Source organism: Vanellus vanellus (genome assembly GCF_965231255.1).
Source record: "Vanellus vanellus genome assembly, chromosome: 6".
NCBI classification, from domain to species: domain Eukaryota; kingdom Metazoa; phylum Chordata; class Aves; order Charadriiformes; family Charadriidae; genus Vanellus; species Vanellus vanellus.
Window position 1 is genome coordinate 14,164,346 of NC_138911.1, and position 144,179 is coordinate 14,308,524.

The window sequence follows — 144,179 nt, forward strand, 5'->3', positions numbered from 1 at the left end:
TGGAACAGACTTAAATACTTCATCATATACTCAAAACTTGTGTCCAGTTCCTTTGCGTAATAGGTTACTGAACATCAGCTGAGGAACCCAGTCAGTTACTGTTCAGTTCAGCTGATAGATGCAAAGTTGCTGGACTCTAGTAACTTGCTATGTATCTGGGAGTTACTAATGAGAAAGAAGATATAGGCCATAACTTGTATACCTTCCAAATTTGGGGCTTTACTAAGTAAAAGTACTGTGATCTGTAGATAGTCACTTTTTAAATCAAACTAGAGTCCCCTACTGAGCTATAATATTTGTAGAAATGGTAACATGTAATACAGAGTTATGATGTGTATTACTCGATATTGCTATAAGCTGGTGGAGGATGTTGTGTTGTCTCTACAGCCCAGCTGGATTTTAAACAAAAGAAAACAAACAAACAAACAAAAAAAAACAAAACAAAGGGCCTAGCACAAAGCCCTCTTTGCTCTACACTAATGGTTTTGCCGTTGCACTGAGTGTAAGTGGCAAACCCTGAAGATCACTCTTTCCCATTTTCACTGAATCCTTAGTGATGCAAACTTTTCACGGATAAACATATTTCTGGAACAGTTTTGTTCTGTCAGGATCAGTAATGTTATAAGCTCTCAGGTGTGGCATAGCTCTTCATATGTATATCCATCAACATCCAAACTTTACTTGATAACAAACAAGCCTCCTCCTCCTTTCCTTGTGTAGTGTCTCTTTCTATTGTGTTGTTGCCTGTGCTTTCCTATTTGGCCTTTCCATGCTAAAACTTCAGGCTATGAATTGGGGGTCATAAAAACCCCCAAACACCAACAACCTCCCCCTGCCCCCGCCCCCCCCCCCAAAAAAAAAACCAAAAACAAACAAAAAAAAAACAAACAAAAGAAAAAAAAAAACACACCAAACCCAAATAAAAGAAAACCCACAAAACTGCATGAAAACTGTGCAATTACCTCAGATAATTCCATTTGAACTTTTTCACTTGGCCTTCCTGAGCTCTGCAGCCAGAGGCTGAGGAGTGCTCTTGTCATGATGCCTGAGTGCAGCTCAGTGATTTTGAAGTAGGCTCTGCACTTTCTGCTTCAAGCTGTTCCCAAGACAAAACGTGATCTCTGGTGTAAAGCTAATGTAATGAGTACAGGCTGCAAAATCCCCTCAAGCCTTTGGATTTGCTAGGGATTTCTGGATGTTCTCTGGTCACCTTACACCTGCCTCTGAGACACCGAATACAGGAATGATCCTAGAGAACAGTTCTGCCTCTAGTCCTGCTGGGGATTCCCTGTCTGCGTCGTTATTGCAGCTTTTTGGCTCTTTTACATTGCTTTCATGCAAAGGACAGAGGGAGAAGAAAATGTCTGATGATTGGATACTCTTTGGCAGTGGTTCAAAAATATAAATGCAGTATTTTCTCCTTAAAAAGAGAAAAAGCCCACTGCTGCTTTATTACTTGAATTATAATGACTAGGCAACATCATTCTGCTGAGAGGCTGTCTGGAGTTGTTAATTGGAGTTATTAAAGGAAAAAAGCAAGAAATGGAAACAGCTCTCAAATGTTGCTGTAGCTCAAAGGTTCATATTTTTTGTTTATAGGTAGCTTCAGAAACATACTCTGTTTTTATTGTTTGTCAGCTTGTAGGAAGAAGTTTGTGTTACTCTACTGGATTTGTTGTCTCTATCTAGAAAAGACATGCTTAAAGGTAGAGACTGCACTTAGCATAAAGATAGCCTAGTGGAGGAGAATTGCTGTTCAGAGAGCTAGGATCCTTGAAAGTACGTAGCTCAACCACACTTGCTTTACATGTACCTTGGTGTGTGTTGGCTCGTCTTGCATGCGTGTCACTAAATTGAATCCCCTGTTCCTATATTCTGTTGAGATACCGTATATATAGCAGGCAATAATTTTGACATCTCTTATTTATCTTCTTCCCTTTTTAACTTTTCCGTAGCTCTTTGATGTCCTTTTCTTTCTTTTCCCCAATCTGTAGAGGAAAGGGGAAATATGATAAACTTTAGTGACAGAAGTAACAACTTTATTGGTAATTCAAATAGAAAAGTTGCTCAATGCCTAGAGAGAGCTATTCTTGGCCTTTTGGGTTTGTGTTAACTTTTAGTTAAATTGTGTTTATCTGTGTTGGTCTAAAGCTGGTTTTAAGGTTTTCAGAGTTATGACGAAAAAGAGCAACTGGATATTAATTCTGTAAAATGAAAAACTTGATGGCTGCTGGCAAATATTGTGAAAATACCACCACTGTTTACCATGTAATGCCTTGTGATACTTCCAATAAAGACTTGGCTAGTGTGGGCTGTAACCTGAATTAATAATATTGTTTTGCTCCTTTCTGTTAAAATGTCAGATTTTTTTTTTTGTTCTTTAGAGGAATATCAATATAAGTAAAGAAGTCTTTCAGACTGCCTGTCTGACTAACTGGAGTAGATATTAAGTAAGATGAAATCCTTTCATTACAGAAAAGGGATTGTGTACAGAGATGTGCAAAGATATTACTGTCATCTTTCCTTGCAGCAACTGAGTAACTTGTGTAGGTCCTCATTCTCTTCCTTTCTTTAAAGTTGCTAAATGCAAGATTATCATCTTCTCTATGTACTTATTTACCGTATTAAGCATTTGGAATATTTGGTTTCAATTTGTACTTGTATCACGTTTAATTTTGGGTAGGTCACCTAATCTCTCTTTCTCTATTTCCTGCCTGGATAGGGAGATGATAGGGCTTTTAGCAACCTGGTCTAGTGGGAGGTGTCCCTGCCCATGGCAGGGGGGTGGAACTAGATGATCTTTAAGGTCCCTTCCAACCCAAACCATTCTGCGATTCTTTTGTCTCTCTTGATTTGAAGATCCTTTTGGAATTTTTTGATGCTTTTAGGGGGAATAAAGAATCTTAGCTGTAGTTTTATTACACCTAGAAACCTCATGTTAACAAATAACAGTATAACAGCACTACTCTGTAGGCATTTCTTCTGAGCAGCACAGTCTACACTTGCACAGGCTTGTACAAGGTAAGGTGAAAAAATCTCCTCCTTTATTTTGCTTTATGCCCTACACAATGGCTGGTTGAAATAACAGCCCTTTCATTTCTGACATCTCCACAAGGAGACTGGGAAGACACAAGGTCCCACCTCCTGTTGAGGAGACAAGGTGAGATCTTTTAGACTGGATGTTGTTTGCCTGTGGCTATGGTGTCAAGGGTAAATCAGACTGATGCAGGGGAATTTAACTTGAATTGATTTATTGCCAATCAACACAAACCCCTGACCTCTAATATAGATGTTGGGGGGGGGGGGGGAACTGTGGGGGAGCCCCCAACCCAGCCTCAACTGCCCTTATTTTCAGGGAGACCTGGGAGGTTGAGGTGGTGCCAGCAGCAGTTTCCTCACAGTCCACCTCATGGTGGCTGCAGGCACCTCGCAGGCCCCCTCAGGGTGGCTGCAGACTTCTCCTCGCCTCAGGCCCGAGGCTGAAGACCCCCCCTGGGGGTGCAGTTTGGGTGAGCGCTGGGTTCTGGTGCTGGGCTTTAGCTTACCTCAGGGCCTGCTGGAACCGGTTCCAAGGGGCTCCCCTCAGGGGCGCTTGTGTGGGCCCTCAGCGCCATGTCTGTGAGGTACTAAATCTACAGCTGCTGCGGCCCCGATTGCTGCTTTATATCTAGTCTTGGTGGAGTGAAGGGTGGGCGGGGGGGGCAGGAAGAAGGTGAGGGAAAAAAAAAAAAAAGGCAACAAAACAGAGAGGGGGAGTTGTTCTTTAATCTAATGGCACCTGGGCATCTTCAAAGAGAAAGCCCTCGCACTGCAGGCGCTGCCATGGCTGAGATGAATCCACAGTGAGCAGAGGTGATCAGCAAACTGTACGGTTAAAGCCTGTTTCTCTTCAGAAATCCCTTTGAAATGGGGAAACCCGTATTGTGAGTGTTTGAATTGAGACTTGTGTTGGTGCAAGTGATGTCAAATTGGCTGTTTGGTTGATTCTAAGAAGGGAAGGGGAAAGCACTCTGGTCTGTCAGAAAGCAAGGGAAGCATAAAGATAGAGGAGTTGTACGTCTCAGCATTTTATGGCAGCAAGTTGCATTAATACTGCTCAGGGAACCAATAAACATTTTTATATGGTGATTACTCTGCATCACATAAAAGATAAAATATAGCTTTGGAGTGCACCAACTTGCCACCTATTATTCAGTTCCTGAATTCCTGAACCTCAAAAGCAAATTCCTTTCCAGCGAAACTGCCTCTAAAATGCTAATTGCTAGAAATGTGACCACTAATCAGTTTGGTCCCATAATACTGCCATCTATATAAATCGGTGTGCCTCTTCCAGAAGCGGAGATTTTAAAGACTTTCACTGATAAGATTAAAAAAAAATGCCGACTAAGTGATTAGCCCAGTGGCTTTTTGCCCAAAATAATTTTAAGAGGGAGGGAAGGCGGGGGGGAGGAATTCTTAAAATTTGTTATGCCCTTCTCTATCTCCTTATTTTAAATATGTTTATAATGTAGTCCATGATGATGTAAAGTCCATCTATCCAGAGATTTTATACTTAAATGGGAAAATTTGCGAAAGATACATTGTAAGAAAACTCGTGCCTTGGCAAAAGGACTGACCGTAGTGCGTGCGATGACAGATGTCTTCTATTCCTAATCTCTGTGGTTATATGTATGCTTTGTCATGGAGAAAGCTGGATTGCCTGGGTAACATGGGTCTATGCTTCCCCTCCCAGTGCAATCAGATCTTCTGGTTGCACTGCAGATGTTCTACTTAGTGTGTTTCCTTACAATCCACTTGCTAAAATAAAGAAATGGAATGAACAAGCCAACATCCCTTGCTTTAAAAGCAGACTTTTGCATTGTGGGGGAAAAAAAAAAAAAAAAAAAAAAAAAAAGAAAAAATTGTATATGTTTAAGGAGGACATCCCGAAGGCTCATCATAAAACCAGAAAGTTGAATGAAAGAATCAAACTCTGTATGCCGATGAATGAGACTGGCCCTCACCTTGATATTTGTAGTTGGCACTGTTGCACTTCTTGTGGTATCTTAAGATCTACAAAATAATGTTCCTTGTCTGTAATTTTTCAGGATGATCTCTTTGAACTGAGATAGATCTTTATCTGCCTCTCCTCTCTTTTGATTGTGGTTGTTTTTTTTTTCTTTCTATTTTTCTAAGGTATAGCTGTTTACAGTAAGACTAAGATGAGAAAAATCCAGAAAAGAAAAGAAGTAGCACAGACTACAGTTTGCATGAATGGCTATATTCGGTAGGTAGATAGATAGACAGACACACACCACACTGCTTTTAATATGCACATATATGTTAGAATATATATTTTACAAATATTTAATATAAACTATAGATAAAAGAAAAAAATAGAAAATGTTTTAGAAAAATAATATAATTGAATATAAAATATTTAAATGTTTTATAAATGTATACTATATTATACAATATATATAAAATATATATTTTTGTATGTCTATATTCATGGCCAGGTTGGATGAGGCATTGAGCAACCTGATCTAGCGGAAGGTATCCCTGTTCATGGCAGGGGGTTGGACCTAGATGATTTTTAAGGTCCATTTCAATTCAAACCATCCTATGATTCTATGATATATAAAAGGTGATATTGTCAAAGACAGGGACTTGTTTAAAATGAGATCCTCTCTCTGTAGAAAATAGAAAAAATGGGAAGAAATTCCCATAGAAAATAGAAAAGATGGGAAGAAATATGCATTAAAAATAAAACCCTGTGTGAGTGAAAATGGATTTAGGCTTCGGATTGTATTTAAAGTGTAAGGCATAAACTATGCAGCAGTGCTTCCTTTTTGATTATTGGCTCTGCAAGAGCAGCTACCATGACAGAATGCCACAGATAGTGCCTGTTCCCACCTCTCCAGCTCCTAGTTTTAATTTTGCATTCTAGGGGTGTGGTACATACATCTGTTTATATGATCCCATGCTAATACAAGCCATTTTAATGCATCATTTGAAGGACTCTTCGTTATTTCTTGCTCCTGGTTTTATGGCTTCTTAGATTTGTGACACCCAGCTTAATTCTGAGTTGGCTCTTACTATTGTAATTAATTCATGTCTATATAAGCCTGTTATAATGCAAAATGACAACAGGATCCTGAGTCCTCAAATGGTTAGTGTGAAAAACTCCTGATGGACCGGACACGTTGCTGAAGGACAGAGTATATGTATTTACTTTCTGACCTATCACATAAATGCTGTCAGAATTTTGCTCTTAATTTGATTTGTGGCATTCCATTAACAGTTGTTCTGTGTACCAGGAGAATAATAACTAATGATTCCCAGACTCCCAGAATTGTAAAATAAGGACAGTCACTGTTTGGCAGAACAGAGATTGTACTTTACTACAGACAGGAACTGTTCATATTAATCAAATGATATCTAATCTGAAATGACTTTTAGCTAATGACTTCTTCTTCTCAGGTTAACCATATTACTTATAGGCAACATGCTCTTCTAATTCTGATGATGATTAATAATCAAAGGCTAGATGCATGGATTTCTGTCTTTCAGAAAGAGAAATTATGCTCTTCATTGACCATATTTTAAGATGTCCGTAGTGCTGAAATTATGATGCTAAGGGTTAGAAATGGGGTGGTGAAAGGTCGTGGATTTGCCTTTTGATTTAAGACTTTACCAGGGTGGTCATGTGTACAGTGAATGAGCTCAAAAATGGGAATTTAATTGTGTGTGTTTCAGGACTTATTTATTTGGGACATTGTTTTGTGGTGGAGAATTTCCTTAGGGACATCAGTAGTAGGAGTAAATGTGTCATAATTATTTCACCTTGAATATGTGCTGTTACTGTGATACTTTTGGACATGTATGTATTTCTAGCAGAATACCTGACTGCTAAAATCCTCCTAATTTCTAGCTTGTTAAATATAATCTAACATGATGAATGATGGAGAAGAAATTTAAATTGGCAGACTTTACAAGATGCAATTTGTTTTCCTAGGAGAAATAACATCTTTTGTAGGATGCTAAAAAGCCATGTTGCACTGTGTTTAGCATTGGAGAGCAGCTTCTGGACTTGAGTAAGAGGAGACTCCCAGAGGGGGGAGTTCCTGTAAGGCAGGAGGAGTCTGCTCTTGTGGATCCAGTGGTTTGACAGGTCCCAGCTGCACTGCTGTGCTAACGAGGCATTGCACAGGTTTCTCAGGTACTGCCAAGCCTAGTGTAAATTAGGATGTGACGACTCCTCCTTTAAGTTGTGGGTGAGCTAGTTTGACAGTTTTTTAAGCTGGTTTTGGTTTTGTGTGTCAGTTGTCAGCATCAGGACCTGGTGTTTGTTTATAAGCAAGTTACCTCTTCCTCATGGTGTGTTTTCTGGTTTTTGGGGTTGATTTTTTTGGTGATGAAGGTCACATCTGCTGACCTGCTTTTTCTGTGAGCAATGCTTACATGCTGTTTCAGGTGTGATGCTTTGTTTCTTCTTGTGTAGTAGCTCTCTGAAAGAAGCTTTTGTCTGACTGTGACGGGAATGTAATGTGGTTTGTGGTCTGCTTATCTACATCTATCTACTAAACATGAAGAAATAACATCTTAACATCTAATTCAGTGTTGACATGACAAAGAGAAAGATGGAAAGACAAGAGGAGAGTCTGCTGCCTTGAGTACATCTAATTCCGCATGCACACACTACTGTCTTCCCAAAGAATTAAACTAATTATAAGTTGTTATTTATGATTGCGATACAAGTCTATGTGCAGACACTTATTTATGTAATGTATTAAAAAATTTGCCTTATAATAGTCCAAGAATGACAATTTTATTATTTCAACATAAGCGTCACTGAGGCGTGTGCCAAAATGACCAGTATTGCAAAATACAAGAGGTGTTATTTTTTTTGTTACAAGTTTGCCTAGACAGCATGTCTGACTGGCCGTGGGCCTGATCAGTGGCCACTGATGGCAGTGGAAAAAACATTAGCCTCTCCTGCACAACTCTGCTAAAGTTGCCTATCAATATGTACATACTTGATACATGTGAATGTGTGTGTACCTATGTATACGTGCATAACATATATATGAAATATATATATTAATATGTTTTTATGAAATTTTAAGTCAGAATGGTCAGCAGGAGAAAGGTCCCTGGCTTCAGGCACTGTTTTAGATCTGTAGCTCTGCTTGCTTGCCACACTGTCTCCACCATCTGTGAGGAAGGAGCTAGCAGGAAGGACTGAGGCATGTCGGCATATGCTTACAGTTTGTGCGTCTTTGAGTGCTCATGTGAGTGCCACCTGTTTTAGTTGTGTATAACCATTGTGTGAAAGCCATTGAACACTGTGGTGCCTCTGCACAGGCGTTCAGACAGCAGTTGCAGCAGAAGCTGTGCACATTGCCCTCCCCATGTTTCAGTCCCTCAAAGAAAAAGCCTTGGAGAGAGATTTTCATGATAGGTTGCTAGCATATGTGTTGCTGTTAGTAACAGTGTGCCTCTGCATGTCTGTTGTCCTGTATTTGCCCAAATAAAGAAGCTTTTCACCCTGAGTAGGATGGTTTTTTTTATAGAAGATGAAACATTTTATACTCTGAAAGCTTTTTGTTTTGACTTGAGGTGATACTTAGGGAGTCGTCTACATGGTCAGCTGCAGTAAGAGACCTTCCTTTTGGGAATGCTGACTAGAGCTCAACATTGTGTTGTGGCCTTTAATAAAAAGCAGCATCCGCTAAACAGAAGGATTCATCAGTCCTGTCATGGTCTTTACTTTACAGTTGTCTTGGTCTTACCCAAAAAGGTGAAAGAGAACACTGAAAACTGAACAACATTTGCCATTGAGCATTGTAATTGCCTGGCCTATGGAGGAGCCACTCTGAGCAGGACCAGAAGCCTGCACCATATCAGTCACTGGGTCTCCAACCTCTCTTGTAGTCATGAGTTTAGGCAGGCTAGTGTGGTACTTTGCTGTCCTGGGGGTACAGTTGGTCGTCTGGCGGATTACCAGGTGCCTGAGGAGAAGATTTCCTCATGTCATCAACGTTAACTTGGGCTTAAAGATTTCAGCTAATATCTAATCATAGTCTTGAGACAGACTGTTTGGTTAAGATACTGGTGTGGTATTTTGATATTGTTCCTGGAACATAAATGACCTATAAGTAGGAGTTGATCATGTTTTTAAAGGCTCTCAGCCATAATATAAATATGTGTTTTGTGGGAAGACAGCGTATAAAAAGCTGTGGTTTTGTCAGGTTTTTAATTTATAGGGAACAATGACATGCAATAATCTAATTTATGTCTGTGTACATTATGTCACTAATCACAAGTAATGGAATACAAGCAGATGCTTTGATTTGTATGTTTAGAAATTGTCAGTGGGCTGACCTATTGGTGAAGTAGCTTTAGCTTGCCAGAGGGAAGCTGTTGATTTTGTATTGGTAGCATAAGAAGGTAAATCCTGTGCCTGTTGCGGAGCAGGTGGTGATAACTTGCATCCATGAAGTCTGTACTTCTGCAGACCAAGAGACTATTTTCTCAGTCCTTTACATGATAGGATTTAGGAGAGGACACTTCATCCTGGATATCCTGGGTATTAAGACTTTATGCAGATGGGTTCATCTTTGATTAAGGGTATCTTCTGAAATGAAGATAGTGATAATTGTAATAATTGGTTATTTCCAGTAGATCTGATTATATGATTACTTATATTTTGTAATCTTAAATTTCTTTGACAAAAAGACAAAAAATTCCACTAGTAAAAAGAAATTATGATTGCTAATTTATTCCAGTTGTTAGTGAAGTCTGTGTATCATATGCTAAATGCTTTAAAAAAACAACAATAAGCTTGTCTTTCAAATCTTGGTGTGTCATGGGAGCAGTAGGTTACATACTAATATTTTCATACTTGGGCATATGAATTTTCAGGCACAGTCTATCAAATATCTGATACTTGCAATTTTTTTTACATGAAAGAATTTAGTAACACTTAAACTGCCTATTTTAAACTTATTAAAAAACCCACCCAGATTCTTTTCCCATATTTCAATATATTCCTTCATTAGATGCATGGACTAAGAAGGCTCAGTTTGTTTTTTCCAGGAAAATTCGAGGGGTGGAGAGGAACAGAGGACAACACCATTACCAAAGCAATCTGGCACTAAGAGTGGACAGAGCATGTGAATGCATTACTCTGGTTGTAATACTTTTATGTACTCAGGACAATGTTTGTGGGATCTTGGGGAAAAAAAAACAACCAAGGACATGCATTAGCAATGAGATCAGTTTGCTAGGAAAGACTCTGAAGACCACTCTGTGTCAATTAAGAGCAATTTGCAGTGGCAAGTATCTTAAATGCTGGCTGACTCAGCTTGCAGAATGTAGCCAATAACCAAATGGCAGAATTTCACAAGTGGCTACATCAAAAACATTCTGCCTCAGTCGGTGACACAAACAGCATTAATTTCCTGTGTAAAGTATTTTCTTCAAGAAGGAGATCCATTGACCCCAGGCTTTTCTTCACATCTAAGAAAGCATAATTTCCCCACTGTTCCTGTCTTCTCCTCCAAATTCATTCATATCCTCCTTGTTCTTCTCGAGTCATGGATTAATCTTTTCCTTCAATTGTTTTGAATTAGTTCTTCCTCTAGCTGTGTGGGTCAGTGGGAGTGACTTCACCTTTTCTGGTAGAATAAATCCTCTCTGGCTTTTGTTGAGAATATGCATTGATCTATAGTGGGTAATGCCCTAAGGTAAGATGGGGCTAACTAAAAGAAGAAGGAGGGAGATAGTACCCCTTCTTTTTGTGAAAATGAGAAGGCTCTCTTTCTCCTTCTCTGGCCTCTTTCTAGTACAACAGTGCGTCTCTTGGCCACCAGGTATAAAGGAAAAATGTGGACGGAAAATTGTGTACAGCGTTTCAAATTCATAGAAAAATGAAATCATTTAACATTGAAGGATCCAATACTTCAGTAACTTAAACATCAAGGGCCTTTCTGTAAATGTAGTGCTAAATGATCCTGAAATCATATGAGCATACCCTTACTTTCTCTTGCAATCTTTCTCACAACAACCTGAAGAATTACAGTCTTACTAAATTGATTTCCTCTAGAGTTCAAGTTAATTCAAAATAAATGAGGCTAAAAAAGAACTCAATATTAACTCAGAAATGTTCAACCCCAATGGCTCTACCTGTCCAGGAAGTTCAGGAATATGCGAACCCTATGTTGCTTGTGCCATGAAATGTACTTAATGGCCCTGGTTAAATGCTGGAGTTATGTAGTCGTCTGAGGAAAAGAAGTATTTTGAATTTTTTTTAATGAGTTAGCTCCACAGATCAGTAGGCCTGAGTTTCCCTAGGCTTACTAAATGACTATTTGTTTCCTTTCTAGATTCCGGCCTATGGAGAAGTGCACGTAAGAATAGGATAAATATGGCTTTTAAGGGCGAGGACCACTTAGATTCCCTTCCGTTACCTGTTCAGCGGTAAGTGGTGCACTCTGTCATCCAGACTTGAGTGATTAAATGCCTCTAAGGCTGCAGCTGCACTTTCCTTTGAGGGTCCAAAGATGCTTAGAAACTAATTTTTAAACTTGGTTTTAGATAATGTTCATACAAAATGTTGAGAATTAATGTGGAAATATGGGATGCATTTCTCAAGGCATTTGCAAATTTGTATACCTGCAGTTTGAATTATGACAGGGAATATACATTCATCATTTTTAATGAATGAACACGTATGCAGTAGAGATGTGACTGTATTTACTGGACTAGTTCTTTGTCATGATGGAAATTGCTAGATTTCTGCACTCTGTGAAAACAGCTGGAAACTATAAATATAATTTTCTTTAACCTGGTTGACTTTCTTCAGGTGTAGGTATGGTAATGATATGAAGGTGTTATAGACTCTCCAGTCTGTGGTGCCCTGGTGGGACTGGAGACACTGGGGACTCTACTAACCAACAGGTTTGTAAAATATGGCTGGTGGTTAGCATCTAGTAGCTGCATCTGCATAGTGTAGTTTCTCTTCTAGCCTAATGGAGGTTCCATGAAAAGAAAAAAAAATGAATAATGAATACAATAACCTTCCTCATTCTCATTGAACTATAGCCTTGATATGTGGCACAACTGATATTTTGGAGGGGTGGTGGTGCAGAATGCAGGAATAAAATCAGAAACAAAAAGGATTAAAGTGTCAGTGTTTCTCCTAGTCTTTCTTTAAGTCAGATTGTAAGTTTTTATCATAATCAACTAGCTGCTGACATGCAATATCAAAATTCAATGTCTGTCTTCATCAGAATTTTCTACCTTTCCCTACCTGAGTCTTCCAGCAGATACTTTGATAATGCCATTAAGCTCACAGTCACAGTAAGACCATACAAGTATATTGTCTTCTGGAAGAAATGTTATGTGGAGGAACATAATTTGGGGATCCCAGGTGCCAAGGTAACTGATACTGTTCATTAGATTCTAGCCAAAGCTTACTTTGGAAATCAGTGAGTCCTAGAAGCCCTGAATAGCCAAGCATGGAATGGACTAGTTTAAACAGCAATGAGGTGTCCTGTCTCACTAGTTTAATTTTCTTCCATGAGATGGAGCCATGGAATATCACTTCAGATGCACATAGTAGTGAAGACAGACTAATGACTTTGCTATGGAAATGCTCAGGCTAACCCAATGGTCAGATAAGGTGCCAGACATTCAGGTTAATTGCTTGGTGATAACTAATGGGTTCCAAAAGCTGAATCTTGGATCAAAAAGTCAAAGAAGTTGTTAAAGCCAACTGCTATGCTAAGAACTTAGGTTGCAAAATGGGCCAGTGAAGCCTCTTATTGTAGTAGACAACGAGCTGCAAACAGAACCAAAAGCAGCACATCCTGTGGATGGCAAAGACTGTTCCAGGTTGATGGCAGCAAGTTTTTTTACAAATACATAAATAGGGAAGTTAGCTGCAGAATCTATGCTAACAACTGAAAATGCAGAGTACGAATAGTGTGTGCAGCACCCAATGGTAACAATGGTAACAGCAGCACAGAACTGAAAAGCAATGAATTTTTTTGCTAGAGACTTCTAGAAAAGAAAACTGCCTGCAGGTCAGTTCTTCTGCATTCAAGGAATCAAAACTCTGTCTGCCATGCTATGTGAAGAAAGCCATGCCACTTTATATCAGCTCCATACTATGATGTATCTTAGCAAAAGAAGGGATCTGGAGAAGTCCCTTATAGCAAGCGCAGTGTTCTGGCAAATTGGTTGGCTCAGCAGGCCAAATCTATATAGTGAAGTATAAAAATAAATACTCTCCCCTACCCCCAAGTAAATATGAAGCTTTTATTTTCCAAGTTTATTTTGAAAGAGAATCCTTTTTCATTTTGATAAGGGTTATTTTTGGAGAAAACCCATGTAATAAGATGGGCAGAGTGAAGTTCATAGAATCATAGAATGGTTAGAGTTGGAAGGGACCCCTCGTCCTATTGCTACACTACCTGATAAAGAGTCCCTCACCCATCTTTCCTGTAGGCCCCCTTTAGGTACTGGAAGGCTGCTATAAGGTTTCCCTGGAGCTTTCTCTTCTCCAGGCTGAATAACCCCAACTCTCTCAGCCTGTCTTCATACCAGAGTTATTCCAGCCCTCTGATCATCTTCGTGGCCCTCCTCTGGACTCTCTCCAAGAGGTCCGTGTCCTTCTTCTGTTGAGGGTCCCAGAGCTGGACACAATATTTCAGATATAGTCTCACAAGAGTGGAGTAGAGGGTCAGAATCACCTTCCTTGGCCTGCTGGCCACACTTCTTTTGATGCAGCCCAGATGGGGAATTGTCAGTAGTCAGACAGGTGAAGGCACAGGGAAGGCAGGAACTGAAAATGATGAAATGTGTTCTTACTCTAAGAATTTTGCAGAAAGAACATAGTATGGACTAGATCAATAAAGTCCAGGAATTGAACAAAATATTTTTTATTGTTACTGTAACTAAGCCTAAGTTGTATTCCAGTTCATGCTCCTGCTTTTCATGAGAGGGACTTGAAATAACTTAAAGGCATGCACTGTTTTGTCCTGTCACAGGGAAAAGGTAACACAAATCCAACTGAGGTTAGTCCTCTGCAGCACCACAACCATGCCTTGCTTCGTGTTTAGGTCAGAATCTTTCAGAAGTAAAAGCAGATACATCCCTAAGCAATAATATCTGTCTTCACAGGAAAAGTGTACCATACACATAAAAACTGATTCTAAGTGTTTCTACAGCAACCGTTAAAGTCAACAGTTATCTTGGCTGTATAAGGAATTTAGAATTGGGGCCTTAAATCAAGTCTCTGCTGCATGAATTGTTGTTTACACTCTTCTCTCTTCTCAGGTTTTGTGGGAAATCACAGCTTGTATTGAAAAGTCTCTAGAGTATTGAGTCACTATGCTAGTGGTTTTCTAACATACTGTCAGACCTACTTTGTCTAATTGACATCTAGACTGTTATGGACACAGTGTTTAAAACTATACAGTATCCTGAGGAAAAAAAAACAAAAAACAAAAAAACAAATTATTGCAGAAACTTTATTTTCTGTTTCAGTGAATTAGGAACTTACAATTAGCGATAGTTTTGTCTCCTAGGAGAGAAAACAGTTGGAAATAGGATCTGTCGGTAGTCCTATGTAAAGCACTTTACAGGACCATTAAAAAAATAATCTCTTGCCATCAGTGATGGCCAGTTCACTATAGCATGTGAAGTGTGCATATATTCCTTAGAGATGCATATATCCCCATTCTTCCATAGATTTATTTTAGTACAGCTTTTGAAAAATGTTGTGAGCCTTTCCTCGCATCTTTCTATTGGTATTGTTTTTCCATATTGCCGGTGAGTTTTTCCAGATGGGAAAGCCAATGTAAAAGAAGTTGCCTTTCTCTTCTGTCCCTGCCCTGCCTCCTGTGTAATGAAAGTTCATTGGCCTTTTTGTTTTCTTTAAGTTAAAATTTTAATTTAAACTTTTTCCCCATTGTATTTATGGTTTCTTCCTCTTTCCATATTGGATAGTAAACTAAACTTAACCTTTGGAGTGCTGAATCTGAAGTTATTCAGCTAAAGAGTACTCATAACAAAAAGTGAAAGCAAGCACTGTTTTTGCTTCTTGGGTTACATGTTCAGTGTTGCAATTGTGAGAAATACAGTATGATTAGCCATAGGTTTTAAAAAAAGAATTAAGGAAGGTTTTGTATGGAAGTTAGGTAAAAACATCCACCACCACTGCCACCACCCAAAAAAAAAAAACCCAAACAAAACCAACTAAACAAAAAACCCAAAACCCAAACAACAACAAAAAATAAATGATCTTGCTGAAAGATGTTGAAATTTGGGCTATATATCTTGGAGGAGGTGCTCTCGAAAATGAAGTGGGGGTGGGGGACAGAGAGGATTTGGCTTCCTGATCTTCAGAAATGCAATACTGCTGGACTGTTTAATGCATTGTCTAAACATCCTTACAGCTTCAAAAATGAAAGGTGGTACTGGAGGTTATAATCTCAACTCACATACAAACAAAGGGCAATGCTGATTATTTAAAGGGGTTTTTTGTTTGTTTATGAAAATCAATACTTTGAGTATGAGGACCAGGAAGATAAAACTAATAGGTGTCTATATTTAGTTTCTTTTCCCTGGTTTTAATACTATTACTGTGTTGCTTCCTGGTGGAAGTTTACATCATTATTGGGATATAGATGAGAATTTTTATCACTGTTTCAGATGAAGGAAGTGAGGCAGAGAAAGGAGACAAGGCTTTCAAATCTAGGTACTTGTGGTTAAGTCATCTCTCAGAATCACTTCCTTGGTTTGGTACCCCAAAGCTGGAAAAGTTTGCCATAAGGGACTTCTGTAGCAGAGCCAAAAATAGAATCCAGGTTTCCTGTCTCCTATTTCTTAACCAAAAGACAGTCCTTCCTCCTTTTGTTGCTTTCTTCCTTTCTTTTTTTTTTTTTTTTTTTGTTGAACTAAAGATCTGAGTCCTATGAAAGAACAATGTGAGTGAGGTCATGTGATGCTTAATTATAGTTTTGCATTGCTCTTTAAAATGTAATATGTATCTGCAGGCATTCTGGTAAATTCTCTAGAGGATCTGCTTAGGTGTCCTGTTATATAAATTAAGATTAACATGCTCTCTGTCATTAAGAATATCACTGGTAGAGTATCTATCAGCTCTTAAGAAATCTGAATTTCTTCCAGTATGCCCGTTTGGGGTTCTTTTTAGCTTACTTTTTTTTATTTCTTGCAGTACTACTTTTGTATATCTGCGCGGTATATAATGTGGTAGCTGGAGATCTGTTCACTGTGCATGCATGCTTTCTCTGGTGAAAGGAACTGTACAAGCTGTAGTGATACATGTGATCTGTACGCTATGTAAGATATGATGGAAATTACTGAAGGAAGGAGATTCATAAAAGAACATAAGAAAAAATCATGTTATAGGTACAACTTTACAATGGAAGCAAGAACATGGTTAATGTAAGAAAAGTATTAATTTTAAGTCCAGGTAGAATTGTAATCATATTGCCCCGAATTCAAGTTTACTGAAATAAATGGAGTAGTTAAATAAAAAAACCAAAACAAAACAGCAAACCAAACAAAACCCAGGAGCTGGTGTTTTCCAGTGTCATACACCAAAATCTGTGTTCTTTAAGTTCAGATTTGGAACCTTTTCTGAAGTAATAATTTGTGCTAAGAAACATGCTTTTCTAATATTCAGTAAGAGCAGGGCTTTAGAAGGATCTGTGTGAGAAGCCTCCACATAGCTGAGACACCAACATAGCAACAGACTTATTGCAAGGCCCACACTGTGATGGCCCTAGAATGAACAGTAGTTTAAGGTATAGAGAGCTAAAGAGGAGGAGACACTGAATTTCATAGTATAAAAATTTGAGGTCAGCTTTGTCTTGGTTATGAGAAAAAATATTGTTCTGCATCTGTGTTTCCTTGTCTGACTATGTATAAAGACAGATGAAATTGATGTTTGGAAATTTATAATGTTTGTCCCCTTAGATCCGGAGGAATTGGGGATGACTTGGGGGGGTGTGTGTGTCGTTAAAGAGTGAGGACTTGCCATAAAAGAGAAGACTTTGTTGATTAAGTAAAAAGTCCAAGGAAAATACTGAAGGATTTAAGGAATCCACAGTGGGAGAGAACCCAAAACTTTATTTTCTCAGCAGATTATATGAACTGGAATACCACCTCATTGCAGACTGCAGGGAATTCTGGATTAATTGCCATCCAGAGGGCCCTTGACAGCACAGAGCGGTGGGCCCATGCAAACATATTAAGTTCAACAAGGTCAAGCGCAAGGTCCTGCACCTGGGTTGGGGCAATCCCAAACATGGATACAGGCTGGGTGACGAATGGGTTGAGAGCAGCCCTGTGGAGAAGGACTTGGGAGTACTGGTGAACAGAAAAATAAATATGAGCTAGCAATGTATGCTAGCAGCCCAAAAAACCAATAGTATCCCGGGCCACATCACAAGAAGCATGGCCAGCAGGTTGAGGGAGGTGATTCTGCCCCTCTGCTTCGCTTTGCTCTGCTCTGGTGAGACCCTACCTGGAGTACTGCATCCAGCTCTGGAGCTGCCAGACTCCAGAAGACATGGATCTGTTGGAGCAAGTCCGGAGGAGGGCCACAAAGATGATCAGGGAGTTGGAGCACTTCCCCTATGAGGTCAGGCTGAGAGAGTTGGGGTTGTTTAGCCTAGAGATATGTAAAATAAAATAAAAAAAATCTTTGTAAATTAAGACACATTTCTACCTGTTCAGGAACTGAATTATTTCAAGGACTATTCACATCAGATTGTTGTTCTAGAGCTTCACGTGACCTCTACACAGCTGAGAAGGGGTGTTTTGAGAACACTGAGTTTGAAGTATAAAACATGTGAAGAGCCTTTCAAATGTGTTTAATATTGTGTTCAGATGTTCTTTATGAAGAAACAGAACCCCAAATAGTGCTGTAAGGAAAAGAATGGATCTGCCTATTGGGTTTCTATCTCTAGAGCCTCTAAAATTTCACAAGTACTGGGTGATTTAGTTCTCAGAGTTGAAGGCAGGGAAATTCTATTATCCAGTCATAAAAAGCGAATCTTGGCCCAAATTGCACAAGTGTGTTCCTTTTTATTCAGTTAGCCAATCATCTCTTGCCCTTGTATTCTGTAGGTGATGGGAATCTGTAGGTTTTGATGCCGCTTGTTCATCTAGCCTTAGGTTCAAGTTAAGTTCTGTTTTTGACTGAATTTTGGGCAGCAAGTCATTTGGTTGCATGTGAGTTCATTGAAACACTTCCTATTTGGCTGCCTACCTATTTTCTTGGATATGAATCCCTCGAATCATTCCTAGGGATGTGACTTTGTGAATTAACCTGAATAAAGGTTTTATTTCATTGTGGTCTATTCTTTTTTTTAACCATCTCAGTTCTTGTTAACTTTCTAATTCATTCCTGCATGGTTTCTGCATTTTGTTACTACTTCTGTTATTAGTCCCTGTCCTCACAAGATTTGCCTTACTTTCTCACTTTTTTTGTAGCACCTTGACTGTTCAAGAATGAGCAATCCATTTTATAAGCATGCAGAGCTCTGACTGTGCTCAAGTTCAAAATTAATCATAAAATCATGTTTAAGTACAAGTGCTTTAGATGCTTTGTCTAATCAGTGATTGTACATGTCCTTACACTTTTTAGACATCTTCTATAAGTGCTGAATTCTTTCTACTTCATGGTTTCCTACAGTGTCTGCTGCTGATTATCAAGGGCTTGTTCTGTATTTCTGGCTTTTCCCACCTATGTCTGCAAACTGAATTTCCTGTCTGACAAGCACTCCATGCAAAGTAAAAAACAGGATTTGTATTGCCTGTTTGTATTTTACAGGCTATTTACTGTGCATAGATCTTGCCCTGCTAATTTAAATCCTACATTCCCTATAATCAGTTTTATTTGGATGATGTCAGGAACCTGCATGTTGTGGCTTTTAAAGCATTCAGATAAAGACTGTAAGAAACTCTAGAGAAAAAATGCATGTTATCTGTAATACAAGAGCGAGAGCTGAAGATTTTCAGAGTTCAAAGTTCAGCGTGCTTACCTGGCTCTATGAATTGCTGCTCTATGAATTTTTAAAAACCATTCAAGAATGGAATACTTGCTGAGGAATTGAAAACATTTTTTGAAAAACTTCTTTTTGTAGTAATCTGTATGAATAGAGTACTACAGAAGAAAGGAAGGTGCTCTGCCAATAATGCAATAAAGTTACCTTCTGGTGATAAGGAATAAATTCAGCTATTGCATAGCTCAGGGCACTAATGATGCCTCATTTAATGACCTTGTATTCTTTCCATTTCACTCAGTTACCCTATAACAATTCAGCAAAGAATTTTATAGCTTCATAAAGGGAGCTTACCTTACTGTGAAGTAGTTCTGATTTTACTGATTTATATTCCACCTGTAACCAAACTGAAAGCCAGATTGTTTGTGGGAGTTTTGATGGTGGTACTTAAAACAGATTTGTGTATCCATATGGTCCTTCTGGGAAGGATTTTCAGATATGCTAGTTGACTGGATCCAAAGTATGATGTTAGTGAAGTAGCAACTATCGATTTGCCATCATTTGGTGGCATTCACGAGGAATATGAACTCAACAGATTTTTTTTTTTTTTTTTTCTTTGAATCTCTGGGTAAAATATCTCTGTTCCTATATCCAGGATGTTAAAATGTAAGTCAGCAGTTTAGCTCACAGGCAGTAAAAATAATTGCATTTCACTTGTACTTTATGCATTTTTGGGGTGTGCAAGTCTGCCAGAATGCAAGATTTTTCCTAATTTTTTCATTCTGATAGTTTTATCACTATATCTTTATATTCAGTTGTATAACATGCTGTAGAAACATATTATATTACTTCCCAGAGCTATGCTGTAAAATATTTTATGTTGAACTGTAGAAGTCACAAAAGAATTTTGGCTTTTAACCTGAAGGAAATTTGAGTTTGACCATTACAATAATTGTGAAGTTATGGTGACTTTAAAATGGGAACAAATTGATGAATTTAAAACAATCTGTTCAACTGGCCTCGCTAGACCTTTTTTCATTACAGTTGGTATTTCATATTTGTGGCTTGCTGTTAGTTGGGAACTTTTTTAAATGATCAAGCACCATCTTTGATCTGTAAAGACAGTTAAGAATTTATCCTGAATCCCCCTTGTCAGGGTCAGTAACATGTTTCATAGTATGTGGTACACAAGCACTGTGAAGAGGTGAAGCTACTGCTGGTATAGCCTTTATTATAGAAGAAATCTGTCTGATTATTTTCAGAATGCATATTTTTGAAATGTGGGATTCTATAGAAAACCTGTTCTTTTTTTGTGTATTAGAGAAATAGCAGTCTCCATCTGCCTGGTGAATATCTTTGGGACTTGGTATCCTTTTCAAAAAGGACCCTTAAATTAAAGTCTTTGAAATAATAGCGACAGGACTTGCCTGAATGTTAGGTTACCTTATCTGCCAGACATAGATGATGCTTTCTGACTGTATCTTCACAATTATTATATGAAATTTTTATTGTGACATCAAATTCTGTCCACTTTACACCCTGTAGCTAGCTCTCCTAGCCATTGTTTCATGGCTTTGACTCCATGGTTTGTGCTTCTCTGCACATTTTCCCTGGTACTAGCAAGATCTTTTCAAAGAATTCATATGTTGTTTGTGGTTGGTTATGTTTGCCTGCATTCAGATCTTCATCATACTTGTTTTTCTGTAGTGTATTTCAGCAGAGATGCTGATCAGGTTTATACATATTCTACCACTCTGTTGGATGTCTGTGCTCTGTTTGTCTTGCTAGTTATGTCTGTGTTTAAGGTTTTATCTTGCTCGTGGGAGTCATCTTTCTTGTTTGTGAATCTAACATTTGTGAATGATGCATTAATTGATACAAACGGTTTGATTTCTTTTAGTCTACCGAGTGTTTCTACTTCAGTTTGATACTTGTCTGCTTTGTGAAGTCTTCTAGTAATGTAGATGGATTCTTTGAAGTTGGTGATATATAGCTGTACCATGAGAAGCTGATGGAATTTTTTAATTGTAAAGTAATTGTATTCATATTATCATCTTAGTTCTTTACTTAAACTCAAATGTATTTTGGCATTGTCTGCCTTTTATTGTAATGATTGACACTTTATACCTGTTCATGCAACTCAAAAACAGATATCAAACCAATGAAGGGATCCTAATGCTCAATAAATCAGATACACTGAATTTGTTATTGTCTAATTGTGAGAAAAGGCAGTGTTACCATCTGTCTTCAAAAGGGCAGTAAGGTTTGTTGAAACTTTAGTTTTGATTTGAGCATTATACATCATTCCTCCTGATTCTACCTCGGTTATACTGCTGATCCATCTTCTTGCCTTAGGCAAACCACTTTATCTTCCTGTGTCTTTCCTTCCTCCACCTCAGCTGGGGAAACACAATGAAAATCCTTATTAGCCTATCTCCACAAGTTGCTATTTTAATGATACTTATATAGTACTCAATATGTTGTGACCTCATATGCCTTGTTACATCTGATATATGTGCATCATCCTGTTGCACTGTTGCAGGTTTGCAATGTTGACTACTACCTAGAAGCTGCTTTCTGTAAATGCAAAGAGTATGTTTCTGTTCACAAAATCTCACTTGTTCCTTCCATGCATTATATTTTACCATCATTTTCACAGTGGTGTTGCCTGGAAAGGGAGTTCACTAAACTCTCTTTACAACCATGGCTGTAACAGAGGATGATGATTAATTACCCATACCTTGTTATTTCTGAGGTGCTTTCCCACAATCCCATTTTAAAAACTAAATCACTTCATTAAGGATATTTTAATGATCTTACTATGACTTGTCTTCTCAGCTATTTATTAGAAATACTAGTACCATATTGTGTTAAATACAATATTTGTCACTGCAGTTCACATTTCCTGGGAATTTCTTCCTTACTTAATTGCCTGCTCTCTCTTAATCTGGTTCACTACTGCCTGGGCATGGCAGGAGGATCTTGTAATCAGTTGTTCAGTAACCTGTAATGAGCAAATTTAAGAAAGCTAGCAGAACAATGCTACAACTTTGTAAATGTTTTTTTGCCTTTTTCCCCTTTTTGACAAATAGTATCGTGATCTTAAGAAATGTACTGGTCTGACCCCGTTTCTAGTCTCATTAAATTTGTCAGTGTCTGCTAGTGGTTGGATTTCTGAGCTCTTATTAACCCTGAGGGATTTGGAGTGATGGAGTGAAATGTATACAGGAGTTTAATATTAAACTGAAATGTGATTGTTAGCAGTGCCAGTTGATTCTTTTTGCCCCTTACAGTATTTTAGAGAATGTGATGAAGTGTGTGTATATATGTATACTTGTTATTTTATTTAGGGCATTATGCCTAAAGGACTATAGATATGCAATCTTTTACTTGTTTTTAAAGAAAAAAACCTTTTTATTATGTTGCATGTATAGACTATGCTTCAGGTATTTGAATTTTGTAACTTGCCTTTTATGGATACTTTATTGTTGAAGTTATTCCAGGGGTACAATGGAAATAAAGAAAACATCTACATCAAGAACGTAATATTCCGTCCAGCTAAAGTTAATGGAGATATTTTTCCACTATCTTAAATAGCAGCAGGACTGAGCTCACAATAAAGATTAGACAGGAGTGAAATCAGGGAAAGGTGAAAAAATAAAGGATAAAGGGGAGAACCAGGAAATGGTATCAAAGTAGACTGAGGTTGTTCAATGGATGGCAAGATAGTTGAAAGCAACCTTTTGGGAAGTGCTACAGAGCAAAAATGTCTTGTTCAGTATCAGCTGTGCATACATAAATGTTTGATTTCTGGAATTTACCTAAGTTGCATTTTAAAATTAACTTCCAAAATTAATTTTGAAATTAACTTTGTAGATTCAATTTGAAACAAATGATACAGTAAGTAAGTTACTTTGCTACAGCAATGAAAAAATATTTTTGATAATATTTATGCGAGAAGGGTAAATTAATTTGGCTTATCTGTAGTTTAAAAATAAATAAATTGAAAAGTAAAGGACATTACGTGATTACAAATCTATGGTTTCTAACTAGCCAGGAAGCAAGCATTCACAGTGTGATAGTCCATCAGATTTTTCATTTTTAAAAACATTCTTCTGAGTTCAGAGCACAAAGTGTACTGCTAACGGGAGAATTAAATGATAACTTTTAACCATGTCTGTTGTCTCCCAACACCCAGGCCTGCCAGTAGAGTCACTACGCTGGCAATGAACAGGGTGATCTGTGACTTCTCTGAGACTACCGCCAGCTGATGGCCAGAGAGCCTCAGATATTCTCATCACAGAAGATTTCTACCTTTTTTGCCCTTGTAGCATAGCTGAGAACCTTTGAAAAAGTAGCCAGAATGTTACTGGTGTTTTGGTGTAATTTTTTTTTAATCCTGTGAATATTGTTAGAATTAGATTTTTATTAGATTGGAATTAGAATTGTATTATCTTCATAGAGGGGGAACAGTTTGTATGGAAAGAGAATGATCTTTATCCAGTATATGAAATGCCGATTTCAGAACTAATTCACTTAAACCAAATTACTAAGGCTAAAATTTTGAGTATAAAATCTGTCATGCTGGCCTGTCTTCAAGGCTTAAAGGATGAGACTTTGGCAGTGACCTCATAAATCTTACAAGCATCCCACCCACAGCAGTCAAGACTGCTTTAACTCACAGGTGTTTAAGTTTGTTTCCCAGTCTTGAGAATATCATTGAAGTCCTTAGGCTTCTGGACTTCAAGTAACAATATTTGTGTGCTACTATTGTTTAACATTTTCTTATAGTCCAGTGCACCTAGTGGAAAGTCAGGATGGAGAAATATGGCAGAGCAATGTCTCTACATAATATTTTTTTTTTTATGTTCTTTTCTCAGTTGTGGTTCAGGCATAAAGATAATTTTTCCATCTCATTTAAAAGCAAACAAACTTTTCTTAAGCCTGTCAGAACTTCCCATGGCACAGTCCTGATGTGGAGGGGTAAGGGCTGTGTTTATGTTGTGAGAGTGAATGAGGAAGTCATTAGATCAGAACACTCCTGGTTTTGCTGGGTAGAGAGTCTAACCCCATGTTGCTCTTGGCTAAAGTACCAGGAACAACCTGGAAAGAAATCAATATACTACTGCCAGCGGAAAATAAGATATTCCACACACCCCACACACCCCCTCCCAAGGCATTTTGTTGTGCTCTGAAGGGCTGGAATCACACTGAACCTTCTCTGTGGTTCAACTGCTGGGTGAGAGGTTGACCTCAGTAATTTTGAAAAAGTATTTTTTTTTCTTGGTAAAGTGTGGAAAACAGTCCAACTGAGTAAATTGCTACACAGCTTCCCTGCTGTAAAAGAGGTGGGTATTTCAAAGTGTGCATCGGACTCAACTTTGTTCTACTTTGTTCCAGTTGCTGCAAATGCAAGGCCCTCAGTAAATGCTCAAATTGAGGATTTTTTGTTGTTTAAATTGACACCCTGATATCAATTTACACACCTCTTCAACAGGTCCTACAACCAAAAAAATTGAATTTGGATTTTTAGTTTAAATATCTGCTGTGATATGAGAAGCAGGGACCTTGCTTGTCGTTTGCTCCAGCTCCTTAGTTTGGGTTGCATGAACCAATCCTTCACAGCTCATCCACTGAACACTTTTCCACACAAAAGGCCTTTAAGCCAGCAGAACACCAGCCTGGTAGGACTGTTAAGTGCAGTTTAGCATCCAAGAGTAGATGTGCCAGAAGACCATGTGTGGAGGAAGTTTGCAGGCACACAGCACCACCAGTGCTTTGTGTGTGCTACAAGGACTATGGTAACAGAGGTGAAAGCTAAAGCAGACTGACAGTTGCTTTGTCTGCAGTAGGGTCAGAGCTATACTGCAGTTGCATTCACTCTCAGGCTTTGCTAGTGCCAGCCAGAATTAATCAGGCCCCATGTCTTCATGAGGTGAGAAACTGGAGTAATAAAGCTTTATTACTGTCTTTATAATGATAGACAAGAGTTTAAGCCATTTCTCCTATTATTTTTGTGAACTTTCCAGCATCTAAAAATGATACTGCTCTCTGTTTACGAATTAGATTTCAGTGTGTGTATGTGCGTGCTTGTGGGAGAAACAGGGAAGGTCTTTGGACAGTTCTGATGTCCTTTTTCAATTAAAATTTAGGACAGCATTGGGCTATCTGCTTTTTAATTTGACACAACATAGGGATATGTCTGACATACATTCAGTATGCTATTCATAGCGCAATAGCACAGAAAACTTGATTTCAGTTTATTCTTCTAGCAAATCTGTGCAGGTTCTCGTGTCTCCACAAAGCAGCTTAAAACTGCATTTGGAAGAAATAAGAAGGGCCTCATATGTTTCAAAAACTTATTGCCGTTCTCTGTCTATCCTCCCTTCTATCTCTGGCTATCTTTTGTATGCGTTTTTGAGTGATCCATTCTCTCTGAGAGTTATAATTTGTTTATAACTATCTCTCCTGCTGTCCCCGTAGTGTGTCTCAAGGAATGCTTTTGCATCATTACTCTCTCCATTTTCTTATACATGATGCTTTTGACAACAACGCTTGTGTGACGGTGTGCTCCCTCTCCCCAGGCACCAACCTGATCTTTATCTCCTGTAACCCTGCCCAAGTGATAACCACCCACAGTGATAATAATGGGGGCATGTAGTTGTGATGGCTGCACTTGGCTCAACGTGGTTTCAGGGAGACTGATAACAACACTATAGCCAAGGGCTAACTTGAGCAACGTGTGTGCCCACCTCAGCACAATACAGGTACTGTGGTCAATATGCAAATATGACTACAAGTCAATCATCTTTCCTCCATGAAAGGCTGCACGCCAGGATCTCCCCTTGAGTAGGGATGCTGCTCAAGGTTACTTCTTGAGGTTCAGAAATTCCTTGCCTAACAGATCCTCAGTAAGTGACTAATAGCATACTGAACTTTGAAATCTTAGCTAAGTGACATAAAGGAGCAATTGTGCATATATAATCCTTTAGACATAAACCGTTGACCAAGTCTGGGACTAAGATTGGCTCCAGCTGCACCTAGCCTCCTCTCTGAGAAGGAGTTTAGAATGCAAGGGCGTTCCTTCTGAAACCTTGACTCAATGGGAGGTTCTCCCTGACAGTTCTGTCTGACCCTGTCATCTATGCAGTAAATAACCAAATGTGTCTCGCCATCTTGAATCTTGTTAAAAAACTGTTGCGCTTACCATCAAACTTTGTTAAATCCCTGTTTTATGTCAATAAATGTGTTGTTGCTTCCCTCTATGAGTGAAGGGCATCAGTCCATCCATGACAAACTGAGCTGAGATTTTGTCAGAATTGCTTACAAAGACAGGTGACAAGGAAAACCAAAACTGTGCAGGGATGTCGTCCCTCCATTTGTATTGGCTTTGTACGTATTTGGTGCCCTGTCGCTCTCTTTCTGCTCCTACTCAGCATTTCATCTGGACCCTTCAATTCCTCAATGTATCTTTGTACGTGGACACATGCTGATGTTGTTTTAAAAGTATGCTTACATTGAGGCTCATATGAAGAACAGGTGAAGCCACTCTTGACATCTTTCATGTGCTTCTCCACTGATTGCCTGTTTCATACTCCGAAGAAGTGCCTTTGGCAAAAAATGATCACCTAGGAATTAAATAAATCAGGAAAGAGAAAACTGGTAAGCTGGAACACGCATAATATTTCACAAACATAATACAGGAATCATACATGCTTTCTGCAGGTATATTAACTTTAGCTTTATTTGAACCTATATATAGCCTCCAATCATTCTTGCACTGGAATATAGCAGCACTGCTTCCCAAATTAGGTCCGTAAGTCATCTATAACCAGAAGTGAACTTAGTTATGTTTTATATCTCAAAGAGCTTTAACGGTGAAAACAACCCATTATTATTAGAGGTCTGTATACATCCCTGCAGCTTGTTAGGACAAGCTTTTCTCTTTCAAGCAGATAAATGTGGTACAGATTAGCTAATTTATTATGGTTACATAAAAGAAGACATGTTAGGATTTCAGGCATTCTTTTATGTAAGAAATAGTCCAACTTTTTGCTAATAGGCAGCAAAGTGCTGCTGATATTTGCCTTAAGACTATTCTCCAAACATTTTTTTTTTTTTCTGGGAATTTGTGAAGCTGTGGTCCCCAGAATGCTGTCAGTATTTGGCACCCCTGCATATGGGGTAAGCAAGTGGTAGACCGAGCCGTGTACTGGTGAAGAGGCCATCAAAGGGGTATCCTAGCTCACAGTAGTATGATCCAGAGATTATTTAGCATGGCCTAGAGAATTCCTTTGGGAACCTCTCTTCTGTAGTGTTCTCAAGAAATATGAAGGTTGAAAGTTGAATCAATCTTGCATGCGGGTGTTAAGATGATTATTTCACAACACCTTAGGTCTGCAAGTAAAATAAAGGGAAATAAGGTGTTGTTAGGACTGTTTATCAAGTCTTGGCATTTTTTTCTCTCAAAGCTGAAGTTGTACACCAAATTAACAGGAATTCTGAGTACAGTTGGCTGAGAAATGGTTCTTCTGTTTGAATGTTTCAAATGTATTTGTTTTACCTCTAACTAAAGATAATGTTTCTTGTCTATTCCACTTAAGTATTTGAAACCAGCAGAGGAAGATCTTCTCTTCTTCCAGATAACTTCTATTTCCTAAAAATATCCCTTGAAATGGGGGCTTGAGCCCAAGTTCAGTATAAATGGCCTAATATCTTTCTGGAAAAACATATATATTTACGTATTGATAGGCAAATGGTTCCAGCAGAATCTATTGCGTGAGACTAACATTAGAACAACAAATAGCTAGTGGATCGAATACAAATTTAAAATATGTTAAAGGAACCACTTTGTGGTCTGAGTCAGGAGGTATTTGGCCTGTTATTAACCCACAGGTGCTGGGTTCTTGACTAGCGTGGGTTGCATATATGTGCACTGTTCATTGTGACCACAAGTTAATTCTGGTACATAAAAATGGATCTGACAAAAAGATAAGGGGGGAGGGGAGAAAGAAACAAAAAAATTGCTCAGAAAATGGCCAGCTACTACTAGGTCTGATGTGTTAAACCAGCATTTTGATATTTGGTCTATAGTCTCATGGATCTAGCAATTACTTTTTTTCATGGTATTTGGTTTAAACTGTGTGTGTTTCTACAAGTGAGCATTTGCATACAGTATGGGCAAAAGTAAGATAACGACTTAATTGGCATATGCCCTGTCAGAGTTTCACTCCTGTTATCACCAGCCATCGTTTCAGGCAGCTGTGAAGTACAGGAAAGGCTAGCTCCAGTAAGGTTATGCTTGATGGAAAATCCAACCATATATTCGATAGATCAAGGCTCTTTCCCCAGTCTCGGTAGGACCAAAGACACTTCTATCAGTATTGCTCTTCAAAAGCCCCACTATCACACTCTGACCTGAATAGGACAGTCTGAAATATCTCTACTCTTCAAAACTTCTGAGTTCAGGTCAGATGTCTGGAGGATTGAGGTGGTGGGGAAAAGGTGGGGAGGGAAGACAAAAGCAAAGACATAGGCACACAACTTTTGGTGTCAGTACACATCTGGCAAAATACAGATAGAAGATATTTAATGTTGATGCAATTATAGAAATAAGTTTGCACCACGTAGCATTAAGATATTTTTTTTGGTACTATTTCTGCATAGAGAATGGAATGTAATTTAGAGGTGGGAAATCATGGTGAACTAGTGCTGTTTTCTTATGCCTTCTAGCACACTGTTTCTAATGCCTGTTTTTTGACCAGCCTTAAATAGGCTTTTCTTTTCTGCTGTCTACTGGAAATTGGTTGTCTCCAGCTTTTGTGCCTAGCAGTAGTGAGAAGAAGGAAAGCAGGGGCACTTGCTTGTTTAGTTTGGGGTGTGTGTGTGGTTTTTAATGCGTGTTTTATTGGTAACAGAGAACAGAGGTACCTATCAGTGCCTTTCAGAGAGCAATTTAAATTCTTAATTTCTGCACTATATTGAAGAGAAATGCCTTATCTTCCCCAAAGCGGGAATTGCGTAATTGGTTCCTGTTGCTTGATTTCAGGAGGAAGGTTCAGTTGCTTTGGTTTTTATGGATAATCTCTAGTCTAATGATGATTTTAGTTGAATGAAACTTTTGGGGGAGAGGGACACTGGAGAGAGAAACTTCATCTCCCTTCAAGTTAGAGATGGCCCAAAATGTACAGTTTTGATCATGCTTCAAATGTTTTCGGATTTAGGATCTGGGTTTGATGGCATTGTTTGAGTCCTTCCAGAAACAGGTGTCAGGTAAGAGGCGGAATCTGAATGTCACAGCTTTTTGCTTGCAGTCAGTGTGCCAAGTTAGTGTTGAGATTCATGATTTTTTTTTTTTTTTTTGTATCAATGGCAGTTATAGAAAAGTACATTCTACTTGAGAACTGATGGACTTTGAGAAACTATTGAGCACGTGCTTTGAAAATTTTATGAAGTGATGAAAATCCATTAATAAAGCTTATAGTATTTATTCTTGCACTCTGGAAAATAGTAGAACATAGAAATCGCACAGAAAACTGAATTTACTTGCATTTGCTTCTCTATACAGTCAGTTATCTTATTTTCTGCTTATATGATGGCAGCAAGAAAGGATTGTTAATCAGATACTTGACAAATACACAGAGGGCTTTTTTCCTTCCTCTGAAGGCTTTACTCTCATAATAGACATTGACAAAGGGAAAGTAAAAGAGACTATTCCATGAATAGCCACATCATTTTGTGTATCTCACACGTATTTCACATTTGTGAGGAAGTTCTGTTATCCCACAGTAATTTGTACGAAGCAAATTTTTTTTAGCTAAGGCTGGTGGTTATAACAGACTTAATATTATAGAATATTTCCTTGCTTCCGTTTCTGATACATTTTCATATCCAATTTGCTTGCTCTACTGTGAGGTATCATAAAGCATTACAGCAGGACAAAAACCTAGTTCCACTTATCCTTTAATTGTTTTTTAATGCAAAATGTTGTACTCACATAAAATACCCATTTATTTATATTTGGTGCCAGAGGCTAATTCATTGAACCTGGGATGTATTATTACAAAACAATGGTGTTCACTACACTTTTTTGCTCCTGTTAGCTGTTTCCCAGGTTCCTTTCATGGCCAGTAAGAGTTTATTAATGCTAAATAAATAATTAAGAAGGGATAATTGACTTATTTTTGTGCAGTGATACCGGAATGATGCTTTTTTTTTCTGGAAAACATCATTGTTCTGTTTTTAATGCACTGCAGAATGTGGAGCCTGCATACCCTTATGAATCATGGATAACTCATTTGTGCCAGAGATTCAGTGACAGTGACCCAAACCCTGCTCTCACTAAATGAAGAGGAATAAATAGATATGCTGTTTCATCCTACTCACTAAGAAGGGGGGGAAAAGAAGAGATCTTTTTTCTGTCTTCTCTTCTTGTCATCATTTGGAATTTTCTCTGTCCCCATAAAAGCCACCCAGTTCTATCCTCCGTGGTACGTAATTCTTTTCACCCGCTCCTTCTGAAGATGGAGATTGACACCTGTGCAGTGGGGCTCTTGTCAGCAAGATTTTCTCTCTCCCTTGCTCCTCTTTTACATCTGAGATTACCAGAGTTGCTGTGAACAGTAGTAAGGTGAAAAGTCCTTGCTAATGAATTATTTCCCAGGAATGAGCAATCTGTGGGACTCCTAACCCACTCATCTTTACTTTCACCAGGAAACTAGGCCATGGTTGTTTTCTCACCTCATTCAGTATTTTGAAGAACCCCTCCTGAACTCTTGTCTCTTTCAGGTCTTGAAATCCAATTGCTTTGGATTTTATATTTTAATGAGACTGTTCCAGCTCAGGCATTCTTCACACTTCAGCTGTTGTCCCTTATTCAAAAGCAACTTTATGGTAGTAAAAATAACCACTCATTTCCTTTCTCCTTTTGCTATTTAGCTTTCAGAACTCCTCTCAGGATTGATTTGAAAAACTTGTGTTATGGTAGCATCTGGAAGCTCCAGTCAAGATCAGAACGCTGTGCACAATGCTCAGTGCAGGAGCAAGAAAGTGTCACCTCATAACTAAGCAGAGGAGACAGATACAGTCTAGCAGGAGAGAAGGATGATAGGAGGTGACGAAACTTGTCAGTATATTAGTAAGAAAGCAAAAAGTGGATCCCAACTTTTTTAATTTCTACTCAAGGAGTCTGTCCACTAGATCACTCTGCTGCTCTGTGCAAATTTATTGTGTCTGGAGGGCCACACAAGCTTTAAGTAATTCAGAAAATAGAAGTCTGGTTGTGTACAGCAAATGGAGTGCAAATATCTTCTGCTTCTGCTTGGTTCGGGGGGTCTCTCTCCAGCAACTGAGCAGTGGATATGTAAGCAGAAAGAATAAAGTAGTAGTATCAGCAGAAGCAGGGAAAGGGAAGAGAAACCAGAATTTTGAAGTACATTCTAAAGGCAGGAGTGAGACAGGGTCTTTTTAGATCAGAGCTTTAGACATAATCTGTTGTTTGAGAGGGATGTAGTGTGTAGAAAAGGGAAATGTTATGCGTGTATGTGTGCATGTACACACACAGATTAATTGGTGTTATTGTACTCTAATCTGGAGCATAAGAAAGAGTCCAGGTGGGGAGACTAACAGAGCAGGTCTGTGTTTATTAAATAGCTTTTTAAGGTGTGATTTGACTATCTAGAGCTATAGTCTAGTATATGCTGTCAGTTATGCTTTTTCCAATAAGACTTTTGTTCAGGAAAGCAATTTAATATGTATGAATACTATCTGAATTCAATACCTGTGCATATTAAAAGAGAAAGTAAAAAGTGCTTACTTTGTGTAATTAGTAAGGCGTAGATACTAAATGCAGTCATAGCACCCTGTCTGAACAAAGACTTAATTTTCAGTGTAGACAGGAACACTAACCATCCAGTTTAGACTCAGTCAAGTGTATGGAAAGAGAAAGAAACATATCTGAGACAGAAGAAAAACACAACTCAATCTGCAAAAGGCACAAAAATGACTATTTAGGCTGCTGAAATTACTAGCAGAATTTTGTAGTGACGCCAAGTGGAAAGTAGCAAAACATAGTGCTTATATCTAAGGAACGAGGGAGGGTGGAATAAGAGATAAATGGAAAGGAAAAGGAAGAGAGGAGAAATTCAGGAAAAATTCTAGTAAAGAGTAGCTAAAGTTTTGGGATTAAATGAGAAATGGGATGCCAAAACACGAAGCTGCCAAAGTTGCACTGTCTTGAATAACCTGCTATCATTCTCTGATAAGGTAACTTTGTTTTCCTGTTTTCACTTTTAACAAAGGAAATTCAGTGAAGATTATACACATGGTAATTTACTAGTAGATACAGAAAACAGTAGCTATTAGACAAAGGGGAAAGGGTAATGGCAAGGGTTATTTTTGAAAGCAGAGAATTAGAAGTAGACTTCAAATACTGAAGAAAAAGAAAGAGTAAATGAAATCACAAGGTTATACATTTAGGGGCTGAGAACAAGAAAATCTGCAACAATTTGTAGTTCATTTGATGAAAAAAAATTAAGGACCTACGTACACTAATGATAATTAGATGACTGTGACTGTATTTGCCAGTAAGATGTGGTGATGAAGGTGGTAGGATCAGTCCTGGATTGTATAAAGTGAGATATTTCTGGTAGAGATAAGGGTGTACTAATGTCGCTGTAGTATGCTATCAAGCATGATATCAAGTCTTTCAGTAAAAAATGAATTTTGCAGTAGCTACGGCTCTACCAGGCAGGGGGAGTGGAAAGGGACGTAGTTTCATAAAAGGAACCTGAAGAATTTTGGTTGTTAAGTCTTGCAAAACAGAAGGTGAGACTATGTGTTTGCTTTCTAGAAATCCATTGGAAGGTAAATTCTTATTTGAAAGGAAAAAATGAAATGAAATGGGAGTGAACTGGCTCTTAAGAAATTTAGATCAGAAATAAGAAATCTCTAACCATCAGAATAGTGCAATTCTAGAATAGTCACTTAATAAAACCCTTTTGAGCCCACAATAAATTATTTTTAGAGTTGATTTTTTTAAGCCATTTATGAACAAATTATCTGATCCGGTTGCTTCTGGTGTCAGAAGAGTGGATTTGATGATGTAAGATTTCATTTTCAGTCCTCTGCCTCCTACAAAATTGTATAAGCACACACTTAAATATTGAATTTGATTAGAAACTGCTTTCTTATTTGGATGAGATTACTTAAGGTATTTTTACCAACTCATTCTAATATTTGTGGTACGGTGTTGCTAGTGTTCATCTTTTTAACTTGTCTGCTGAAGGGTTAATGTTCTAATGTGAATCTTAGAAAAGCCAACGCCAGGCTATCCTTTTTGTACCCCTTTTTTGACAATTTTAGCTAGACCTGCTGTGCAATAGATGTGACTGAGCATCCCTAAATTTCTGTAGTCTCCTGAGTGATACTGATCTCATAACTCCCTGTATAATGGTTGTTGCTTCCTTCATTAAGTAATCCAGGCTTTACTTAATCAGTAGGGTTAGGACCTTAAATGAGTAAATAGTAAAAGGTGAAAGGCTAATGGTGGTGCTCATAATGCATGTCATAACTCCTTTGAAAAAGGCACAAAGAGCTGTACTGTTTGTTATTAAACTACAAATTAAGGCAGATTTGGAGGAAGGAAAAAAAAAAAAGGTTCAATGAAGTACTGGCACTATTTTCATGGACTCATGTTAGTCTCCAAATTAGTCCTTGCTTGTGATTGTGTCTGAGCATTTCCATGGTCTATGGCCCCAAATTATTTCCAGTGTTGTTTTTCTCCTTCTGTCTTTCATTTCTATTTCTCCCTCCCTGCTAGGTGTTTACAAGTAGTTCTCTCTTACAGCATATTGTTCTTTTAAGGCTATGAGGAATATTGCCCTCTGCAATTACAAGTGTAGCCTGAGCATGGGGAAGCAGTGAGCTGGGATGAACTCTCTGGTTAATATCTTGAGCACATGCTGTTGGCCTTGTTGACTTTTCTGTCACACAATGCAGGAAACATGTCAACTATTTATGGGAGTGAGAACTTTTTGTGTACTCAGTAATTAGCAATTTAAATGTATGCTGATGACCACATCCCTTCAAGATTATCAACATACTTCAGTCACCAAGTTGGACTTGAAGTCCTGAAAGAAGCTGTAAAAATGTTCTGCGTAGATCTGCCTTGTGATGTTCCTTCTGGCTATGCTGTTCTGCTTACATTGGGCTAAATACAGTCCAAAGTCATGGATTCTGTCATTGTGCGCAAAGCTAAGCCCCCTTGGCTCTGGTATCTAAATTTTCAGAAAAACTGCAACTGTTTCGTGTTTTTTGCAAGACCCAGGATGTCATTTCCAAAGAGAACAAGACCGGTAGGATCTTGTCTCTTCAGCGCTGCTTTTATCTGTGCATTGGAGAATTTTTTCTTATTTCAGGATTTAACCTCAGATGGGGGGAATGGCTACTTCATCTAGCTCATCAAAGAGCAATTTGCCTGAGGAATGAAGGGAATCTGCTTACTCACTGTGGAACAGATGATCAACTAACATGTTGAACGAAAGAACCAATATTCTTTACAAAGCTTGATCAGTGGATTATTATTTTTTTTTTTAACTTTGTGTAACTCTTCTGTCTATCTTACACTGATATTCTGTAAATATCAGTAAAAATGAACAGGAGCTGATCCAAGAGAGAAAAAAGGTCTTATCCTATTTTTATTTTTTTTTTTTTTTTTTATACAGAGCACAATACTGCCATGTGATCTGACAGGTTGGGCTCAGTGAGAACTCAGCCCAGAGAACAACCAGGCCAGTGTAGGTGATGGAGTGCATACTACTGCTGAAATGAACTTGCAGAGGAAAGCAGAGTTTAGATGGTGATCAGTGACCTGTTGCAAATGGGTTACCTCTGGTGTTCGATAAATAACAGGCTCTCTTGCACATAGACAGAATAAAAAAATGCCAATGTTAAAAAAAAAAAAAAAAAAAAAAAAAGTGCTCCATCACAGAGTTCCACTTGCAGAATTTAATAAATTCACCTTCATTTCTAGTTTTAGCAGTGGTCAAATGGAGATTAAAAAAATATAAGCATGTCAGTAACTCATATACCAACACATTTGGGTGAAGGGATCGAGGAGCAGTGGATTTATATTGGCAATCCCCTGCCCCCACTTCAACATGAATAGACTCCAAAGCAGCAGGGCCAGTGGGAGAGCATTTTTTTTTTTTTTTTTTTTTTTTTTTTTTTTACCATCTACCATATTGTCCGAATTGTAGAGTGACTAAAAATTGTCTGCTTCTAAGTCTGGTGGATTCCTCAAGTTAGATCTAATTCCATCAAGTCTGATCTGAGTCCATAACAGTTTACCAAGTCTGAATATGCTATTATCACAGGGTTCACCAGACTAATTGGTTTTGGAAATTTTAGTCAGTTTACTAGTTTATAATGACACTACAAATGCAATAGTATTCATTGCAATTATGAATTAATAATACTATACAAATATAAATTCAACAGACATTTTAGTTGGCTATCGTTGTAAAAATATTAACATAGTTTGTTCAGCTTTGTCTGTAAGCAGGCCAATTAGCAGCCTTATACTGTCATTAACTTGCTGATAGCAGGGTTTATTTAGTATTTTCCTCCTTTCTGTCAGGAAATTATATTCTCTTTTACTGCTGTCTTTACTTTCTGTGACCTCAGTGGCTTATGTGCTTGTCGAGACAGCTACTGTTTTAGCAATTTAATGTACCAGGCACAAAGAAAAAAATCTACAAAACCAGTCAGAACTAGTCCTTTTGACTCCTGACTATGCCTTCAGCTGGCAGAGACTGTAAAGGACCTGGCCCTACTTAAACTCTAACCACGTAAAGAAAATGAATGTATAAGTTTATCCTAGATTTTACATAAGCTAATCAGCAAGCTGAATTGCTCTGTGATTTTATATCATTTATATCTTCCTTATGTTCTATAGTGTGCCAGTAATTCTGGGATAGTATAATATTTCCAGACATTTATAGAGGGACAACTTACAGTGAGGATTTCTCAGAAAAACATAAAGATTTGAGAAGAACATTGGTGCAGCACTTAACACTAAATGATTTATGTGGCCTTTTAAATAGGTGCGATGAAGCTATAGTTAACTTACATGTCATACCTTATATATTCCAAGTGTTTATAGTGTTTTTACTTTCCTTATAGAATGCATAAGATTTCACAAAGTGCAGTAGCCTGATGACAGATGTTTAGTTCTAAGTTTCACAGGCTGGTCTTCATTTGATCTCCCTGCAGAAGCTGGATGGGTGCTTAACAAGGCACAAACTTTGTGGTTTTAACATATTTTCTCTATAGTAGGAAGAGGAGGCTGGTGGTTCGAGCAACTCCATTATGCCGGAGTGCAGATGCCAAACTGAATTTGGTGGTACTAAAGTTTCAGTAAATGGCAAGGAGGGACCATTGTTTGTTTCAGGTCAGGTGAAGAGACTCAAAGATATCAGTTACCAGAAAAGTAGTAAAAGAGGGTGTTAGTCTCTTCTCCCAAGTAACAAGCAATAGGAGAAGACGAAATGGCCTCAATTTGCACGAGGGGAGGTTTAGATTGGATATTAAGAAAAATTTCTTCACAAAAGGGGTTGTCAAGCATTGGAACAGGCTGCCCAGGGAAGTGGTTGAGTCACCATCTCTGCACGTATTTAAAAGATGAGTAGATGTGGTGCTTAGGGACATGGTTTAGTGGTAGACTTGGCAGAGCTAGGTTAACTGTTGAGCTCGATGATCTTAAAGGTCTTTTCCAGCCTAAATGATTCTATGATTGAGGTGTCCCTGGTCCACAAAACAGGTATTACTGCTATTGTAATACATTTGTATTTTACTTGTGATCTTTGCGTAATTCTGGTTCTATTATGAATATTTATTTGTTCTACCCGTTGGCATGCTTCTTCCTGAAACTAGCGCAAATATCTGTGTTACTTCTGCTGCATTTCTTAGTGATTTAAACCTACTCCCAAATTAAGCGGAAACGGTAAAGCGTAGAAGGGTGATCGATGCTGGCTAACAGAGTTCTGCTTTCCACAATACACTTCAGGATATCTGGCTGACTACAGTGCACTATTCCTCAAGTTGTTTTGTTTTGAGAAATGTTTCAGGGCTGTAGTTTGCATTATCTGTTACTGACTTCATTTGAGGAAATTGTTAGACTTTAGTAACTGTAACAATTGAGTAATCATTGAGGCAAATTGAACTATCATTTTAATATAGCCCGTTAACTTTTTTGAAAACTAGGAACTAACTTGCTTTTATCAGTGTTTCCTAAAGGAGTAAATAATTCACACTAAACTCATATTTTGTCCTAGTGAAGTTGGATTGCTGATGTTCTACTGGAAAAGAAGGTGGTAAAATCAAGGGGAAAAACGAATAGAGTGCAAATCATCCAGCTAATCTTTTAGCTTGTCACATCCATTACAAATACCAAATATTCAGACCTCTATTTCCTTAGGAATGACCTACAAAGCAAGCATGTTCATTTAACAATCAGGAGTCTGATTGTCTGCTACCTTAAGGCTGTTCTGTATCTTCTAAGCTGGCTCTATAAATTTTTGCTAAAATTGGTGCACATACAATATCAGAGATCTACAAGGCTCTTTTATGCAATTAATATTATTAAAGCAACTTGAGTTTAAATAAGAGCTATCTCTATGGCTCTTCACCAAATCCTTCCACCGAGAGTTGAGTTCTGCTGTCCATTGTATTGATGTAGAAACTGGCCCTGGGTATATTGGATACATATGAATAATTTTGAAAAAATGAGTTAGAAAAAAAATTAGAGATGATTTATATTCAAAGACTGGGCTAAATCCATTCAAGAAGTTGTTTGTTGCCAATTAATTACCTACCTCTAATTAGAATAATAAATTAGAGCGCAGTTGTAAGACTTGGCATTGACTTTCACCGTAGGCTTATCTGGAAGCTGTACTAAATGCTATCATTAGGATTGGTAATAAATCTGTCATAATAGGTGAAAATGGATAAAAAGGCTAAGAAGCCTCAAAAACATAATTTGACCAAGCAGAAATTTGTACACTTTATAAATATGACCACTGGAATTATTCATGTGAATTGATCAGCTCGGACTTCAACACAATGTTATAAAACATGAAACTTTTGCACTTAGTGAAACTCAGTGCTAAAATGGAGGTATAACTCTTTTTCATGATAACATTTGCAATTTAGAAAAGAAGTGTATGTGCTGCCAGTAAAATTGTAGTAGAGAGCTCCAAGCTGGAAGTTTTAAACAAAAGTTTTTATTAATTCTTCACTTTCATATTCATGTAGCACCAACATGAGATAGAGCAATCCTTTAGATGTCAATCCATCTTGTCTACTCTAAAGATGTTGTGATTCATTAGTTAACAAACTACTTACTAGATTATAGAAAATAGCAAAAAAGAAGAGAAATGCTGGTAATAGAGCTCTGGATACCATATGCCTCTCTTTAGAAATTTAAAAGGGGATTTTTTTTTTTTAATGTGAGTCTTTCTCTAGGATGAAATTTGCCTGCAGTGTGTTATATAGTGCAGAAACGTGTATGAAACAAGCTCTGAGCATCATTTGAAACAATATACTTTTAACATGCTCTAAGATGGTCTCAGCCAGTGACACCAAATAATTTTGCCAAAATAACAAAATTTTTTAAAGACTCTGTTTTTTTGGCAAGTACAATAGAATTCAGACTATTCAAATAGCTAGTTATTCAAGTTCAGTTGAGTGCTCTTGAAAACTTCAAATATTTTACAACCTCAATTAAAATAGAATGACTTTGAAGAAATGCTGGAGACTTTCTTTTGATTTTTTTATTTTGCACTGAATTATTTTTACTGCTATTTTTACTTGAAATGCTGCTTTTATAGTGTAGAGTCTAGATAAATTGCTTTTTTGTCAATATGCCATGACATACTAAATTCAGAAATTCTAACTGGTACGGAACTACTATCTATATACATCAGGATCTCTGCCAGTTACCCAGCTGCTGTTGCTCAATTAAACAGAACTGGGGAAAGTCACCCCAGTAAGGTCCCTTATGCTCAACCCATTCTTCCTTAATGTATTTAACTACCGAAAAATAGTTATAATAGCAAGACAATGCTTCCTGCTGATGCAAAACTGTTCAGGTCAGTTTAAAATAATGTGCAAACACAAAAAGTCTCACAATACCGCATCACTGAAATGTAAAATGCCAGAAGAAATTATACGTTAATTAACGTAAAGTAGTACATGTGAGGAGGGAAAGGGAGCTGAAGGACAATCTCTTTCATCCTACATATAGAATAGTGAACTCTAAATTAAGTGTTATCACTTACGGGAAAGATTCTGAAATCAAAATAAATAGATTTTCTGGAAGGTAAAAATGAAAGAGCTCTCTGGAAAATAAGTAAAAGAGGAATTTAATTTTGCAAATTCTTGGAAAATATGGAATGTGCATAAAATGTAATTCAAATGTATAAATCCATAATTTACCTGAATCTTGAATATTGTGTGCTTTTCTTGCCATCAAATCTTAGGACAGGAAAACTGGAAAAGGCTTTTTGAAAAAGTGGGGGAGAGTAGGTGGATGATCAGAGGAGTGGGATCACTTCTGTGTGGTGACAGACTAGATAGACTGTTTCTCTACTTTGGAAATGAGATAACCGAGAGAAGATAGGGTAGAGCAAATAAAATAATGAATTACACAAAAAGGGTGAATGTGGAACTATCATTTCAGTATCTTTTAGCAAACAAGAACTAAAGAGCTTGTGTTAATATCTCCAGGCAACAGGTTTAAAACAAACAAATAAGAAACACTTTTTCATACAGAAAATAATCAAACAACGTGAGACACTGCCACTAGATGCTGTAAGGGCCAAAAGTTTAACTGAGTTCAAAAAGGGATTAATGGCTACTTTTGTTTCATGAATTGTAAAAACATCCTGCTCAGACACAACTTCTGGCTTAGGAAGTTCCTAAACCACTAATTGCTAGAAGATGGGAAGGAGGGATTGCTCAGCTCTTGCCATGCCTCTTATAATCTTTCCTTATGCATCTCCTAATGGCCATGTTGGGAGCAGGATAATGGGCTAGACGGATTTTTTTTTTTTTTTTTTTTGTCTGACCTATTATGGCTGGTTTTATTTTGTAGGCGTAGAGGGTTTTTTCAGTAATGGGGAGACAAAATGGAAATTTTCAACTTGTTTTTGGAGTTGAGTGAATGCTGTATGGAATATGATTCTTAATAGCTAATTAGGAATGAACACACTTTTTGCTTTCCTTATGTTAATATATAAAAAATTAGTCTACAAATTAATCTGCTGAATGCTTAGGAAGATTTTCTCTAAATACAGGGAGATGTGGATGAAAGTGAATTATTTATGTATTTCACCTGAGTAATCATGATATGTGTAATTTTAAGAATAATGTGTCAGAAAAGCTGACAGTCAACGGGGGGATTTTTCTGTGGTTCTGTCTGAAAGCAGGTAAATGGTATTACTTTGCCATTGTTATGAGTTAAGGAATACTAAGTTTCAATGGCAGAAAATCCTGAATTCTACAGTTGTTCTCCTGCCAATTAGTAGGAACAGAGGCAAACAAGGAGAGTTTCTTTAACAGCTGTACCTTTTTTGTAGAACTCTATCATCCTTTTTTTTTTCCTCAGAGCAAAGATTGGCTTTTGGAGTTAAAGGAAATACATACTTTTTTTTTTTTTTTCTGACTAACCTTCTATTCTAGGGTTTTTTAATGTGAATTTATAATGTAGGAGTTTATTTGTACTTACTAAACAGAGATTTCATCAGTTATCATAGTGCACTATAGAAATGAAAAATACATTACTCTTTGTCAAATGATTTTATCCTGTACTGCATGCAAACTATCCGTGTTATTATAAATCATGGTCTCAGACTTCTAAAGTTGTTACTTTTGTTTATTAGGAAACCTTGCTTCAGATCCAAAAAGGCAATAAGGAGACTACACACATAGCAAGAATAAAGTGAAACACAATCGATCATGATATGCAATTACACAATATTCAAAGCTGAGTGAAATAAAGACCTTAAATAGCAGTAGCCTGTAAAGTTTAAAATTAAAAGTAGTTTCATTGTATATGGTGAAAAGGGGGATTGGATCAATGAACTTGCTCTCTGGTACCTTGTTTGCTGTTGATTTTTATGAAATTATACTTGAGGTGAGCTTCCCTTTCATGTGTATGTTAAAAAACGTTGGTTATTTGTGGAATATGACTTCAGTGGTCTGTAAAGACGTTTCTTGAGTTCAGCTGGTGCTCAGTGTAAAAATGGAAGCACAAGAATTAAAAAGGCCTTCCACCTGATCATCCTTAGCTTGGCTAATGTAATTGCAGTTTTTGTTCTAACAGTGAGGCTGTTATATAAATAACAGCACAGAGCATTACTGCTGTGATGCTGAGATACAATAAATCAGTACCTGGATTAAAAGAATGGGGGCTATAATACAAACTTTCTTTTTGTCCTTTCTGGTATAGCATCGTATAAAACTGCAGCGTATATCCAGAAGGTAGACAACAATCCACTACACTGTCAGATTGGCTGTAGGATACCAATAGAAGTTTGGAAAAAATAATTAAACCCAGTCTCTTGTGCTTTCACTTAATTTCGTTTCATCTTTACCTTTCATCTTCACTTCTTCAGAATCCTTTAGTATCAATTCATCTTTCACTAGAGGATGAGACACTAAAAGTTTGAAGTGTTTCATGTTAAGAAGACTTGCCAAAAAATTAAGATTCAGTCTTCATCTGATGAAAGCTGTCAGAAAAATTATTTTATTCATTGTAGATCAGTAATCTGAAATTTTTTGCTGAGTAAAGTGCGCCTTTTGCAAGTGTGTGGTGTATATGAATATGACATTTGTTGGTCATGCTTGTGTTTATGAATTCTGCAGAAACTGTTTTAGACACATAAAAATCAAAATTTCCTAAGCCATGGAGACTTGCAGCAATTCTTTGAACTCTTGGCCGTCCGCTTTGCTTTATTACCAAGTGAATGGTGTTGTGTTTAAAGGGGATATACTGGGCCTAGTAGGGGGCAGATATTGATAAAGTCTGTCTTTGCCATTGCAACCGTGGTTAATTTCAGCAACCGTCATTGAGAATCTTTTAAGATTTTGCATAAAGATAAGGAAAATTTAAGTAACTTGAAAATACGCTACAGGTTTCTTTAATAATAACTCTTGTCTTTTTCCCTTAGCTCTATGTAACTTCCCTTAGATTTATAGATATATTTATAATATGCTTATTATATACCTGCTATTGATATTAGAAATTTTATATATATGTGTATATATTTGCCAGAGGAACTGTTCTCTTGTGAGGGTTGGGGAGGGGAAATGTAAACTGAAATGATCTGGACTTACTGTTAAATCTGAAAAAAATTTTAGATGATTTCTGGAGATGCACAGTGTCTGTTTTGCCCTTGGTTTGGAAGCAAGGGTCAGATAGGACTCCTTGGCAGAGGCAATGCTCCTCCTGCAAAGGGAAAGAGATGTCCAGCCTTAGGTGTGTCAGGTGAGAGTCAAAATACAAAGCTGGGAGCCTGCAGCAGCCCTCAGATATAGGACCTATAGGGTCCTATATGTGACCTTTATATACTGTTAGATATGTTAATAACACTAGCCATATCTAATAAAACCTGGCTTTGTATGTTTGTATGGTTGGGGTGAGGATTAAGGTTGTTTTTATTGGGATCTGGGCACTTCACTATAAGAAAAAAATCTAGGCAACTCTGTCTCAAGGCTCTGGGGAACTTGGGATCCCTCACAAAGATGAGCTCAGAACAACTGAGTACAGCTGCTGTCTCGGGTACCACATTTTACTAGCTGGAGGGCAAGGGCACAAAATGCAAGCCCGTTGTCCTTGTGTCACAGTATACATCAAGGAGTTTCTTTCAGCCTCATTGGTTCACAGTGTATTTGCTGTCATACAAAAATGTGCTTTGGAAATCAGATGTGCAAATTGTACAGAGAGCAGTGAGAAATAACAGGGGAAGGTAAAGGACGGGTCAGGAAGTAGAATCCAGCTGTGCTTTAAGGAATTATGTTATGGCAGAAACGGATATTACTGACAGTACCATCTGCTGTCTTGGTTTGGCTGTATCAGTGTGGGTGGAAGGGCTTTGGAGAGATGCTGCAAGGTAAAACTTTTTCTATTAAGTGTCTAATAGGCAAAGTGTCTAGTAAAAGCTGACAGTACAGTCCCATAAACAACAAGCAAATACACCCATAACTTTGCTCCTTCATCATATTAAACTCTGAATGTACAAGAAACATTTCCCCAAAAAAGTGCAGTCTAAACTTCTGTTTACAAATCTCTCTATACGTATCTCTGTTTACAGATCTCCACTGATTTTTCTCAAATAATTTTATAGCAGGGTATGGGGTGTAAAAGTGGTTAGAAAACCAAAACCTGTGTTTGGAATAGAAAGCTAAGCATGTCGCTGTGTTACTGCAAGCAAATAGTTTGTTCAATTAATTGCATTTTGTCAATCAGTTGCAACCTGGTAGGTGGATGCAACAGTATGGTATTGCTGGCGGTTTATCCTAAGGTTGTCTTGCTTTACCCTATTCTTCCTTCTCTTCCTCTGCCTTCTAGCATGCACTTGATTCAGGTGGACTCTGTTCAGCGATGGATGGAAGATTTGAAGTTGATGACAGACTGCGAATGTATGTGTATTCTCCAGTCCAAGCCGATCAGCATTGAGAAGGATGAACAAAATGAACTTATCCTTTCTTCACAATATAGCACGTGTGATAACTTGCAGCTGCTATTAAAAAGAGCTTGGATCATAAGCACAGAGTTGACCAGGATTGCTCAAAAGCTGGAAAAGAATAGATGGCAGAGAGTCCACAGCATGACAGTAAGAGTCAACTGCCATGTACGTTCCATGATAAATGAATACAATACATTCACCAGGAATTCTTCAGAAGAAATGCACCAGGTAGGATGCCTTACCTGATCTCATGTTTGTCTTGCTTAATTTTTTTATTGTAATAAAACTTACTTTAAATAATCTGTAAGAAATCCTTACATACTGATACTGGTACTTTGTTTGAGACTTTTGAATCCCTTTTCAGCAATGGAAATGTTCTTGACTCATTTTGGATCCTATTTTATTATAGGCCTGATTCTGAACGTTAATAATGTTGACAAATTACGTTGAAAAATGTTTCATTTTTGAGGACTACTGGACTGAAGTAATTAGGCACACCATCTGCAAGTTCCTTTGCATTTACAATGTAGAAAATACTACTTTTTTGTTAACTTCAGTTTTATCTCTACTTGTTTTATTCAGAAAAGCAGAAAAAGGGTGTCTGTGAAATATTATGTTTCTGGAGGGTTTTCACCTAATTATCACAAGCACGCATTATTTATTTTGAAAAAGCGCTTTTGTGTATAGATACTGCTTTAAAACCACTTTCTCTTTCTCTCTCTCTGCAGTTTGAAAAACTTTTAATAGACAAGTGTTCAGAATTTACAGCATTCACAGAAAGGTAATTAAAATTTTCTAGTTGAAATATTAATTTTGCAGTTTTATCATGTTGTAGAATTTCTAATGAGAAGTATAAATCCACTAACACCCTCAAGTGTTTTAACTAGGCCCCTGCAGCTCTGAAAGGCTTTCTAAATGTTGGCCTCTGGTGGGTGAAGTGAGTTGCTTTTATCTAAACTGCATCCTAATGAAAGATGGGATTTGCTGTTGCACAAAGAGCCTGGCATAGACACAAAGCTGTATGCAAGTGGATTTTTCAGGGCTTTTAGACTTCAAGGGAGAAAGTCTGGCTCTAAGATATCAGTGACAACGTTCTTTTTCAAGTTCTGTGGAGCCAAGATTTCACCTGGTGTAAAAACTTACGTTCCAAGACTGTCATACTACATGTTCCTGTATGCACATATCCATGTATTAGTAACTCAAACCAAAATAAAAACACATTCCTTTAAATTGCAGTTGTAGTTTTACTCAGCTCCATGCATTCCAGAGTGCTGAAACTGGAAAATAAGAATCTCTTTATAATTCTTCTCATGATATTTCCCCTGTCTAACATAAGTTATCCTGTTTCCTCTAGCACAGTTCAATCGGTCTTTTTCAATTTACTTTAAACACTGTGCAACATTCTACTCAGGGGATCATCAGGGGAAAAGACACCATCTAATTATCAGGAAAGAACATTTCTTGAGCACTATTGCTTTTTGCCAAACCCACACAGCTCAGACTTTACTTTTATATTCTACTATGAGACACACTGATTTAATGAGAGCTCTGATCTCACAGTGTCTGCCCCAAATCAGCCCTCTCCCTTCTTGTCTGTTTGACAAAAAGTTGATATAGGTGGGTGAAAGACCAGGTAAAGCTGAAAAAGGGACTCGCTGTGTAGGCAGAGACACTGATCAACCAAACTATATCTCCCATTACAGTGACCTGCCTGGGTGGAATAGGTTTTGACAATTTAAATGAATGCATTTCTGTGAGGAAGTATTGGTTGCTTAATTTGAATTGTGTAAAGTTTTCCATCTTTATCTCACTTTTGCAGTTACAGCCAAATATCACTGCTTACAGGGTAGTTATACTAACTCTGTAAAGCTGGTGTATGCAGTCTTTCTGCATACAAGACCAAATTTTACTTTTGAGTATGCCATTTAAATTTAAATGAACTTTATTCCTCTGGACACACGTTAATTTTGGGTCCGTATCCTGCTATCATTAAACCATGAAATGAAATGAAAATTATTGAAAGCACTTCTTTGGTCATGAAAGATGGATGGATATACACAGCTGCAGTTAAAATGCAGGCATCCTAGTAACTGTAATTATTAGCATAAGTGGAAAATAGCAGAGTTGCATTGGTATAAACACACAGCATTTGCGCAAAATTTGGCTTGCAGTCTGTGAAGTAAATTGTGAATCCCAAATTATTAATGTCTGCTGTTGTCCTTTGATGGTATACTTACTATATGTAGACAGACCTTTAATCAAAGTCCAGTATAATGCTAATGGCATGAAGACAAGTGTCCTCATGTGAACAGTTGTATTCCCATTATATCCCCATTATTAACACAGAGCTCACCTGTGACAATCAATTTGATAAAACAATAGTTGTCTGTTGCATCTTTTTTCCTTCATCTTTTTCCTTTCTCCTTTTCAGGTGCATTCAAACTGAAGATGAACAGATACTGAAGTCCATGAAATCTTGTATTAATGAAACACTCACTACTATTGCGCAGTATTTTGGCCAGTTGATAGAGCTGGTTTTAACACAAGAGGCACAGGTTAGCTTATAGTTTAAAAAAAAGAAATCTTTCAAAATTTTGATTCTTGAGGGAGAGAATCCATTAAGAGGAGGATTAGAATTACAACTCTCAATTTTCAGCAAACTTACAATCTAATTCAAACATTTTGCAAAAAGATTTAAGTGTTTGTATTCTCAATTTCTCCAGTAACCTCAAATCTCAGATGGAATAATCTTGTAGCTCACTATGTTATTTACTTTTCCTGATACGCCTCCTTCATTGCAAGGCATCTAATTTCTGGACAGCAACTTGTTAATAAGACCCTTGGACACATTTTCTCTTCCTTTCATACAGGCACTGCTTTTCTTTAGAAACCTTGAAAAAAAGTTTCTCCTGCTCTCAATGTTTGTCATTAAAAGCTAAAATTTTTAGATGATGTAAATATAGCAGGTATGTTATCACAGCACACATTTTAACTAGTGCATGTGTTAGACTAGGAAGTAGTGATAAAATACAGTGTTGTATACAGCTTACGTGTGTGTAACCTTCTAGAAACATTGCAGGATGATGTATAGTTTCCAGTGGCTATTAAATGTAGACAAATACACTGAGTAATTAGCCTGAGACTACAAGTACATGAAATTTTTTCCATTAGACCATGCTTGAAATAGTAGCAACTTGCAAGTCTACCCAATCTCTCTTGACTTACACTAGTTTCTTTCTTGAGATCTCATTAGAAATCCCTTTGCACCCTCTAATTTTCCTCAAATAAAACACCCCAAATGTAATTATGCTCAATTAATTTGTCCATAGTTTAGAGGTGATGTTATGCTTAAATTTTGTGTTGGCCCTGCAGAAAAAGAGGAAAGGAGAGGCTTAGTGAAGAGAAAATAGTTAAATAGTATTTACTATGGTGCTAAAAGAAAATTAATGCATGGTATTGGCTAAAATCTAACATACCCGGATGCATTAAGGTAGCAAAAAAAGTTGTGGCTCTTTCAGAAACATCCCTTACAGTTTTAAAAGATTATTACTAGGAGTTGAGAATCTCCAGAATACTTTTGCTGAATTATAGTCAAACTAACAAGCTACTTGCTAATGTGCTTTGGTTAGGATTTATGAGAACTACATGAAATGCCACATATGAGTTACAGTGTGTAAATAATTTTTCATATTGCAAATTCAGTGAGTAGGTTGTGGTTGTTTTGATGCTTATTCTTTTTAATGTGAAGATCAGTTCTTCGTTGCTAATATTTCAGTCTTTGGGCACTTTGACACCTATTGATACACCTGAAATCCTAGCCCCTTTTTCTTTTAAAGCAGCAGCATTAATTACTCTGCATCATCTTGTGTGTATCTGTGTGGTGGAAGACTTGGATTAGAGGTCATTAATAAAAGCACTTTTAAGAACAGTTTTCTGAGCCGTTCAGTCAGGCTGTGTGCCCACTTCTGCCATACAACTGCATTATCTGTGAGTAGTTTGCTGCTCTGGAACAGACTGTGTCTGTGTGAGAGCCCAGATCTCTCTGCTTGAATTGTGTCCTTCAAAGGCTTTCTTTTCTAATCAGCATATCACGATTTTGCTCAGGATAGGTTCATATCAAAATGTGAACTGATAAGTTATGTCTTTTATGGAACATTTTTCTAATGCTAAAGGTTGGAGAACATAGCCTCTTAAAAAGAAGATAATTGAATTTTGCATAAATAACAGTTTAAAATGTAGGATATGTCTTCGCAATTCCTTTAAAGTTGGATTAAATATAAAAATGTTTACTTTCTTCCTCCTGAAAAATATAATTAATACTTCCTCTAATGATTGTATGTACTTTCAAAAAAAGTAAAATTAAATGAACTTCATATTATTCTGACAGCTGTGTTTCTCTGTGATGCTGCAATGGCACACATGCAAAAGCAAGATAACTATTTATAAAGCTAAAAATATTTAACCTATCTCATGCATTGGTGAACTAAACTATATTTCTCTACAAGAATTCCCTGTATTGGCGAATGACATTTTCTGTGTAGACTGAGAATAGTGATGAACCCAGAGCCTTAGAATGTAGCGTTAGAAAGGGTATAGCAATATTCCTTATAATTAAGGTGAAAATCTTGTATCGCCTTGTGATACAGCTTCTACACTAACACAATTAGTTGCCTACCGAAAATTTTAGTTCAGTCCCGGGCCAAACCCAATAATAATTTACTAGATAGGTGAAGAGTTCTTTGTTAAGTGTTCTCACGCACATACCCGTTCTCTAACTCTACTTACATTTATTTCTAAATATCACTATTCTTGGCTACGTCTATTCAAATGCAATGATAAATGTGTTATGCTGTTATCGGTCTGACTCCTGCCCATATTTTTTTTTCCTTTCTCTGGGTAAGAAACAAGATGATATGGATTAAATGAACTAGACTTTCTACACCATCTTATCTTTAAATATAACACTAATGTTTTTCATTGGAAGTAAGTTATGTTTATTATCTTATGTCACACAGAACCTGCTGAGACAAATAGAATTGTCGGATAGTGTGTACGTCACTGAGTCAGCGATTAGTAGTTTATTCAGCCTTACCCAGGAAGGTGCTCATCTGTGCCGTATCATAGCTAAGGTAAGGGGATGTATGGATTAATCCAAAGTAAACTAGTAATACAAGTGAGTTATTTTACTTACCACAGTATTGGTTCTGAGTTTTGAAATGTATAATACGAGATGAATTTTTGTATTTCAGGAGACAAATAATCTAGGTTAAAGAACAGCAACACTTTGAGAAACTATTTTTTTTCTTCTTTTCCTGCTTTTGCAAGCCTTACTCTGCAGAGTTTATTACCACGATTATCCTATTAAATTGAAAAAAAAAAAAAAGCCATACCCCCCCCCAGATATTTAATTTAATAAAACTCAATGCCTGTGCAAGCAACTGCAGAAGGATGGAAAGCTCCAACAGGCTTCTGGGCATTGATTCAACTACAGTTGTCTTTGTGCCACCTGTGCCACCACTCCCTACAGCATCTTGGGCACCTTTTTAGTGTCTCTCCTGACAGTACTTTTTGAGTACTAGTGACATAAGTGGATAAAAACTTTTACAATCAGCCACATGGATGGCTGAGTGTGCAGAGAAACAGTGAGACCTCTTCAGCAGTGTGTACAGAGGAGGTTAGAGATATTATTAAAGACGTAATTTTAGAAATATTTTGCATCCATTATTTTCCTTTTACAGAGGAACGTCATTACAGTTACTTCTGGCAGTATATGTTCTCGTTTACTGAGTAGTTGATGCTAACTTTGGCATAGACAAATCACTCTGACAAGATCAATGATACTGTCAATCCCTGCAGAGTTTGCACCTTTGAGGATGCTTGGATCTTGAAAAAGTGGCAGGGCATTATGTGAGGTCGAGGGTAAGATAATCACAACCACAGTGTATATTGAAAGAAGAAAACCTCCTTTCCTGCTTCTGCTTGTGGAGTTGTGTGCCAATGCTTTGTCCTGCTTAGAGATGAGGTTAAGCAATAGCATTTAATTAATTTTACTTCTGATCTGCCTTTAGATGGATGTTTGCACCACAAAAAGTATTGCTGTGTTCTGAAGGCTGTGAATGAGGTAGACTCAGAAACGTGTAGTGGATCTTGGCAACAGCCCGAGAGGTTTAATTTTTTCCTAAATTGGTATTTGAGCTCCACTCAGTGGTATCCAAAAACAATGTTAAAATGTTGAGTAGTTAGGAAGTGCAGAAATAAAAAAATGAGGCACATTGGTCTTGTACTTTTTATCATCGTGTGAATTCCATAACAGTTTAATTTAGCAGAATTGAAGTCTGACCTTCCATAAATCACTAAATTAATTTATTGCTAAAACATGGGTGTGTCACAGGTTTACGAGTGAGGAAATGAATCCCCTTATGCAAAGATGCCTAAGTGGTGTTTGGTTGCCAAATTCCAGCAGTGATTACGTCACCGACCCTGTGTGTCTGTTTCCTCTGCCCACTGTGAAATACATTTGTCCTGACTCACAGTCATCCTTCAACCTCTGTACTGCCTTAGTTATCTGCACCAGTGAGCAAGGTGGCAGCAGAATTGTAACGGACCAAAATTTTGAATTCAGTCACTTGAGTGGTTAGCTATGACCATGACAGGGCAGGGTCATTTGGGGGAGGGGTGGAAGTAATAAAAGTTTTGGAACTGCACCCGCTCATTAAGAGGGTAAGAATTAATTCGATTTTTGAAAAGATCTCAAAACCTCCCACGTATACAGTAGTTCACTTAAGAGTTGTTATATTATCTTTTGCAAAAACTAGCCAGAGAAGAGGAATGTTTGTTTACAGTGAAAGCAAAACTCAACAAATTTGTTCCTGTAACCTTGAAGTCTTACTCTCCATGACAATGTGTGATCTTGTGGAACACTGTTGTTAGCTTTTTTTCCTGTCCCAAGCTATAAATTACAACTCTAAAGCACACCAAAATCTTGGACATGCAAACAAAGAGCCATGATAATATTGTAGAGCTACAATATTATAGGAACTAGTTTCTCGGTTTACATTTTGGTAGGAGTTTGTCTTCTCTTTCCCTCCCGCTTCTCCCCCACTAATATTTTACCAAAATTTAAAAAGGCTTTGAAACGCTAACCCTCTATGCTGAAGTGTCACCTATAATTTTATTCCACCTGGAGGCATTCTTCGACTTTTTTATTTTTAGCATGTAACTTTGTAATCTGCTGTGAAAGAGTCGTGTTGCTGACTCACCCTGGCAGCCAGCTAGTCCTTCTCACTACCTGTCAGAGGTATAAAGACTAAGATCTCTAACACAAATGAGTAGTAGCAAGGGCAAGATAAGAAGTGAAGGGAGAAAGCCTAAATAATAATGATAATAATAATCCTTGAATTCTCAGCTAATAGAAGAACTAACATTAAGCTGTAAATTTCGAACAGTACAAGCAACCACACTAGTGTCAGCATAATGGAAACTCCACCAGTTTAGGTAATTTTAAAAGCAAAAAGAGAAAATGAGGAAAGGAAGATCCAAGCAAAGCATTTGTTGCAACTACCACGGAAAAATTTTAGTCAAGTTTCTGTCTGCAGATCAGTTTCCTACTTTGGAATCAGGTGTTGCTAAAATATTCCTCTGTCAATGTCATGGCACACACTTAAGCATCAAACAATGTAACTAACTTGCTGTATGATTATCTGGGGTTGCATTGCATGGATGTATTCACAAAAGTATTTTTAATTACGTTACATCTATTAGATTGTGATCCTGGGATCTTTAATATGAAGAATTATAAATTAGTCTTAGTTGTTAAAGCTCTACCTTCATGCTCCAAGAGCGTAAGGAGACACTAAAAACCAGAAGTATGAATTTTGGGTGGACTTGAGCAACTGTCAAAAATTCACATTATTTGAAATAGACTGGTTCTAAGTTGATCTGGCTTCATAACAACCAGAAGAGAATCAGTAAAAATCAGTTCCAGAGTTACAATAAATAAATGCTGGGACACAGAATGTAAAGAAAGTCTTTGTAAATAAATCCATTCCAGTGGTAATAATCAGAGTCTAATACCAACTGTATTGAACTGGATGCTATAATAATAGAGAGTGGCAAAAATGAAGATAATGAAGATAGCCATACCTGCTTATCCCACGTTTCTTTGGAGAATGCTTGACTATTTGAATTCCATAGGGTTGTGCAGCAGATCACTTGCTCTGAGAAGCTTCTAATACATCTTGGCCTTACCTTCTTTGTCAGTTCCTCTTCTAGCAATTATTTACTTTGAAGATTTCTTTAGAGATCATCTTTTAAGCTAATTATAAATGTAGTCCTCCATCACGAGGAAAGGCTTGATGAGAATTCACTGTACTTTGAGTCATTTCAGGGTGAAACTGCAAAATGCTACACCTTAGGGTTGGATGCCTTTTCTCTCCCCTCTTTATTCACTCAAGTCTATGCACAGTGGGGTTTTTTATACTCATGACCTCCTTCGCATAGTTTTTGTGATTGTATTTCAGGTGATTTTGTTCTCTACCGCTAGCCCTTCTGAACAACATCTCAGGGATGTCTCCACGAAATTGAATTCCTGGTAATCCAATATAGGAGAGAAGCAGGTCATCAAGCAGTAAAGGAAGTTCACCTCTCAGATACTGCTTCACAGAGTGTGTGAAGCCTATCCCAGATGAAACGAATTACAACAAGAGCAGCATTTCATGTGTTAGTTCGCCAAAAACTGGAAATACCAAAAAGTCTTCAAAGGACAAATAAAAGCATGCTTAGGCATATTGGGAGCATTTGGAATGGTGCAAGTTAATCTCCAAAGCAAGCAAAGCTCAGTGCTCTTGTATTTCTCTGTTTGAATGGTACTGGTTACCCATTTGATCAATTTATGTGCATCTCTGTCAGATGGAACAGTTTTGTCATCGTTGCAAAAGATACAGGGGAGAAATCTTGAAAAAGGAGAATAAATCCTGAGGAATACTGAGGTCCCATTGAGGGCAATGTTTTTGACAAGCCATAGAATCTGGCTCAGTATTTCCTACCCATTCTGTATTTCACTTACAGCTTTCTAGTTCATTACTTGTGATCAATATTTTACAGCTTGATAATGGCATACAGGGCACAAAATAAACAGTTTAGATGTCCTCCTGACAAATGCAGTGATAAATCACTTCTTGTCCATCAGAGGCAAAAGCAGGGCATCAATTTGTCATACAGAAAGCTTGAAGCAAATGTGCCAACATCACTTGAGCTTTACTAGTGTTGTTCCCAGATTTCTGATTATTGTGACTAAGGCAGAGAATCAGATGTTCTCCGATTTTACTGAGCTGCGGGGACTTTCAAACTGATAATAAAATTATCGAAATCCCAGTTACCTTAGGTTTGGGGACATCACTGTAATAGCTTTTTTTCTGTGTTTTTCATAGATAATTTAATTACCGCCTGAGTGAAATATCAATATCCTTTTGTGGAAGAAAAATATGACTGAAACTTATTTTGTTAGTGTACTGCCTCTTTTTTATTTCAAAGGCTCAGAAATGTCTTTTTGCAGTTAGCAGTACTAGATATAAAATAACTTGTACAGATAAATGTGTGCTTCTGACAATTCCAGAAATAAATTTTACTGTTAGCAAACCGCAGTAATCCTACTGTTCTCACTGATCTCACAGAATTTATATATATGTATACAAAGACATAATTTAAAACTTCTATCTTGAATATATATCAAGGTGTTATTTTTGTCTAATTCTCTTATAAATAGATATATTTTTTTTTGACTGAACAGATAGCTTTGCTTGCTCTATTATTCTCTATTCCAGCAAAACTAGTACAAAAGCGTAGAATTCTGAATATGAGTGAAGTCTGAATTCTAGTCCAGAGGTTTTATGTCAGTACAACCTGTTAAGCATTCAAATAACACAAATGGTTGAGGAGAAAAAGATTTTTTTCTGTGAACCTGAAAAATATTTTTCTATTGAGGCTCCTGAAACAGCCTTAAAAAGAAGGGTGTATATTACACTTGGTCCATGATTCCAAATATTTTTTATTTACTACTGTAATCTGACTACTTTAGTCTGAGATCTTTCATCTATCATTAATATTTTAAATGTTTTCCTCTTCATTATATATCTGTTCTTACGTAATATAATGCATTTGTAGTCTACTGATGGCATAACATTCAAAATTAAGAACAATACAAAAAAATCCTACCACACGGAGTACATGTATTGTCTGTATTTATTTATATCTTTCCATTTATTATGTGGACTTTGCTAACATGTTTACAAGCTGTGTTGGAAATGATTAAGGATAGCTACTGTAAGGATGTGTTTATACACTCAAATTTTTGCCATTATTGCCATATTTAAAGAAAAAAGTGCAGTAATACAAATTTTATGCATTAGAGGATGAAGGTATGGATTGTATCTGTATAGAACTTGACAGCTATTTCCACAATATTTTCAGTAGCTCTTCAAGCATATTTTGTATTTTAGCATTGCGTAAATATTGTATGGAGCTCAAAAATGTAGAGGAATGGGAAATGTATGCTAACAAAAATCTGTTTTAAACTAGAATAGCCTATGGTTGAACTATCACTTAAATGTCACTCCAGTTGCTGCCTATTGATAATTCTTTGTAATTTTCACATGAATGTCAAGTTTAGTTTAAATTGTGTTTGTAATTGGTAAAAGTCAATGAATTAGCCTCAGTGGGAGGTGTGCTTATATTTTTCACCACTTAGTGTATAAGCATTAATCAACTTGAGTTCTCTGTGTGAGCTTAACATCTTCTTTGTTGGTGTTGTGATGATAACTAATTTGGATAAATTACTAAAGGAATCTGCCCCCATCACAATCTCAATTAAATACTAGGGAAACACTCAGTGCTGCTTTTCTGAATTTTGCTTTTCCCCTGCAGGAAGGAGGTGTAGTTGCTCTCTTTAAGATCTGTCGCCAGGATTGTTTCAGGTGCCTTTATCCTCAGACGCTGAGAACATTGGCATCCATTTGCTGTGTAGAGGAAGGGATGCACCAGCTGGAAAAGGTAGGCACTTCAGCGTTCTTTACCAACTGTGTCATAAAACAGAGAAGTCCTGCTTTAATCTCTTAGGAATTGATAACTTGGTGTTTGATACTGTGCTCCATACCATGGTCATTTTTTTTGTGCTAAACACATCTTCAGTCTTTACAAAATTAGTTCCAGTAATAGCATTATTCCTATTCAGTTGCTTGCACAAATAGGCTTTCTAAACGGGGATAATTTTAATAAAACAGGTAAACACGTTAGTGACTACGTGAAAAAACTTGGGAAATTATAACCTCTGGACTCTCTGAAGTGTTTGTTTAGAAACTCCAATATTTCAAATAACCCCTGTAAACACAGAGAGCTTTATACTTCTTTAAATCCTTTCCTGATGCTCGGGTAGGGCACCTACTTGTGGCACTGCAGTAACTTGTGAGAGTTGTAATTGCATAGAAAGAACGGGGACAGATGTAGCAGCTAGCCAATAGAGGAATGTGTCTTGCCTGCTAATCAGCAACAAGTGTCATAAAAGCCAATTTTAACTGAGATGGCAAATATCAAAACATTATCCAGATAAAATTATATCAACTGCTTAGGCTCCGTTCCCTTTTCACTCTCACTACATACTGCTGTGTTTTGGAAAATGAACACTTCTGGTCACTAAATCATGATCTCATTCTTTGTATTTCATAAAACAGTCATCTTCCACAGCTGAATAATGGCCTCTTCAAGTTAATGATAAATGATTTCACTGCCACTTTACATTGACGTATCTTGTAATTTACTGCCCAGAATTCAAGCAAACCATGACAGAACATCTGCAGCAAAAAGCAAGTCTCTGAGCTTACAGTAAATGAAGATGACTTAAATTTTTTTTGACATAATGCTGGTTCAGACTGACACCAGAATCAGTCTAAAAGGATCTTTCGTTATGTCCACTATAACAGTGGAATTAATAGAGTTAGAAATGGAAAAGATTGATTCAACTCACCTGGTCCAATTCCTGGCAGCATCAACATGCATTTAATGTGGCCCATATCACAGCTGATGAAACAGGAGTCCTAGAAAAAGTGATAACTCTCAAGCTCATATGTCTTTGATCTACTTTAATGTGGGTCACAAGTAAAATTGCTCACGGTAAATTTTGTCACAATCAGGGTTGGAGTAGGGTTTAAAGGATTTTAAACAGAAACCCCTATCAGTGCTCTCAGTAGTTCATTTTTCACCTGCGCCTTCAATTCTTAAATCACATCTTGAAAAACCTAAGTCTGGGACATGAGGGGCTGGACGTTAATCCTACTCACCTGAATGAACGGATGGGTTTATGACAGGAGCATTTGGTTATCACTTTGTCAACTTCTTTATGTAAAATTGTGTTGCTGAGGTTCCATATGTTATGTGGGTCCAGCACATGCCTGGGATTCTGGTGGGGGAGAATGGGATATTTCATATATCAAAAGAAACAAATTTTCTCTGCAAGGAGGTTAATGTCCCTCCAAATGCTAATGGAGGTTAAACAACACAGGCCGGTACAATGCTATGTCATCTGTAAATAATATCTCAGCTGGTGACAGCCCAGGCTTGCTAGTTTATAGAGATGGGAAAGTATAGTAAACAAGAAACTTTTACTACTCTTTGTACTCTCTTTTCGCCCTTCTTGTACACCTGTTTAGAAGCAACAAGATATTCTGACCCTAGAGAATCAATGGAAAGTGCGTGGATCGGATGACCAGTATTTTAATGTGAACGGCACTCCAGTTTTTTATATTGTCTTCTTTAAATAAGAATGATTTTTTTTTTCTTTTAAAATTTGAAGTGCTCTTGCAAAGAACAAAAAAGAGGGCTAACAATATTAGCATTCCTATCATTACAGAAATTACCGTAGGACTTCTTACCTGGCAGAAAGGGCAGCTTCTATTATCCAAATAAGTTACCTGGGTGGTAGTGAAGCATTTAATTTGCTTTAATGTGAATATCATTATGCCACCTAGTGCATTAAAACATTAAAACAGTGCAATTTGAACTTGATTTTTAATGACAGAAACTTCATTCAAACAAATAAAGCTTGGCCTCCAAACAATTCAGATTAGGTAATTTGAGATAAAAAAAAAAAAGTAAAAAACCACAAAACCCAAACAAACGCCACTCCCTCTATTTTTCAATTAGATTTCACAACCGTTGAAGTGTTTAAAAGACCACTTGAAAGCAGCAAGAGCTATCATTTCTAATGGAACATTTGTCTGGGAGGTGAACTAAAAGGGGATGGCATACTTCCTGCAGTAATTGTAGTGCTTAATTACTAAATATATTAGGAATATTGTTTATTTATCCAATGCTCTTTGATCTTGCCAATTCAGTAGCAACACAAGAAGGTTAATGTAGGTGGTTATTTAGAAAGCAAGCAAGGAATCAGTAGTTCACAGGAGGCAGTCCAAGTAGAGACTATTTTAACAATTTTCTTGGGTTTTAAGATATCTGAATATTAGGCTTTCCTTATAATAGTGCAAATTTAATGTGAATGATGCTATAGTGGGTTTAAACCATTTGTCTTGAGTAAGTTTTTTGCATTGCAATATGAAAATACTGTCCTAATTTACCGAGGAAGGAAAGTAACAATTAAGTGCTTATTTCTGAAGATGTAGAAAATTGTCAATTTTAAGCAAAAGTATTTTCCTCAGTTTCTTAAATAATTCTTGTTCTTCCCAGTCACACATCTTCAAATATAAATCTGCACTACTCTCTTACCAGCACACTTGAAAAAGCCATTATTCTTTTTTCATCACCTTGATAAATGAGCTGATCTTTGCTATAGTTACAATAACCAAGTAGTTGTTGCAATGACTAGCTCTTACTCTTTTAGCTGAATCTAGTTGGCTGTATGCTCAATAATGCAAAATTAGTCAGTTAAAACGTCAGTGTAGAATAGCTATAATTTTACTTGCAAGCACTTTACTGACTTTTGAAAAGGTACTGTTACTTTGTTGTACACGGAAGGGCAGAGCTTCAGGAACTCAACAGTAACAAATTAGGCAATCAAAATGGAAAGATAGTGAAGAAATAACCTCATTTTGTGACTGAGGACTGTGTGTAAATAAATGTTGTTCTATGTAACCTATCCTCCACAAGTGGTGATTTTGGTGCTTCAAGCTGCTTATGGATCTCCAGTTGTTTGGTACACTTTAACTTCACAAACCACAGCAGGTTTGAGATCATTCTTTGGTCTCAGCTGCCTGACCAGTCCCACTTTAGAGAGAAGTGGAGAGACCCTGGAAAAACAATCAGAATTTTCCTCCTTTGCATTATTCCTGTAGCTGCCTGTCCTCGTACCTAAGAAAACTTTGTCAGCTGTGTCTTGTGGCTCTTGATCAAGCACAGTTTTTAGGATAAAGCTCACTGCGTTAGAAAGGATGGTTATTCTTAGTCTAGGCATTCCAGAGTTCATGCAGAGAGAACATAAAATACAGGTAGCAGATAATACAGAAAATAGCTAAAATTGCTAAAACCAGAGGAACCGAAAGGAGGCTGGGGGAGATGAGCATCACTGGAAACTGAAGAACAGTGTTAGAGCTGCGCATGCAGACCTAGTCATATATCTAGCCCTGAGGTTTAGGACAGAAATTCAATGATGTAGTGGAAGATTGGTGACAGTTCTAGAGGAAAGAATATCTGAACCTTCATGCATGTGCCTTGAAAGCTTAATTCACCTCAAGTGTTCCCGTGTAGGAAGGACCGTTGAAGGCACAGAGTTGGGATAGATTAACATGTGCATTTCATGAAACTTAAGTTAAAAAAAAAGAATTGTCATCTTGATTGTCTGATAAGGTATCTCCTGCAAATTACATTAGGAATTAGACACTTCAAATATCATTTTCATTGTCAAGACACACATAAAATCTAACAGCTGTTGTCTTCAACATGAAGCAACCTTGCCTGGAAAAGGTGTCTGCATTTGAATACAATTGTATATCTTTAGCACATTGTTTGCTTCAAGCAGTTCTTCAACCCTATCCCTTCCTGAGGCTGCATTAGGTCCTTGTTTTGCAGTGCTTTCTGAACAGTGTCGCTTGTATATGTGCTGACGTGCAGCCTCATTAAAGCCTAAAGACTGTGGCAGTTTCTCTGCTTCACATCTGTCCATACAATGCTTGCTGTTGACTGGTGCTAGAAGGCATGGCTTTCTGATTTTTGCCCTAGGCTGAAGCTCAGTTTTTTGACTTTCACAGAGGCAAACTTCCTGATGCAATAAAAGAACTGCAGAGTTAGTTCAGAAATAAACAGCAAACAGATAATGCAATGTACTGCAGTTTTTACTGTGCATGTGAAACATTATTACATTAAAAAGCTGCAGCTCAGCTAGGACCTAGATCAAGGCTCAACTGCCATAACAATATAATGATTTATACAAATAGTCATTCAAGCAGCTGCCTAAATATTAATCCTGTGTAGTGTATGTTTACTTACAGTGTTTAAACTACTGGTGACAACAGTTCTTACTTTCATTAATAAAACCTTCCTTTTAACAAAATCTCACAGCTTTTATCACTGTGCTTTAAGCAAAATTGCATAGGTATAGATTATAAATTGCTTTGAATCCTTAATTTAAAGCACATTATGTCAAATTACTTGCCTCCAGAAAAAGAATCTGAAGGAGGGGGAAGCAAGTACAAAGCATATAAATTTTGTGGTTGGGAAACTGTATGAATTTCATGAAGACTTCTTAAACATCAGTGACCTAAAATCTACTGTTCACTGTGAACCAAGCCTGATTTTTAAGAACAACCATGATCTTATACACAATAATAATTTCTGCATGACGGGGATATAGTCTGTCAATGATACATGAGAGAAACAAGCCTTTGGTGGGAATTAAGTAAACCCTTTATTACAGAACCTGCATCTACAATTTATTCATAGCTTTTGGGTCAAGGTGAGTTGATTACTTCATTCAGCTCCAACACCTTGAACTTTGTTTCAAACATTAACCTCAGTCAAGATGAGGGAGTAACTTTGTTTCAGATAGAAGTACCTGTGCTGCCTTAAATCTCAGCTGCTAAAACCATTGAGGTTCATGTAGCTAAGACAGAAGTGAGAATTATGGAGAGCGCTTTGATTATGGGGCTTGGATGACCTGGTAAGAGGGGTACAGTCACCACTTCTAAAATCTGAACACAAAAGTTAGCTGGTAGCCCATGGATTTCATTGTCACAGCATGTGAATGTTCCACAATCATGAATGTTTTTATTGTTGTAGTACCTGGTATATGATTGAAATAATTTCATACCATACAAGAGATTGGAAATTTGCCTGATCTAAATGAACTATATAGCTGTCTTCGTATTTGAATATTCCAAATGCAAAATACTAGGGGAGGCAAAACATTAGCAAATGGTCTCCTAGAAAAGGGTATGTGAGAGAAAGGAGAGACCCATAGATGGCTACATTTAAAAGCATGTCTGCAGGTGATTTGCTTCTTTTAAGAAGTGCAGAGTAGTGTGCAGCTTTCTGAGAAGCAGTGAAAAGTTTATTTTTATTATGGCAAGTAGAGGTTCATTCACAGGTCTTCTAGAAATGAGATCTCAGGAAGTGCAGAGGTCTGCCTCGGACTGGTAGCCTCTCTCACTCCTCAGAGAAGAGTTTTGTGTTAAAATGTCTTTTTTTCTGGTTAGCCTATGAAAAATTCCTATAGCCTGTTTCAGTGTTTTTGAACCCAGCTAGTTTCAGAACAAGGGATTAGATCAACCTGTAAGATGATAAAAACAACATAGATATTTTATTCTAAAATGGATTGAACCCAAGAGTTTGCAAGATAAACATTTATTTTTTTAAGAAAATTATTTAAAAAAAAAAAGTTTACAAAGTTTAGTTTTCATTCATAGAAAGTAAAATTTCATGTTATTCTGTCTCCTGAGTGAGGTAGGGCAAGGCTGGATACTAACAGCAAAATAAAGGACTTTTAGAAGTCATTAGACGGGGATAAGTTGTTTAGCAGCCCTTCTCTTGCCTCTTTCCCACAAAACCAGGTAACACCCAAAGTTGTAATCCTTTCCAAGTTTTTCATGGGTCGTGTTGACAAACACGTTCTCATTAGTATTTTATGAAGTGGAATAGCATTCTTGTTTGTTCCCCAAAATAGTGCTGGTGAAGCTTCATGGTTGGGAAGAGACTGGAAACTTTCTGCGTGCTTGAAACCACAGAACGCTGCCTTGTGTGTTAAGAGCACGTGAGGTGATTTAGGTGGAAGGAGTTCAAGTGTTGCGTTCCTTTTTCAACCCTTTGGCTGAGGAGCCAACTCTTCTGGTTTGCATAATGGCACTTTTTTCCATCTGAGAACACTGTTTTGGCTCATCTTCCATGGCCGTTTGTAGCCAGGCTCTGAAATAACTCTTGTGAAGTTATGAACAGTAAGCAGGAATGGATAAAGAGATTTCTGTTGTTCTGAATGTTGAGAGAGGAGGATAACCTTGTAGAGACTAATTCAGGCAACTTTTGACATGCAGTGCAGAGCACGCTGAAACTTGGTGTCAGTGATAGCTGGAGTTGCGAACTGTGTCTTACTGTTGTCATTGGATAATTGTGTAGGTCACAGCAGAATGAAGAGCTACAATGAGACAGAAATACAAGTCAACCTTAAGAAATAGTTTGGGGGAAAACATTTTCAAAAGCTGCTTTTCACATAGCCTTTTTGATAACCAGGCAAATCTATTTCAGTAGCTGAGTTTGTGGTACAATTAGATAATGTAAATTTCTAGGCTTGCAGCTCTTTAATTTACTGGACACTTCTTCTCAGTAAGGCTGTTTAATTAATTGGCAGTGAAAAATGTGCTGGGTTTGGCAAATTACATTTCTGTCAAAGCCTCTGCAAGATTCATTAAATCATATCCGAGAGTGCAGGAACTGCCCTTCGTCAACTGCTGGCTTCATATATATTAGGTGGTGTTTCAAGTTTTACCTCCTGATTACACAGCTATGTATACATATTAGCAAATGCAGCTTCTTTCAGCACAATCCCAGGCAAGTGCAGCGAGACTTCTTAGGCTGTTGCAGAATCTGTCCACCTTCAGGTGTGACAGGCTGCAGTTCTAGGGCAAAATGCTTTGGAAGTCATGGAAGGGACGTGTGTCTGAATACTGAAAACCAGTATGAAAACATGTTAAAAAAACCAAACCCAACCCACCCACCCCCCAAAAAACCCCAGCCCTAAACCCAAGAGCAAAACCCCCAAACCAACTGGCAGCTAATCCCTGCAGTATCATTTGGTCTGTTGTAAACCTTCTGCCAGTTACGCAGCAGATTAAAATTTGTTTGCTTTATGGTAGTACCCACTTTATCATGCAAAGAATAAAGCAAGGGTTTTTTTGATGTACTTATTATTCAAAAGACATGGAATTGAATAAAGACAGACATGTTAGTGCAGGATTATGGGGCATTGCCAGATCTCTGTAGGAAAAAAGTATAGACGAAATGCTTTGGCTGAGGTCACTGCCATTATTCCAATTCTGTTAAAATGACTAATTAAATTACAGTGGTTGTGTTGTTGTAGCCCTGATGGTCTAAGGAGATATGTATCAGTTGCTCTAATAAAAGATATTACCTCTCCTTACAAACCTTGCTTTGCTTTAATCATATTATAGATTTTAGAAGAGGGAGAAAGGAGCCAGCAAACGTAGCACTGAAGATAAACGTTTTGATAATACTGGTAAAGTAGGACAATGTGAGACTTAGCTAAGGAGTTGGTGAATAGCTGCCGTTTGGAGGCCACAGATTCTGTTGTTTATCAGTAGATCCTCATTTAGATATCAGGCCTGGTCCAGACTCTGCAAACACATACACACGCACTTAGCCTTAAGCATGTGAGTAATTTCATTTTAAAACAAGAGAACCACTACCTGTTAAAAATGTCAACAGAGATGCACATCTGTTGGTCTGTTCATGATTGAGGTTTCAGACTGCAATAAATTTCACAGAGTAAATATTCATTTGGTGATCACTGAACATATAGTGCTGTGGAACAAAGCAAAATTTTCAGTCAGATAAAATAGGTACAAGACTCTTTTGACAAGCCTTGTCTGTCTTTTCAATAAGAGGCACAGCAGGCAGTCTATGAATTGATATATAAATCTATCTATAAATCGATAACAAAAGCGCAAGCTGTCTTCTAACCCAACAATGAACACTTTAAGTCTTTTGCCTTTAGTGCGAGTCCTTCCATGTCACCCATAGATTTAGGCTTTGCTTCCCTTTGCCCTGTGCTTAAAGTCGCATACTGCTTAAGCATGGATCTGTGATAACATGTCCACACGCAAAAATCTCAAAACTGTCAGAGCAGCCCTGTTTTACTGAGGTTTTGTCATGTTTCAGTAAGACCTGATCAGGAGAAGGCATTGCAGTCGCATTCAGGTATTATCAGTGATGCGTTGAGAGTAAATGGTGCCACTGCTCTGCTGAATTTTTTTCATGGCTCCAAAGCAGTGTTCATGCAGAGTGAGAGCTGATAGAATTAGGTGTACTTTGGCATTTGGTTCCCCTATATAACGCAGTCACTGTAGGAGGAACAACCTCTCTTCTCATTTACCCCTCTGCTCTGTTTTTATATACACCTCTATTTTTTTAGCTGAGGCACAGAAGAGAGTGTCTTCAGATTTTTTTCTTCTTGTAAAAAGATAAGTTTCATTGAAATAGATTTTGAAAGATGAAAGGGGAAGTCCTCAGACTATGCCAGGTTACTGAGGTGTACACTTCAATGTGCAAGATCAAATTGGAGCAGTGCCTGTAGACTGCCATTCACTCCAACTTCATTTTGAAAATTTGAGCTGGTGCCAGGTTACCACTCTGCACTTGTTTGGCTCCCACATAATTTACACATGGTTTTTGCAGTCAGTTATGTTGGTATTTTATGCTATCTATTGATTTTATATTTCACTAAGTATTTTATTTAAAGCACTCCAAATAGCTCTAGATTTATGTTTCAAAAGTCAGGATGTTAAGAGAATTTTATAAATGAAAAATAATTTGGAAATCAGCAGATGATGATTTTTCTGTAATGATTTAAAATATTGCTTAAAGCAATGACAACGATCAGGGCAGCAAATGATCCACGAATGACGTCTGAAGGAACAGAAGCCAACACATCAAATGACAGGTGGGTTTTCCCTACCTAATAATAATAATAATAATCTATCAAGCAAATTTAATTTTAAGATGAAAGAAGCAGCTTACTCAGCTCCTAAACTGGTGGCAGAGATTAATGAGAATCAATTGAAGCATTTAAAAAGAGTGCAGGGAGAGAGCTATTTTGGACCTCAAATATTCCTCCTGTCCCTGATAGAGGCAGAAAAGAAACTGGGAAGACATGGCCTTACAGAAAGACCTATCAGATGAGTAGCTTTCATAATTCTTCTTTTCTTCTCACTCAGCAGGAAACCGTTGCATTGCATATCTGCATTTGTATCCATATGTAAACACGTGTACTGGATGTGCTTACGTTGTATGCATTAAATAGCTTAGCTGTAGCCACAATAAAGTGTGAAGAGAGGGGTGAAAATACTTATTAAATGAGACAGACACATTAGCTAGCTCCTCTCTCGCTAAATCTCTGCTGAAATTAGATACGCTAGTCTAACTGACCCATCCTGCTGCGTACTTCATGACTCAGTATTGTTGATGAGTTTTGTGACTCATTAGAAAAGTCCAAAGAGTTTACTGCTCAGAGCCTCCGTTTCTTGTTTGGCTGACCTTTGAGCTTGCCTAAAACCCCACTGATTTCAGAGACCTCTGCAGGAAGGAAAACATACCTACAAAGATTTGCTTACACAACAGGGTTTTAAGCACCTTTGGAGCCTGAGAGTTTAGTACTGGCCTTATTTTCTCTTCTAAGGCTTCTGCCACATTTATTTTCCTGTCTGAATTAACCATGACACTTCAAGTTTTCTAGTGCTCTATGTGGTTTCTTGTACATCTATTCCTGCTTGCATAACATTGACTTTCAAAGTTTTTACACACATTTATGTTTTGAAGAACTGAATTCTTACAGATGCACATTACTAAAAAGCATAAAGGAGAAAATCCTTTCTTCATTTGTCTAACTGCAGCTATGAAATTCCTCACTAATATAAAACTACGCTTATAGAAGTACTGAATGACCAAACCCCTTAAAAATAAAAAATAATTTCTCCTGGTTCCAGGTGATTTATATTTCTTTTCTTTGGGGCATGCCACTTGGAAACAGATAGCTCTGTATGTTCCATCTGCTGGAATTTTTAACTCATCCATGAATGAGCTGATCTCAGTCGTACCTGAGAATAACATGATGGAGGCTGCCAGACAAAGTGACTGGCTGGCTTTGATCTGGTAATGAATATTGGTCATCTATTGGGGTGAGAGTCAGGACTTGAGAGTGCTGCAGAAAACTGTTTTTCCTCACAAGAACATCCATACTCTGAGTTAGCTTCTCAGCTTGACCACTTCCTTTGGCTTGTTTTTTAGTAGCAGTTCAAACTAGCAAAATACATAAACCTCAGCTTATGCTCAACTTAGACCTTGGCTCTTTTCCAAAACCACTTTTGTAATTCTTGTACTCCCATGAGTGTTACTGCCTTTCTATGGGTTCAACATGGGGTTAAGCCTCTTGCATCACAACACTTACCAGTGTTCGCACTTGCTTAGGCAGTGAGGCTGTAAGAGTCCTGCTGTGATAAGAGGTTCAGTGCAGGTATAAGCTAGGAATTTTTTCCAGCTGCAGGTACCAAGGAACCTTTAAAAATGTGCAAGCTCTGGATATTGCTACCGAGAGGGAAATTCACAAATCTGTATTTTGCAAAATCTCATTTTATACATATATAGTTGCTTGCGGGTTTTTTTGTTTTCACCCAATGTTTGCCAAAATTACGTTCAAAATCCATGGTTCAAAACCTCTTTTATCTTTCCTCCTCTCCATACCTATCACTGCAACAAAGTGAGAAAATGCTTTACAAAACAGGGAAAAAGTACATAGAGGACACTTTTATTATAACAGCTTCAACCAGTTCTAGCCCTGGCCACTATTACTTACTTTCTACCAGTAGATTTGCTTGGTTTAAGTGAGTGCTTAGCAGTTTAACTTTCTCACCCAAACAGCAGCATATAAACACAAATCTAGCTCAGGGTTTTCCTGTCAGTATTCTGACTCTGTCGCATGGACCAAATGCTAACTCTTGCTGGAGCTGAGGTTTATTCCCCAGACCTAGTGGTAAAAACAAAACAAAACACCAAAAACCAAAAGCACAGAGGAAATAAAGTCCAGTTTAAGCTAATTGACTAATTAGCTAAAACTTAGTATCCTTTCCTTGTGACATGCATTTTAAGTCATGTCTGGAAGTATTGAGTTACTCAGGTAAAGTATCCTGCATGTGTTCCAAACAAAAAAAAAAAAGAAAGTTAATTGTATAAGTTTTTTCTTACCTCACATTTGTAATGAGCTAAGAGCTGCCATGTGGCCTAGCTGAAGCTCACCCATGCTATGTATGAGTGTTCCTATATTTCTTTAAAAAGTGAAGGTTAAGCAATAATGGCAGGTGATGTAGAAGCATGTTTGTGCATCAGTATAATTTTTTTTTTTTTGCTTAGGCTTGTTTGCAGGAAACCACTTAGATCTGGCATTCTGCCTGATTTATACTGAAACTTTCATGTTTCATAAAGCATCTTTGAAAACATTTAAAGAGCTGTTGGCAAAACAATCTCATCTGTTTAAGATAATAATCCTGTTTTTGAAAAACCAAACATCTAACAGCATTGCTCATATATTTACTGTATTTTACTTCTCTTGCCTATCATTAAGGTTCCAGACAATAGCTCTCTCTCTGATTGTTCCTTCCCTTGCTAGTACCATCTAGAGCTTTTCCTTTTCAGAGGTTTTTCAGTTTGTTCATTTGCTGCCCTGGGAATGGGCAAGCAAGTTTTTGTTTGGATCAGGGCATACTCATGTGTAAAATCAGTCTCAATTTTCAGACATGATCTATGTATTTTCAGATGTGATCTATGTTGACCACTCCTGATAACCTCCTTTTCTTCTATATGCTTAGACATGACGTCCAGAACAAGCTGTTCCATCACCTTTCCAGGGATGGAGGTGAGGCTGACTGGCCTGTAGTTTCCCCAGTCCTCTTGCACTTTTTGAAGACTGGCACGTCATTAGCTTTCCTCCAGTCCTCAGGCACCTCTCCTGTTCTCTGTGACCTTTCAAAGATGGTGGAGAGCTGCTTTGCAATAACATCTCCCAGCTCCCTCAGGGTGCATCCTGTCAGGGCCCATGGATTTGTGGGTGTCAAGTTTGCCGAAATGATCTCTAACCTGATCCTTCTTGATCAAGGGAAAGTCTTCCTTTCTCCAGGCTCCTCTCTTACCTCCAGGGTCTGGGATTACTGAGAACTGGCTTTAGCAGTAAAGACTGAAGCAAAGAAGGCATTCAGTAACTCCACCTTCTCTGCATCCCCTGTCACCACGCACCCATCTCATTCAGCAGTGGGCCCGCATTTTCCTTTTACTACTGATGTACTTGAAGAAGCCCTTCTTACTGTCCTTGAAGCACAGTAAGAAGGCTTTAGCCTTCCTCATTGTATCCCTGCATACTCTGACAGTGTTTCTATACCCCTCCCAAGTGGCTAGTCCCTTTTTCCACATTCTGTAGACTTCTTCCATCTGAGTTTTTCCAGAAGCTCCTGGCTCATCCATGCAGGTTTCCTGCCACCTTTGCTTGATTTTTTGCTCCTAGGGATGCACCGATCTTGAGCTTGGAGGAAATGGTGCTTTAATATTAATCAGCTCTCTTGCACCCCCCTTCCTTTTAGAGCGTTAGCCCATGGGATGCCTCCAAATAAGTCTTTGAAGAGGCCAAAGTTAGCTCTTCTGAAGTCCAGGGTTGTAATTCTACCTTTTGCCCTGTTTCTTCCATGCAGGACCCCGTACTCCACCATCTCATGGTCACTGCAGCCAGGGCTACCCCAGCCTTCACATCCCCAACTAGTCCTTCCTTGTTTGTCAGCATAAGGTCCAGTGGCACACCTCTCCTCATTGGTTCCTCCACCACCTGTGTCAAAAAGTTATCATGAATGCTCTGCAGAAATCTCCTGGACTGTGTGTGCCTGGCTGTGTTACCTTTCCAGCAAATGTCAGGGTGGTTGAAGTCCCCCATGAGAACCAGGGCCTGTGACGGTGAGGCTATTTCCAGCTGTCTGTAGAAGGCCTCATAGACTTCCTCTTCCTGATCCGGTGGTCTGAAGTAAGTTCCCACAACAGTGTCTCCCATATTAGCCTGCCCCTTAATTCTTACCCATAAGCTGTCGATGAGTTCTTCACCCACTCCTAAGCAGAGCTTGATACATTCCAGCTGCTCTCTCACATAGAGAGCAACTTCACCACCTCGCTCCGCTGGTCTGTCTTTCCTAAAAGGTACATAGCCATCCATGACATCATTCCAGTCATGCGAGCTATCTCACCGTGTCTGTGTAGTTGCAATGAGATCATGGCCCTGCGACCATGCACAGATCTGTGGTTCTTCCTGTTTCTTCCCGATGCTGCATGCATTGGTGTACAGGCATTTCAGAGAGGTAATCAAGCATGCAGGTTTCCCTGGAGGGGAGCAAGAGGACCCACCACAGCCATACACACCCTTGAGGTGGTTGGCCTTCTGGATCTCATCTTGGGAGTCAGCTAAGGAATATTTGTCCCTGCTCTGGTTGGCCTGGCTTATTCCCCAGTTGGGTAAGTTGGGGTGAGCATTGCCACCTTGGACCCCATCCTCCAAGTGCTTCAGTTTGAAGCCCACCTCACCAAATTGGCCAGCCTGCTGCCAAAGATTCCCTTGCATCTTCTAGAGGGTGGATTCCATCCCTCTCTAACAGGTTATATTCATCAAAGAATGTTCCATTGTCATAAATGCTGTAAAACATGGGCAACTATTAGCAACATTTTGTTTTTCTAAATGCCCTGTTTAATTGCAGTAATGACATCACAGAATTTGACAGCACATTTAATAGAAAAGGTCAACTTCTTCACTGATTGACATTTTAGATCCCCCTTTGAGTGTGAAGAAGGCTTCATGGGATGTACGTAAGAGCAAAATTTAGCCTCCCTTCCATATCCACTTTCCAAAATATTCATGCTAATACTGCCCGGTTTTTGAGACCCAGATATGCCCACTTTTAAACAAAGACAGACCAGAAGCCATTAGGATTCTTCTAGAGACATACAAGTGTGGCATTATGGAGACACAGAAGTTAGAAAGGAACTTTCAGTTACACCAGCAGGCTTTGGATTAGGCCCTAAATAGGAATAAATGGGTGAAAACATCATCATGAAGAAATCTGCACATAAATCAAGCTGTTTAGGAGAGAAACAAGTGGTATGGGCAGAGTTCTTTCCAATATAACACAACAAAAGCAGTGACCCATCATAGTCTATCAATGAATACCGAAATCCATTACTCGCTCTAAGCGATGCCAAAGAGTGTGCCGACTCACCAGCAAGAAATCACCCTACTGTCATTCCCCAGCACGTGCTGCCGCCTTGTCTGCACGCTGGAGTTCCTCCACATCTGTAAGTGAGCTTGTCTGCACTTTTGTTCGGCTTTCTGTAGCTGCACTCTTTGGATTGTATATTCCTTTTTCTGGGCTTAGGCCTCAATACAGTGCAAGTGCAATTAAAAAAGGTTATCTTCTTAGATGCAATGCAAACACATGCAAAGTTCAAATAACTTAAAAGAGCCACAGGTCCCAATTTTTGCCTTCAGGAGGAGCTCTTTCTTCAGTATTAGGAGAGAGGTATCTTAAAAGCTTTGGTTCTGCAGTTACTTTGCTGAGCTTCCATGCGTGTCTTTGCAGCAGTGTCCTCTGGTGTCAAGTGCAGTGGGTGGGAAACAGCACACGGGGAAACACGCACACTGTTGCGTAGCAGGATGACAGCAAGCATGTAATAGTTGCATTGCCTATGATAAACCTGTCTGTAATAAACCTGGGGAAGGTGTTTTTCTTATATGGTGGCTGCTTGCATGAATGTTGAAAGGGGCTCTCATCCTCCATATCCAGGCAGATATAAATGAAGAAGGAAAAGAGAAAGGAAGATTATTGTCTGAGAAACAATCGTATCTCTGATGGGCACTGTAAAAATAAACCTAGTTATACTGCCATCGTTTACTCTGCTATGCTAGTAAAACAGTTGCTTTCATTATACAGCCCCCAAATCCCTGGTGTCCTCAAAATCCAAAGAAGAAAGCGCACTGTTGTCAGGAAGCTTAAATTCATCATAGCGGTGGCAATAAATCAGAGAGGGCTGAAAACCCTCCTGTCTATGATAACTTTGATTGCTTCAAGCACAAACAGGACACAGTCCTTGTAGATTATGCTGACCGGAGCCAGCCCTCTGCAGAAGACCTTGCAGAAAGAATGGAGAGCATGCAAGATGAAGAGCATCTGTTCAATGAAACCCTGCTAACTGATCTCACTATGGGAAGGAGCAGTCACGCTTTAATGCAGAAAAAGAATGAGGTAACTGGCATCAGTGAAGAGGAGAGGGGCCTTCATCACAGCCGAAGCACTGATGAGTGCTGCTATTATGAGATGATCCTTTGCTAGGCCACCAGAGACCTTGTCACATAAGATGTGCAATGAGAGCCATGCAAGATCGGCATGTGATAACATCATCATGTGCATGTGATGAAATCATTCCCTGGTCAGTCTATTGTCTACAAATCTTCATCTCTACTGAGAAATGCTGCAGTCTGCCATCTCTAGCTGAGTGTTCATGAGTGTTCATTTAGTGTCCTTTCATTTCTGACTCAATCAGAGTCCCTCATTAACTGAAGTTTATGAAATAAGGGAAAGAAATGAAAACTAATGGGGAGGGGGAAAAAAAAAACCAAACCACAAAACCCTAACAAATAGGTAAAACAAGATAGTAAAGCTGAGGTTGAAGTCTTCTGGTAGCCTGACCATTGCTCTGAAGAACTCCGAAGGCAGAACAAGACCCCTTTGGAATGTTTTTCTGGTGGCTGTGAACAGGCAGTTTCCCTAGCCTTTGCTGAGGTAGGAAAGAATATACATGTTGTAGATTCCTGGAAGCAGGACTGGGCATTTCTCCTTCTGAGAAATTTTCAGCTCAGCTATTAATGGAAAGATGGGGATTTTCCAGTTTTGTGATAGCACAAATTGATTTATAAACCTGATCTCCTTCCCATCTGTGACGTTTTCTTTACGTCCACACACGTATGCTAATAGCCACATATCAATTTAAAGAGCAGGTAGATAGTTGTTTTATCTTGTTGCTGTTTTTAATATGATTCAATAAGTAAGCATAACAGGAGCAACGACGTGGGTGATAGTCATTTCTGCAGAGTTTGCCATGCCTGACAAACAACAGCCTGCATGCTGAGAAGAAGGCTTTGGCAGGGCTGTTGTAGAAAAGTGAAATGCTGCCTCTGTCTTGATCTTCTTTTGCAAGTGCTTCTATTTCCTGCCTTGGGTCAATTTCTTGAACTTAGCAGTTTACCTTACTAAATGAATTGTTGTTTCTCCTTTGCCACAAACAGCCACTTCTGAGTTTTTTAGCAATGTGGGAATGGCCAGACTTCAGGGCATTGGGCTTGTCTGTTACCTCCAGACCTGCACCACTGACCTGTTTTGCTGGACGGAACCAGTGATTTTGCTGGCTGTGAAAAAACTGTGGGTCAGATTAAGACTCTGTCTACTTGCTGTTTGCTTCTGTTGATTTCCCTGGTTTGTCATACAGTCTCTTTCTTTCTCTCTTCCTATTATATCTTCTAGATATATTATGTCTTCTAGATATAGTCCTAGAGGATCCTGTGCCACCAGACAACTGCTTACATATTCTCCTTTTTTGCACATCTCTGTGATAACAAAACTGATGTTCATAGAGCCACATAAGCCTCCATTTGCAGGAAAATCTGTGTCAGAATATGGCATAATTTCAAGAAAGTATTTTGGATTTCTGCTACAAAAAGTTTAAGATCGCTTCAAAAATCAATGGCTATAGAAATTTCTGTACTTATCAATGACACCGGTTGCCTACCAGACAAGAGCGTTGAGAGGAATGAGAGAAAAGACCAGAAGCTATAAAGGTAGGCTTCATAAATGCTGAGACACTGCTTCCCTTGTCTTCAGCAACTTCAAACAATTGTAGTTATGTCAATTCTGTCAAATGAATAGTATGACAAATGATTCCAGTATGGAAGGACAGCATGAAATCTCCTTGTAACAGTCTTTTGCCTGTAAGAATTTTTCATGTTTAGTGTAAGCTCTAAAAAATTTTCCATTAAGTTTGACTGAAATTAAATCTTGATTTTTTTCCTCTTCTCTTTGGGAAAAGGAAATAAAGCAAAATCTGAGACCAGTGATGCTGTGAAATAGACAGACAAAAGATGCCTACATTGTCTGGCCAGAATTTTTGAAAGTGATTCATAACATTAAACTTCAGTATTTTTGGATTCTGGCTTCAGTCACCAGAATGAAATTTGGTATCTAGCAAGTTGTGGATATCCACTGACCATCAATGGAAATGACATCCATTCCATAAAACTAATACTTAATTGCCATTAAATTAAAAGGTAGGCTAATAATGTATTTTCAGCATTACTGCTATCCTTCTGATGTGCACACAGTTTAGTAACACTCACTGAGTTGTTAAGGTCACCTATGAGTTTGTGTTAAGGTTTTACCCTTGTGGTAGTTAAGCTGTTATCAAAGCACTTTAGATGGAGACGTGATTATTGTGTCTTTAGAGGTTAAAAAAGATAGGTTAAAATAGGGTGCTAAGTTGATTATCAGTCAGCATGAAGGAGCAGATCCCTTCATGGGTCTAAAAGGCTTATTCAAGTACTAAATCGGGAAAGAATCTGAGCATTTCTGTGTTTGTGCCTCTTAGCTGTAGTGATCTAGGAGGAATTAAATCCTTCTTGTATTTCTGTCTCTAAAGCGATTATTATATGGCATTTTAAGGACATAAAAAACGAGTGATAACTCTCTGAAGATAGTTTGAAAACTTCATGAGAGTGAAATGCAAGTTGAAAATCGTTTTTACCAATTTGTTGACTCATGCAGCGTAATCCATACATTGCGTTATGCAATAGTGGCACCCAGTGGAGGCTGGAATTACAGCAGAGTTTCCATTGCTGCTGGATAAGGCTTGCCCAAATCTACCCCATATTTAGGACTGCAGGTGCTGATTCGGGAAGATAGGTCTATGGGGATCAAAGCTAGGCACAGCTTAAGTGTTCTTGTAAACCAAGACCTCTTACCTGTCAACCAGCCTTTTAATTTGAGAAGTTTAGGCTATCTGAGCATTTATCTATGTTCACCTCAAACTCTGCGTAGCGTGAGGGCCTTTTTCCTACAGGATGGACCCTCTGCTTTAGCTGCATTAGTTCAAAAAACTAAACATCTAATGCAAGAACATCCTAGGGAGTGGAGGAAAAATGCCCTCTACTACGGCCCTGAAAGTAGCGCTTGAATATGACAGTATCAGCCTCAAAAGCTTGGAGAGAAAGTGAAGAGCAGCGTGTGTACATGGGGGCAAGGGGGAACAGAAGGAAAGCATGGCTCCTGATTCAGTTGCAGTCTGGGCTTAGATGCAATAGTCTGAATAGGCTATAAGGAGTGTGAAAGAGGAATGACAACAGCAGGAATGCCAGATGTGTCATGTGGGTGAGAAGGAAGTCTCTAGGGACCATATTTTAATGTTTTAAATTCAGGCAATGCTAACAGTAGCACCACCAAAAATAAATGGACATTAATAATTAGCTGTATGCAGATCACACCCCCATAACATGAAGTCCTCGATATGTTACAATGTGCATGGAATATCAGATTTCTCGAAAGAATATATTCTTTTCTATGAGGCCGGTCAACACACTGCTCCATGGGGAATGAGGTTATATGTGCCATCTTCTGTTTATTGTTTTCTCAGGAGTCACGTATTGCAAATAGTTGTGGTGAACAGGGATTTAGGAGTAACTGATTTGTAGTGCCAAAAAGAATTGAATGAATTATAATAACGCTCCCGTGTACCTAGTGTTATGGAGCTCAGATTTCAGTTCTAGGATGCATGCTTACTCAGTGTCTGATATTATCAGAAAAATGTGATTAATGAGGAGGATGATGTGAGTTCCTAGAAAATTTTCATCTTTAACTGTTTTAGCATCCCCTGCCCCTTTCCCCCCCCCATTTATTTTAACATTTTATTGCAAGTGCTTGGATGCTTTGGCATTTTGGCCATGCTAGAATTATTCTAGATCTGCAAGGAGAGGCTGGCTGCAGGAAAACATGTTCAAATAACTGTAGTTTCACAGTCAAGAAAGAGTTTAAGAAAGGGAAAATGACAAGTTGGACCAGTTTAATTACATGTTTTGGATTTGTTTTCATAAGTGCAAAAGTCATTAGGCAGAAGAGGCTGCTTATTAAGTGCTTGCTCTGTCACTGTTGTAGTACTATATTTTACAAGTGATCCCATTAAGTCACTAGGACTTTCTGTTGATTAGATTACTATTCAGTGTAAGATATACTCTTGTAATTTCTGGAGAAATGACTGCTTATTTTAATGATAATAGGTACCATTGTTACAATGGCATTTATCCAATGTAGGTAAGTAGATTTTTATCTTCATTTTATAGCACAGGGTTTGAGAGCAAAATTAAATCACTCAAGATTAAGAAGCTGCCTCAAATGTGTGACATGAACTTCATGGCTGATCCAAACATGATGTACTACTGTCTGGGTTGAGGAAGGAATTATAATGAAAGAGATGGCAAATTAGAGATGTTAGAATAGGTTTGCAATTTATTTTTGAGCTAGATACTTGATTCATTCTGAGCAAAAATACCAAAAGCTGTAAGACACTTTTTTTGTTGTTCGCTAAAGATTGTTCCCATCTCATCCTGTATCATGGAAGAACTTGGTTACAAGTCACAGGATCTCACCTAGGAAATACTTATGGATAAAGCCATATATCTCCTGACTTTCTGCTCCTGTTTGAGGAATTTATTTTCTGTGTTTAAAGGCTGTAACAAATTGCTTTTCCCCTTACGTGGAAGAGGATTTTTGAGGAATTGTGCCCCAGGGAACTGGCAGTGTTTTGAATTCCCCAGCCCGTGGCACTTCTGCGTCAGATAAGGTTGAGAAGCACACCCTACACCTTTACTTTACTGGCTTTGCCATCTAAGTTGTATTGCAAGCAATATTGATGTTACTCTGAGTTAAAATTCTGTGTGCTGTTCCCCTTCGGTTCATCTTCCCTTCAAGCTCCTTTAAACGTGAAATAACAAGCTTGCCTTTCAATTTTTGGCACAGTTTCACCACTTCTTTGCTAGAAGGATTTCTGTCTTGTCCAAACTAGTCAAAATGAAGAAATTGCCAAAAAATGTATGAAGAAGGTAAGGCGCCTAGGACCTAGGGCATTGAAGAAGGCATTAGGACAGAGAAGTCCAATTAATCAGATAAAGACTTTCATCCCAAAAAACGACAGGTAATTGAGACATACTCATATAATTACAATTGATTTTTCTCACAGAAAAAAAAAAAAAAAAGATACAAAGTATGGCAATTGCTGAAAGTGGTAATGGAAAAGGAAGTAATTTTAAGTAGACATGATGCTGGCTTTTTTCTTTCCTTTTCCCTCCTAGTTTTTAAAGAAAACTGAGTGCTGACTTCTAATCCTAAAAAGAAGCTAGCCCATGTAAGCCAATACCAATAATGGTATTTCAGAGTTGCAGGAAAGAGAAAATAACATAGAGAGATAGAGGAAAGGATATAATAATCAAATACCTTTCCGTAGCATGGACTAAGATTTACAATTGAATTAAGAAAGATCAGTTGTTCAGGCTCATTAAAAGATGACCAATTAGACTTTTTCCCTCTTTTCTTTTTTTTTTTTAAGCTGGTTTGTGGCCAGCTGTTCTGAACAGAAACACGATTGCACTTTACCTTAAAATCCTTCAGGCTTTGGAATAGGTACTGTCTTGCGTTTACCTTGGCCATCCATCTTGGTTTGTAAGGACTTTTTTTTTTTACCTCTGGTTAATGGCGCTCTTCAGTAAGATAACCAAGGATCTAAGCCATAGGTGTCAATAAAAGCCCAGCCAATGTCTCTGTTGCAGCTGGGCAACTAGTCCATAATGGCTAGCAAAGGAGATGACAGAGACACCCTGCAGACTTTGTGCAGAAGGAGTGGGAAGCCTTAGCTTTCTGCCATGGCAAGGATTATCTAGAATGTAGTTTGGATCTACTTTGCTATAAAGGTACCTTTTCTCAGTGGTGTGACTAATGAATCTGCAGAGTTCACAGTCAATGGATTTTTGGACCTGAGGAGATCTGAGTAGAAATTGACAATTAATTAGAAGTAAACGTGTTATATCTAAAATTCCCTGGATGCATGATAAAAAATGCTTTACAAAGCAGTTTAAAAAGTGTTTTAGAAAAAGACTTAAAAAATCTCCAAAGCCCTACATTGCTCTGCTGAAGTTTGAGTGTGAGTGCTGTTATAAGCATATGTATTCTCTTTGGGGTCTCAATGTTAAATGTAAAGGTTGTACTCTCTAAAATTGTCAACCAGTCATTGCAACTTCCAAGAATGACATAGCAGTGCTACAAAAGAAAAGCAATGTGGAAGCTCATTTAAAGTAAATAATGTATATATTCAAGGGCAATATCGTGTACATATGAATGGTAACCTAGCTATTTTGGGACGGTGAAGACACATCTAGTAAACATACTGATATTTAATAGATCCCACAGTTAACAAAATTTCATATTGTTGTGATAAACTTTTGTCTGAAGGCTTTCAGGAAGAATCACTAGAAGTCTTTGAGTGAAAGCATTTAATTAGAGTAGTCCAATAGTGTTGCCGCTATCTTGGCTATTGGCAATATGGAAGCTATTTTGATGTAGAACAATACGGAAATAAGTGGTATTGGTATTTGATTTGGGTATTAGGAAAAAGCATAGTCATAGACCAAAACCCTGTGATGCTAACTACTGTAAGTACACACACACGAAGTCTCTTCAAGAACCGAATTTATTCTATAAATACTTTGAAAAAAAAACCCCACTTGTTCAACCTAACAACTGTTGTTTAGGTTATTAAACAGAACTTTAGAGCAGACACTGAGAACAGAATATCTAGGCAGTCTGAGAGTATTCATAACTGTAAAGACTTTGTTATGGTTTCAGAGACCCATAACAATTTGTTGTCATTTAGACAATCATTCTATCACCTGATGACCCCTCCCCACCTGGGAAAGGGAAATCGGGAAAAACAAGGAAACCCAGGAGCTGAAGTATAAACAGATTTAATAGAGTAAGATTAAATAATTAACATTAAGAGCACTAAAGAACCAATATTGATCCCGACACTAATACAGAATATGCAAAGATTATACTCAGCCAATTATATCAGTAGGAAGCTGTGCACTCCCAGCAGTGGACAGCAAATGTCGAACACTGCGAGCGCTACAGCTTCAGGAGGAAGGGAAGGCACCAGGGCACGAAGTTCTCACGATGGCAGCCATCAAGGGAGAGAGCGAACTTCGCAGCAAACTTTCTAATTTATAATGAGCGTGATGTTGATGGTATGAAATAATCCTGTTGGCCAGCTTGGGTCAAGTGCCCAGGTCTCAGTCCTCCTCATCCCTTGCACCTGGCGAGCTTGAAAACACTGAGACCTTGAGACCCACACACCATAGCTGGCTGTAAAGTAAATACTTTCACAAATTCAGACAGTGTCTAAAAGTGCAGTTTTCCCAAGTATTAGAAGAGAAATTACTCATGTGTTTCTCAAATCAGGACAGACCTATAGTGAAATTTGGGACAATATGGGCTGTGGAACAATTCTTAGCTCTACTAGGTCTTGATCCTGAGGAAAGACTTTTATTGATGGCTCCTAACTTCTCTGGGGAATGATAAGACTTCTATTTGTCATATGATTAATGTACCTTTGTGTGAAACTAAGCCTGTAACGTGCTCTTTGTTCATGGAAAGTGAGACAGTGGATTTTAGCACACCAGAGATTCAATTCAAGACAAAGTTTTGAATGATCTTTATTAGAATGTCTCTTCTTCTGGAGAGAACAAAAAAAAAATGTGTAGGTGATATTACCCTGAACTTTTTGTTTGGAGGCTACTAAGCTAGTGATAAGCAAGAATAAGAGGAGTGCATTATTTTTAAAAATTATTTGCACTGATTACCCCCCCCCCCCCCCCCCTTGCTGATTCCCCCCAAGATCCTTGTTGGCTTTGAATTTGTCACAATTTGTTTATATTGAGTCTTGTTTTGTATAGCTTACCTTCTTCATCAGACATCAGTCAAAGTAAATTTCAAAAATACACTGAATTAATCTCTGGTGAAAAATAGTGAGAGTGATATAACGCAGACTTTGCACTGGCTTTTCCCTAGCAGTTGGTCTCATTGCTTACAGTGCTAGCTCAGTCTTGTCGCAACACTTTCCCAAGGGTGAGAATAATGTGACCAGGGCTCTACCTGCTGCCCAATGAAGCTGGACACAATTATACTGTGAGAGGTGGCTGAAAGATCTTCCAATCATAATATAAATAGAAACGTGTTGACAAGTATTTCTTCCTTTTGTTTTGTCAGCTGTAGAGCTGAAATATTGTTAAAATATTTCCATTTTAATATTTTATTTACAATCTGAATTCTTCTAAAATAGATTCCCAAGCAAATGACGCTTATTCTGTTTATTAGTGCTGTTGGAAAGGGAGAGTGCACTGCAAGCAAGTTGCAGGAGAGAATCCAGCAAGCCACCATTTCATTCTAGTGTCCAGCAAGGCACTGTCCTTCAAAACAATGTTTTCTTTCTCCCAGAGTCTTTGATCTTTAACAGAATTTGAACTCTTTCTAGAACTTTGGTATGCTTTGATATAAAGTTATGTTCTTTGGCCACAAGTGTTCAGTAGCTCTGATTTCAGAGTGACGTGTTCATACCCCTGTTTTCTATATGTCATGCTTTTCTAGTATCTCTTCTAGATGTCCCGTAACATTATCCGTGCTACCCTCTGAAATGGAAGAGAATAGGTCCTAATCCTGGGAGCCTCTCCTGGAGCCAGGGGAAGCCCTGTACCATTCTGTAGAGAGCTGCTGTGGCTCTTACTGTGTTATTTACGGACCGGCAGGTGGGAGAATGAAGCCTGATCACATGAAATTTCTAGCCCAGACTTGGGTTTTACAGATCTGGAGGATTAGGTTGGTTTGGAGTATGGAATGAGAGTTTTTACTGCTTACGTGAAATTCCAATATATGGGGAATTCTAATATTTAGTACTTGTGAGTAGTTAGGTTACTTCTCTCATAACATCTCTTGTGAGTATTAATCTAAGAGTGAACAAACTGGCTCACAGCTTAGGAACACTGTTAGAAAAACAGGCAGTGACTGGATGACAGAATCGGCACAGTATTTGGGACTTTCCTCAACAACATGCTTATTTTCCCAGATCTGTGCAGCTTGTTATATATAGCAAGTTGAGGTTTTATCTTTGCTATAACATAATACTTACACGTTTTTCCATCTAAAATAACCAGAGAAGATCCTGGGCTATTGAAGCTGGAATCTGCTCACTAGGTAAATTCAGTTTCAGTGAGTTCTGACATGGTTTTCTGATGGGAGATTAGTTTATGAAAATAAGCCTGACTTGCAAATATGATTGTGAACGCAGATTGGAACTGCCCCTGTATCAAAATGCTATTTTGTAGCTATCTTCGCTTGCTGAATAAAGAATCTCTGTTGAAAGTGTAAACAAATATGTGGTTTTGTTCCTCTTTCAATGCAGCGCTCAAACACTAACTTAACTTTAAATATGCATTTATTATCCTCCATAAGGATTCTTATATATGCTGAGACCTGGTAAGGCAACAAACAATATTGAGTAGAAGAAAAATCAAAATTCAGCTTGTAAAAATATTGTTTTGTCAGCCTCCTAGCATCGTCCTCGTTTTTCTAATATAGAATCAATATAGCAACTATATTTGACCAAAGAGCAGTACTGGGAGGTGTTAATGGAGAGAAAAACCTCTGAGATCATTTTACCTGATGGCTCATAGTAGACCTCTGACTGCTCATAAAGATTCCATGCAAACAGCTGATCTTGAACTTGAATTTCTTATGCTTAAAGCAATTCTGAAATTATTTTATTGCCACTGCAGTCATAGAAATAAATCAATGTTTGTAGGAGACCCGAAGAGATTTTCCTAACTGTCAGGAGAGGAATCTTAGGACCAAATAGCTTGAGTCTGCTGTAGCCAGTAATGTTCCATAAATTTTCACCAGATGAAAACTGCTACTTTTTTACTTTTTTGAAATTCTTGTTTGAATAAGGGTAGCAATTTCCTCTGTTGTTATTACAACATGAATGGACTCTTATTGAGTTGCTCACTAAAAGTTTTATAGCTAAAGTGCTGTGAGTGTTTTCATTATAAATGGCTATCATAAAGCTCTGTAACTTGCTTGTAAAAATTCTCTGCTAATAAAAATCTGGCACATACAAGGTTGGTTCTGGATCTAATTTATTTAAATTAATTCATTAAAATAATTGAACAGCCATTGTGAAGTAATGAATGTAGCAAACAATTATATTAATACTTGGCGCTTTTCTTAAAAGCAACAAAAATTTTTAGAAAGAACAACATGGGTGAAGCACTGAGTCAGTTTTGGCAATTACGTGAATTTAGACAATTTTTTTTTTCTGAACAAGTTGCTGTATATATTTAATGCATTCTGTTAGAGAAATGTCCTACTGTTGTGGTGTGTTTAATTAGTGTACATGTGATTCAAATACTGTAGAGGCCTTGCATTTCAGACACTGGATGTTTTCTAGGCTAAACTAACGGACACTGTTGAAATGAGAAACATTTGCAGGAAAGTTGTTTGCACAAGGATCTGTTTCTAAATGCATTTGCAGAATCTCATATTTAAAGTAACAGTAAAAAAAAGCCACACCCTGTGCTATCTCCATTGCTTATTCGCTCTCTCTGCCTTTCTAATGTAACTTTACTTTCTGCTGTGGTGTTTTCATTGTCATACTTTGAGCGTAGCGTAGGGTTATGTTTGTTTCTAACTTCATGGTGTAATGACCTGTTCCAGAATTTTTATCTGATGAGAGGATAAGTTGTATTTGAAATTACAGTAATAATTAATCATAATAAGTCCTTTTATTAACTCTTTAGCATAATCATGTTAAGATTTGAAAGTATGGATTTAAACACATCCAGAATTCTAGCAGGAAGATTAACAGATACTTTTCCTGAGAGAAGAAAGACACTGTGAAGAGTTAGATTAGCCGATAATGACTGATTCTCTGGCTGTGACCTCCATGCTGCTCTTTTTGGATAGAGGCACTTTCTCATTATTGTAATAGATGAAGAGGGTCCTCTAAAAATGTGGCGTGCATGGGATTTTTTTTTTTGCTCATGAAGAGGTACACTAACAGACAGCTTCTTGAAAATAAAATCCATGGTGTCACACCAAAAATTAAATGATACAAAGTAATCAAACAAGTTGAAAGAGTGTTCTTGTTTTTAAATGCCAGGCACCAGGTGTTTGAGAATATGCCCTCACGCAATGAAGTGTCTGTGACATTATTTATTTAAAACTAGATGATCGGAGCATGTTTTTTTTCAGTGAGCACATCTCATTTTCTGTAGTGCCCTGCTATGCATAACCCTGAAGCCCCTGTTTGTTTATAGGAATAGTTGAGGTGGGTTTTTTGCCTTTTTCTCAGACTATGATCCCCCAGGGTAAAGAAAAATGAGGGCTATGTGAAAACTACTAATGTATGGTCTTTCCCTAATTCAGACTTCAGGTCCCAGTATCTTGTTCAGCATTCTTATATAACAGATGACAGTTCCTCTCATCTTGTTGCCGAGTCCTTTTTGTGTCTATGTGGCTTCATTTTAATGAAATTCAGACCCCAAAGTATAATATATAAAGCCTTATCCATTATTTAAAAGAAACAAGCATATACTTTCTAGAATTTGTAATGCAGATATCAAGAAAATCCTACAAATAGGAATAGATTCCTGCAACTTAAAAACAAGCCAGTAATATTCAGCCGTCCAAAATGTAGGGCAAAACAATCTGAAAAACCTTTGGCTTCTGTCATGTGTCACACAATTTGAAGAGTTAAATCGCGAACTGTCATATATGAACGCAAATAGTTCTCCCCTATTCTTTCTTATATGTTCCTGAGATTACAGATAACACAGTCGTTATTGTCATTGTCTTTTAGCTGTGACAGAAAAGGAGAAAGAGAATGGAACAAAGGCTGAGTACAAAGGCCGTTGCAAATGAGTGTTTTTTCCAAGCCACCTACTCATTTGTGTTCAGCAGTTTTCATTCTGTTTTGTAGATACATCCCAATTCTATAAATGCCAACAGTGGTTGAGTAGGAGGATCTGTACTACAGATGACTTCTACATAACTGCAAGTGAATTCCTTTGCAGTCTCTTCTCCTTCTGCCCTTTGTAGCCACTCAGCAGCTGTCCTGGAGAATTGGAGGCATGTGAGGAGTAGATCAGGAAAGTTGAATGTATCCTTCACTGGTTCACCTATGTTTGTAGGGGGCAGTTTGAAGCAACATAAGCTGTCATTTATGGGAGTGGGAATACGTGAGCTGCTAGGCTAATAGCAGTGCAGTTCCTGGTTTGTTTTATCAACTACAGGAATAATACTTTCAAAGACTGTCTCACCCTTCATAACAGTCCTCAAAATTGAGGGAGTTCAAAGCCAGCTTTTCCCTTATCCTTGAAGCGAATACCAGAAAGAAGTCTGGATGTTGTTCTGATTGATTTTGTCGATCCTTTCTATAAAATGACTTACTCTTTATTACCTCTTTGACAAACAGTTATACTTTTTATCTGCAACAATCTTAGACCATCTCTGAGTGCCAAAGAACATTCACTGTGAGGTGACTGCTTGACTGCTTTCCCTAGGTTATGTAGGGAGAAAAGTTTTACATACTATTTATTCTTTCACTCCCAGTCAGCCCAGAGTAAGAAACTTATTTCATCTTGCTCTGCAGTTTGTTGCTTCCTGCGGCATGGCTGCAAGGTTTAGTCATCGCCTACTGTTTCCTTTTTTTTTTTTTTTTTTTTTTGTGAGAGAAGGTTTACATATTTTCTTTTCACACCATGTAACAATACTCCTCATATAGATCGATCATCTTCACACTGCCCCTTGATGGCTAAACACAAGGAAGCACAAATACTCTTCATTAGCTTGACCACATTTTGAAGGAGGGAAGTTTAAAAGGGCAGCTTTAGCTGAAATTGCCACGAACCAAAGCACCCACTCACAGACAATTTAGATACAAAGCTAAGGTTATTGCCAGCAGTTTTAAAGCTACTGAGATGGAAACCATTCAACCTTTATTCAGCCCGACTTTGTTCTGCAGAGTATACAATATGGCTTATAAATTAGGTCCAATGGCCACTAACATACAGCAGTAGTTATCAAAATCATTGCAGTTATGTTCACTGGTCACTGCTGCTGCCATGGAATTGCTGCAGTAGCTTTGATTACTTGGAATAGTATTTGTAGACGTTTCAATGGCATTGCTCCATTAATAATCATCTCACTTTAAAAATAGCTGACCAAATCTTAATCTGGTATAAATCAGCACAGTTCTTTGTGGAGCTAAGGCAGTTTTTATCTACAGAGCACTTAGCAAGGCAACTGTTCAAATATGAAAGATCATTGTGTGCAAGGGAGAATACTTTTGTCCTTTCCCCTTCCTTTCTTTCAATGTAGAAATTAAACAAGACTTGGCCTTCTGCAGGTGCAGAATGTTTTACAGAAGTTGACATAGGATATACCTCAGCCTTGATGATCAGGAATTCATTTGGATTCACATGGATTCTGTTGGACGACATTTTCAATGAAGTTGCAGAACAGTGAAGTGACTTCATGGCTCATGTCATAGTCTGGAGAGTGAAGTGTAAATTGCGTTCAAAGAATGCTGAGCAGGGTAGTAAAACGTTTTCTGAATATGATAACTTTTCCTGCTTCTCTGTCTCTCTCTTCCTCATCCTGTAAATTTTAATGTGTTTGGGGTTTTTATCCAGTTATGCAGTTTCTGTTTACTCTGCTAATGATCATGACTTCACCAATATAGTTAACCTGTCCTAGCTTCAAGTTGGGGGTGCTAATACACAGCATGGGTGAATGGATACAACAAACACAACTCTGATCTGTCAGTTCTTGACTGTTTGATGCAGCCTTTGCTTTTGAAATTCTCTACCCTCCTGGGAAGGTTGAGACAATGTTTAAGAGGCAATCCCTTTGTGATTTTGTTTCCACACTTGCTGTCTTATATCTGGATCTCAGCATCTCCCTTCCATTCTTCCTTTAAAACGGCTTTGCAACCTGCTGGTGCTACTTACCAGAAGCACCTAGTTGTGGGCTGACAGTGTTATTCATAGACTTGACAGTGAGAAATCAGCCAATAGCCTGTAAGGCTTTCCAAGTTCAGCAAGATGACTTGCGAGATCAATTTAGAGAATGCAAAAAAACCAACAACCTTTGAGAAAGTTTACCAATATGTAGAGAACATCTGAGTGTTAAGAGTAGGCAAAGAGGAATGTTATGGCATTTTATACAAACAAAGACAGTTATTATTACAAAGAAGGCAATGGGTCTTGGTTCCCACAGTGGCATGGAAAGCCTTCCTTGAATGTCCTTGTGGAAAGCAGAGAACTGATATTGAAATCATGAAGTCATTAACGCAATTCTTCCAAGTCCTGTATTGTTATCTTTAACGGATGCCTAGTTTCATTTAGTGTTTTAGGAGGAAGAACAAGCATAATGAGGAAAAGAAGAGGGCTGCCCCAGAACTCATTCATTCCTGTTGCACAGAAAAGAAATTATTTTCTTTCAGAAGACTACATCTGTGCAGTAAAGTGGTCACGTATTTATTTTGTCACTTAGATTAAGTTTCTATAACAGGGCTATGCTCATAAGGATCTAAGTTCCTGGCATTTTTCCAGTTATCAATACTGAAATATTAGTGATCAAGCATTTACTGAACGCCATTCCTCAAATGCAGGGTCTCCACAGCATCTTGTTGCATTCATGGAATTCATTTGTTTGCATTATCTGGCTAACTGGTTCTTTTGTATTGCCAAGGTGATGAAGAGATTTGACATTTAGCTGATTACTTCACCAAAATTAAACAGAAAACAGGGCAGCCATCCAAAGTTCCTTTCAGTGTGAAAGCTAATTATAAAAATGCTTTGAGCAGCAATTTCTTTTTGGATGTTAAAGTGCTTTTATTAGATTGTTCCCCTGTCATTTTAAAATTTATTGCTAGACACTTACAAATGGGGTTGCCTGCTGGAGTAGAATTATTTTATTTTATTTTCTATATTTAAGATGGGAAACAAACATGTATAGAGCAAATTTTAGGCTGAATTTATTAGTATTTTACATGATTGTGAATGGAAAGGAGAAAAACTAACTAGTGCATGGATCCAAAATATGTGTTTTATCTTTATGCTGAATAAAAACATGTATCTACTTCTATTTACAATTCAGTAACTCCCAATTTCCAAAAACAATTACTTAGCAAATAAAAAAAAAATCAAACATGTAATTTAAAAGTTGAGTACAGCTGTTGTATTGTTAGAAACTTGTATTTTATAGTGTAGATATAAACAATCAGTGGTGATGGAAAAATCTAACCATGAGCTTGTACCTGTCTTTCATAAACTATTACTTGCTCTGAAATAGCATAAAACTACTCTAAAATAATTTTGTTGAGGTCATTGAATAAGAGTTGGCCAAGTGAATTTTAACCAGTAAATTTAGAGCTGAAGAGTGCTGTATCATGTTACTAGATCTTAGAAGTTTCTTGTGAAGTAGTTTTTGAATGCCTTGGACTATATTTAACTTTTTATGCTGACTGTTGTTATTAGCATCCTTCGGACCCCAGACAAGGTGTGATTTGGGGAGGTTTCAAGGTGACAAAGTTGGGGTTTTTTGCATATGATATTGTCTAGCACACTTTGGCTACTAAATCATCTTGTGAGGACATATATTAATTCTTGACACTGAGATCTATTAATATACCTTGAAGCCAAGTGAATTATGTGAATCTGCTGTTTCAAGCTGTAGAATTCTGCCATAACTAGGAGGAAATATTTTGCTGTAGGTAGATTAATGTTGAAAGCTTGTCAAGAAAAAGTTTAATGTTGAAAATTTATTCTTCCTCTTCTTGCCAGTACTCGAGCTGCTTCTATACTAAATCCCATTTGTAATCTGAGGAAAAATAGACGTATAATTTCTTTTGTATTTATCTATGTTATTAGAGTTCCAATGATATAGTCTATTGCCTATTAAAAAGTGCATCCCAATGAATGATCTTCCAGAGGGTAATTTTTGCTCCCATCAATCTGAGAGCTTTTCTTGTAAAATACAGTAACTGTCAGTGCTTATCTAATAATTTAATTCATGCCCATTGCAGGATAAGTAATTAAGATAACTTAACATTCTGTATTAATAAATAACAAAAATGTGAATAAGAGATTTGCTAAATACCCTTTGTGAAGGTAATGGATAGGATTTAATGTGCATGTTCTGAGGAAGCTTTGAATAGACAGAGAATGCAGTCTGAACAACAGGCCTAAGAGTCTTGGTGAGCGTACAACAAAATGTGGTTTGGTTTTGTTTGAATGTTAAAGTATATTTCAGTGCTAAGCCTTCATAACTCCTCTTTGCATCTATAAAGTGTCCAAGCAACATACAAAGCAATTGACCCCACACTTTTTCAGAACTTCAAATAAATAAATAAATAAGGCCTGTTTTTAAAACAGCTACTCGGTAAATTTCTAAAACCTCTGATCATTTGTAAACTGTCCCTATAGTTACATTATTTTAATTTTCTTCATTAGTGAATTTATGTGGATTTGACATAAACATGTCCATAATTAATTACATAAACCTTTGTGCTCTAAGCCCATCTACCTGCCTGTTTGACAACATGATGAATTATTCAGGGTTATGTTAAACAGGGGGAGAAACATAGTCCTGTTAATTTGAAAGTTCACAGATTACGTCCGTGTATACATAGAACCTTCGTTTGCTGGGTTTGGCTGTTAACAGGTGGTACGTTTGTGCAGTTTAAGCTACCCCATCGGCTGTGCTCTGTTGCAGTCTTCGTTGTATCAATGCGTCCCCTATAAGCCAGAGCAGGCTGTGCGTATATGATGTTATCTGCATGAACTGCGTAAGGAATGAGTTTAGAATACTCCAGACATTCTAAAAGCATAAACCTATGTACATTTTAGTCATTTTTCTGTTTCTCTTTCAAGTAAGCAAGGGATATACAGACCTAGCTTTAACGCGAGAGCTTTGCAAGCTCATCAGGTGCAGTTTGGCCAGGGTCTCTCCTTAATAGTATTTTTTGATCCTGCATTAGCTTTGTGACAACTTCAGGAAAAAGTGAGGAACTTGCTGCACACTCAGGCTCGAGTCTCGCACTGGGACACACTCAGACAAGAGCTTAAATGAGACTGTGGCATAGTGGCAGATAGCATTTGCTTTTCAGAGCTTATTTTTGGATTAATGTTTAACTTGAGGCGTCTGTCAGAAAAGACCTGTTTGTTTGACCAAAATCAATTCAGCAGAAACATTAAAGGAGAAAGAAATGCAGACTTTTTGCTGGTCAACAAACTTCTATGCTGAACTCATTTGTATTTGCTAAATTGAAACTACTTATGTCCTAAATGCCACCAAGTTTAAGTCATTTTTGAAAATAAACTGAGTAGTTTAGCCATAGCCAAGAAAAGAAAACTGTAAACCCATCTTTGGTTGCAAAAGTATTTCCTGGAGTATTTCCAACCTATACTTATTGTTTTTCCATAGGTTGATGGGATACTGTGCCTGGCTGACATTCTTACTGATAACACCCATTCTGAAGCTACTCATGCAGAAGCAGCAGCAGTAATTGCACAGATCACCTCTCCACATCTCACATTCACTCAGCATCTCAGCAGCTTTCTGGAAAACATGGAAGAAATTGTAACAGCACTTGTCAGTAAGTTTTTTATGGGAATTCTGAGTCTTTCCAGTTAAAATGGCAGCTTGGGGTAGGAGACTCTTTCATTAGAAATATTCCCTAAATAATGTTTACCAATCTTTCCCTAGCAGATAAAAGAACTCAGTCATTTTTAATTCTAAACCAGGCCATTCTGCAATTACATAGTATTTTTTACTCCAGTCCATATTTGAATAGAATTTATGCATATTTGTCAAAATAGTATCTCTGTGAAATTCTACCATTAGAGCCACAGAAAAGACTCGGTAAAGTATCCTCTTGTCCCATGTTTGTCTATAAAAGATCAGTTTCTAATAGCTGCTAACCTTTATGCCTGTTGTATTTTCTAAACTTGCTAGAACTCAAGCTCACCACTGCATCTACATTTGTATGATACTTCAGAGGAAAAGTACAGTATACTATAATCTATGGGCATTGTTACAAGAAAATAAAAGATCCGTTTTCTTGTCTGATCCATAGTAAAATGAGGCAAAGGTAACAGCAAACTTTTCCTTAACCTGGGTCAGTGAGGACACTTCAGAAAAATAGGATAATATTTCTAATGAATTTCTAAAGAGAGGAACCCCTTATTTCTGGAACTGTGCTCTATTCGTCTCAAATACCAGAAGCTTTCAGTCAAGTATTCTCTTCCTCTCTCTGATCTGGAAATTCAGAATTTCCCAGAGCTTCATGTCAGAAAGTACAGTTTTGGTCATCTAGTTTGATTTCTCATGCATCAATACATCTGGATGTTTCTCTACTGAGCCTAATGGTTACAGTTAAACTACAGCACTTCAATTTTCATGCATGTTTTTCTTTCTTTTTCTTTTTTTTCTTTTTTTTTTTTTTTTTAAATAGAACAAGAAAAGAGTATAGTAGTGCCAGTCCTTGCAGATTCTGCAGTGGCTGGGAATTAGCTGAGATTCACTTAGGCATTCTTTGATATGCCCAAACAGAACTAGTACTGCAGAAATCAAGGAAACAATTTATGCCTGATGACCAGGCTATCCAGCAACAAATATTGAATCCCTGAATCCAGTGGGTGGAATTAACCTGTGCTGAGCTTGGTTCTTCTGTAGCTAGACTGCTAGAGGCATCTGACCTGACTTATTTAAGGTTATTTTCCAGGTTATCACAGTGTACCACAGTCAAGAGACAATCTGAACAGCCTATCCAGAAGATATTGGCAGGTGGAGCATTTCCCTGATTGCCACTGTTTAAGTTCCACAGGAATTTTAGTAGTATATACTCTGCCCAAGAAATATGAGCATTAAAATTAGAACACCTATAACTTTTGAAGAGCCCTTTCACTAATCACACACCAGTTTCCTTGTAATATTTATAGCTCAGTAATTGAATTACTGTAATATGTTTAATTTTTAAACCATGCTGAAATCCACTTGCCAGGTGATTCAGATCTTAGTTAAAATACATGTGTGCAAGGAATTAAAAGGGAGCTGTGTCTTCAGCACTTCTATTGAAGCTGGAAAAATATGCAGGATAATCTTTGACTATAGAGAAATAGGTTTATAGATAGGCAACATGTATATGTATCTTGTTCTAAAGAACAGAATATATAGCAGAATTATTCTCTTACGGATCAATTACTGTTAGCCTTCTGCATCCTGTATTTCATTTTATTTAGTTATATTAAGCTTTATGTTGAACAACATTCAGTGGAATATTCCCTGTAGAATGGTATACTATGTAGACCATTTCATTAACTAGATGCATGTTAGAAACACTTGGTGTCTAGGTTCATATTTGCCATCTTTCCCTGCTTTTGTGGTTCAAATGAAGGTCCCCAATATTAATATTGCTTATAAAGCACCCTAACAATGTGACAGATTATATAATTGACAAAATTAAGATGATTTTCTTTGTTTTGTTTTCTTATCTTGATGATTATGAACTTGGTCTTAGATATTAAGATTACTAATGCAAATTGCAGATGCTTAAGTATTGCTTTGAAACACCTAACATTTTTTTTGCAATGAAGGAATGACTTTTATTCAACTTATTTTCTGCATTCCTAGAACTGTGCCAAGAAGCCTCATCTGGGGAAGTTTTCCTGCTGGCTTCAGCAGCTCTTGCCAATATTACTTTCTTTGATACCATGGCTTGTGAAATACTGCTCCAGTTAAATGCAATGAAGATTCTTCTAGCAGCATGTTCAGACAGAAGCATAGTGGATACTCCATATTCCCGGGATCAGGTGAGTGGTTTCTCAGCAAGATGCTGCCTGAGCATATTTGTGTAAAAGTCAACAGGTTTCAGCTCTATGTTTGTTTTGACATAGTCAAAGCTAAGTTGCTTTCATGTCTTCCATTCTTGGTTCTTTTCAATATATGGCTCTTTCTTTATTTGCATCTGTTCCTTTTTATTATGACCATTATGAAATATGACAACTTTTAATGTGATTGGGGGGGGGGGGGGGGGAGAAGGTGAAGGTGAAGTTCCATATTTCTAAGATACTGGAATGTTTTGGGTTTTTTTTTGTCATGAAGATGGCCAAACAGTCACACAGAAGCCCAGAGAGGCTATGGAACCTCCATCTTTGGAGGTATTCAAAACTTAACTGGACAGAGCTTGGAGGCAAATAAGATATATATGGAGACTGCAGCCTAAATATATAATTGTCAGTTCAAAGACAAATTAGCTCCAAAAGCTGACTAAGGATCTGATCCTCAGCCCATTGACGTCGGTGGGCTTTGGATCAAGTCCTAACTGCATGGTAGATGGCTTGCAAATTTTACTGGCAAATACCATTGATGTACTTTTGGATTTTCCTTTCTTTTTCACCAGTATTTTTTAGTAAAGAGACAGAAAATTCAAGGTTTGTGCTAATGCGTAGATGAAGTCAGAGGGAATTCTTTTGTTCCTCTCAGGTGCTGCCATGCAATGGAAATGCTGCAGAGGCACTCCTTATTTGACATCTCAGTGATGAATTTTGCCTCAGCAGAGTAACAAGTATGAGGCTTGAGGGTTTCAGTAGCTATTACTAAGGGATGGAGATTGCTAGTCGGTTCCGTTAACCTACTTCTGTTTATGAGACATTGTGAACATAACTAGAAGTCTGTAATTCAGGCCTCACAAGCCCACCCCCTTCCCACCTCTGAAGTAGCCAAAAGATGATTTATGGTAGACTTGGGATCTGCATTGCCATAGAAAACTCTGTGTACCCTTCAACAGGAGTCAGGCCATGGAAATCAAGGTACAAGGGGCCTTAGAAACTCATTGTTTGCGTTCTAGAGGGTTTACTAGGGCTGCTTTAGTTTATATTAAGAGCACTCAGTAGTTTTCCAGCTCAGGAGTGTTTATGAAAAGATGGACTTAAGCCGTAATTACTACATTGTTCTTTGGGCAAAGTCAAGGACATCAGCTGTGGCGTTTGACATAGCTGTATATTATTATTACATATGTACAATTCTACATGTTCTTTTTTTTTATTCCTCCTGTACACTCTTATAGTTTTGATTTCCTTATTTATTTATGCCCTCATCTTAATTCTGCTGTCAACTATGAATTTGCAGTTTGCTCTGTGGGTAGCATAGCAAGCCCCTTCTTTGGATGAGGAAGGCAGACGTTTAAAGAAATACGTATGACTTTATAAGGTAACCAACTAGTTCCAGGCCTTTTGCAGCTTGCAGGACATTGCATTAGCTAGAGGAACAGAGAACTGATTGGCTTCCTTCCAAGAATTGAGGAGATGTCATCCCCAATAACCCCTTACATTCCTTCTTGGAATGAGAAACTAGATCAGAATGTGTGCTGTTTTCTGTGGTGTGCTGCTGTAAGTTCCTGAGCTGACTCCTCATTATTTCTGCAGCAATGGGGACTATGAAATCCTGCCTTGTGTTGTTCTGTTACTGAGCACCTGATGCTCAGGTGGAATCTGAGTGCTGCTTATCTTGTCTTTAAGAGCTGCCAGTGTTGCTAGTCAAGCAGTTTTGGTAATGCCTTAAGATAAGTCTTCCTTTGAATTCTTAAACAAGTGTGTGTTTGAGTAGATCGCTTACCTTTCAAAAGGGTACTTGTTTCAGTGTTTTGGGGGCAGGGGGAGAAGGGTGTCTGCCAATTATGATGGTTTTATGGAACATTTTGCTTTTTAATTTGCTCTGTGCCTAGTTGTTACAATGAGGAAAACACACTCAGCTAGAGAGAAAACCAACTGTATTTTAAAAGGGTATTCTAAATTGCCATTTTGGCCTTTGGTATATACACTTTAGTTCCTATTAGGTACATAATACAGTTACTAACTTTTCCCATTATATATATTATTATGGCCCAGGCAGTAGACATTTGTCTAAGGACACACAGATTAAAGTTGACTAGGTTTGGAAATTTTTTGCTTCATGGTTTTATGTTGGAATATGCAACAACGGTGGAATACATTTTTATGGACTAATGTTCATTCTGAATGATCAAGTCATCTCAGCCTGTAAAACAGATGAATTAGAATTAAGCTATACTAAATGTTGAAACGATTAAGGTAAGAATAAAATTCATAGCAAATACAACAAAATCTGGTCTAATGATTAGAAAATGTTAGAAAAGAACCCCTCAAACTTAAATGCCCTGGTTTTCATACAGAGCTTTAATTTAAGTAACAGTTATCCTATAGAAAACTGTGCAGTATTTCTAAATACGTTACTACTTTAGCATTACTACTGATTTAAGAAAACTGTAATTTGCTAAAATAGACTGAAGCATGCACTCTGTAAGCCAAAAATGGGAGAAAGGTGGCTGAAATGCAAGAAAGAAACAATGAGTTTTGTTTTAATTTGTGCTGTTTTATCTCATCTTAAAGTCACAGCATGTCCTTTTTATACATCCTTTCTAAGGACAGCTAGCACTGATTAGTTATCACCCTCCATGACAATATAAATAAGTAGCTCAGGAGTTGGACATCAGATGCATTGTGTGTTGCCTGCAGAAAGTATTTTTCTGCTCAAGCACCTCTAAAAGTGTTCTGTCTTTTGACTTCTGAAAAGCTTTTGTGTGCAAATGGTAACAAACTTTTCCTGCCTTCACTGTCTGAAAACCAACCTCCTTCCTTTTTCATTTCCCAGGCAGCATTAGATTAGGTCGGGTAAGATGTCTAGAACAGAGTGCTGAACAAGATAATCATTGTTCATTTTATAGAAGTATGTATTCCTTCTGTAACCAGCAGTATTACATGGAGATTGCTTAGTTTTATAACAAAATACTTTGTATAAAAGTCATCAGATAAAGGGGTAATTTCCAGATGCCTTAGCTTCTAGTTTTGGGTCAAAATGGGTATGAATGTGCCATGTTCTTTTTCTTGCTGCAGATACTTATTTTCTGGATAGCAGGTTTTTTACTTCAAGGGAGCATCAAAATATTCTTTCAGAAGGGTTCATGCCTAAATTCAGCAGTGTAATATATACAGGCAGATGTCTTAATGGAGTCTAAGCACTGTCAGAAGGGTTTAGCCAAAACCCTTATCATTCAGAGCCATCTTTACTTTAACTATCATTTTAGACTCTACATAGAAAAATATGAAATATGTATGTTTGTGCACAGTATGTTTATGTATAATAAAATTTTTCTCTCTGCATTCCCACTTGTCTCTTCAGTGTTGCTAGTATTCTCACCTTACCTGTGAAGTTGTGGAGGTGCAGTCTAACAGCTTCTGATCTTCTGTTATTTAGGCAGACAAAGAATTAATGTGCGGTGAACACATCAAGTTTAAAGTGGCTATTTCTAGGTCTAAAATCAGTGAATTATGTTTCAAAAAAGTTTGAGGTGGAGAAAGGCTTTTAAGTTGGAAAAAAATGGAAATGGTTGTTGCTTTTTTTCTGCTAAATTCTTTCCTGTTCTCTTGGTGTTTGGGAGATGCTGCAGGCTCTGAAGCTAAGACTTTCTGTTTCATTTAAGTTTTGAAACCCTTATTACTATATATTCTTCCTCTAGGTTCCAGATCCTTTTCTCTGCTCTTCCATATTTTTTTTAGGGTATTTGCGTTTCCTTTTGTTGCCTTTTCCCCCTTTGTTTCTCTTACGTGGGAGATTGTAGGGTGAAAAGCAGAGCAGAGACAGATACTATTTTAACATAAAGAAGTTTTGATTTTTAAATGTTGCCTAATAGCCAGTGAAAGACTTAGAGAGCAGTGTTTTTAATGAGAAGAATATTAACAAGTCTTTTCGACTTCTTTTGAAAATCCCTGCCTGGAATGAAAGGAACTTGCAGTACTACTTCTCAATCTGACTTTCTCGAATACTGGGGAATTTATTACTCCTTTCCAACTGCTTTTTTTTTTTTTTTTTTTTTTTTTCTGCTTGTTGTCATGAAGACTGTGGGATTCCTGACTCCATTTTGTTAAATTGCTGTCCAAATTTTCACATAGGTATGGAAGCCAGTATGGGCTAACAAGAACAGGGAGCTTGAAGTAGAGTTTGAGCAGCACCATGTTAGGTGCCTGTCTTCCTTACATCAGACCACAAATATTAGACAAAATCATTGCTGGTCCAGGGGGAAGGCAGTTGATGAAGAGTCCTTTTTAAAGCTCTCTTCTTGGAGCAAAATAGGTATGGAAGGGGGGGCTCCCTCTCCTCGTTGGATCAGAAGAGGAATACCCTTTCCACCGCTGTGCCATTGGCTGGTCTTTCCCAGAGAAGAAATGCATGTAGTACCCTGGGACTCTATCACCTATGGTATGTTACACAAGCAGCCAGTGACAGGGTTAGGAGCAAACCTTGGTGGTCTGCCTCTGTCAGGTCTGACTTCAGTAGACCTAAGCTTCCTGTCTAGTTCTTGAAAATTGTTTTCAAGATCTGCTGTGAGTAATATTTAACAGTCCCAAGTGGTTCAACTGCATGCTCACACATCCTTTCTGCAGTTCAACACGCTTTTGTAGATTTACATACTGTGGGTAGAAATGCAACACACATCCTTTCTGCAGTTCAACACGCTTTTGTAGATTTACATACTGTGGGTAGAAATGCAACACAAAGCCTTTACAGAAGGACAAGTGGGTCACAAAAGGGTATTTGCACAGTTTTCTTGCACACGTCTCCATTAATATCCAGCTCTGATGTTAGTATAATTACGAGTAGATGTGTGGTTAGAATTGCCTTCCCTCTCAGTGTTCTGGCAGTGAACTGTTGTTGGTAAACTATACACTAAAATTCACAGAATCACACAACAGTAGGGATTGGAAGTGACCTTCACCGATCATCTAGTCCAACCCCCCCACCAAAGCAGGTTCACCTAGAGTGGGTTCGACATGAATGCATCCAAGAGGGTTTTGAATAATCCAGAGAAGACTCCACAAGCTGTATGGGCAGCCTGTTCCAGTACTCTGTCACCTTTAAAGTAAAGAAGGTTTTCCTCATGTTGAGATGGAATTTCCTGTGTTCCAGTGGGCCCATTGCCTCTTGTCCTGTCCCTGGGCACCACTGAAAAGAGTCTGGCCCTATCCTTTGGACAGTTGTCCTTTAGATATTTATAAGCATTGATGAGATCTCCTCTCAGTCTTCTCGCCTCCAGGCTAAACAGATGCAGGTCTCTCAGCCTTTCCTCATAAGAGAGGTGCTCCATTCCCTTGATCATCTTTGTAGCCCTCCGCTGGACTCTGTCCAGTAGTTCCCTGTCTTTCTTGAATTGGAGATCCCAGAACTGGACACAGTACTCACCAGGGCAGAGTAGAGGGGGAGGATGACCTCCCTCTACCTGCTGGCCATGCTTTTTTTAATGCACCCTGAGACACCTTTGGCCTTCTTGGCCACAAGGGCACATAGCTGCCTCATAGTGAACTTGTCCACCAGGACTCTGAGGTCCCTCTCTGCAGAGCTGCTTTCCAGAACTGTGTGATCCTTTCCAGTATTGACTAGAGTGTACTGAGAAAACATGTTTTCAACTAATATAGCTAGAAAGAGAGGTGATAAATTACATAATTAAGTTATTTAAAAAACCTTATTAAATGAAACGAGAAACAAGACTGTCAGTAACAGATGCAGAAATTAAAATTAGGCCAAAGGTGACACGATTGTATCTGAACTTTAACCACACCATTATATCATTGATATCCAAATTAGTTTTCTTTGTAAGACTGTAATTACTTCCCCGATGTCCTTTCTTTTTAACTTGTTATCTCTGTCTTTGCATATACATTTGAACAGTATAAAAATACAAGTAACCGTATTGACCGGCATTATGTGGTCAATGTTATGGATTGTTACATTTCAGGGGTTCAACTCTGACTCTCCTTCTTAAACACTAAATCTTTTTGAGACAAAATGCCTGTTTAGTTACAGTTCTGCCTTTCACATTTAGATTTGATGCAGGATAAGACAATGTGCTCCAACTTGCAAAGCAAGAGGTTGAGTTGGAAGAGTAAAATCTCAGCTCAGTTAAGAACTCCGCTATTCTTTGCGAGCTGAGTGTGGTGAGGTTTTTATTCCTGGGATCAATTCCTAAGATTGCTGCTGCTCTGATTTTGAAGAAGCAATTTAACTTCTCTGCATTTTTGTTTAATCATCTGTAAAGTTGGGCAGACATTGCACTTACTCAGTGTAAAGTCTCTCTAGAGGAAACATGCTATGTCAGCACAATTCATTGCAGTTTTTATTTTCTGCCCTTGCCTGCCAGGTTCACAGTACAATCAGGCTGGTGCTGAGCTGTTTACTGCAGAAACTATAAACAAGAGACTTTGCTGCAGGCTGTACTAATCATAAAGCTGTAAGCCAGAGCTGGTTATGTATGCATTTTGCTGCGTTTGTCATCTTTTTGTCTTCGGTCCTTTAGGAAACAAGATAGCAGATTTCGAACAGCCTCTGCGTTTTGCCACTGATCTTTTTTCCAAAACAGAATTGCTGCTTACCTGAAGGTTGTGATTTCAGTCTTGGTTCTGAGAACATGAGCTCATAAACAGTATTTCTACAGATTACAGTTTCTTGTTTCTTTTTCCTCCTCAAGTAGAAAACTATTACCTTCTAGGATAGGCACCAGGAATTACTTCCTGACCACTCTGCTTCAGTTAGCGGCAGTTGAACTACTTCTCCGCACTTTCTGCCTCCTCTAATATGGGAGTAATTAAGTTTCCCTCCCATATACTCAATCCCTGATTCCAATTAGACTAGCTAGACAAGCAAAGTTGTTTCCTACAACTGTGCATTGGCTTATGCCAAGTTGTGCTCTGCTTCAGGGAGACCAGGTGTCTTAGGTGTCTTCAGTTTATTGACTCAGTTTCAGAACCTAAGAAGCTTTCTAATATGATGAAGGAAGTCTGAGGGATGTTCCACCTGGATTTTCATCTGAAAGACAGAAAACTGTGGCCTTAGAAGTAAGGGGGGGAGATATACTCTAGCTCCATCACTATTTTAGAGTCATATGAATCACGGAGTTTATGGGATATGCCCATTCACCATGTGACCTACGCAGGATGCATTTCCTATGTGCTTCTTGAAAACAAAAAATGTGAGAATCTGGTTATTCTGACTATTCCTTAGCTAGATTAGTCAGCAATATGAAGTAAAGTAACTTAAAATGTAGTAAATACATTATTCATTCTTTCCTTTAGTTTTAGTCTCTGTTGCTCTGCTTCAGCATTCCAAGATTATAGTTCCCTGACACAGTCTCAGAGAAGACCTAGACTTCACAAGCAGATCCTGTCTCTAATTGCTATTATTATTTTACGGCATGTTTGCCTCTTCCAATCAGGTGACAGAAAGGCCTATTGATCTACTTATCTAGGTATATTTATTACTCTGTTTTCAGAAAGAAAACTGAATTCCTAACCACAAAAATGGCTATCAGAAGCAATAGGAATTAAGTTTTCTATTTTAAGCAATATAATGTCCCAGATAAAATTTCTAGAGATTTCTTAGCAAAGTTTTTTTCTGCTAATAAATAGTATCCTGAAAGGTTTTTCTACCTAGACTTGATGTAATGCCTGTTCTTGACCCCTGCTGTATGCACTCTTCTGCTATCTCCTTGTGGATTGATCTTGAATTGTGAAGTTCAGGTATTTTTAATTTACATTCAGAAACAAAGACACCATCTTGCTTCTGATTAGTTGTCAGATGCCCCTTTGTTTCTGAAGATGGTATCTGAAACTTTGCAGACATGCTCTGATTTATCCTTATGTCATTTATTTGAACGAATTACAAAATACTCTTATAATATGTAGAAAATTCATTTTACTTAATGATGAATCAGCCTTAAAGGAGTAAATTACTAAGAGAATTAGCAATTCCATATTGATCTACTTTGCCACTCAATTAAATTACTCGCTAATTCTCATTTTGAGCTTGTGTCTTTCTATTTATGTTGGGACTGTCAATAAAAGCTTACTAAACAGTGTGCCTATATTAAGGCACACTTAATAAAGGTATATTAGCATCACATCTTCCACTTCCATAGACACTTCCCCTTCCCCCAAGTGAGGTAAGTGACCCTCAAATGTGGAAGATATCGCCCCTTTAACAGGCTAAAATGTGTGCTTTCATCTTCCAAATCTGGCTACATCTTCCTTCCCGAGTAGCTTATTTCACAATAATGAGAAACACTTTTAGATCACCTTAAATCTGTCAAGGGAAAATTATGAAAGAAGCTTTCTGTTTCTTATGTACTCTTTAGGTTTCAACCTCTTTGTTACCTAAAGCATTTGAGATTTACACTCTCAGTGTATGTATGTTTTCACTTTTACAACAAATGTTCAGTACATTGTGCACTGGTTAACGAGCATTAGTCACCATTAGTTGTTTAGAAGAAAATGTGTTACTATAGTGTTAGTGAATTTCCAAGCTGACTGTTGTTCTTCAAGAGATTTTGAACAAAATTATTTTAAAAGCTCTTAATTAACCATGGTTTCTCAAATTTAAATCACCCTTGACAACTGAAATTCCTATGGTTCAGTGCAAAGCAGAATGCAGAGCTGAAAAGGAAGGTTCATCATTCATAAATTCAGTATGTGTGAAAGGCTGGGTGAGTGGAAGGAAACTATGTGGAACTAAAAACACTTTTCAAATTATAAAAATAGATTTTGTTTACTAGAGTAACCAACGAGATCAACACCGCCAATTTTATAATAATGTATGATATTGTCACTACAGAGAGAGATCTGTGTTTACTATCTGTTTATTTATTTTGCCTATGAGAATAGAAATTTTTAGTAAGGTTTTGGATTAATTTCCAGGTGAACTGCAAGACTAGCAACATGATGCTGTACCGACATTTGAAAAGTATGAAATATCTCTATTATTTTTAAGTTTATTTATTAAATAGGGAAATTTTCCATGGACCTAAAGGGGAGCCCTGTCCCCCCCAAATATCTCTACATACTTAGTTCACCAACAGATCATTTAAACGTGAACTTTCAAAGCTTTTTGATTTTGGGTACAGTTTTTTAATCTTTGAAAGTTAACTCCTTAGTCTCTGAGACTTGTGAAAAATCTTACTAGTCCCAGTGGAACTATCTGAATATTAATATTTTGATCAGTTGGTGCCTTTTCCAAAGGTGCTAAAACATGAGCTGGTCTGAGAATTCTTTTCCTGGCATTTTGTATTTCACTGTGCCTCACTACTATGTGGTTTACATGTGTAGCACATAGCACATATTAACAGGTAGGTGGTGAACGCAGGGATAAACCCCAGATGCCTGTTCCTCCAGTTGGTTTTAGTAGTGTAAATCATGTGACGCTGACTTGAATAATTCAGCTTTCATCTAGTGGCAAACAAATGTACTAGTTCATTATTTGTTGATCAGGTCTATTTTTGTATGGTATTCATTACTATAGTGGTTTTAGGGGTGCCAGTTCCCGCAAAGAAAGCTGCAGCCATCAGGTTTATCTGAGTCCTTCTGTAGAGAAGCCCCTGCAATTTCTGATGGATCTGGGTACCAGAGACCAGGCTGTGGACTAGCCTGGGTTAGTCTATTGGGCAGCTCTGCTAGAATATAGATACTGGAGATGTATGGATCAAGATCTAGCTCCAGAACACACCTATCTGGCAGACATACAGGTGCTGAGGCAGGGTATTATGCTGGATGGGATCAGCACTCACAGCACATGGTTTCTAAGGCAGTCCAGTATAATCCTGCACTAGGTTTGGCAATAAGAATGTGAGATCAGATGTTTCATTAAAAAATTCCACGTATGATGAAGCAACTTTTTGGTTTTTTCTTTTTCTCTGGAAAATGTCTGACAGTCTTTACTTAATAGCATATCTGAAGATCCCACATATCAAGATATCACTAGGGTACTGGAATCTGTGGGTGGCTTCAGCACAGGCTTTCTACATGGTATGATAGCATTGGCTGATGATCAGAGCTCACGTCTCCTGTCTGCAGGATATCTTTCTTTTTATACTTTGAGCTGTCTACAAGTTCATTGCATGGCTTAGGAATCCAGAAAAATCATGTAAGAATCATAAATTGTCTCAGATGCCAGGCTTTTATAATCTTGGAGTGTAATCTTTTATGAGAAATGTCTCAAACAGTTAATGAAATTGATACTAAATATTGCAGTTGAACAGTAGCGATTCCATGTTAAATATTTTCAGGTCTCTCAATTCTTTAAACATTATTTCAATTCTGAAAGAGGTTTTGGTATCTATTTTTTCCAGTAATTTTCATCTATTTTCCTGGTGGAAATGAGGCTTAGGCAGTCGCTTTTATCTATATCTGCTTGTGTTCTCCATGTCCCACAATAACATCTGAACTGGTTTGCTCATTCAACAGGACTTCGCAGTTATTTTTGAGAGACTGACTAAGGCTTTAGGAAATTTGGAGCCAGATGGGAAAAGAGAGGCTAAGATAAAGACTGCAGGGTGACCCTATGTATTATTATACCAAAAAAATCTACAGTGGGAGAAAAGTTCTGTTTATGGTTTTTGATCCACTCTAAATCCAAAAGAAATGAGACTTCGTTAATACCAGTGCTCATGGAAGTGTTGCTTTTCAAAGCAAATTGAGTCTACATTTAAGTTTGTGTTTTCCTCTAAAGAGATCATCTTTAGTATTAAACTTCCTTGAACTTTGGTCTGTATTACAGAGGGAATTCTCATGTAAGCTGCATGTATACTGAATTTTAAAATAGGCAAGTATAGGAGAAATACGGCATTTAAAGTCAACTCTATTCAGGTTGCCTATGATGTGTTTACATTATACTATTTCATGTTACATTGTTTATATCACAGAAAATGTGACTTTTGGGGGGAAAGAAAAATGTATCCATATGGAGTGTGCTAATCTACAGTTTAACTGCCTTTCAAGTCCTACTTAGATTTTAAAAGATAACATAGGTAGAACTTGACGGTTATTGGTGGTAAGGGTCTTTTATAAACCCCCCTGGAGAAGGTTACATATAAACCCATTAGGCTAGTTCATAAATACATTGCAAAAGATAGGGGGCCACATAATCAACGCAAAGGAAATATAGATATAACCTCAAATAATTTTTGGTGTCAAAAGATGCACACAAAATATTTTTATGTACGAAAATACTTATTAGACAAAATAACTTGAAGCAGTGGAATAATTGGCACATATTCAAATTGTGGTTAATTGAATTCTTCATCTGTGGCTTAGAAAGCCACATGGGGTACAGATTCTGCACAGAGGAAGCAATTTTCATTAACAGGATATAATTTAGAATGAGAAAACATATACACTCTGCCTGAAACACAGTTAATAATTAATATGGAATAAATACATAGACATATACTGAGTTACCATATTTCTACCTGTCACTCTCTAGAGTTTCAGCAACTCATTTGCATCCTAAGTAAGTATATTTATTCAGAGAGATGACACTGTAACACTACCTTCAAAAGTGGAAGACCTTTATGTCACAGCATCGAAAATGAGTCATCCTTGTTATTAAAATGGCAAAGTGAGATCAGAATGGTGATTTGATCTCATGCCTACTTACATCTAAGAAGTTTGCTTGTTTGTGAACTGACACTTTACCGTTAAAAAGCTGATAACCAGTTCTCAAATTGATGGTTATTTTTGAGGCTGATCAGTTTTTTCTCAACTAGAACAGAGAAAATTAGAGCCTCTTAAGAAAGCATGTTATTTCTATTTTGTATTCCAACGATCTATAACATTTATTATTTGGGCTTTCACATATGCTGTTAATATTGAGATGTGTTTGCATGTAGGAAGCAAGTTATTTGAAGGATAAAGTAAAAAATGATATCTTGCAGGATGTATGAGAGAAAGCATATGATATCAATGAAGGGAACGGGTGACTGAAAGCCAACATGATCCAGTCAAAAGCCGAAGCTCCACATGGTCCGGTGTCTGTCAATGGCTTGCTGCATCCCTTTAAGCCAGCTGAGTTACACCTGATCTTGAAAACAGTTAGTGCTATTTTGGATAAGGAATTATGTAAATCAGGATCTCAAAATGTGCTTCGGTTGGTCTAAAACCTAATCTTGGCCTCAGCTCAGGAAAGGTACACACAGATTTTTAAATCCAACTCATTTTGGGACAGTGCTTTGACAGGAACACAACTCATGGCTTCAATAAGGCTGAAAAGTATTCCTTAAATACTCCCTTGAATCAAGGCTCAAAACTCCAAATCTGTTGCGAGGATTTCTATACATTTCAGCTGAACCCTGAAGAAGAAAGGTAGCAATAACTTACTGCTATTGAATGTATGCTATGTGCTGGTTCTTAGCCTTCACTATGAGCTCTGCCTGAGCTGGAATGTGACTACAGGATTGGTTCCTGAGGGTGGGCAGCTCCTGGCTGAATTCTTTGTAGGACTCCAGGGTTGTTTTCGGTTGGTTGGTTTTTATAAATTTTTATCTTCCTCTTTGTACCAGTTTGACCACTGAACAAATCTGCTGCATAGATCTCTATATAAGAGACTTTTATGCATAAGTATAGGAGTGTGAGAAAAAGTAGTATAGGAGTGTGAGAAAAAGATGGTTTAGTTTTCCTGTTGTCTGGGTTTCATTTAGCGGCCACACATAAGATAAAGACCTCTGAGAAATCACAAAGGTAGGAATAGACAAGAATGCTTTTTAATTTTATTGGTTTTGCCATATTCCTGCCATACTAATTTTATAAACCACAATGCTTACTAATATTACTGAATTGTAGGGGTATACTTCATATTTCCTTCTTCTTTTAATAACAGGTGGTAACAATATTGGCAAACATGTCTGTCTTGGACCAGTGTGCTTCAGAAATCATTCAAGGAAATGGTATGTATTTTAGCTGAATTATATTCTGCATTTGTTTGTGGAGAATGTGGGTAGATGGGAAAGAAGTGGTCACAAGATAAAGGAGAAAGGCTTCACTAAGAATACTTCATTTTGCATCCTGTCTCTGCTGGATATTGCACATTGCTTCAGGGTGCAAAAAGAGTCCTTGGGATGGTTCTGTGTAGCTGAAATAAATTACCACTGCCTTAGAAAACTTTGCAGGTATGACCGTATTGCTGATGTTCTGCGTATGCATGACTTACTCATAGATACAAAGCAAGGTAGTACAAAGTGTTTCAACAGCCTTTATTCCGGCCATTACATTGTATAAGGTGGCAATTCTTACACATTGAAAGACATCATCTGATACTGAGCCATGCATACCTGCATTTTGTGTCACTTTTTTCACAGGTATTCAGAAGTATTACAGATTTTGAAGCATCATGTTTTTATTACTATTACAGCAGTTGCCATTTTTTCCCACACTACTTTAAATCTCATATAAGAAATTCATTATGTTGAAAAAACCATAGGTGTTATAGGCCTGCGAGAAGTCTGAGAAGTTAGGTTAATAATTCTATGGATAAGGAAACAGGAAGAAATAGCTGCCTTATTAATACACCTACCAGCAAATTCAGTAGGCCAGCTTCGGTTTTGTTTGGGTTTTTTGGGGGGGGCTTTTTTTCTTTTTGTGGGAGATATACAATCACAGTGAAGCTTCAAATTATTGCTCTTTCTGTCCTAGGAATACCCCTTTCACGCCTTTTAAATCAAGGATAGGAATGGTTTGAGTTTGGATCCATTTGAATCTCAGATACAGCTGACTAGGTGGGAGAAGAGGTTTCAGAAAGCATCTACATGGAAATGGGTCTTGAAACAGAATTGGCCAATTCCTATGTAATATTGGATTCAGATGTTTCTTGAATTTCAGTGGAACATTTTAGCTCTGTGCACACAAATATGACCGGCAAGGATCAGGCACAACTAATTTGCTTGATGTGATCCATACGTATGCAGAGGTAGTGTGCATTTGATGTCCTTGCTAAGGTGGGTAGGTGTTGCAGTTTGAGACCAAATGACAATGTGGAGGTTGAATGGATCTGGATACTGAAGCAATCTTATCACAGATACATGTAATTTTACAAATTACCTGACTTCCCTGTCCTGTGCAATAGACAGTGCAGTGAGGGGGAAGAGCAAGGCAAGTTAACATGGTGGTTTCTTCTATGATCTCCTTGTTGCATGGCAGGAACAGGGCAGTAGCAGAGAAAAGCTGGTCAGGTCCACATGGTGGTTCCTGCCATGCTCCCGGTCTAAGCTCCCTGTGTTCCTGATAGTTGGAGATGTGGTTCTGGACGTCTTGGTGCAGGCACATGGGGCTTCACTGCCCAGAGTCTTTTTTAGAAAGTCCTGGTAAGACCCTGACACTTCCCAGGACCCTAGGTGCCTGTAATTATAGGGCTGGGTAGAGAATACCACGTCAGTGACTTGTCTGTCTGACTTGTGCGGTCGTTTTCTGATTTGCTGTTGTTAGCACTCACAATCCAGATATGCCCTGGAATACTTTGCGCTCCTTTATGATTAACGTATTGATTACGTAGTTTGGCTATCTATTTCCTTGAGCACACCAAAACCTGTTTTGTTGTTTGGGAGAGGTGTTTGATCATATTACACCTACTTTTACTACAGCAGAAACTTAATTGATGTTCATGAAATGATACTAACAGTTATGCCAACTAGGCCTAACTCATGCTAGATATTACAGTAGGTGGAGATGTACATGTGGATTGTCAAGCACAATGTGATGAAGTAAAGTTTGTGTATATGCTCCATAACTGAAGTTCACACAGAAGCACTTGCCCCTAGGGAAGGGCTGGCACCCATCTTGTGTACAAAGGTTTTTTGTGTCGCCTAATGTTGTAATAATCAGATGCTGGTCAGATGCCAGATTCACAAAATGACAAGGGTCTTTGGATCCTGGAAAGTTTAGATAAGTTTTCTTCTCAACTTTGACTTTTTTGTATGTTGATTGATTATTATCTAGCTGCATGATTCTGATGCTAATTCTCTTAATTATTTATGCAAATGTTCTAACAGTTAAAATCCTCTGATGCTACCTGAAGTAATCTGAATGCCTAATAGCATATGGAGTCTAATAGCACATAATTGTCCTTATATTTAAAATAATCTAGAAAATAGAAATCAGTACAGTCTCATCTGTTTTTGTGCTGCTACAATAAGAGTATCGACTCCTACAGGCATCAATAAGTTAATGAAACCATTTTGACATGGATGATATTGTCTCTTCTGAAGTGAAGTTATTCACACAGTAAACTTCAAGAGGCAGAATTCCATTTTCCTCATTAAAGGATTTCCCATTCTAAAATAACCTTAAACAGTTTGAGATGAGAACTTTTAAAGGTTTGCTTAAGAATTACATAAACTGAAAAAAAAGTTTTACTTTCCTTGAATTCAAAGCAAAACTTCATGTAGAGACCTGAAATATGTTACTACAGGGTTTTAGGTTAGTTTAGGAGCAAATAAAGAATTGCACTTAGTTTGAGTGAAATAAATTTGTGAAATCCAAGATACCAACTTGTTAGAGGAGTCAAGAAGTTATAGGAGGGAAGAGTTAGTGCATTTTCTAGTTCCAGAAGTTCTGTAGCTTCATAATGAAGACAAACTTATGCACATATCAGATGTGCCTGAATGCTGATGGCCGAATTTCAGTCCACAATTGTGCATTCTTCTTGCCTTATTTGGGCAGTGATTGGTCTGTATTTACCTAGCTTGCTTTTTCCTTTTACTTTTTTGGGCTAAGTCTTTTGCTGGAGAGAGGATAACAATAGCTCTTACATCCTTCTAGGTATCCAACTTTTAATGGATATGCTGTTTGAAAGATCATCCTCAGGAAATTCAGCAGAAGTTGCTGCTTGTGAGCGAGTCCAACAGAAATCAGCAGTTACTCTGGCACGACTCAGCCGAGATCCTGAAGTGGCAGATGCAGCCGTAAAACTCAGCTGTAAGGATGTGTCACTGGCTTAATGGCAGAATGAAAAAGAGGGAGGAACTGCCAGTCATGGAGAAACTCTCTTTAATTTTTAGCCTCACTTGGTATACTTCATGGAATAGGTTGCCTATACAGTCTGTCCAAAAAGTGACTACAGGGTTGTCCTAAATGAACCTCTGGCTTATTTCCCAGAGGAACCTGAGGAGCAGTGTCCACTCAACACATAGCTGTGGCAGACTGTGCCAACTGACAGTGCTGCCTCCTCCATTCCTTTATTTAAAACATGGTCCAGAATCTGTCAGTGGACGGAAAACTTGGACCCTTGCAGGCTCAGATGTGATGAATCTAATGGGAAGCAACATGTTCTTTTGGCTGGAGTTTTTTAAGGGCGTGTGGGCGGATTCATTGGGAAGAAATGGAGGTCACAATTTCCACTCTGAAACAGCAATAGTGGGTAAAAACAATACATTTGTTTGTTTATGCTTTACAACTATTAATCATGACTACTCTGAACTGCATAGCTCCATGGACAATCCCTTAAGTATTTGCATATCATCTTTGCATTAGAGATCATATCTACTCAGGAAGATAAATATGAAACATTTAAAAAAAGACCTCATCTCAAAATACGGAGTTTGTTTTTCTAAATTATTTCTCCTGATACTCTTTTGTGCACTCAGGTATTCCTCGCCTAATTAAACTTTGCAGATCACCAACTGAAAGGAATAACAGTGATTCTGTCTTAGTGGCATGTCTGGTAGGTACATTTTAATCTTTCTTTCATGCTTATCCTGAAAAAATGCAGAAAAAAAAGCCCTTTAGATTTCAAAATACATAAGTATTGCAGCAATGTTTTAAATTCATGACAGGGTCTCCTGCTTTTCCCCTTAAGCATAATCCTGTACAGTGTCAATTATTTATCCTCTGATTGAAGATTTAAGCACATAAGGAAAAACGGCTTCATCTTTGCATTATTGAGCACTAAAATATTTCAGTGGAACACTTCAAAATTTAAGGTTTCAGTAATTCTTAAATTTCATTCTCTGCTGATGCTATATTTGCTGCAATGAACCTTGACTCATAGGGGTAGCAGCCCTTTGCTTGCACACACATATATATGGAAATATTTATGTGAAGTGCCCAAAGAGAGGAAAGGAGATTTCTTGCTTTCACTACAATCTATTTTTTTCTATTTGAGTCTCCAAGACAATATAACATCCAGCCAAGGAGTGGCCAACAGAAGGTTAACACTTTCCCCGCTTAGGAGAAAGATCCCAGCTGCTGGCGCTGCACTGCGTGGACTGTGAGCCCCAGCCAAGTGTCAGAGTTGAATAATTTCACGTGGCATTCTGTGACAGGAACGTGCTCTGGGGATAAGGGTGATCTAGGGTTAGGAGACAGGTTTTGATGAATGAAGAACAAGAATATTGTTTGACAGTGCTTTTTAGTATTTATGTTATTTTAAATGTAAAAGTAAAACTTAGTTATTGCAGCTTTGATTAACAGCTAGCTTTGTATCAGCACATGAGAAGTTTCGTTCATTTAAGCAGGGCTGATTCAGGATGAATAGAGTACGAATGTGAGCGTAAGAAATGCTGTAGTTATTCTTCATATGTGCTGAGAAGCTCATTAATCTTGTATGGCTAGAGCAGAGGCCACAGGGTGATGGCAGCAAACCAGACTGTGACTTTTCTGTCTCATTGAAGTTGTTGCTTGCACAGTCCTTGAATTCGTGCCTATCACTTGAGATGTTACCTGCCTGTCTGTCTCAGCAATTCTGCTTCTCCTGATCTTTTAGTAACTGCCTGATGACACTTTCTGATAAACACGTGGTAAAAATACTGTCCTTGAGACATAAATTGCTTCAGGCTCAGACAGGTATTGTCACTAAAGTCTGAGGGCTTGTACTGTTTGGTATTTTTAGCTTGTTTGTTTACTTTTTGTATATTCTGAAGCAGGTGATTAACTCTTGTGTTAGTGCTGCATTGACAAACAGCACAGAGATAAGCTGATCACATGATCAGACCTTACTAATATAACACAATTTTTGTTCTTGAGGAAAGCCAGCCTGCTTTCCAGTTGCTTCTGTCTTGTCAGGTTACTAGAAGGTATGTAATTATTGTGTATCTTTCTCCAGTGAGAAAAACAAGTAACTTCTTAGAAGTGAAGAGTTTATGAAGAAAATAGTAACATCAATGCAATATGTATTGTGCAGCCTCATAATCAGAACGACTGGCAGTTTTATTTATTCCCGAATGGTTTGAAATGTGTGGCTTCTTTCTACTACGCTGTAGATTTCTGTTATGGGCATTGCATAGAACTTCAGTAGCAGAGGTTATCTGAATCAGATGGCTTATAGTTCTCATAAATAAGACAAAAGCTAAGAGGAGAGTTGAGATAGGAAGAGGCAGTGTGAGACATGCAGCAGATCAGAGATAGGTTTACAATCAAAGCGCTCTGACTCTCACCTCTGTGTTCTTTAACATCCCAATGCGCCTGCTGTTCAGGTCTAAGACTAATGTGCCCCAAAAGGACTGTCCTTTAACAGCTGCATTTGAAGGGAGATTCATCTGACAGATGAAGGCACTAACGAGAGCCAGGTAGACGAGTCCATAGACCTGCACAGTTCAGTTTTGGGTCTTGGCTATTATTTAGAGATAGTTACAATGGATTCCTGCAATGAAGACTTTGTCAACTCTTAACAGTATTACAATTGTGTTGTTTTGTTTTTCTAGGCAGCCTTACGGAGACTAGCAGTTATGAGTCCTGATGGACTTGAAGATTCAGATTTTCAGCAGCTAGTAAAGCCCAGACTTGTGGATTCCTTTCTGCTATGCACAAATATGGAAGAGAGCTTTGTATAAATGTGAGCCAAAAACCTTTGAAAAATAATCAAGATGATAGGTATACAATAAGATAATACATATACAGTTTTATTTAGTTTTAGTCCTATCATTATTTATGACTTATTTATTTTAAAACTATGAACATACGGTTTGTAGGATCAAAGAAGCAGAATGAGCAAACTTGTTTCAGTGGTTTGCAAAGGTAATTTTTTATTATATTTTCCTGCCAAGACACGTCAACAGACCTTATCACTGAGATCTAACAAAATGTTGTCTTGTTTAATTTAGTTGAATCAAGGTAATGAAACCAAGAACTTGGTGCTCTGATGTTAAATGCTTCTAATGATGTTTTATCACTGATATTTTTCTACAGGTAGAACATTTTGCATTTTTTTTAAGAAATGCTTTAGTCTCATGTATTTGCTGCATTAGAAGAAAAATAATCATTAAAGCTGCAAGTATACACTTTGAAATGAAAGGGGTGTTACAGTCTGAGTCCAGTTCTTAACTGTTGTTATTTTTTAATAGAATTATGAAAATACATAACTGTGATTAGCTGAGAAAATTTTTCAGAAATTTTTCAAATACTGGCTTGGAATGAGGTCAGAGGACATTCTTACGCTGTATAAAGATGTGTTCCATTACAAGATACGCACTTGCAGACAAATCTTTTATTTACATTTACTTAAATTTCCTAAAGAAATGGAGAGAATTATAGAAAAATCTTTATGAAATCAAACACACATCATCAATGTGAAGATATCCACATAAGATTTAAAATCATCACACAATCATAATTTTCCCTCCTTTCCAAACCTTACAAGAACTGGAAGTGAGCATGTCCAGATATATTTTTAATATTCAAGCTACTACTTTTGTGAAAAGTTGTGCATGCATACACTAAATAATCAGAGCAGATAAATTAATTGTAACTTGTATTTCCATTTTTCTGTTTTTCTAACTAGTCCTGTATGTCTAAAACTGTGAAATGGGACTTTCAGGAGCTCTCGGAGTTGACAAAAGGAGATTTTACCAATGGATAACAACATATAGAATAGAGATGATTTTAAAATAGATATATTTTTTTCATGGAATATTCGTCTCAAAATTTGCCTTTTTCTTTTCACCGAGAGACCATATAAATTTAAAATTACTCAACCAGAAATATCTTGAGAGTGTCCTTCCCCCCAGCTTCTCACAAAGCACTGTAGATTATGAAAGGATATGTATTTTTTTCTTGATGGCTTGCAACTATTGCTCTGGATCATTTTATGATCAGCAAATTTAGGGTACTAGGACATCTGCCAAAAAAGTAAGTACATTTCTTCTTTACTGTACTTACTTTGTAGATATGTTGAGCAGCTTAATTCATTAATGCTTATTTAGTATTATTTGGTGTTTAGATGAAAGGCACCAGGAAATTGCTAAGCTGTGATTGCCTTCCGCCTTTTCTGTATCTGAGAAATCTGTCCTGCTTCAAGCAGTCAGAAATGATGGGTGCTTTTTTCTCCCTTGAGTATATAGGTTAAGAAGTCTCTGCCTTAACATTTCGTCCTTGTGATCTGTTCATTTAACTATGAGCTCTATCTTGACTGAAGTTTTAAAACATTAGAAAACATACAATGAACTCTCATCATAAGCAACTACTCAAAGATAAGCATTGAATCAGATGTTTCACAGATGTAATTTTCTAGTAAGAGCAGAGATGAATTCTGCTTTGTTTGCTTACTTTGAGACAGCTCCTTAAACTTCTGAGATTGTTAAGATGTATGGTACTGTACAGCTTTAGAAACATTATACAAGTGATGGACTTTAACACTTTCCTCACTAAGCTGAAATACATGTATGAACCATGGATGCTTTAAATGGCGAAATCAACATTCTTGGTATAAACAACGAGCTCATAAATCTCACTAAAAATGAACTCAATAATGCCCCATTGCTATCATGCTGACAGCGTGATAATCCCTAATAGAATACAACACATCAAATCGTGTTGTGAACGTGCTGTACACATGTTCTGTCAGCTGCAACTAACACCAGAGACAGTAGTTTGTAGATGGGGTAGGGTTTATCCCATAATAGGTAAAGTTAAAATCTGATTTTAAAAAAATGTCCACGTGTGTAAAGTGAACTGAAGTAGCTATTAAGAAAATGCCATTATGAGCCATAATTTTTAAAGCCATTTCTAACAGGTCAATCAAATATTTAGTGAGCAGGCCAGCAGCAATGAATGAGTCTAATTTACTCTCACATACAACAATGTGAATCCACATCAATTGATTTTACTACAGGTAATCTCAATCTGTAAATATGAGGCCATAATTCTATGCCAATATTGTCCATTTACATGTGTTCATATTATGAATGCAGCTGTTTACATTACAGAAACAAAATACATTTAGGTGGATCTCATACTTGTATCAGAAAAATAGATCTTGAAAGAGACAGTTCAGACCTGTTATCACCTAAGTGTCATCAAAACCATTTTTGCTAGGTCTGAATTTTTCACCTAAAGTTGTGCACTTTATTTTTGTATATACTGAAGTTATTGAGAAAATAAGCATACCCCTTCCATTCCTCTTAATTAAATTGGAAATAAAAAGTCATTAAAAATACTGAAATATTATTTTCTCATTACTTCTGCATGAATTCTGGATTAAAAGTGTTTGCTTCGAAAGTGACTTTTCAGTTTTTAAACAAACAAACAAACAAAAAGAACAGCTTAAGCCAGAATAAACATGATTAATTTCAATGCAGTATGAAATAAAATATTTTATACAAAAAATTTTCACTAAAACATCTATTTTGGTGGATCAATCTTTGGACTCCCTGTGTATATACGCATACAGTTAGCAGAATGATGTAGACAGTATGTGTAACACATTTACATATCAATTCATATATGTGGACTCGACCTATTGACACTTGCATGTAGGTTAGATATTAGCTTAATCATTTTGGAAACTGAATGTTATGCTTGTCAGAAAGGCTGTAGTTTCATTTAAGTTTTTCTGAACATTTTAGGTTTTGAATGAGATTAGAAATGTTGGACAAACGTGCAGTGAACTGCAGGATTCTTTGTAACTTTGATTTACATTCCAGTGACTTTGGACAATGTGTTCAAATTTCAGCTTTAGTTTGAACTATTTACAGATATTTGGGGCCCAGATGTTTTGCTCATAGAATAAATTTTTTTTTTCTCAGTTTATTGTCTGTTTGGTACATGAATCATTTATGTGGAATATTACTTGTCTAACCTGTTCTGTGTAAAATAATATTTGTACCTAAAAGGCATAAGATAATGTCTTGAATGTCTTACCTGTTTTTAGGGTTGCCTGTCAGTATCCAAAAGATGGAACTTGGTCTGTAGAGTGTCACATTGCCTTAGTACAAGACTAATTCTGGTATCTCACGTGGTTTGTCCCAAATATGCATGTTGACCATCTCCTTTCACATAACAGCAATGAACAGTCAAAATACACCTTTTGTATTTTGAGAAATCTGCTTTGATTTTCAGTTTAAATTTAGATTAAATTTAATGTATTTAAAGTAACACTCTAGACACTGTAAATTATTCACTAGTGTTCTCATTTTTAAGGGGAGGGAGGGAAGATGACATTGAACATTGAAAGATAGGTCTAGAGTGAATTTGTCCATTTCAGTTGGAAGCACTTAGCTGGTAGGGAGGTGGGTGAATAGTCTCAGTCCTTGACAGGCCAAAGAATGAGGAACAAGGAAAACACAGGGTCATCTATTTTAGATACTTAAATGCTTTGCAGAAATCCTTATCTCTACTTTCTAATTTGCTCTTGGGTCTGAGTTTCTCTTTCTCTTGCTGTAACAAACTTCTGCCTCTTGGGAATCTTAGTTGTGTAATTGCTAGTTATCTGAATAGAAGAGAGTTAAATTGCAAGGTCTGGTCCTGCTAGTTGTTAAATTGATAAGGTTTTTGCTGAGAAACCAAGTCACAAAAATGACTTGTTAACTAAATGTACTCTGGATCACTTAGAACAAGAAGAAACGTTTATTGTTTCCACAACAGAGGGAAGAACCAGCATATTCTCCAGAAAATTTGAGAGAAAGCATATGTACAATAGTCTGCTTCCAGGTATTGGTATTTTACAAGCAGACTTGCTAACTAAGTTTATAAATTAATCTGTCCCTTGCCAAATAATCACTGAATCAAAGTAATAAAGGAAAACCACTAGACTTACAGACAAAACACTGGGAAACCAAAGATTTTCCTCTTTCTTTTTCAACAGCTAATCAGTGACTTTTTGTTTTAATAATTCAAGTGTGCCTAGCACCCTATGGAATCTATGGGAAGCCAGTGCAAAAAATAATACTACTAATTTGCTTTAGAGAGAAATTAAAAGGGATCAAAAAGCTTAAATGGTGTGAAGAAGGAGGTGTGTCTAACATGGTACCTTTTCTGTCACTGTTGTGATCACCTGTGTCACAAATGTCTAACTTGCTCATACCCTTTTCTTCAAGCTTGTACCCTTATCTATCAAGCTGGATATTACCACTGTCTTTTAACTAGCTTTTGTCCATGTCCTCCACAACCTTTAGAATGTGACCTAACAATACACATATGTCTTCAAAGTAACTTACAGATTTTAATGTATATAAAAATTCAGTCTTTTTTTTTTTTTTTTTGTAACACATAATGTAAAAATCTTTTTGAGTAGTTCCGAAGGATATACCTAACAAGATGTGTCTGTTATGTATGCTCATCAGGTAAGGCAAAGTTTATGATAAATCAAGAAGATATATCTAAAAAGATCCCAAAACAGCCAAGTGTATTTTCATTTGCATCAAAAGAATAATTATGGAATGGCCCCAAATCATCTAGGGAAGCCTTCTTTGAAGCGCTGGTAAGTCAGTGTGCCTGCACTGCAGGAAAGAGCCGGAGATAACCCCCAGGTTTCAAGATTCTTGCTAGAATTAGAACTGTAGAGATCTAACACATAAAATAAACATAAATAAATCTCACAATATGAAGCTAAGGATAAATGACTTGTAAAATTTTGTGATAAATATGAACATTTAAGGAGTATGCTTTGTACATTAAGCAACATGCTTGTTTACACATGCTTGCTTCCACTTCCAAAGCAAGATACAATGCCCTTTGTCACAGCTCTTTACTTTTGTACTGCTTAATTATTAAAAAGGCTACACTTTTTCAGAGCAGCAATTATTACAAATTAGTGATTTCAAAAGTGTAGTCCATCTTTAGGGATGGATAAACAGGGAAGTTACTAAATCCCATGAAGCACAGCCAGCCATTTACATGAGTGTCTCATCCTTAAAAAGACACAAACTTTGTGGCATGATGTAGGCTAGTTATTAGTTTAGAATATCTGGAGTGGAAGAAATCTATCATGTTCTTTACTTGTGGGGGGGGGAATTCTCAACTGTTTTGAAGTTTAATTCTGTAAGTAGTCCAGACCAGTAATTTAGGTACTTTCTGTAGACCACAGAAGGAATTGGTCAATTCTTTCTCTTTGAGGATGACTGCCCAAGGCAGAGAGTATATATAATGCCACAGAGCTGCTTTTTTTTTTTTTTTTTTTTTTTTTTTTCCGCAGTGGCTATGGAAAAAAGTGCTGATGGTTTGTTTGGAGGAGATGTCTAAACACCTTGACATCTAACTATTAGTTCAGATCATGTGAGATGAATTCCAGACTTAGTCTGGAGACAAAAGGAAGGCACTTTTCCAGCTGTGGTTTCACATGCTGTTTATGTATCAAATACAATTCCCATCAAACCAGAAATTTTTGCAACATCAGATTCTTGCTTTGTAGTTACTAATTGGGACATTATTTTCTTGTTTGGTACGCACTAGATGATGACTCCTGTTTGCCAGTGTTGTAAACCAGATGATACTTTTCTTATTAGAGAAAAAAAATCTCTTAAAGAGAGGGAGAAAGAAAACAGGTCACAGGACACTAACTCAGAATGGTCTCCAAAATGAACTATCCTGGACAACATGTGAAATACCATTGAGCTAATAAATAGCATTGCACATGTCAGGAAAGCTACTACTCACCAGAAAACAAACAACCCCCCCCTCAAACCCAGCATCCATTCTTTCCCAAAAAGTAGTAAGCTGAGCTCTAAGGAGAAAAAATTCCTCATACATTTCTGACTTTGTTTTAGAATGGTCTTGTACTGTTGTTATCTTGTCTTTACCTGTTGAGATATCTTCTTTGGCTTCACTTGTATTAAAGATCTCATGATAATTCCTGTTACAGTGACAATTTTTTTTCCTTCCACTCAAAATGTTTAGCTCTAAATGTGGTAGATAAATAAGAGATGAAAAAATGAAAAATGGGTGCCAAACAGATACAAAGCTGAATCTTGAAAAACTTGACGATATTTTTCTTTAGAAATGCATTCCTGCATAAACATATTAAAACAAGGGCTTGATTAAACAGCTTCTTAATGAAGTAGATAACTGAAAAATTGTGTGACGATGTTCCTCTTTGAAGTCACAAAAACCTGTGTTATGTTTATAGACAAATCTGTTATTTCCAGCTCTTAAAGACTCAAGAGAACTTCAGAAATGGTGTGTTTCGGAGTTTTTCACTTAGCAGTTTGAGATGATGAGGTGAGACTTTTATAAATTAATACCACAAGATAAATATAGGTACATCTTAAAACCAATGCGCCATTTCACAGACACCATTGCTTTACAGTAGGCCAGAGACACAGAAGCTCTTGGATATACTTTTGCCCGACTGCAATAAATTTCTTTACCCCTTTTCCCCCACCCTGATTAGGGGAAAGAATAGAGGCAACAGCATTTCAATAGCTACGGAGGATTTTGTCAACATTGGTATTCTGAATTTTTGCACTTGGCCGGACAGCTACCAGGCTTGGAGCACAGGATAAAAGTAAGAAAGGACTTTTCATTACAAGGCAGAGTTTGGGACCAAGCAGCATCATGTGTAATGCACGAATTAATGAGGACTGCTTTCAGGTGGTTCAGGCCATCCTATTGGAAGTCATGCTGGCGTGTTACAAGCTTACTATCAAGGCTATTGCTAAATCCTTGCTTGGAAGTCTCTGCTCCTGTGCTTACTGTGGCGTAAGCACTGAGCTAGAAAACCTTAGCAACCCTTTCTTAAATCAAGAACATGCTTTCCATCAACGCTGCAGATGATGATATATGTGTGGTGGTTCACAACTGTGTTCCTTTCTAAATTTCTCTATGCCTTTGCAACTGATGTCAACTGATTAATGCTTGCCTTTAGAGTGAATCACAGCATAAGGATTTGCATGGCGCAATATAAGGGAAAGCAACTGAAAGATCAAATCCAACATCTGTGAACTCCAAGACACGGACTTGTTTGACAACGTGCTTGCTGGTGCTGTCTCACTGCTCTGTTACATCTGCATCAAGGCAATCTTTTGGTCTAGCAACTTGGCTAAAAGGTTGTCCGTTTTCTCATTTGCACAGTTATCGCCATTTGACAAATTTCCCTTCAAATCCTGAAACCTTATTTATTTTTCCCTTTTGAAAGCATTTTACTTAGAATAGTTACCAAAATGCTGGGCAGAAAAATTATGGAATTTCTGGATTCTGTTGCAAAGATCAGACAAATGTGCATGAATTGATTGTACTCTCATTTTCTGTCTCTCTTTGCTATGTAGACTAAAAACTACAGGGTTAGAGTGTTCCTTTCTGTCTTTTTGTATGATACTAAGTTGTCTAAGATCCCTCATTTCATTTGAAGCCACTTGAAGATAACATATTAAAAATAAATATTAATACAAAGACCAGCTCCTTTGGTGGTACCAACATGTTCTTTGTGTTTGTGACCCTGTGATATTCCTTGTGTGGTAATGTCTTTGTAGCTTGTTTTGCAGGTAATAATCTGGCATGGCTTTAACTGAGATGGTTGCCTTTTGTGTCCAAGCATGTTTTCAGCTGCAGCATTCCTTCAAAAAGAACCGCAGAATTCAAATATTTTTTCCATTGACACATCTGTTGTTTGCCAACTCGTCTGAGTGCCCCTTTCATGGGGCAATACTTTTGTTGCTTCTCATACTCAGTTGAAGTTCTGCCCTCTTCATTTGTCTGTTCATCATCTTCTTAATTTGTTCACATTTCTCGTTATGTGTATCAATAAGAAAATGTCCCAGATATGAGATATTTTTCTGATGACACAGTTTTCATTTTTATTCATGATAAAGTAAATGTTTAAGGTCTTATTTATCGCTAATCATGTAAAAGATCTTTCTTTGTATGTTGAAACCCACCTGTCAATTTTAGGTCCAGCTTCCACATAAGTCCCACTAAAGCCTTCAGAGGAAAGCTCCCATGCCGGTACTGCAGGTGTAGCCTTTTAAATTAGAAGGTTAGGATTTTCTCTGTAGTGTTCGTTACAATGTCTAATGTCTTTCTAAATGGTTTAGTTCTCTCTTTTGCTTCATTGCACTGCTACCTAGAGCAGATAAATTAATCTGAATTTAGTTCAACAGAGTGAAAAAATATATTAAACTCTTTTTTTTCCCCCTTTGTTAGTTTAGAACTTTAGCTCACCTGTTTATTCTCACAGTTGTCAATGATTAATTGTGAATAATCTGTGAAGCATTAAATGGACTGTATACTAATGATACGTTAACTATGCATTATGCTGTTAACCATGAAACCAGAACACATGTAGTGTAGTCATGGTGAGCAGAAGAAAGATATTAAGGCGCCATGAATTTGTTAATAGTGGAGAGGAGGAGAGTTACTTTGTCAGGCAGGCAAAATATTGCTGGTGAAAGAAGAATAAGTCTCTTTACTAGGATCCTGAGGGGAGATGGAGAAGCAACAGAAAGTTTACATAACTCAAATATTGGATGTGGATTTGCAGAAGTCAATAAAACCTCTAATTTTATTTAGAGAATGGCACCTATTAGTTAACTTTCACTCCAACCTAGTTTCACAAAAAAAAAAAAAAAGGGAGGGGGGAGAATGGTGTAGCTGTTTTAATTCTGATTTAAAGGTTTTAAGCTGGTGGAGATGGGGGCAATAATTTAAAAAAGCTGCTGAAAATTAGATCACTAAAACATGGTTTTGATACAGAGGTGTTATTGCCATCAGGATCTGAGTTTAAATATTTTGAATTAGTTCTCAGATACTTTTGAGGTAGAAGATCATTCCCTAAAGAAATAGGGATCTATTTTTCTTCAGAAAATTTATTTCTTAAGTAGGTTATATTTTTAATTTAAAATGTTTTTATTAAAATAATCACAAATGGACCCTCTCTGCTATTTTAAAAAGCTAACTAGAAAAGCAAAATCTATTTAGCTTAGAGAAGAGCCACAATAAAGATCAGTTAAAAATTCTTTAACCATTACTTTGTTTTCTAGGGTCTTGCTGCATATGAATAAGTACACCAGGTCATTCTCTGGTGAGTGTCAATATACTAACAATGTATTTTATTAAGATTCTGAGGGTACATTTTCTAATACAAAACTATTTCCAGGTCTTAGCTGTAATCGGTAGAATAAAATATGGCTGCAGGCAAGTAAAAATTTTAGAAGTATGAAGTATTTCTTTTAATAAATTTCAGTTTAGCAGTTCTTCTAAGGCCTAGTGATTAGTGGAAGAAACTTCTCAGTTGCAAACTGTCCTAAGGTCCTGAAACAACTCTTCACTGCCCAGTGACTCTCAGCAGTTCTAGATACTCTGTTTGCCTTTGCATTAGATTTTACCAAACAGGTTCGCATGTTTTGTTTTCTTTCAGGACATTTCACAGAGGTTGTATGTCTGTTTTACCCTGAGTCCAGACACTCCAGTGTCAACGGACAAAAGAAAATCTAGTTTCACCCAGGGGCTGCTTTTTAATTCACAGGCAAGTGAACAAACATCGTATGGTTATACTTGCAGCAGTTTTGTAGTCCTGCCCTGAGAACTGAAGGTCTCTTTCATGTGGGAGGCCAAGAGCCAGGAAATGTATGAAGCACAAGCAAGAGCGAAAGTCTTGCTGAAAGTGCTTTCTCCTGTTGAAGATTCAAGCAAGTTTTCTTCATTTGGAGAATGCTCCGTGGCCCCTAATGAGTTCAGTTGTCTATTGCCTTCATTCAGTATCCTGTGGACTTGTTTACTTTTTCAAAAAATGTCTTGAGCGGTAACTTCTCTCTGTTCACATCAGGACAGCTGAGAACTGCAGCCCTGTGGATAATTCTGATTTTATCTGCATACTTCTTTTTTTCCGCTTTATTTGTAACTGTTCCTAACTGAAGAACCATCTTCCTTACTATTTGTTTACTCGTGACAGGCTTCTCTGAAATCTAGAGAACTGCAATCAGACTCACCAGACAATTAATGTATTTTTTCTGTGTACAGAGAGCATCATTTTAGTAATACTGATGCATTTTCTGGAATGCTTAATAATTAGCCAATTTGTCAGGGACAGTTGCTCGTACTACTCTCTTCCAGTCTTTTCATCAAGTCAATAAACTGCTTTTAGCAGTTCAAGTTAAAAGTTTTATTTTTTCAATTTTAACTTATTTTTAAACAAGGAAGCAATTTTAAAAGCTTAACATAAAGGTTTGATTTTAAAAAAAATAGAAAGCAATCAGAAGAATCTTGTAAAAGGAGTCAATCCTCATGTAGCTGCCCAAGGTTTTACCATAGGCTGCATTTTTCTTTTTTCTTGAGGAGGAGTACAATGTTACTATTGTTCAGTTTCATGTTAGTTCTGGCTGCCTTTCTACAAATCCCATTGACAATACAGTAATCTAGAGGCCCCTTTACAGCCGGGTGGGAAAGGAATTGAAACAATAACTTTTTAATATTCTTTAAAAGGACTTGATAGTTTTTTAACTCATTCAAGTGACCCTGTCACATGAATAAAGACATTTTAAAAAGTCTTAGTGATGCATTTGAATCTTATCTCACTTCCTAAAATAATTAAAAGCCAATTTTCCTTACATGTGTAATGTCTCTAGTCAGTTTGGCTGTTTTAATCTGGGTGAAATCTGAATAAGATTAAGTAATCTACAGACCTGCAAATGAACCTTTCTGAAAGTCTTTAAAGCACTGTTGAACATATCAGAAATATATGATCATTATGCGCTGCTATGCATCCAAATTCTCTTCCAAGTCTTAAGGGATGAATGTAGCCAGAAAGCCAGCTTCTCTTGGGGCCACCTGGTCACATGAAAAAAAACCACACAAAACATTTGCTTGCCCTGGGAACTGTTTAGGATTAATTTTGTCTGCCAATATTCTTTTAAAAAAATGTAAAATATGTCTCTAAAGAAAAAGAATATTAAATTCTTCAGAAAATGAAGTTTAGACTACAGAATTTTTCTGTAGGAGGTTAAGGTTGATTTTATGAATTATCACGTTCTGTTTCTTTTAAAAGAGCTGAGTTTTTTAAAAGAGCAATTTTTTTTGTTTTATTCCATGATGCAGATAAATAGAAAGTGATGAAGTTATTAATTTTATAGAGAACAATGATAGATGCTACAGCTGTCAGATGAAAGGAGTCAAGGTCAGTATAAGCAAATTAATATCCATTGATGTTATGTCTGCTTAATCTAAAATCCAGATTTCAGCTGGCCTTGAGTTTAATCTGATATTTATTTAAAAATATATGATCCCATGAAGACCTAGTGTGTGCAAATGGGAAGGGAAACTACCAGGAATCTCTGCCTGGTTGTAGGTGGCCAGAAGGAGTATGAGCCTTCTTCCATAACGTGGGAACTCTAGGCCTCACGGTCCTTTTGTTCCCAATAGAGGTGGATAAAATTTAGTCATGAAAACCGGGTGAACTGAACCATGAGGTCTCATTTTTCATGAGAGGGGTGGATAACTGCAAGTGAAAGTCGAAAAGAACTGAACCCAAGTGTTTAGGAAGGACTGGGGTTTGTTTAAACTTGGGAAACTAGAGCAAACGAATGTTGAAGGGACTGCGTATGAACACTATAGCTGGAAAACCAACTGTAGTCACAATCAGGGCTATGGTTATAATCAAAGTATCATTGAAAACTTTTATATTTATGAAGTATCAAATGACATGGGAAAAAATAGTACAACACTACATACTGTTTTGTATTAGCAATGACATCACCTCGCGATTGACAGCTAATCTGCATTTGGTTTGGTTTACAATAGTGGCATGAGTTCTATAAACTCGTTAATTCATTGACACAGATTAGAAAAATGGATGTATTCTTTTTCTGTCAAAACACATAGATGTAACCCAAAGCAAAACGAGTCTCTCTGCTTTCTCAACTCATGATGTAGTGCAAACTGAGTTTTCAAAAGCTTCTTTGAGATGTACTTAAGGACTTGCTGGGGGAGAAGTGGTGACATCTACTGGAATTTTTAAACACTTCATCATAATGTTTCCAAGGCTGCTAACAAGATATATTTGGTTTAGGTCTAAAGTTGGATGAATAATGCAGAAACAATTTCTACTTTTATTTGTGCAAATTTGGAAGCAAATCTTCAGCCATCTTGGGGTTGTATTTGGTGTCATTTCCCGCACACACTCATAGAGTTATTAAACTTTAATTCTATAACTGTTGGCAGAAAATAAATGTTAAGCTCACACAGGAATACGATGAAAACTGAATTTCTAATGTGCTTTCTGTAAGCCTGTGTACCACAAAGCTGATTCCATGAGTTATGTTCATTAGACTGGAGGATGGAAACAATATTAAGTGATTTATGAGACCAACTGCAATTGAACAGTGAGTTTATGCTTGGAGTAGCAACCCTTTACTTTAAAAGAAATTTAAAAAAAATTCAAGGAAAAAAGAATATGTGAAGCAAATTGCAACCCGCTCCCCACATTTCATGGTAAGAAGGAAGGAAAATCATCCATCATTAAATGCATTCATTAAAAATTATTCACTCAGATCCATTTTAACCATGTTCTAACTTTAATCTCTTGATTTCTTGGGGCTAGATTGTGATGTGTACTGCATGCCCAATAAGCGTGTGAAGGCTCTTCTTGCATCCTGATGTAGGTTACTTGGACCTTGGGACTGGGCCTGCAGGAGCAGCAGGGTTATACATCTGCTTCCTCTCTCTCCCCTCAGAGGGAGTGTACGGAGGGAAAGGGGGATGGAATTGTAGAAGATGAAGCAATCCCTCTTGGCATAAAAAACCCCAACCTCTGACTGGCTTGCTGGGATTGGCTGGAGGTCAGGGTTTCCCAAAATTTTACTACTGTGAACCAGTGATAAATAATTCCCTCTGGGACAAGGAAGCTGTAGGCAATAAATCGGCCTTTGAGATATACCCTTGAGGTGTCTTATCCAGTGTTATCTGTGTGCTGTTGCAATTTATCTATCCCATTCCCTTCAGTCTATGCCTAATCTTTAATCCTTAAAACCCAAAGAACTTCTGACTTTACAAAGTTTATATCTTGATTGTATGATGCCATTGTGTCACACAATTAAAAATCGTCGAAAGTGAGGAATAGGAGTTTTCCTGTTCACCTTGAACTAAAAGCCAAATTACCAATGTCCGATGTAGTTCCACAGGCTCTCAGCAACTCTCTCTTTTACCTGGCACTTTGCATTTTCAGCCTTTGCATACAATGGACTAAGTAAACAGTGTGATTTCCAGTGGGTAATGTTAAATGGTTGTTTAGTATCTGGTTCAAAATTATCTAGTGGAGCCAAACTCATCTTTCTATTGGAAAAACGAATCATTGGTAGACCCTGCAGCACCGAGATTTTTTTCTGCAATATTGAGAGTAACAGACACAAGAAAGACCCAGGGGAAAATGGAGAATGATGCTCCTTGAAGTCCCACCATCATTTTTCATTCCTACTACAAACTGTTTCAAATGTTGCATCTAGCTGGTTTACATTATTGTGCCTGGTTTTTTTTTAACAATTATATCCTTTTTGTTAAAAAATGTCTAATCTGTGAGAAACTGTCTGTAAGGCTTTCCACCAAGCTGTTCTTGAGGATTTTCTACTGTTAAGGAGATTCATTATTATGGTATGACAAAAGGAAAGCATCTGCTGTCATTCATCAAAATGCAAGTCTACCACCAGTCTTACCCCTAATTCTGAAAGCTGCAGATGCGTGGAGATTTTATGTAGATTTTTGCACCTCTGAGCATATGACCTGTTGTAATATCCTATTCCTGCAACCTTCAGTTGAGCCCTGTGAATCAAAGTAGATCCTCAGTCACAACACCTTTTTTTGTAATGGGAGTTGTTTCACTTCATCAGTGTGCTCTGGTCATGAGACTGCCTGGCTAAAGAGATTATAAGTGTGATAGTCTAACTTACCTACCACAAAATTGGAACTGTTTGGCTGTCAGTTAGCATTACGGTGAGAACTCTGACATGACAGTTTTCTGACTTATTAATAAGTTTTAATCTTCCAAACAAATTTTGTTAGTACATGTTGACTTTCCTGTATTGTGTCCCTGATTTGCTAGACTGACAAGTTTCTTTCAATTCATCAATCTTATTTAGCTGGCCTGCTCCTCACAAGTTTCTCTAGATTTATCATGACACAACTAACACATTTTTAATTGAACAGAGATTCCTCAAGTCTGTATGTATATCCACATCCATTTTTAACCATTTTCATGGCTGAAACCTACTGTTACTGCAGACCTTTGAATATCCGAGATCTGTACAGGGATTTTTTGTATATTTTCAATTAGTACTTTTCATAATTACACTTTGCTGAATCGGGTCAGGGGGCTCAGTCTGGTGGGGAAACATACCTGCCCTAAGAAATGCAAAAAGTTGTCTGTACGAGGGAGCTTCCCTACCAGCTGGCACAAGTTGATAGTATTTCAGTACTACATCAACTTCTCCAAGCTGAAGATCTGGCTGAAGGCATTATAGCTACAATACTATATGTTAAGCTAGTAAAACAATAAATGATAGAGGGTGAAAGTACTAAAGTCTTCCCCAGACAACAGCACATGATATCAAATGAATAGTTACAGTAAATCTGTCTGAAATGTGTTCCGTATAATTTGTGGCAAGATTTGCTTTCAATCAGAGATTACAGAGAATATTTACATTAGCAATGAGAACTACCCTGAATAACAAACTCATAATTTACTATATTTGATTTTTGTTGAGTTTATTAGTAGCACTGCCTGGTGAGATTTTGTGGATCCTTTTCTATCCTTTCTGCATGAAAGCCCAACTATGGAACATTTCTGAAAGCAACAATTGTGATTTTCTAATGAACCACAAGAGGGGGGAGAATGAACGTAAATGAAAGTACTTGATTTTAATGAACAACAGTTACATTCAGGACACTGATGTATCAATACTGATTTTAAGAATCTCAGCCAGGTGTTGTCTGTGGAATTAAGAGTTTGAACTAATGGTGAGATGCTGTTCCTAAGATTCATCTTTTCAGGTCTGCTGATTTATTACTGGGCTTCACTTACAGCTGTGGACAAACCACACTTCCAAAGTTGCAAAATACCGTGCTGGGTGTACTCATCCCTTTCTTTTTTTGCCTTGATCAAACAGAAACAAATGATAATGAAATCATAAAAATAGAGATCTCTGTGACCTGAATAATCAGTTTTAAAGCCTCCTACCCTGCCTTTTAATTTATTCCCCCCAATTATATAAAGGAGTTCTCTTAGAAATTCCTTGAGTATTTTTGTTCCCTGGTGCATAGATGAGTTCTCGGTGTCAATATGAAGACTAAATCATCTCACTGTGACGCAGGACTGGTGAAATTCCAAGAGTGTTTTCAAGCTATATTTTAAAGAAGACTCATAGTCCCTTTCTCCTCACGTGCAGAAGCAGCTATAGTGATGACAAGGCTGGGGACTCCTAGAGATGGTACTCTCAGACTGCTGAGAGCACATACCCCTACAGCTGGATCAACTCTTGGGACAGCACGCATAGGCAGCTTTGGCAAGCAATCGGCTTCCTAACCCCAGGACTCTGTGGGCTTGATGGCAGTTCCTATAGCCAGCTGGAGGGCAAGGCAGGAAAACAGATTTCAAGAAGCCACCCACTCTACCATCCGCTTTCTCTTATTTCAAAGTGGATGCAAGGGGCAGGCAACTTTCCCAACTTTTAGTCCTCTGTGTCTTGTGTTCCGTGTTCCTCCTGCCCTAGGCTGTCAGTCTCCAGGGAGAGGTATAGGAAAGAAAATGAGTCTTACTGCCTTCCAGACTAAGAAAGGAGCGAAGCAACAATTATAACAGTAACGTGAGGATGGTATTGCAGCAGGTGGTTGCAGCATGGCAAAAAATAGTAGCATAGGCAACAAACCTTCTCAGCTTTTCCCTGCAAGTAATCGCAAGTAGCCCAGTAGACTATAACTCTGAGATAACACCCTGTAATGTTATTAGGCAAAATTAGAATGTCCTTAATTTTATGTTTGAAAGCTGAATGGTGCTGACGGAGGCTTGCAGAACGAAATTAAGACAGTTATACTAGAAGAAGAGAGAATGTTGATTACCAGCAGTGAGGTATCCAGATTTGACTAATGGCACAGTTATTGTATGCATAAGCCCTAATGGTGTTTAAGTGGTTGCTAGAATGAATGCAATTAATGTAATTTATTTGTCAGCATCCAAACCCTATAATACTGGCAATAGGATGCGAGGTCCCTTGCCTAGCATATAGCCCTACAAGGTGTCAAAGTCAGTGTCTCTTTTCACAAGTACACAAAACCAGGGACTGATTTTTTTTTTATTATTATTCTCCTCATTTTTAAGGGGCATCATCTACATAGCTCCACTGATTTAAACTGAATTTTTCTTGTTTTGCGTCATGGATGATCTAGTCTGGCTTGCCACTCGAAGGCAATAAGTGGCCTTGCACCTATCGTATAGCTCCTGAGTGAGTATATGTTTTTTAGAGAGATCCTTAGTTTGACTGAACTACTGTAGGTTTAACAGTAAATTGATTACTTAAATTGCTCCAGTGATTAATGATGATCTATGCTTAAAGAAGAAAAGGAAAACCAGTTATTTCTAATGTGAGTTTCTTTCAGCTGGAAGCTGAAGTTAATCTTCAGCGATGGGATCGTGTCATGCTATGTCAAACAACCTTGTGTTAATGGAGAACTTCCCTTCCCCTACCTAAGTATGACTGGGATGTAATCAAGACATTTGAAATACACATATAAAGCTTCTGATATTTCTCATTGTATGGCTATTGCTTTTGATCTCACATTTTTATAACTTTCTGACCATTTCAATGTTTGTGTTTTTTGATGTGGTATTGTTTTTTTTAGATCTAAAGATGTCACTGACACCATGCATGTGGGCAAAACCATCTCAGTGCTCTTGCTTGGTATTTCCCTACTTACGCAGGGAGTCAGGGGCACTAGTCTTGTTGAAAGCTATTCCTTTACATAATATAGCTCCTCCAAATGTGTATAGTAACTCTATTACTACCCTCTACCTTCTACTTGCACTAATGTGCAAACACTCTTAGCTTGCCCTTGTTCCTAGCCAAATCAGAGAGAAAGCGGATTCATTCTACTTTACAAATGAAAATTGATGAGTAAGCTAGGGTTAATAGCAAAACTTTATCAACATGCATTTTCTTTTCAATTTATTCAAAAATATTAACAGCCTCTTTAAGTTACTGCTCCTCTTAGCACTGAGGACTGACACTGTAGGACTGTGACAAGACACGGATGCCTTTCAGCCTGGATCCAGATCAATTACCTTATTGTGAAGCCACCAACGAAAAAGCTGTGACTGGGCTGTATATCAAAGTTCAACACAAACAGCAGCTGTCAAAACCATCAGATTAATTATTGTTCATTAATCATTTCTTTTCAAGACTGAGAACCCTTCCAAATCAAGGCACAGAAAACTTGGAACTGCTGTTTACGGCGCTAGACAGGTATTTTGATGAGGGTTTATGGATTTCTCAAGTCTTTATCATTTACATGCTAAATAAAATTTTACTGGAAGTCTCCCTCCATACCCAACAACACGGTTAAGTTTTAAAAATCTCAGAAGAGGTAAATCAATGCAGTTCTATTGTAAATAGTGGAGCTGTACAAATTTATATGACGGCTTCCTCTTTATTCCCCCTGACTTACATGACTAGCTTGAAAGCAGTGTCATGTTTAGGGTAGCTTAAAAATAGCATAGCAATATTTCTCTTAAGACATATAACTACAAATGGAAGGCTTTCCTTTTCTTCTTTGTCAGAGTTTGGCTAGCAAAATGTACACAGTAAGAAGCATGATTAATAGGGAAGCTCCTTATATTGGAACAAATAAACAGTTAATAGTAGCAGCCTTGTGAAACTATGAAAGGCTAAAATTTAACTCTGATTCAGAAAGAAGTATATTACTAACATTTTTTAACAATCAGCAATATTGAAATAATGTATCCTAGTGCCTGCGTGCTTCTGAGTTCCTCATGCATGTCAATCTTTGAATTGCTTCTGGTTGCTATCTTAATCTTAGGAAAACCTGTAAGTGAGAAGCTCAACTTAAAATAGTGGTTGAATTCTACTGTGCATTATTTCCCATGCATACAATCTAGACAATGATAAACCTGAGGTGCTTGAATTTTTACCTCCAATAATCACAACTAGAAAACCACAAATGGACTTTTCATTTTTCCCTTGCAAGAGCTATAAAACCTAAGGCAAACCCTCCTGCCAAATTGATTTTATGGGAACCTCACTTTCCTGTTCACTAGTTTTACTCCAATTAATTAAAAGCCACATTCCTGCCCTTCACTGTGGTTTCCAAGGTATTCATGGGGGGCATGTGCCCCATCCGAAGTCCTGAGTGAGACTGAATTGGAGGTCCTTGATGGGTTCATACCCCTGGGCATTTGAGCTGCAGTGTCCAGAAAGTCCCCGTCTCCGAAAGGTGGAAGTATGCTCAAATGAGCAGGCCACGTAAAATTTAACACAGCAATGAAGATGAGCTTACTCAGTCCTGATTCTTTTGTTTGTTTGTTTGTTTCAAATAGGATTGATCATTTTGATGCCTCTAAAAGGAAAAGGTGAGCTGAATATTTAAATCCATGGGGGTTTGTTTTGTTTTGGGTTTCTTTTTTTTTTTTGAGAACATACTCCTGTTTATAAAAGGTCTTTAAGCATTTTGTGTTCTCGTTGCTTTCCAATTAAATTTTCTGGGCTTTCTAATGTGGTCCTCTGAGTGCTGGAAAGTAAGAGAAACAAGAATGCGTTTAATACCTGGCCTGGTGTCTTGGCAGCAAAGCTTAGCACTCCAGTGTGGGGAGTAGCAGGTTCAAGACCAACCCCAGGAGTCTTACTACTTGGACTGGCAGAGGGCTAGCGTAATGCACAGACAGTGAGCTCATTCTGCAGGTGGAGTGTTCAGCTGCATTGATCTTATGGCAAACCCAGCCTGCTAAGGTTGTGGAGAAACATTGGCTCCGATCTAAAAGGAAATTGTGCTGCCTTTCCCTGTCTTTCCACTAGTTTAGATTGCAAGCTCTAATAACATTAAAACATACTTTAAGCAAGAAGGCTGACACAGTTACGGAGACACAAAGTAATTTCCTAGAAATAGTAAATACAATAAGCAAAACTCAAATCTCTCATTAGGTAATTGTACTTTCATGGGGTCAGCCAGCCTCCCTGGCCAGGTTGAGGTCAATTCTAAAATATGTGTATTATATACATTAGGCATCTGCTAATGAAGCATAAATTTCATCAGCAATCTGGGTGCCAAAATCAACTCATTTGGGTACATGGTTTGCATCTACAGTGGTGTCTTATGGATTTGTTCCATAGCTGAAACAGCAAGTTTGTGTAGATGCCATGAATGGCATATAATAAGGGGAAAAAAAAAAAGCAACACCACAAGCATCTTAGAGGAGCATAAATCCCCTGAAGTTTTGCTAGATAGAATTCAGAGGGTTGTAAGACGACAGTAAATAAAACGTAAGGAAGAGAACATATTACCAGAGTTGAGAATATCTGATCAGTGCTAATAATTATTTTCTTTGACAAAAGACAAAGTAAAAGTAGATAAATATGAAGCAAACCCTCTGTTTATAGAGCACCCTTTCTTCCTAAAAGGGAATGATTGGGGCTTCACTTTAAAAATTCACCAGTATTTTGCTCAGATCCATCACAGGGGCCCTGGTAGAGCACCAGCAAGATGCCACCCCATCAGCAATCAAGCAACAAGCCCTCATGCATCTTCCTTCTCTTGTCAGCCTAGGGTGGTAAATGTAGGATTTTTTTCCCCCAAAATGGCAAGTCTAGAAATGACAACAGGTTCAATAACCCTAATGGCAAACCTTATGATGATGGGACGACAACACTCTTCCTTTGCAGCATATAAGCAAAAGTGCTTGTCTGCTTTGGAAGTGAAGTGAGGCTATGTGTTCCCTCTCAACATATAACCTGGAATATTGCTTTGTTTTATTTAATCACCACAGGGTCTGAGGACAGCAATGATTTTGGCCATTTTTTACTGCCTGTTAAAGTGGCAGAAGTGTTTCAGAGTAGTAGCCAATGTAAAAATGAATATGAAATAAAATAAATTATTCAGAGTTCAAAAATGGCCCCCTTTCATTCATTAATTTTCCATAGCTGAGCGCAGGATCCGTGTGTGCTTTGGCAGTGAAAAATGACATTTCAGAAAGAGCAAACTTTACCAGTAGCACATGTTGGAGAAACACTATGGGCTCCAAGTTGTGTTAAGCCAACTGTAAGTTTGACAGCAGAAATATATCAGTCTCTTTGAACAAATAATCTGAGGAATATGTGTAGATCCATCTGAGTTATTCTCTTAGTTTCAATCCAGTAATTTTCATGTGAAGTAAAGGTGAGATTTTAGGAGGCAATAGCATAAGCAAATTATTGGGAAAAAGAATACGCCATGCCAAGAATTGTCCCACAAGACATTGAATCCCAATGAGAAATGATGACCAGCAAGTGTGTGAGAGGAAAAGCTGATCTCCTAATTCTTCATTCCTCTTCCTTTCCCAGTTGAGGAGAGGATGGGTAAGTAAAGGCAGTTAGTCCTTCTTCCTTCTGTGTATCCAAACTTCAGGGGGCAAGGAACTAGATAAATAGGAATATGGAGAAGGGGAGGATATATCTCTGAGTTTGTAAGTGAATAAGGGAAGGTAGATACAGACTCATATTGAATCCAAGCCACAGTCTGACATTAGATACCCGTGTGTGTATATATTAAACCTCAGGTTTGTGCTGCTTAATAAATAAACCTTCAAGTTGAAAATAGATGAGTTGAAGTACAGCATATGCTACCTGTTAGCAAGAGTAAATTTTATGTTCCCTCTTCCTCACAAAAAATATTTTTCTTCTTGCAAATCAAGGAAGGTCTTTATGTTTTCCTAACCTACGAATAGAAAATCTGACTTCAAGGGACAGATGTCAATGATCCTGTTAATTGAAATAATAAGATATATCTTGAGGCTGATTTTTAAAGTGTTATGTAGGCATCTAGTTACAGAACTCCATACAGATTTTGTTTCTCACTTGAAAAAGACATCCTTTTCTTGTTCTTTTATCAAAAACATTTATCAACAAAACATTTATCAACTTAATAAAGAGCTTGAAAGGCTCATTTCTTGGTGAAATCCACCTCTCTCGTGGACAGTGATCACTAAATATCCATTTTCTTCAGAGCTTCTTCAGTTGTGCCGCCTGCTGCCATTAATTATACCATTCTTTTCTCACAGGTTGGTGGCTCAAACGATTAGAAGGTTCTATGATGAATAGTGCCATGCAGTAAGTAAAATGTACCCATGAAGACTGAAGAGAACTTAGAATACTTTTGGTGGCTTATATGTGTATATGGTATAGCGCTAAGTATCTGGCAGCTGGATACTCCATTGTGCCCTTGTAAATTATGAGCTATTGTTAATTCTGTAACTATTGAGGTTTTGTGTATTTCAAGTCCAATTAGTCTGAACTTAGTGGGAGGTTGACTGCAGGATGAAATGCTAAGAGACAGTAGCCATTAATAGAGAACAAAAGTTTTGGTAAAGAATAACCAGTGGATAAATAGTTTACATGGTTTGAGTATAAAACAGGATATTTCTGAGATGGAATGATATGTATCAGAAAAGGCATATGAAGGCATGACCCTTAAAAGCAGTTAGCATTCATGTAAACTGATAGTTCTTCATTAGTGGAAATGAAAAATGCGTAGTCTTTTCTATGTGCATCCTTATCAGCTGTAAAATCTAGTGAGACCTACAGAAGCCCTTCCACCTACTTCAGTGGGCTTTGGGACAGACCAGTAGTTGCCCCATTGGAATGACGTTACAAGGTACCTTCAGAGAGGCCGATTGTTTCCATTCTGCTGCAGGTAATAGCACTACAGTCTAATGGTTAAGAAGCTTTCTATGCGTACTGGTTGAAAAGAAGCAGATCCTGATTACCTCTGCAAAAGAAAGTAATGAATGAGACACCTTAGGTTTTTAATACCATTAGCTTCCATGTTAAACAAGACTGATTCTCTTTTTGAAAATCTCTGTTCTGTTGAAATTAGCACAAACACTATCATGAATTTCTTGGGGGGGGGAACGGGGAATCAGTGACGTATTGCCTCCTTTATCCGTCTAGCTCTGGGGAACGTAACACTGCTGAATACGCTGGCTTTTGTAAGAGATGTAAAACAGAGTCTGTGATCATTTCTGGTCATTAAGGATCACTTTTTTTTTTTCTTTTTTTCATGAATAGAGGTGTTAGTGAAGGTGTTCTGGCCTAATTCCAGCTCCGGTAATTGGATTTTTTTTTTTTTTTTACCTACACACATTCCTTCAGCAGTTTCATTTGGCTATGTATGTTGGCTCAATTCAGTGTTGCCACATTGGCCCCCCTTGTTTCAGCTAGACTGATGCAAACAGGCACTAAGACAACTGTAAGCTTTCCTTTCCCTTCCGTACAGCCCCTTGTCCCAAGAATATAATGCTTGACACAGCTTCACCAGATATGTTTTCAGTGTTACATCTGTACCACCTCTCCAGCAGTGGATGGTAGGGGGGCATTTCTACATGGTGGTATTCAGTAGGGTCCCAAAAAATGAGTGGATCAGCTGTTAGAGAGCGGCTGGACATTGGTGGCTGTGTCATTCTTCTAACACAATGATCTTTAGCCCTGTAGTGGCGCACAGGAACAACATCAAGTCAGCTTGTGGCAGCAAGTGTAACCTGGTATGTGCTGCATGGTTGGATTTGTAGTGATGGATGGTATTGGTGAGAGATAAAGACAATTCTGCCTCTCTGTGTAACCTGGTAAAATGCTTCCAAAATTTGTTAGAGAGGGGATAAGTACGCTGAAGACAGAAGTGCAGTATTAGATGGGAGAAAGGAAGAAACACCTGAGGCTGAGGCAAGAAGCTGAATCAAAATAAGACATCCTTTGCTCTGACAGATATGAGGACATAATGGAAAGCAAAGCTGCTACCTTTCTGCTGCTGTGCCTAAGTGAATTCACAAAAGATGATGAAAGGTCAGATAGAGTGCAAACCTCTCATTTTTCAGCTAGACTTTGAACAGTTTCCAATGTGCTACATGCTACCAGTTTTAGCCCTTCTACCCTATGTTATATAGGGGCTCTTCAGCCAGGCATGAGACGCCCTGGGCTGCTTAAACAGCCTGGGGGTGGCTGAAGTTTGATGAACTATGAGAAATCTGTTTTTTTTGGTCTCTCCACAGAGATCAGCAGAGTTAATATGGGGCCAAGCAACCAAGCTCAGAGATTTCCTCTCAGCCTTCTTTGTCCTGTGTAACTTCATGCATGCCACAGCTTTAAATCCACAGGTAAACCCTTACCTCTACACCAGACAAAGTCCTTTCACTTATGGAAGAGTGATTAGGGATCAGCATGTGTTTAACTAGACTGGAAATTCCCCCAGTCCTCCTTGGAGATTATTTTTAAATAAAGGTGACATAGGCTTCCAAATTAGAGCACAGTCCAAAACCCAGGGTTAAAAGTCTGCAATGTGACAGACAGTGACTCTGTCCCTGGGCTGTGACCATCAGCAGAACTGGAGATCACAGATACTCAGTACAGAGAGGACAGGTATCCGGGATAGACAAAAGCACTGTACTTAGGAAAACATGCACGTATAGTGCTAATGCATATTACTCTTTTCAGGAATACAAGTGTGTTTGCTCCTCGAAAACTTCACCATAGGCTATCAGGGGTTAAAAAAGCATTTCAAAATCAGCTTCTATTGGGCTATTTTGTTTGGCCAATATCTGACACGGGTTGTACTGAGCACGTTTTGCCACCTGGCCAACTTTTTTTCCTGCCAAGCTATTCACTCAGGCTTGTGGTGTGAAAAATAGATGTTTAATAGTCAATGAAGTACTATAGTGGGTAATAGTTTATAAATTTCCATGACTTATTATGCTCAGCCTAAGTGACTGTTTATTAAGTGTATTTAAAGCCCCCCATCTCATTAACTTACAGTACTGGTGATTCCCTCCTCCCACCACTGCTATTTTTAATGGAAAATATTCACCCATATCTTTTGCCTCTGAAATGTTTTTTTTTGCACATGAAACAACTCAGTGGAAAAGAGACTGCCTGGATAAGAACAGGACATCATCCTTGGAGAGGTACAATGTGTTTATCATTTTCAGAAGTAAAGTGAATCTGAAATATGAGATAGACCAAAAAACCCTATAAATGTCCTTTGCATAAAACACAGCTGCCAATATCCTACCCTTTTCTGCTCTGGGTTTACAGTGAATGACATGGTCAGTTTTATCAGTAAAGCGTCTCATGTGAAAAAATATCAAGCCAGCAACTTAATTATGAAAAACTGCCTTTATTTTCTTAATGAAATTCCATAGTACTTCAGGGAAATATTACATAGTAAGGTTAAATAAATTCTCTGTTAACAAAAAACAGGCCCAGTCTTAACTTTAGGGATCTACTGTTAGCTGTGCAATAGGAAGGTGAGTTTCTATGGCTGGGAAAGGCTGCTAAATTATAAAAGAGCATATTTTGTTCCCCTATATTAACATCTAGAATGAAAAAGGTCATTGGTTGGTCTTGATAAGTTCTGTGAAATCTATCAAAAGAATACCACTGCCATCAATGAGATAAGATTTTGTCGTATATAATATTTTAATAATTCTGTGTAAGTAAAACTCCAGACTAATCCCTGAGGTAATTCCGTTGAAGCTACTAGGAACATAATACAGTTAAGTTTAGTCCTCTAACACTTGGCTTACTGCTTCACGCTCTTTACATCCATTTCCTGAAGGTCTTTTGGAAGCTGAAGATAAACATAAGATAATGACAATATGAAAACAGAAAAATCGGTAAGTACTATGATAATGTGAAGAGATGGCACCAATAAAGGTAAAGGAAGTTGTGCATAAAATCCCTTCTGGTAAAGAGCACCTGAGAACACAGGTTTTCCAAACTGGGATGTTAAGCCGACACAGATGTTACAGAGCAGCCCCTTCCGATACCACGTATGGAAATAACCACGAGCATCAACTCAACCTGCGACCGCGACCAGCAGAGCGAGAGCAGGGCCACCTGCGCTGCAGAGAGGGAAGGGCGCTCCTCTGGCCTGCGCCCAGGTACTCCTGCATGGCACATATCAAAATGCGTGCCCTCGGCGCCGAAGGAGTTAATGTGACATTGCAAAATGAGCTTTGCTATTTGCTGTTTTGTTTGGCCAATAGCTGACACAAGCACATTTTGCCACCTGGCTAATTTTGTGCTGCCAAGTTATTCATTCAGGCCAGTGGTGTGAAAAAGGAGACATTTAATAGTCAACAGAGCACTATGTAGGGTAATAGTTTATGATTTTCCATGACTACTTAGATGCTGTTCAAATTATTCTTGATTGAGCAAATTATTCTTTTTTAAAACCATCCCATTCATTTATTTACTAATGATTCTATCCCTTCCCTCCCGTACACCATTTTTTTTTTTTTAAATGGGAACGATCAGCCATTTCCATGTTTGAGGGCATTTAACCAAACGAAAACTAAGAGCATATTACAGCTTAGATTACAACTTTGAAAGACCTTTCGTCGGGCCGCTAGAAGCAGCGCAAATTTCCTTTCTGAGCTTTCCAGGGCACCCAGCACAGCGGCGAGGCGGGCCGTATAAAAACGCCGACATCTTGGTCGACCAGATGAAAATTTTAACCCTCAAATATTTTCTTTTTTTTGCCAGGTTGGTTGGTTGCTTTTTAAGCTGACCCACACACTCACGGGATGTGTCTGGTTAGGTGTCGGAGGCCTTCCCTGCCCGGGCCTGAGGGGAGGCAGCCCTTCCCTGCAGCAGCCCCCTCTCTGGCGGGGTGAACTGGGAGCCCGCCGGCTGTCCCGCTGACGAGGGCGGGTCGCGGCCGACGGCGCTAACCGGGGCCACCCGGCAGCTCAACACGCTGGCCGGGTCCCTGGGGACAAGGCAGGTGGGAGGTAGAGCCGGAAAGGCGCCTCAGCGAAGGAGGGCCCGGGCCCGAAGGCAGCCGCCCCCCCCGGGGTAGGCCTTCCACGGCCTCCTCGTCGCGGGCCCTGGCGGCGCGGCTGAGCAGCTGAAGGCCTGGGGCAGGGCGGCGAGGGGCCGCAGGGCCCTCTGCCCCTTCCCAGCCCCGCTGCGGGTGGCCAGGGAAAGCCCAGCCTCCCTGTCTGCCAAAGTCCTGTGCTGCAGCCGGTCCTTCCCTCTCTCCTGCACTCTCTCTCCCCCGTCTCTGTTTTTGTTTTAGTTACCTCGTTGAAAACCCTTTTAACCTTTTCTGACAGGGAATTCTTGGCAAGGCCACCCAGGAGTGATGTTGAAACAGCAAACTCTTCCTCAGGATAGCCTGCCTGTCAATAGGTGAATTATTTATCCTGCAAGGTGCTGGTACATGTGCTTACACGCGTGCCAGAGAGAGCGTTCTTTGGCAGGTCTCTGTCATACTTGTGTTTTTACGTGCTTCCTAAGGTGGTGGAAGCACACAGGAAAGGCAATCCATTGCCTTGCATAGCAAACACACCAACACTGTATGTCAACTGGATTTCCAGACTTCTGCTTACCTTTGTTACACCAAAGGGAAGAGGGCAGATCAAGCCATCTTCCTTTACAGAGGCGAGTTTATTAAGCTATAATGCCAGAAGTTGTCAAAGCAAAATTATGCTCGTTTTTGTGAGTTTATCTGCTGTCATATAGTTTAGAAAAACACTGCTGTTAATATTCATTGTATGGCTTAATTGGTTTGATACAGCGTAGCAACATGAGTATGGTGAGATGCTTGTTATGTAGGTCTTCGTGTTGTTTCAAAGTCTTTATTATTATGACAGCAAAGTCTTGTTCATTAAAGTTTCACAATCCATTTTCATTAGGATGAAACTGATTCTGTAAATGAACAGTTGCTCTGAAAAATCAAACCCTTGCAGCTATCACAGGGGAGGTACAAAGTCTGTATTAATTATCAGGAATATGGTGTCGATCGAAGATGTTAATTGCCCTGATGGTTAGTTATTTGGGGAATTGCCATGCATTTCATGCAGGGATAATAAAAATGAATTTTTAAACAAAGAGATCTTAAAATAATATATAATCTGTAGAGAATACCAACATCAAAGGCTTATCTCAAAGCTTTGAATTTTATCTTTGTGGTCCAAAATGTTAAAGATGAACTGAGCAATATTTCAGCTGGTTCAAGTTTGTGAGAGGAAAACAAAACAAGAGTTAATTAACTGTTATTACAAACCTTTTCAACTTTAATTTGACTTTCAAATATTAGCATTTATCTATGAACTATGCTTCTGGGTTTGACAAATTAGCTTTCACGGAACAAGTTTAATTAGGCTTCATTGTGCTTTTATGTCACTTTGCACAGTTCCAGACAATGAATGGATTAACTTACTAAAAGTCATATGTTTAAAAGAATTTGTTGAATACTAAAAAGGTTGACAAAGTTGCAAAGCTTTACCAGCCTAATGCAGAAAAGATGCATCCTGTTTAGCATGATAACGCGCATTCTTTGCGGAGAACAGCTGGTGCTGACATACACAACCCTTCCTGGCTGCTGTCAGTACCCACAGGCTATGTCACCCTCGTACCACTCTGAGAAAGTGTGGGGTGTGTGTTTACTACCAAAGCCTAATACCTGTGAAAGACAGGAAGGAGAGGGAGCTACAGGTGCATGCCACATGACTAGGCGTGCTGGTTCTGTAGCTGGAATAAAATTATCTCAGTGTGAAATTGTGTTTCTGTTTTATTTTTAGATACTTTTTTTTTTTTACCAGTGGCATTAGGGATGCTCCATATTTATGCCTGAGAGATCAAAAAAAAGGAAGAAAAGTAACTATGAGACTCTGAAGCAATACAGCAAGCTGATTTCACTCAACATAGTCCCAAGTGAGAGTGGTGAGTGTTGTAGAAAAGTATAAATAGATCCTGAAGTTTGAGAAACGTGGTGTTGCTCTCCCTCACAAAGGGATATTTCGCTTTAGGACTCAGTAAATATAGATCTGGCAATACCGTAGGTGCTATCTCTGTATAGGAGAGCTTCTTTTGGGTATTAGACCTTTTCTGGTTCTTCCTGACTCCTGTTCCTTCTCTCTAGCCACACGTGTGCTTCTCTGCCCTGCCAGGGACATTGTAGTGTTAAACCTCTTTTGCCTGGACAAGCTAGCTGGTGCCCAGCAGAGTCAGGAGACCTTGAAGAGGCCTAAGAGATGATTTAATGGAAATTGTGCTTGATAACAGAAGGTCACGGCAGTTTGTGCCGTGGAGAGAAAGAGGAACACAGTTATTCTAGGGAGCAGAGCAATGTATCTGACCAAAGAACACATTGTTGATGGCTACATGTAGGGAGACAGAAGGAAATGCTTTTAGAAACTGAAATTGAAGGAACAGCAGGTTTATGCATGCTTACCCATTCCGAATCCCATAGCCATTTCCATGTGGCCAGTGTAATTTAGGTTAATGTCAGGACTGTGCTAGCTCATGGTTGGCTGACTGCCTGCAGAGTTGTTCCAGGAGTTGATGCTGCACTGGGATTGTCCAGTCAGGCCACTTATACTCCAAACATACCCTGTATTCTTTAGGCAAGAAAAGCCCATGGCGTATATGTTGATTTAGTGGCTCAATGCCAGTTAATGATTTTCTCCATGCAGGAGCATTGCCTGGGGGCCTGCTGGCTTCCAGAGGATGTGTCCTGTTATGGTTCGTGTAAGAGCGCTGTTGAACACTGTGGGCTAGCTGAGGCAGCACACTATGTTTGACAGACAAGAAGAAATGTCAGGTGTGAGGAAACAACAAAAAAAGAGGTTAGGAGGATAAGGAAGACAAAGTAGGGAAGGAGTGTGATGAACAGAGCCAAAGGCAACAAGGAAGCCGTTAGTAAGCAGCACTGAGAAATAAACAAAACTATACATGTTACAGCAGGGAGAAAAAGAAGTGACCCAAAAAATACATTGCTGTGCAGTGATAGCAAGCTCAAATGAAACCAAAGAAACAAGCAACAAGCATCAGGCTGCCACTTAAACTTGGCATCCAAGGTCAAATATCTCTTAAAGATACCTTTGCTGTAGTGACTGTTTTGTCAAGGGTCCTTTAAATATAGTAGAGAGAGGCAGCTTTAGCCCTAACAGCACACTATAAAGTTGCACCTTTTCCTCCCTTCTAGCCGGCAAGTGCCAGTTACTCTGTTTTTCTGTATGCCCATTATTGGAACTTTCCAGTAACTTTGCACAATTTATACAAACATATACAACAGAAATCTAGCTGAAACCAAGTGAGGAAAAAATTGGAAGGAATATACAATATGCTTTTATACTTTAAACTCCCATTCCCCTTATCAGGATTTATGAATGCTCAAGAAGCATGGGCCCACGTTAAACATCTTTAACATTATCTTATCTTTTCCTAAATTCTACTCAAAAATATATAAAATCTAAAATGTTATGTGTATAAGACCTGGCCGGAAAACGGAAAAACAGTTTATGGAAGACTTTAAAATATTTGTTATCATTTCTGTTTTATAAAGTTGAAAAATGAGTAATGTTTACAAAACATATTCACTGTTTTAGAAGTCAAGGTTTTTTCTCGCCTGTCTTATTTTTCCCTTTTGGTACTGAATCAGTTAAAATCCATAATGCCTACACTTGCAACTTTCTTTCTGTTGTCACTCTCTTTTCTCTGCTTTATCTACATTGGGAAAGTTATAATAAAAAAAAATGGAAAAAAAGGAGCCCATTCTTTTCTGAGCCCAAGAACTAAAAAAGATTTATTTCAGTTGCAGAATACAAATTTACATGAAACTAAACACCTTATTTTGCTAAAGAGCATTTCTCAACAGCTTTGACATGTAAGACTCTCATATGTAGTATCCTGGTCTGAAAACACTTTTCAATACTCTGTTCATTACTTATCCTGATTGATTCCAATGAGAGATTTCTGAATAAGAACAGTGTAAAATATTAAGTAAGAACTTCAAGATTTGGTGTGCTTACATTAAAGTCCCCAGTGTTGGAAAGGTTTATACATTTGCTTTAAATCTGTGCACTATAAGTAGGTCCTTTGAAGTCAGTGGGACAAATCCTCAGTTGATATCGATTGCTATTGCTCGCTGATTTCAGTGAAGTGATAACATTTATGGTAGCTGAAGACCTATCCTGTAGGGACTAAATGCTATTGTAAAGTTGCATGCTTAGAAGCTTTTTCTGCACTTACACCAAGTCTATTTCCTCTCTGTTCCTAGAACTTTCAAGCAGCCTTTTATAGTATTTCATTTCACTGCAGTGATGACAGGAGTTTCATTTCAATGATGGAAGAGAATCCTATACTTCTCTGGAGCATAAAATGTTATAAAAAAAAGGCAAGTGATAAATCAGACCCACATACTATGCTGTACTTATATACTTTCAATGTATATAGTTTGCTGCTTGTACTGGTATGGAGTTCTTTCAGGTATGGTTTTGATCTGTGAAGAGATTGTACTCCCTTGTGCCATTTTTCACTCTCCTGAATTGTACATGGATTCTGTGAAAAAGTGTTTTTGGGTTTTTTTCCTGTTGAAAGATGAAATCAAGTAGGATTTTTCATCCATGTTGTCACATCTGACAAAGGGCTTACACGACAATTTATACTTTCAATTTTTGCCTGTGCAGCCCCTTCTTTTCTTTCAAGTGTTTGGCTGATTTAGAGTATGCTGATCAGAAACAGCTCTCTGACACTTCCGCGTGTTTTCTCTTGTAACTTCTTGTATGCTCATGCAATGCCAAGAGGAGCTTGGCTGTGTGTTAGGCCACAACATACAATAGTCAACGTTTTTCGTGGTTTATCCTTTAATTTTCTCTACTATTTTTCCTCTGGATTCAGTGCCTACGGTAGCATCAAAATGAATGTTTAGGTTAATTTTAGTAGACTTGTAATTAGACCCAGATATACTTTGAGAGGGAAACTAGAAAAAAACAATATGAAGCTATTTTTCCAAATGAGCTCTTTCAGAAGATAAGATGAAGCATAAAGGTTAGTACCAGGGACACTTGTCGAGTTTTTTATAAAATGGGCATCTGCATTAATAAAGGCACAAACATCTGAACTTAGATTCTTCCGCACTGGAAATCCTGACAGATGAACTTTGGGGCAACAAATTCCAGCTGTGTGTGAGACAATTGGGAAAAGATAGGATCATTGGACTTAGCCAAATCATTTTGACATGGCAGTCCTTCCATAAGCAGAACACAAATGTAAGGCTCAGGCTACATCTTTTACTGCTGAATCAGGGAATATAAGTATTTTCACACTTCTTTTCTGGAAAACAGCAAAATGATCTTGGGTAATTAGAAACAGTAGCCTTACTTGTAGACTCAGCAATCTATAAACTCTGCAGCTACCTTTTCATCCAAAGCATGGTTCCCAGACCCCAGAAGACATGGCCCGAGGCCAAAATCCCTAACCCACCCTTACTCAGGGGAGAAATTATGGTCTCTTGCTGAAGCAAGAATGTATGCCTCTTGCTTCTGAGGTAGCGGGAACTGTGAGTGTACTTAATCCTTGAGGAGGGACGTTTTCTTGTGTTCTTTTTCTGTTAACTTCTCCTGTCAGCCAGAAACTGATCTGTTGGATGAAAATGGGGGTGATAAAAGGTGGTAAAATACAGATCCTTGGATTTTAGGGGTAGTAGGATGAACTATTCCCCCATCGTGTGTGAAAATGTAAAGAATGAAAGGATGTCTTCTTTGCAGGTATTAATCCTTAAAAAATGCATCACTGCAAGAACTTTGGGATGTATGTACTCTGTGGAGACTGTCACTAACAAACTATGCACTTTGCTCACCAGTAACCCATTGTTACTGCAGATTTTGCAGGTAGATTGTCACCCATTTGCTGAGTCGTTTTCTGCAATCTCTAAATCATTGCAGGCCATCTATTTGAAAAGCGTTAGTGGAGGAAGCATAATGTGCTTTCATGGTAATGTAAAATGCATTAGAAATGAATTGCATGATGCTTACCTCTCAAATTACAGAAAAGACAATGACAACCATATGTGCAAATGCAAATTATATATGAAAATATCACAGATGAATCCCCGAGCTGTAACACTTGTTGTTCATTTCTATAAATATTAACATATCAGGATTTATTTTGACATACCACTAAGATAAGTGCTAGAACTGACAATAATAATGTATAATTTATGTCCTTCATATTACCTTAACATCACCGTGCTTACATTATTGCATAAATTAATTTAATGTTTCTGACATGCAGCAGATTATTCAAGCATTTGTTCCTTTGTCTTCTACTGGTTTCTGCTGCTGTTTTCCAAATTACAGAATATTATTATACTCTAATGTTTATTTTATGGTACATACAATTCATAAAGTCACTTTAAAGTTCTGAAAGCTTTTATTTAGCACTCAGATGAACATGTGTTGTTATATGATGTAGAAGGAGCATTAAAGCTTTTGTATATTAAATAACTTTATGCTTGTGATGCAAATTGACAATAGCTGAGAAATGCAAAGCTCAGGATAAGTTGAATCTGCAGCCTGTACTGTTAGGGTACTTAGGAAATGTATGGTTGGTACTGTCTCTGTGTGTGTGTGTGTAAGAATCTCTCCCAAATGCATGTAAAAAGTCCTAGTTTTAGCAAAAAATCTGTTGGAATTTGTCAGTTTGAACAACAGTCCTGTCATTACCTGGCCCATATCATAAGTTGTACATAATCAAGTGTGCATTTTCATATGGCCACCAAGTGCAAAGTTATGTGCTTATTGCATCCTCTTGATTACACTGAGGCAAGAATTCATCTTTTTATTTCACACAAAAAATCCCCTCACAAAAGGTAGAACGTCCTCTCTGGATGTACAGTGTCTTTAAGTTAGCAGTAAAATTCTAAGAATTGACAATTAAACCCCTTCATTTCTTTGCATTTAACAGAAATGAAACCCAAGTTCTTGTTGAAAAACAAACACAAACCAGCAGCATCTCGGTCATTTCCTCTGTCTCAGATCGTTACAACTATGCATAATTGGAGGGATTTTAAATACTCGGTAACTGTTAGTTAATAACAGTTGTGCATCTTCTCTGAATCTGCAGGAAAGAGAGTGGAATAAAGCCAGTTGTTCACATCTCAGCCCAGGCTGGTAGCCTGGAGAACTGCAGGTGGAGGATTCCCAAGTTGAACCTCTGACTCTTGCAGTGTCCCAGGCAAGTACCATCCTTTCCTGGGCCTTAAGGGAATGTAGCACCACTTTTGCCTGTAACAGCTCCAGGGTACGAAGGGCAGAATACACATAGCAAGAGTTTTCACTGTTAGATTATTTGGACTGCTTGCCTTGGTCTTCGACGTTTTCATGGCTACATAATTGCTACCTGTCAGTATTTTAAAAAAATCTTAAAAAAGAAATAATTAGAGAAATTTGAGTATGGGTGCTGGCTCTGTCCTGACTCCATTTTCCTTGTTCTCAGAAAAAAATAATCAACACTAGGGCAAAATAGATTTACAATTTAAAGGCCAGATTGACCTGTACAGTGTGGTAGTCTTATGTGCTTGCCCCAAAACCCAAACCAGCTCTAAACTACATTTATACTAGTTATTGGTGTGTTAAGTAAATTTGTGAAAATCCTCTAAAATGAATAAAATTTACTCAATACCAATACTAAGTACAAATCATTAGAAGTATCACAGGCTTGCTTCTTGTGCTTGTTTACTGCTTTTGTTTGGATATTAAATAACTGTGTAGCTTCTCTGAGAAAATGCTACAGGAAGGCAGAGCTGAGGTCGAGATTGTGTGTCAGCGATTTGGGAGAGGCAGATATAAATATAAAAATATTGTAATAAACCCAAATCAAACAATACAAACATTGGAAAGATCCACTATAGATTTGGACACTTGAAATTTCATTTCAGCAACCAACTTGTAGGCACCTGATCTTCCAGGTAGAATGTATAAGCCTAAATTACGTCTCTGTCTTTTCTGGATCATGACTGAGGAAAGTTAGTCTCCTCAAAAAGACAATTTTCAAAATAATTGTCATCTGTGCAGGGAGACACCAAACCTTGTCCAAGGAGACACCAAGCAAGGGTGTTTTCTACTGTCCTGCAGCTCTCCCAATATAAGGTTCCTGGGGATGGGTAGAGGCTTCCATCCATCACGGACCCCAGTTGCAGGATGGTACATCCAGATGCTTTCAGGGTAAGTATAGCCTTATTGAAAGGCTTGCACTCCCACCAGTTCACTCCCAGTTGATGTGTCCACACATTGCTCCTCTCCTGGGAGATAATCCTAGTCATGATGATAAAAATTTCATGGTCAGGGTAAGCACTATCCCTTTATCTGTATGCCCCTCTGCCAAAAAGGATGCAAGATGCTTTGCATCAGAGCTGAATTCTGTGTCTTGTGATGGGAGACTTCTGGGGCTTAGTTTTATCTCTTAATGAAGGCTTTCTTATTTTACTTGCAATGATGTATCTCGGAAAGGAGGAAATCTTTTTCCAAATTGCCTTTTATTAATTAGTTGATGCACATGATCTGTTTCTCTAAGAAATCTCACTCAAGACTTTTATTCTTTATCAAGAAATCTGGTAGCAACTTGTTGCATTTGTTTGGCTGAAGACATTAGTAATCATTGTCTAGTTTTCTGTGCTGAAAGACTGTTAGCAAAGCAATCCCTTGTGCATATTTGTAGAGTACCTCTGATGCTGCTGAGTATGGAGCCTCTTTGGAGGTGCTGGCTATGCCACGCTTGATGGTGGCTGACACAGAACAAAGTGGCCTGTTGGAATTTAATTACTGCCCATGTATTTATATATGAAACCAAACTGAAAAGCAGACATTCTCACAGGATGCTGGGAATTATAATTTCGCAGTACTCTGATCATTAAAAATTCGACTTA

At 37.9% G+C, this 144,179-nt stretch overlaps 1 protein-coding gene across 1 annotated transcript; it reads left to right on the plus strand.

Moving 5' to 3' along the window:
• Positions 1-11,410: 11,410 nt before the first annotated feature.
• On the plus strand, positions 11,411-108,919 carry INSC (INSC spindle orientation adaptor protein; the record flags this gene model as incomplete). Its single annotated transcript, XM_082485691.1, has 12 exons — positions 11,411-11,463; positions 43,654-43,999; positions 44,500-44,552; positions 46,203-46,326; positions 48,787-48,900; positions 54,692-54,817; positions 87,694-87,865; positions 89,902-90,080; positions 102,979-103,045; positions 105,912-106,067; positions 106,736-106,812; positions 108,791-108,919. The coding sequence occupies 12 exons, from the start codon at positions 11,411-11,413 to the stop codon at positions 108,917-108,919; spliced, it is 1,596 nt and encodes a 531-aa protein (XP_082341817.1).
• Between the last annotated feature and the right edge of the window lie 35,260 nt (positions 108,920-144,179).